The sequence below is a fragment of the Galleria mellonella genome, unplaced genomic scaffold (assembly GCF_026898425.1).
Source record: "Galleria mellonella isolate WM207_F2 unplaced genomic scaffold, CSIRO_AGI_GalMel_v1 utg223, whole genome shotgun sequence".
Lineage (NCBI taxonomy): Eukaryota > Metazoa > Arthropoda > Insecta > Lepidoptera > Pyralidae > Galleria > Galleria mellonella.
The window spans coordinates 4,256,227-4,400,405 of record NW_026442042.1 but is presented as its reverse complement, the minus strand read 5'-3'; the positions used below and the strand labels follow the sequence as shown (position 1 = coordinate 4,400,405).

At 30.7% G+C, this 144,179-nt stretch overlaps 8 protein-coding genes across 9 annotated transcripts; 5 read left to right on the top strand and 3 right to left on the bottom strand.

Moving 5' to 3' along the window:
* Window positions 1-31,350: 31,350 nt before the first annotated feature.
* Window positions 31,351-44,401, top strand: LOC113517518 (digestive cysteine proteinase 2-like). Its single transcript, XM_026902206.3, has 14 exons — window positions 31,351-31,507; window positions 31,933-32,038; window positions 32,305-32,404; window positions 33,035-33,161; window positions 33,747-33,873; window positions 35,543-35,655; window positions 36,653-36,749; window positions 37,197-37,277; window positions 37,831-38,060; window positions 38,512-38,638; window positions 39,814-39,919; window positions 41,239-41,328; window positions 42,302-42,396; window positions 43,636-44,401. The coding sequence occupies exons 1-14, from the start codon at window positions 31,423-31,425 to the stop codon at window positions 43,814-43,816; spliced, it is 1,665 nt and encodes a 554-aa protein (XP_026758007.2). The 5' UTR covers window positions 31,351-31,422; the 3' UTR covers window positions 43,817-44,401.
* A 13,145-nt stretch (window positions 44,402-57,546) lies between these two features.
* LOC113517245 (gloverin-like) lies at window positions 57,547-61,649 on the top strand. Its single transcript, XM_026901864.3, has 5 exons — window positions 57,547-57,704; window positions 58,271-58,361; window positions 59,494-59,650; window positions 60,211-60,396; window positions 61,359-61,649. Exons 2-5 carry the CDS (start codon window positions 58,276-58,278, stop codon window positions 61,485-61,487), a joined length of 558 nt encoding a protein of 185 aa, XP_026757665.2. The 5' UTR covers window positions 57,547-57,704; window positions 58,271-58,275; the 3' UTR covers window positions 61,488-61,649.
* Window positions 61,650-65,929: 4,280 nt separating this feature from the next.
* Window positions 65,930-72,589, top strand: LOC128200614 (uncharacterized; the record flags this gene model as incomplete). The annotated part of the gene is made up of 2 exons (XM_052894606.1): window positions 65,930-65,936; window positions 71,277-72,589. Coding segments are annotated over exons 1-2 (1,320 nt in total), but the record flags the coding sequence as incomplete, so codon positions are not given.
* Window positions 72,590-74,853: 2,264 nt separating this feature from the next.
* LOC113517217 (kynurenine 3-monooxygenase) lies at window positions 74,854-87,997 on the bottom strand. The gene is made up of 10 exons (XM_026901811.3): window positions 87,732-87,997; window positions 85,127-85,196; window positions 83,785-83,978; window positions 83,288-83,336; window positions 82,520-82,607; window positions 81,810-81,981; window positions 78,801-79,052; window positions 77,067-77,297; window positions 75,433-75,594; window positions 74,854-75,029 (listed from the first exon to the last, which is right to left on the bottom strand). Exons 1-10 carry the CDS (start codon window positions 87,792-87,794, stop codon window positions 74,961-74,963), a joined length of 1,350 nt encoding a protein of 449 aa, XP_026757612.2. The 5' UTR covers window positions 87,795-87,997; the 3' UTR covers window positions 74,854-74,960.
* Window positions 87,998-91,744: 3,747 nt separating this feature from the next.
* Window positions 91,745-107,844, bottom strand: LOC113517213 (transcription initiation factor TFIID subunit 2). The gene is made up of 19 exons (XM_026901805.3): window positions 107,588-107,844; window positions 107,452-107,506; window positions 104,232-104,395; window positions 103,630-103,846; window positions 103,068-103,300; window positions 102,215-102,392; window positions 101,372-101,641; window positions 100,819-100,956; window positions 99,718-99,998; window positions 98,775-99,014; window positions 98,299-98,548; window positions 97,504-97,666; window positions 96,516-96,685; window positions 95,793-96,006; window positions 95,243-95,444; window positions 94,687-94,936; window positions 94,106-94,279; window positions 93,540-93,668; window positions 91,745-92,962 (listed from the first exon to the last, which is right to left on the bottom strand). The coding sequence occupies exons 1-19, from the start codon at window positions 107,629-107,631 to the stop codon at window positions 92,723-92,725; spliced, it is 3,612 nt and encodes a 1,203-aa protein (XP_026757606.1). The 5' UTR covers window positions 107,632-107,844; the 3' UTR covers window positions 91,745-92,722.
* A 3,042-nt stretch (window positions 107,845-110,886) lies between these two features.
* Window positions 110,887-117,893, top strand: LOC113517397 (uncharacterized). Its single transcript, XM_026902056.3, has 7 exons — window positions 110,887-111,191; window positions 111,411-111,550; window positions 112,128-112,287; window positions 113,674-113,892; window positions 115,173-115,331; window positions 115,700-115,834; window positions 115,961-117,893. The coding sequence occupies exons 1-7, from the start codon at window positions 111,051-111,053 to the stop codon at window positions 116,117-116,119; spliced, it is 1,113 nt and encodes a 370-aa protein (XP_026757857.1). The 5' UTR covers window positions 110,887-111,050; the 3' UTR covers window positions 116,120-117,893.
* A 442-nt stretch (window positions 117,894-118,335) lies between these two features.
* On the bottom strand, window positions 118,336-122,416 carry LOC113517458 (probable nuclear transport factor 2). Of its 2 annotated transcripts, XM_031912328.2 has the most exons (5): window positions 122,121-122,416; window positions 121,519-121,590; window positions 120,860-120,958; window positions 120,644-120,778; window positions 118,717-118,856 (listed from the first exon to the last, which is right to left on the bottom strand). In XM_031912328.2, the coding sequence occupies exons 1-4, from the start codon at window positions 122,226-122,228 to the stop codon at window positions 120,668-120,670; spliced, it is 390 nt and encodes a 129-aa protein (XP_031768188.1). In that variant the 5' UTR covers window positions 122,229-122,416; the 3' UTR covers window positions 118,717-118,856; window positions 120,644-120,667. The 2 variants fall into 2 exon arrangements, with proteins under 2 accessions (XP_026757925.1, XP_031768188.1); XM_026902124.3 differs by lacking the exon at window positions 120,644-120,778 and having other exon boundaries at window positions 118,336-118,856; window positions 122,121-122,377.
* A 789-nt stretch (window positions 122,417-123,205) lies between these two features.
* On the top strand, window positions 123,206-143,402 carry LOC113517281 (U4/U6 small nuclear ribonucleoprotein Prp31). The gene is made up of 9 exons (XM_026901916.3): window positions 123,206-123,538; window positions 124,083-124,218; window positions 125,161-125,365; window positions 126,396-126,538; window positions 127,218-127,402; window positions 127,969-128,109; window positions 128,736-128,885; window positions 134,190-134,417; window positions 143,178-143,402. The coding sequence occupies exons 1-9, from the start codon at window positions 123,338-123,340 to the stop codon at window positions 143,286-143,288; spliced, it is 1,500 nt and encodes a 499-aa protein (XP_026757717.1). The 5' UTR covers window positions 123,206-123,337; the 3' UTR covers window positions 143,289-143,402.
* Window positions 143,403-144,179: the final 777 nt, after the last annotated feature.

Below are 144,179 nucleotides of genomic sequence, written 5' to 3'. Positions count from 1 at the left end.
CCTAATTCAGCATCTTTTATCTATAACGCTTTAAATATTTTTAATGTGTATTTTTTACAAATGAAAAAAACTCAAAAGTATAATAAATAAAATAAATATTTCAATATTAAACCATTTAATCTTAAACCTTTAAACTTCACAATACACATTTTTTACGACTTTTCAATGATAAAGTCGTTGAATAGTCGTAAAACATTCATTGTTTATTTTGTAATAAAGTCACGAAAGTCTTATTTAAAATTTTATATCTCATCTAAAATACAAAATATTCATTTTCTCTGGTAATCACATTCACAATGAAATAAATATAAATCAATTGAAGAATGTATATATAAGCGCATCTTTTCATAACGGTTGCATCTATTTGGCTATTTTTTTTTTGTTTGTAGTAGACAAGGTTCAGTAGAAGGAAAATAAAAAAAAATCGCACAGCAAAGTTAAAAGTGTAGATTAAAACGTCTCCATATATATGATTGAAAGAATCAACAGACTGACGTTCAGTTATTTAGCATTTACAACCAACTTCAAAAAGAAGAAAGTTCTCAAATTGGATTTTATATTTTTTTTTATGATTATTACCTCATAACTCTGTCAGTTGAAATAAATTTAGACAATTATTTTTTAATCAAAATAACTACTGTTGTCACAGTTAAAGTCGGCTTTTTGTGAAACACAATCTTAATTATTATTTTTCATATAGCCATATAAATCAGATAACTAGTTGAATATAAATACATAACAAAACAATATATATATATATATATATTTCTAATAATAACAAAATGTATATAAAATTCAACAAGTGCCGATAATCACGACTGTTAAATTATAAAATCATTTTATCTCTACAAATAGCATACTTTCTCAAAAAAATTATTAACTTTCCCACGTATCAGCTTTATGAACAACGCCGCTCGTCGATTGACATTTATTCTCTGTGATTATCGACAGTTGTAATTACCCATCATTGGCGACCTAAAGCTCTTTCTAACGCAAAAACTCAATTCTCGTTAATTGTTCTTAATTGCGGAGACGAGACGAGCACCGCACTGCATCCGCTATGAATATCGTGAGACGCTCGATTTTTTTATAGTACTGATAATTTTTTAAATAACGATTATGTTAAATTATATACATTTATATAGCTAAGTGTAACATATGGTGATGATTATCATGTCGGTCTATTGATTGACATAAATTTCAAAATCGCGGCTCAAAATTAATGAAAAGAATATGCCAACTTCAAAAAGGAGAAGTTTCTCAAATTCTTAAATTTTAAGTCAATCTGAATACAAAATCATAATTATCTTCGCATTTGATAAACTTTCATGTTTTATTAGCTGAACAGATTTTTATTATATTTAATTTATAGATACACTTTATTCTAAATTAAATAAAATAATGTATATTTTTTGAGTGAAGGTGAAAGGCAATGGGGCCGCTAGTCTCCGGTACAAAAACGTTTAAATAAATTCTTCGCAAATCAACATGAAAACTAACACGCTAATACCTTAAGAAACTAGAATAATACTTATTCCTTACACAGCCTACAAGATCGGATCCGCTGCCGATAACCGTGGATAGCTATTTTTAAAAGACCGCTTAACTTTTTTTTCTGGTGCGGAGATGCGCGCGCGCACCTGCCGTTTGCCCGCGAGGCTGATTGGTCGTTGCTTCAAGTCAATAACATCTAACTCCCGGCCACCCTCATGTCTACACGTTTTTTTTTCTTATCTTGTTTTACAATTGAGTTGTGAACTTGAAATATTGCATATATTTTACATGTTTTTGATAAATTACATACCTATATTTAGTATTTGTTATTATCTTATTTGCCTTTTTTTAAAGTACAAGTAATCTTTCCTAGTAAATAATAAAACTATACATGAAAAAAAAAGTTTATTTATTTGTTTATCCATCACCATAAAATTTGTCATTCATGTATTTGCCAAAGAAATAAACTTGTCATTACATTTTCATCCTTTAAAAAAATACCTACATCATATTTGATATCATTTGTACATTTTAAAGCCATTCACAAAATATATGTCGTTAAAGATGGTCTAATTAAATATGTAATATCAGGACTTAAAAATATCAGTTAAGACATTCAAATCGATAGAAAACAATGAGTTTTTTATTGTCCATTTCTGGTACCAATATGGAACACTTCAATATTGAATCGGTTCTTTATTTGTAAGAGTAAAGTATTAAATTATAAGATACAGACTTCTTAAGACAAGAATGAGTACAATGGCGAAATTATCCCATAAAAGGGATTTCTTCCAGTCAACCTTTGAATGTCTGATATAAATTGTGAATTGGTGGTAATAAAAAAAATTATAGATAATAGAAAAATAATAGGTGTTACAGTTACAACACGAGCACAACATGGATACTGGACAACATAACACATCTAAATGATACCTAATACATCTAAAAGGATTATAACTCTATGCATAACACTTCTAATATTCTTAGTAAGATTGTATTACTAATTTGTAAATTATCCGTTGTTTTACTTTCATTTTCATTGTCTATTTTTTCTCATTATATTTTTTTTTATTCTGGTTTCTCACTCTATTTAATTCAATTTTCTCAGTGTTGAAGGCCTGCTTATATAACAAATAGATATCATTTCCTTATTATTTAACATACTAACTTTCTTTAAAAGATACCCAATAAATACGTGACAAATAACAGACAGATCAAAATATTTATTATATTGAATGCATTAGTCTTCGATACTAATCAGGCTACTTGATCTCAGCTCAAATTCTGTGTGTACGAATGATAAAAAAAACTAACGGACCATAGAGTTTTGAAACACTTATAGATTGACAATTACTGATAACATTTAGCTGCTACCTTGTCTATGGTAAGCCATTAAACAAATGGACAGCTATACGAAGGCAAATTGATTATTATGATAAGTCACTTTGACTCGGACAACAAATGAAAAAAAAAATACAGCTGATTAACTTATATTAGGATGCTTGCTTCTTTTATTTGTGCTTCAATTGGCTGCATAATCTTCTTGTGGACTTAAATATTATAGTTGGAGTGCGAGTCTATTACTGTGGAGACAATCGCGGACAGAACATTTTTATTTTTTAAATTTATTTAACTGCGACTTCATTTGTTATTCCGTTAGGGGTACGTAGTAAAATTGAAGTCAATTTAGCAGTATCTTATCATAACATAGAAGAGCTTTGTAATAGACAATACATTAAAACTAAAAGAACTAAATTTATGTAACAAGTAATGACATCGCCTCTTTTGTCATTACTCATATATGCTGTGATCAATATAGTCAAATTTAAGAATAACATAAATATTTTTGCCATAACATTATTCTATATTAAAACATAGAGAATTTTCATTGCAATTTATTGCAAAATACACAAGCGAAATCACGGCATATAGCTCGTATAATAATTTCAATACTCGTATAATAATTTTAAAAATAAATAAATACTGATAAAATATATTGCAAAATGAATTCACATATATACTTAAAATTTACTATTAAATTTTATTACTATTATGTTGGTCAGTAAAAACTTCCAACCAGTCAAAAGTATGATTGGAAAAACAGCCAAAACTACTTCTAACTGGTTAATATTTTTAACTGTAACCATTTTTTAAAGTTGTCAGCAAATAATAAAGAATCTGTTAAATTTATTTATTATCTCTTGGATATCGTTAATCGTTTTATTTCACTGAATGATCAGTACAAGTATTCTATACCATCAAACTTAAATATGCTACCGGACTCTGGTTCGAATGCCAAAGTCTTCCGATACTATCGCCATTTGACGGCCACCAGCTGCAACAGGAATGTGTTCTTGTACTTCGAATGTTTTTACATTTGCCGCTCCTTATATCGTATATCTAACAGGTAAACTAAGAACTGACGGATATAAAATGTTGAAACTCTAATTATTTCAGTTATGGATGAAATACCATCGAATTTGAGTCACTTTATTGTTTTTATTAGGTAAACAAAACACATTGACGACCTTAGCGTGCAGCGGTCTCTTTGTGAAACTTTCCGATGAGATTCCGCATTCTAAATTCAAACCTTTTAAAATTCTAATGTGCCACAGAAACACCTTTTCCAGTACATCAATGCATTGTATTCATTTCAATATTCATATATATATATATATATATATATATATATATATATATATATATATATATATATATATATATATATATATATATATATATATATATATATATATATATATATATATATATATATATATATATATATATATTTTAAGTTAAATATTATATGTTTATAATTACAACACAATATTAAGAACAGGTCACCTTGTAACTAATTCTTGAATGTGCTTCTCTTTGTTAATTCACAATTCAAATAAACTATTGAAATGGAACCTCAAGATATTCAATCATTCCGACTGTCAATAACAATTGTTCTGATACTGGCTTAATGGTAACCTATACACATACAACACTCAACCAGCACAGAGACTGTATCATATAATAAATAAGATTAGACACCGATAAGAAACAAAATTAATCCATGTAACGGGGGGAAAGGGATTGTTAGAAATGGAGTTTGACATTGCTGGCAATATGGCCTATCAGGTCGACCTCCGCATGGTTCCTCCTGGAAACCATCGTAAAGAATTCTTTTCAATTCAGGCTAAATGACCTGCTTCATCCTCACCTATCATCCCTCACTGGTGCCCCGCCGGTGTATACCAATAGCGCAGGTAGGGTTACCATTTCATTATCATCCATTAAAAAAAAACATGTAACGGCGGTAGGCTCACCCTCGACTACAAGTATATTGGATTCTACGAGTAATATGCTCGGCAAAATATGGGTATGTCAAGTATTACATTCACAACAATGGCAACGGTGAACAAATGCCTATGCTTACACAGCATCATCTAGCCCCAAACAAAGCAAAGCTTACCCTATATAATTAATATGTACTAGACAATTAATAAAAAAAGATATTCCTGAATACAAACGTTTGTAACGTGCGGGAATCGAGTCTGCGACCATCGGAAGATGATCACCAAAATATTATAAAATGGATTTTTTTTTTACTTCTTATCATCTTAATTCTATTGTCATGTAATTTGATATATCTATACGTATATAGTATTTGGCATAGAGAAGTATAGATAAAAGTACACCGGAATAGGTAGTAAATTTTATTATAACAGTTGTCCCAAACTCGTTCGTCCACTATACTTTATATTGTTCTCTATAGATAAATTCTGTTACATCATGCATGTGTAATGTGACCCTATTGTTTTTGTTTCTATTGTCTGCTTTTCTATTAGATTTGGTTACGAAACTGTATGCACGTATCGGCTTTGTTCACGATTTCTTTCGTGTGATAGTTATTTGTATTATTTTGATATTAATTTTCAAATAGAATAAAGCGTTCATTAAAATATATGATTAATACAACAACACAATCAGTGTCTATTATTTCAACCGATGGTGGTGCCCTCTAATATCAAGAGTTTCAATTACGCTTTCATTGTACATGAAATGGCGTGGAAGTGATGTGGCATATCTATAGAAATTCTTCTGTAACAATATCTATGATATTATTTCTTTATTATTATTACTTCAGCTGTTAACTGTCCACTGCTGAAGATAAGCCTTCCCCATAAAAGGAGTTTTACCAGTGCCTTACTTGGTAGGCAGGTTGCCAACCGCACTTAGGATTTTACAGATGTTTTAAAAGGGACGCTGCTGCTCATCCTACGCCCTCCCTTGTAAGAGGCGACTAATCTTACAACACCCACAGGATAGGAAGAGATGGCCTATTCTATGCCGGAACACACATGACGATAATATCTATGATAGTACCAATTCCATTTTTAGAACTTATATTAAAAAATAATACGATTTCTAAATACATGTATAACAGGAAATTAACAAACTCGCCGTGTTTGCACTTTTCGACAATTGTTTTGACTTCATCCGGAAGTCTTCTTCAAGAGGCGTACGGCATTTTGGATCACATCGCCAGAGGGAGACTTTGTACAAAAGCCGTTTACTTGAGCACCTCTGTCCCATTCGTGTTTCTACCGTGAAGCAGTTATGTTTGCATGGCTGTGTTTCGGTTTGAAGCGTGGGATATGACAGTGAATTTACAGGGTATAGAGGAATAACACCTGAGTCCTCAGGAATGACAACGCGTGAGGGGTATCATGGACGAAACAGTATACTCTGTTATGTCCATGATAGTGCTCATATCTATAGGCGACGGTTACCATTTTCCATCATGTGGGCCATCAGCTTGTTTGCCATTCTAAGTTGCATTAAAAAAACTTGCACTCATACCAACCGCATGCTGCTACGCCCCCTGGAGAAAATTTCCAGACGAAATCGAAACAATTAGCAGAAAAAGCAAACACTGTCAGTTCATTAATTTTTCATTATATATGTATATAGGACATAGTACCGATATCGTTTAAGTAATAAATACTGAAACCCAAAAATGTATTATTCGTTTAAATTCTTTACTTACAGTCACATTTATTAAATTACCAGTTGTAAACTCTTTGCGATATCGTCAGGAATGTTTTATCTTTAACAGAATTGCTTTCGTGATGAGCACTTTCTCAAATGGCAAGTAATACATAAAATGGCCGCATGCCATTCAGTCGCTGTTAATAATAAATAAATGCGAACCACTTTGTAAGATGTCCCGTAAAACCTCGTTTTTTATTCCAATTTTATCGCAATATGACCTAATAAAATACATAATTTTACTGAATATCGATATTAATTAAAATTATTTATTTTATTTGATTAAATGATATTTGGGCATTCGTGCGGTGGTTTGCCCTTGCCGATTGGGTAGTTTCAAGTTTATTTTACTGGATTTGCAATAATAACGAATTTGTTGTTGTTTTGGATACGATTTTATTATGTGAGCAACTGAACTATATAAATTTACAATATTTTGAATATCAACTCTTCGTTTCAACGAAGAGGTGACGGTATATAATGACGTGAATGTGGCTGCTGATTAGTAGGTCGTCGCAATTTGCTTCACACTTCACGATCCTTGCAGCAACCATAGATTATGCAATAACAAATGGTAGTTTATATTGGAATATAGATTAATCTACATTATTTTTAACTTTTATTTTTAAAATACTATATAACGTTCAAAATAAGCGAATACAAAACAAAACAGCTAAACGGACAACCTCTTTTAATTCGAAAATCTAAAACAATAAACGTAAAGTAATAATTTCTATGATTTTAAAGATTTTTTTATGTCATGTACTAATATAGAATGTACTGATCATATAGTAAAAAACCACTATTACAAATTAAAAACTTATGCACATACGCTTTTCTTCTTTATAACAGGGCAAATACAAGTCAACAGCTGCCACTGACAGGTCATAAGCTGCCGCCGTCAACTGCTGTCAACTCATCCACTGACCCCAAGAAACAATCGTTAACACGTGCTGTGCAGATTCTATTGTTATAATAACATTATTGGATTCCAATTTCAACATTCGACAGATACTAGAGACAGTTCCCTTTTAGAGAACTCAAGTTCTACAATTTTGCTAGTGTTCTTAAGCCCGGTTTACATTACTCTAATTAAATTGTGTTCCACAAAAAAAAACCGCTTTTAATTGTGGCATAACTAATTATTTTTATTGAAAAACTAAGCTATTGAACAGATTTTTATAATATTTCTATGGGGCCAAATAAACATATCGAAGTAAGTATATCCTTTTAGAAAAAAAAAGAATTTTCGGAATCGGTTTACAACTGACGGAGTTATAAGTTAACAAATATAAAAAATATATACAATCAAATTGAGTACCTTCTACTTTTTTAAATTGGTTGAAAATACTCTCATCTCTTTTGTAATACTTGAATGCGAATGTTTCATAATTAGAATTCTACTAATACAAATAATACTAAATCACTAGAAAGCTAAGCCATAAAGCCATTTATACGGTTCAACTAAAGCAGGGTTTCTCAAAGTGAGGTACGCGTAACACTTGGGGTACACCAGTAAATCATAGGGGTACGAGACAAAACGTTTACGTAATGGCGAGAGCTTAACTGACTCGAACGCACACGCACACGTTCAAAATTTGCGCTAAAAAACAAACACACCCATCACACTAAATTGACTAAATAATACAAATAACATATGTCTATTGCTCTTTAGCACTTCTTTTTTAAGGAGTTCGCTCGGAAATCTAATAGGAGTACGTAGAGACGTAAGTTTGCAAAGTCCTCTACTAAAGCATTCGTATGCCAGATATTACAGTAGGTTTACACGAGCGACACCTCATCAATGATGAAAATAAGACACGTGCAAGACCCCTACGGCTATTTGTCTTGAAAACCCTGAATGTTCATTCTTTTGACTATCTATCGCAGAAATCTTCAACATAAAAAAACTCGCATTTTCTGATTGTTACAAATGATATAATTCCATCATTTACAAAAAGATGACATTCAAAAACGCTAATCTCATCATAAACTGCACATTTTAACTGGTCGCAGCCCATATCTGAGTCAGCTGATAAACAGCCTAAACTCTGTATCACTTTATAGTCCATAAATAACTTGCAAATTGCTTTCTTAATTAGGTACCCAAAACCAGTTTTAGAGTTTATACCAATTTTGTTCGTTTAAAAGTACGTTATACATAATAAGAATTTTAATGGCACCATAACTTTAAATGATGTCTGTTAGTCGATGTATTTAAATATAAACTCGCTATATTGATTCAATTATGAGTCAATACTTCATTAATACATTTATTTAATTAATGGGTGTATGGATGAGACGCCTAATTATTTGTTTCGAAGTAGAATAGAGGCGTGGTCATGAATTTGCTGTTTCTTATTCGAACACATATAGACATTACGATACAGTCGTGGCCAGTTGTTATGAAATATAGAATTTTATTGCTATATTATTTAGGTGTCAGTTTATTACTGCGTAATTAAACATTATCTCAGGAATTTCATAAATAGATACACATAAAATGTTTCATTTTAAACGCGAATGATGGTAATAAAAATGAAACCAGTTTTTTTTTTAATATCTCTTTATTTATATGAGCATGATGTATATAAAAATGTCATAATAAAAACTAATAGATCATTAACATGCTAATTTTTAATCTGGGTCCCTTAAGAAAAACTTGATCGCACCTTATAAAGATTTTTGAAGTACCCAAGAGTACGGAAGATACTGATCTCATAGAAGTGATACATGTGAATTAAAAAATTTAAAAATTATTTATTTATTTATATGATTTTGTACATTCTCTTATAGTACCTATTGATATTAGGTTATAACAAAAATGTATACAGGCCTTATCCTTAATCTTAACCTTAATCCCTTAAAGGGACTTCTTCTAGTCAATCTTAAGAACTCGAAGAGAGAACGTGTTTATAGGGTTTGTATATGATTAAATTAGGGGCTCTAAGTAATTTTATTTTTTGGAAAAAAATGTACTTCAATATTTTTAAAATACGCAATCAAATTAATTTCAAAACTAGCATAAGATATATAAAAAAAAGACAAGTGAATTGACATCTGGTTAAAATAATATTTTTATTATTATCAATATATCAAGTCACTAATTGCCGAGTAATAGTCGAATACAGTAAAATTGATAGCTACCCAAACATCATTTCGAAAACTACCTTTGCTACCTACTACCCACGTGCTTGGATCAAATATGTACTCATACAACCTAACTGGTGGGCGTTAATTACATTAATCTAAACGGTGATGATCACCGCCATAAAAATACCGTTGTGTTTGTTTATTACGATCAGATAACGCCAGGTTTACGGTAGCTGTGGGAAGTATCTACAATACCACTATTTATTATTGATCAGAAAGATATCTCAACACGTTACATTGTCCGACACATTCTGTCCCTGTTTTAGTTCATCAATTAATTTATATTTTTATTTATTCTTTAAAACAAGACATGTATACAATTCCGAAAGCATTCTTCCTCAAGCAACCTTAAATTTTAAATTCTAAATTCTATTTACATAGATACACAAATAAATATTATACCTAAATACCAAATTTATTATTATTATTTCTCTCGTTAACTATCCACCACTGGACCCTTACCCATAAGGGAAGTTTTGCCAGTAGTTGCCACGCTTGACAGGTGAGTTGGTAACCGTTAGACTTTTAGACATGTTTTAAGAGGGACGCTGCTGACTTACACATATACAAAATATACAGTATATTGTGTATATATATAAGTATATTAGATATTTATATATTTGTCTGTGTATCTGTAAATATTAGTAGCCTATGAACGCCGGAGAACATGACTGTAAAGGGATGTAACACCCACAGTAATATGGAGCGAAAAATAATTTTACCAAAAAAGACTTTATACATGTGTCAATGAATATCTCTATCTCACTCATGTTTGCGACACCAAACAACTATATTGATGCCTAAATATTATGGTGCTGTAGATATTTACAACAATGACTATTTACCAAGTTGCATAAAAAATAAAAGATAATGTTCCATTTAAACCACCTTGTTTGCAACAAGAGGATGTATCTACATATAGAGTAATATCATAGTTTAAAAAAGATAAACCGATTTTAATTGCTATTTCTTTCTTGTAGCGATGTATTTTTGAGATTATTAAATATTAGTTACTTAAGGTAACGAAAGTATTTTAATGGACAGATTGAATTGTAGTCTATAAAATTGAGCCAATATCTCGAAATTATTCAAATTTTGTTATGATCTTTTTTTAAAAATATGTTATATATAGTTATAATAATCGTCAAAACAAGAAAATAATAATAATGATTCAAGCAAATGTGTTCAACGGTTATATCGTTCATATTATCAACATTTACGCCTCACCCGTTCTCTTGTAGATGGGCGATAATAACAACAAGGGACTGGCCGCAAGTGGATCTTAATAGTAGAGAGTGACACTTGTCAACGTATAACCATTCTTAGAAAATCTCACCTAATAAATATATTTACAAAAAATACAGATTTCGTAGTTCTGCTCTCTTCAAGCTAATGGATAAAGGAATATTTTATTATTTTTATTTTATTAATACTTCATGTTTAGACTGAAACAAAAAAGTTCTTTCATAGCAAAACTAAGTAATGATACTTACCCGGATGGGCATGGTTATACAAGGCTCCTTGCGCCATGCAACCATGAGTATGTTTTACTACGTGTAGAGGTGTAACCACATATAATCTCTTAAAGTGTCCTCAATAATTGACGCATCAAAGTAAATCTTAGAATTTTTATTATAGCAGTATGATACGGAATAAAGTATAGGAGTCTCATAATACCCATAATATACTGAGACATATACAAGTATGTATTATAAGATTCTACGAGGGATTTTCTCCGAGTAAATAAATTAATATAAGTACATCTTTGTATTAATTAAAGCTCTATTATTGTGGTGTCTAAGTACCGCAACACGCAATCACGCGATTCGAGTTGGGCAATTTCTAAAATGACATACTAATTGTTATTACAACTACTTATAGGTACATCTACAAATCATATTAAGTATGTACTATAATTTAGTTTATATTAAAAATATAGAACTAAGATAAATCAAGCATTCAGGAGTTCACAAAGGTACTACTACTAATAGAAAATGACATTAATATCCGATCGAGAAACAAACTAGGTTGTATTAATAGAAACCGGTTCCAAAAAATAACTACATATATTTTAATGAAATAAATTGCACTGCTTGCCGTACAAGAAACCTCTAAGTAGCTCAGCGATCTATAGAGAGAATTAGATATGCTTGGAATTTTACTATGTGATAGAATCTGAAATAAGGAAGGATATTGCCAGTAAAATAGTTTGAAAGATCAGCAGATTAAACAGGCAAAATGCCGGTCATTTAGAACTGCTAATCGACTAATCTTTGCAGCTCTCTTGGTAAATTTTTTCAGTTATAAAGAACTAATAAAATATTATCAAAAATTTTAAAATATGGTTAATTTAGTTATTTTTGCAGGTTTAAGGATAAAAACACGCTAAGTTGGAAGTCAAATTGAATTTCAAAATAATATATAAAGTTTCGCTCCTCAGTTCTGTTTCGTCTCTCTCTATCATTCACAAGTAGATTTAAAAAATATATATTTATACATAAATGTTTAAACCACTTCCCCACAATATAAAAAATATATATAATAAATACATATTTATGAAGACAGAATTATATCTACCGGACGAATGCTTGTTACTTTCTTATATCTCTAAAAATGCGTTTTTGTTCTTTTAGTGTATTTCATATGACTTTTTATATAATCAATATATGTATAAATAGACAATATCTGATAACTATTATTAGAACAATTTGTTCTTTGGACTGCTTGAATACATCTTTTTGTCGCTGCATTGGTTTTTGCCGACGATCAACGTCGACAATAGCGGCGCGTGACAGCTCGCGGGTGCGCTTTGCGCCTATCTACGCCAGACCATACCATATCTAACGGGGAAGGTAAAAAGACAGAAGCAAACAAACCAATTGAAACCTTACGTTCTTGCCTGAAAGCACATTTTAATAAAGGTACCTTTTAAATTAAACTGTAATTGCGTGACATCGAAAAAGTACTCTGTTGTTTGAGAAGTAGAAGTGACTTTTCATCGTATTAGATTTTAAGGATTTGTTTTGGTGTAACGAAATGATCGGGCGCTTCGCTCTCCGTAATAAAACGACACAATGGAACGGTCAATGTGTCTCGTGCCACAATTTTTGTTGTCCGACCCATGGGACGCTTATTTTTTGCTGAACAGCATTTTTTGAGTTTGTTGAAATCACGTAGTTGGATGATTTACAATGCGATGACAGCACGGGCATTTTGAGTGCAATAAACTTTTCGTAATTTATTATTATTTTTCTAGTGATCTAAAAAAGGAAAAGATTTTCAATTAAACTTTATTTTGTGCTGATAATGACTGATAATTCTTTTTCACTGCTGTGTTAGTCCTATATCAATATTCCTGATATATCCAGATTTTGAAATGTTATTTTTTAAGACAAAATTTTAAATAATAATAATTAACTAGTAATTTTAGATACATGGTATACATGTTATGAAATGAGCCGCCTCAATGGCTTTTTATTGCATTTGTTTGATCTTTAACTAATTACTATTTTAAATTAGTAACAGTATTATATAAATTCGTCATGTATTTTGGGTGGTCTCGTAAAACTACTAGTATAATATTATATAATCTGTGTTTAAAACCAAATAGGTAAATAAATCACTCTACTATACCGTACTGATAGAACGGAATACCATTTTATCTTATTATGGTAATAAATGGTCACATTATTGTAATAGAATTTACTTTTTGATTCTTTTAATGACTAGATCTACAATAAATTAAACTGATTAAATAATAAACAACACAAAATAATACAATTTCGATATTAGATAATTTAAGAAATAAATAATCTGAATAAAGTTGTATTACATTAACTTTATTCAGATTATTTATCTATTCCAGTCTGAACCTTCTTTTCAAGTACAATAAGGATTTTTTTAATATAATTTTCCTTTTTAATAATTACATAAATAGGTACAACTTATCCTATTAATTCCACTTATTATTATAAAACTATCTAAAAAAAAATGTTTGTGTTCATATTTACTTGTTTGTCTCTCAGTTGACGGTTGGACGAATATGAAAGAAATTTAGTACATAAATAGATATTTTTATAGATGTTTCACACAAGCAAAACTGTAATAAGCCCGTAGAGTTACAACTAATAACTAGTAAATTAAATATAAAAGATTATAAGTGTTTAATTTCAATATGTTCATAAAAAGTAACCGATTCTCTCATTAAATATAAGTTAGATAAGAATTGTACATACGATAATCAAACATTAGTATTCAGTTACAATATAAATATTACTTTTCAAAAATGCTACATTAGTATGTTGATGAAAACTCTAGTACAAAACAATTTCAACACCGAACGTAAAATCTTATTTCTCTGTGGAAAATAAGAAATCGCATTCCAGACAGCAACTTGACTCTTGAGAAAAATAGTTTTCTTTGAGTAAACTGACACAACTTCATAACAGGTTACGTAAATAGAATTTAGCTTGAACGAGTACTTCAGATATATACTTGCAATACATCAACATCACGAAGGAATATATACTTATCTAGCGTCATTTGTATCAATTAACTAGTTAATTTATTAAAGTTATAGTACACTAGTCTTTACCCGCGACTTCATCCGCATAACCAGAATAAACTGACTGGCTTAAATAAAAAATAATCATCACGCCTTATAACTTTACGAGTACAAGTAATAAGTATGCCAAATTTTATGTCTATTGACGGAGCTGTTTAACCATTAACTTATCAATAGTTAATTTATGTCAATTAACTGCCTAATTCATTTAGGAAATCATTAGGTATAGATGAACCCAAACATATCTCTTCTTCTAGGTATATAAATTTTGTCCTTAGCCTACCTAATGTAACTTTATTAAAAAGAAGACGTTAAATAATATAAAAAAATATATAATTATTTAAAATTATATTAAAACTATATACAAATCTATGTAAGTACATAGCCTGTGTATTATTTGACTATATACGTTTTTATACTCTGTAAAGTGTTCTAATAATTAAATAATTATACAAAAATCACAAACAAATATCCGACTGTTATATATTTTTTTCCAATTTATGTCAACCATATTAATTTAATGTATCATATATATTTAACTATTTAAATCATCTTAAATCACATAAATCCATCAAATACACTATTAATTATATATTATTATTTAATTAACTGTAATACTTATAACTAGAATAATCTATGATTGAACGGACAAATAAAACGTTGTTAACTATACGCCTGATAGTTAATTTTAAGCTTCTGCTCTTTAATTTTCCTATTACAGAAACCTGATTATGGTTATTAAAAGCTTTAATTAATATTTTGGGGCTGTTTAATCAAAATATATTATCAACGTTACCAGTCCCGTTTAATACCCTGTTTAAGCTTATCAAGTAGCGACGTAATTAAAAAATATAATACGAGTACACATAGAAAATAGCCATATACCTACCATAATAATGATTTATACATATTAGGTATAAAAAAAAAATGTTTAACAGAGAAGCATACAGCCGGTACTACTGAGTATGGGTACTTTATTTTCTCAATGAATGATAATAAAATGGTAACCCCGCTTGTGCTAACGGTATACGCTGGCGGGGTACCAGTGAGGATGGAAAAGTGATAAGTAAGGATGAAAGGGCAGGTCAGTTAGCCTATCGTGATGAATACACCTGGAATTCAGCACGATGATTTCCAGGGCGACCACGTGGAGGTCGACCTGATAAAGTATATTGCTAGCAATGGGACTGATAGTCTGCATTACTAACTATACCTTCCCTCCGGGTATGAGTACTGGATACGTATTGAAGTTCAATAAATAAATATATCTGGGTTATATTCATTTATTGAATCTCAATACACCTAGTCAGGACGACGAATGGGTAGCAGCGTCCCTCTTAAAACATCTCTAAAAGCCTAACTATGGTTGTCAACCCACCTGCCAAGTGTGACAACTACTGGCAAAACTCCTCTCATAGGGAAGGCTAATGTACAGTAGTGACAGGGCATATTTTTGATTAGGTATAAAAAGAATCACAGAAATTGGTTTAGTTGCGAAAATTACACAAAAAACGTTGTCGAATTGAGAACCTCTTCTTTTAAGTCAATTGAAAATAAGTTTACTAAACTTTCAATAAATTATATATGTTTAACGCAAACAAAGCAAAACAATACAAAGTATTCAAAAACCCTAAAATAAAGTAACCAATGTACATTTACAATTAGTATATTTATGATATATATTTAACAACATGATACTGTTGAAACCAATCTATAAAAAAAAAAAATTGCTTAACGCCCAACCTTTCTTAAATTAAAGCAATAAGGAAATAAAGACATTTCGTTTCTATTCACAATTCAAGAGGCGTAAACCCCTTCATTCAAAACTCGATTCGATCATCTTTTATTGTTACTGCGGGTCCCATTCAATTTATCGCGGGTTCAAATTTGGTAAAATAGAAAAACATCGTTGCCCTAACAACTCAGAAATATATAATATCACAATATAATGCAATTGCTTTACAAAAAAGAACATTTCAACCATATCAAAACACACCAATGAACAACGAGATATTTCGTAGACACATTAGACTAAAAAAAAATTATTTAGAACATAAAACCAAGTTTTGCGAGGTGTAATATTTTCTTTTGCAAAATACGGCAGCTACAGTCATCAGGACATTGATATGGGAATGGGATCAACACGGAAGTAAACTCTACTGATTACAAAAGAATCATTAAAATCACTTAATAAAAAGAAATAGAGACGAAAAAAAACAGCCTCTTCATTGTCATTTAAAAACTCTAGATATTCTAATATACAGCATGATAATAGAAAACGTTAATTTAATTAACACACATAAAAATATGTCAGGACTTATAAGCCGTATAAGTCCTGACATAGAATAGGCCACTCCTTCCTTTCCCGTGAGTGTCGTAAAAGACGACTAAGGAAACTTCCCAAACTTCCCCTCTTAAAACATTACCAAAAGCCAAACTGCTGTGACCAACCCGCCTGCCAAACGTGTCTACTACTAGCAAAATCCTCCTTATAGGCTTATCATGTGGCGGTAACTGTCAACGCCATTCGATTCTTTATTCACAATAAAACAAATATAACGCATTGGTCATGGCTGAAAAGAAGCCATATAGTATATTTAAAAAAAGAAAAAGAATGATTTGAATTTTTGCATACCATTCTTGTATCTCTTCGTGTAATGTTTTATAACTATAATTTTGTTATGTAAATAAATATAAAAAACACTAGTGGATCTATAAAAGTGGTATCATTTTGAAGTACGTCGTCTATTTTTTTTTTTTTTTTTTTAAATATACTATATGGCTTCTTTCCAGCCATGACCATAGGCTATGTTCTATGTTCAGCAGTGGACTGTTAAAGGCTGATACAACAACAAAAATATAAAAAATTAAAACTAATTTAAATAAAATTACGAATTTTTTACGCAAAAATTAAATAAAACTATTCTATTTTAAAATGTTAAAAACTACGACTACTCGTATAAGGGTGGCGCCACGTCTGTACAAGCTTTTAATCCACCCTCATTGTATACGAAGGCCTCTGACGTGGCTTACTGGACGACGGCTTTACGTGCCCTGCGAAGCATGAAACAAATGGCAATCATTTTTAAATTATCTGAACATGAAAAATTCAGGAGATTATGCAGAGAGTCTAACTTGTACCCTGAATGCAGGATAACATTATCCGACTGATATGTAACTACCGCTCAGTAGTATTTATTAATTTTTAAATAATACCGTGTATTATAATAAAGTAAAAAAAATCTGCTCACATTTAATATTTATAAGTACATTAAACATATATTTGTAAGTACTTATAATTGTAAATTATAGTTGTACAATAAGAAATATAACTATAAATATTAACATACCTATACAGAAATACTTTCATTATCATCCATTATCTGTCCACTGCTGAACATAGGCCACCCCCATAGACTGCCATAAAAAACGATCCCGTGTTACCTGCATCCACTCTCCCTGCAAAGCATTCGAGGTCGTAACTTCATCTAGTGGGGGGTCGTCTTGCACTACGTTTGCTTGTACGGGCTCCCCACTGAAGAACCTTTCTTCCCCATCGGTTATCAATTCTTCGAGCTATGTGACCAGCCCATTGCCACTCCAGCTGGCTTATCATTCGGGCTATGTCGGTTACTTTGGTTCTTTTGCCGATATCCTCGTTTCGAATTTGTCATACAAAGAAACTCCGAGCATAGTTCTATCCATAATCCGCTGAGTAGTTTAGAGCTTTTGTATACATATATTTTGTATACAACCTGTCGGCAGAAATACCTTGAATTAATATTATTATATAACATATTAACATGCATTATATGCAATATACAGAATGAACTTTTGATTGTGTTATGTTATACTATATAAAAAAAAATTATACATTTTTATATTCAAAAAGTAAAATACAAAAATTCCAAACGAATTTATTCTTATAATAATAGTTAAAGCAAACTACGTATAACTCTAATATCTGATAACAATTTTCTCCCCTTATTAAACGCTAGCTTGCAACTTAGCTACAATATTTCAGATAAACCAACACAGAAGGTTTGCATTTAATTTTAGAAAGCACTTTTATCTGACAACGTCCAACGTGTAGTAGAAACAGCACGGTCGCTGGACAGTTTCACTGCCAATCGAGATGAAATTTGCATTTGCGTGCCGTCGACTGTTCGCCAATCCACTGATTTAAATACAGAGCACTGACTTCTATGTCGTGTTGTTTACATCTGTAAATTTTACTCACGCAAGTACATTACATAATTATCTTAAGTTGATTAACTGATCGATTGAATATAACTTAGAGTATTGTAAGTATGTTTACATTTTTTAATTGTAAAATAATATGTAAATAATTTCTTTATAAATTGTAATTGTAATGTGTACTTACGAAACTCTTACTAAGAAAATGTTTACAATTGCGTACTTATAGTAAGTTAAACTAAACGATCAACGACAGTAATCAAACAGTGAGTTAGTAGTTACAATGTAAGAACAAATGTTTACATTGTATATAATCAATTATATTTAATTGTAAAAATAATGTTTTGTGTGCATTTATAAAAGTTTTATAAGTAAAATGTTTACAATTGTAAAATTTTTGTAAATAGTAAGAAGTACTTTTATTAGTAAAACTAAAAAGTTTAAAAGAGGCCCAAGGGTAGTATTCACGAGATTGTTGCTCATTATTATATGTTAAGTATAAATTGTACAAGTAGTTAAGTTGTCCATACCAAATCTTATGAACAGTAGGGAGAGAAAATAAAGTTCTAACGTCCTATATTGATGGGGAAGGGGATTGTTAGTAATATGGACTACCAGTCCCATTGCTGACAATATACCGAGATCGCTCTTAGCGATAAGGTCGCCCATTGTTTTCTCATTGTGATTATTTCTTGTAATTATTTATATTTATAATAAGTTTACTATTGTAATCTTTTGGAGGAAACCATAAAGAGTATCTATCTATCTATCTATCTATACCCTGTCAGGTCGACCTACACGTAGTCCCTCCTGGAAACCATTGTGCTGAATTCCAGATGTATTCATCACGATGAGCTAACTAACCTGCCTTTTCATTCTCACTTATCATCCCTCACTGGTGCTCCGCCGGCGTATACCGATAGCGTGGGTAAGAGTACCATTCCATTATCATTCATTAAAAAAAACTTCCTCTATTATTACATGTATAGATAACATTTTTATGGCACTAACTACTAGTTTTTACCCACATCTACTTCACCAGGATATATTAATTGACCGGGATAAGAATAACAAGTTCTAATAATCCCCATACATTTTAATTTCTAAAATAAAATGAACGCTTATGCGTTACCATACAAAACATACAAAAGTTTGTAAAATTGCCCGTGAGGGCAAAATGCAAAATTAGTATTTCATTTTATTAAGTTATGGTTAGTTAACAATTTAAATAAAAATAATTAATTAACGGCATAATTTAACTATTCTTGTAACAGAAAACACGAACACAATAAACTTGTAATTTTACAACATTCTGTAATAATATTAAAAAATTCTTATAACTTTATTTCCTTGTCTATAAGTAAGTATTAATGGTCGTTCATCATTTTTCTCACAATTAACGATATTAAAGTACTAAATATGAATGACGATCATTAGACCATTAAAAATGATAGTTCCCATTTTATTATCGCCCGATAAATACGTTAGGAAAGTATTATATGTATCCAATCGTTCTAATTACCTAACCACTAGAGCCTCAGTGAAATTGCCCATTCGTCATTTTAATTAAAGCTGGGGGGAATAATAAATCAATGGAAGGTATTTCCTGTATACCCGAACGTATAACATCATATCTATTGCTTCTTAGTCTTACCACAACAATGTAAAGTTCCAATGTTTTAATGTGGCTAAATTTGTTCTCAGAATTTTTTTTTTATCACCACAAAGGTGGCAAGCAAGCATACAGCCCGTCTGATGGTCAACAATGACTGTAGCCTATGGATGCCTGCAACATGAGGGGTATTACATTATTAATAATTTAAGATTGTATTCCTAAAAAAAGTTGTAGCAAAACCAATTATTTTTATTTTAAAAACTAAACTACTGAACCGATCTTCATAAAATTTCTATAGGAATCTATTAAGTATATTTTTTTCAGATAAAAAAGAATTTACCAAATCGTGTACAACTGACAGAGTTATGTGGTAGAAAGCTTAAAAAAAATACAAACGAACTGAGAACCAACTTAAAAAGACCTTCTTAAACTTTAAAAAGATTAAATTGGTTAAAAAACAACTTAAAATCTATTTTTCGCTTTTATCTACAATATAATCATCGTTTGAAACTCCGTAAATATATTACAAATAGTCTATACCATAAGAAAATATATTTATAGCCCTTATTATTATGTCTTTTTTTTATGAATGGCAATCATCAAAATCTATACTAATACGAGTATAATTGTTTAAACACGCTGAAACCCGAAACCACCAGTCGGATTTAAAAATTCTTTTTATAATGACAGCTCATTTCCTGAAGTCGAAAGTTACTATTCAATATCACGACACCCCCACGAGCGAAGACGTATGATACAACTAGTTATATTTATACAGGGAGAAATCCTTATAAAGAACTATTATAATATGTATATGGCAAGCTGAAAATGTTTTGTTATTTAAGATCGTTATTTAAGAAAAGTTATTTAAGAAAATTATCAATTGTACTAATAGAACATTTACATAAAACGATGTTAACAACGTTGATCCTCCTTAATATAAAGTAACCTAGAGGTTTTTTTCAAGGCACTCTCTTCCACGCACAACCATTCTTTGGAATTAACTTCCAACAGCATTATTTCCGAACCGATACGACATTATAACCGTCATAAAAAGAGCATATTCCTTTTAAAAAAAAGGCCGGCAGCACACCTACTATGTCTTTAGTGTTCTGGGTGATCATTGGCGGCGGTAATCACTTACTATCAGGTGAGAGGCATGATAGTTTGCCCCCTGTGTTGTAAAAAAAAAGATATACAATATATAAAACAAGATATAAAATATATCATAATATTTTTACATACACCGGATGTTTAATCCATTTAATTATATTTACCTTCCGTTTATCTACTTCTACTGTCAATATATGTCACATTTATTTAACTTAACATAAATAAAATATATATAAAAAAATCATTCCGGAGACTCGTTTCCTGGCTTTTAAATTTATTACCTAATCACTAAAATTAGAAATCGCCAAATCTCGTCCAACATCAAGCAATACATAACAAACAAGTTGCCATATGTCAAATAGAAATATTAAAATAACCGCTCTCAAGAACTAATAAGTAGCTTTCATCAATGTAGTGACACTCATGAGCAAGCCTTGAGGCGTATCACTGAATTGGAACTTGAGTTAAAGCAGGCATATTCTAAAATCAATGATTTAGACACAAGATTGGAATCTCGACAAAGTAATGAGATTAGTAATTTATATGAGGAACTTATTAGTGTTGACTGTGTGCCTCCTTCTACTACAGTTCCATGCACCCATCCTGTTGTAATTGACCTTACTAGTGATACATCACCTAAATTAGGCAACTATAACAGTAATATTTGTATGTTGAGTAATAATAAATTTAAAAAATATTTAAAACTAAAAAAAAGTTTATAATTAAGAATCGGAATATATTAAATAAGCGTTGCAAAAAGGGACAATTATTGAAAAAAACCACTTTGAATAATTTAAAATTGCATGATTACATTAATAAGTGTAATAATAAGTTAGTGGAAAGCCAAAAGTTATATGACATTGATACAGACTACCTAACTTCAAAAATCAATAGTTTAGAATCTTCGCTTCATGATTTAAATACAAAGTATATTATCTCTCAGAAACAAATCCAGGAGCATATTTTAGCAATGGATGATCTGATTGATGTCAGTAAATACAATGCTGACCGTTTTGAGTCGTTGACTAAGCATTGTACATGTAATCACACAAATATATCAAATAATAATTCAGTTGTAACTGTGCTGGAAAATGAAGTTCAGGGTGTTTGTGCCAGTGACTGTAACCCTAAGAGTAGCACAATGGTGTTCTCTGACAGAATAGGCTGTAACTTTGGGTCTATATTGAAGTATCATCTTAAGGGTGATTTATTAAACTACTGCATGCCAGAAGCATCATTTACACAAATAATAAATAAAATTAAGTCTACGAAAATGAACAATATGACCACAATTGTGTTATTTTTTGGTAATAGTATTCAATTAAATAGGCAGGATGTAATTAAAGGAATTGAATATTTATTACAATTAAATGTGTATAAGATTGTATTGTGCGCTTTTCCTTACACAAATAGACATCTTCATAAAAAAATTAACAGTAAGGTACATTACCTGAATAACTTATTACATACATTGACATGTCGTCATAGTGACATTTTGACATTTTTTGATACTAATAGTTTTATTAGTGATTTTTATTTGACAAAAGATACAATGTATCTTTCTAAATCATCTAAAAATAAAATAGCCACTTTAGTGGCTTATAATATTGACTACATGAACAGTTTACATGGTAAACTTAAACATAAAAATGCTGACATAACAGATAATTCTATTAATATTTGTGACATAAGTACTATGACTGCAGATTTAAACTGCTCACAAAGACAAAGGGAAAGCAATCAGAATTAATAATTGATCATCAGAACATACAAAGTTTTCCCGGCAGCGAGTTAATTATACAATTATTTTTAGAAAAGTATAATATTGATATTGTCTGTTTCACAGAACATTGGCTTAAAGAAAGCAATATGATGTTCAATTTAAATAATTATAACGTTGTCAGCTGCTTCAATAGAAAGTCAGTTAACAGAGGCGGGTCTATGATAATTGCAAGAAATAATATTAAAGTAAAGGAACGTGCTGACATTGTTAGACTTTCTATTGAGTGTTGTATAGAATTATCTTGTATAGAACTAGAAAATTATATCCTTATATGTGTGTACAGGCCTCCTAATAGTGATTACAATGTTTTTGAAGGGGTGATGGAGGATATTTTAAAAAAAGTATTTAATAGTATTAAAAAAATTATTGTATGTGGAGATTTTAACGTTGATATTCTTTGTAACACACCCACATGTACAAAAATTATTAGTTTATTTCAGTCATTTGATTTATGTCATGTCTTTCATGAACCCACTCGTGTAACTGCCACGTCTGCTACTTGTCTTGACAATGTTTTTTGTAACTGCGAGTATACAGAAAAATTCATAATAAATAAACTTCCTTCAGATCACTGTGGTCAAGTTGTTAAGTTTAGCAGTCAAATCAATAAAGTCAACAATAATAAAAAATCAAAAAGACAAATAAACGTTTACAATATTAATAAATACAAAAGCGCGATTAAAAATAAATTGGATTTGCTGTTACAATCTAGTAATAATCCTGATTATCTTTACACCAAGCTAATTAATATTTTATCCGGAGAATATGAACAATTTTTCAAGAAAAAAGAAGTTCATGTTAAATCTAAATTCACGGAATGGGCAACAGTAGGAATACTTAAAAGTAGAAATATTTTGTTTGATTTATACGATCAAAAAAAATATCGATTTGATGACAAATTCACCACTTATGTAAAAAATTATTCTAAAATTTTTAAAAAAGTTTGTATTATGGCTAAGTCTAATTATTTTAATAAACAAATTAAGCAGTCTTCTGACAAAATTAAAACCATCTGGAGCATTATAAATAAAGAAACTGGAAGATCTAAAATAGCCTGTAATCAATTTACATTAAATTATGATAATAAATTAATAACAACAACAAAAGATGTAGTTAATATTTTTGAAGATTTTTTTGCTAATATTCCGATTGATATTACATCTTCTCTGGACTCATCTCAATCTCGAGCAAAAAAATTACTAGAGACTAATATCGGTTGTTGTTCTTTAAGATTTAAATTTTCACATGTTAGCCCCTTTCATATCATAAAAATATTCAAACAGCTAAATTTAAAAAATACGGAAGACCTTTGGGGCATGTCTGTAAAAGTAGTTAGTTCTTTCATAGATATTGTTGCATATCTAGCCACTATTTTTAATAAATGTATTGATAATGGCGTTTTTCCACATTTAATGAAATTTAGCAAATTAATCCCACTATTTAAATCAGGAGATAAATTTGAGCCAGGGAACTATAGACCTATATCTATTTTGCCAGTTCTAAGTAAGGTGTTTGAAAAGATAATGTTAAATCAAATGTTACATCACTTCAGGGTTAACGGACTGCTTCACAGTCAGCAATATGGTTTCACCGCCGGCAAGTCTACCACTGACGCAGGTGTTGCGCTAATGACACATATTTTCGAATCTTGGGAGAGGTCACAGGATGCACTCGGAGTTTTTTGTGACCTATCAAAGGCATTTATCATAAAACGCTTTTGTACAAGCTCGAACATTATGGTATAAGAGATAATGATCTAAAATTAATGAGAACTTATTTAGAGAAACTGTAGATATTGACGGTGTGAAATCTAAGGGAGCTAATATTAAGATGGGCGTTCCACAAGGGTCAATCTTATAATCTACATAAATGACCTTCCCTTTATGGTAGAGAAAATTGCAGATATAGTGCTGTTTGCGGATGATACTTCGTTAGTGTTTAAAATTGGACGTCAAAGTAATCAATTAGACGATGTAAATTGTGCTATGTCTGCAATATTAAATTGGTTTACATGTAATAACCTATTATTAAATTCCAGCAAAACAAAGTGTATAAAATTTACACTTCCTAATGTAAGACTAATAAATACACAGTTATTGCTTAATGACGAAATAGTAAATTTTGTTAATGATACAGTTTTTTTATATAACAGTGGACTCGAAATTACAATGGGGGCCCCATATTTCAAAATTGGCCAGTAGACTCAGTTCTGCTGCATATGCAATTATTAAAAACAGACGTGGCGACGGCTAAACTTGTATATTTTAGTTATTTCCATAGCATAATGTCTTATGGCATACTGCTGTGGGGTAAAGCAGCAGATATAAATACTATATTTGTTTTACAAAAGAGAGCCATACGTTCTATTTATGGTATGGGTTCAAGAGAGTCATTACGTCAGTGCTTTAAGGACTCAAATATCCTCACAGTTACTTCACAATACATTTATGAAAATATTATGTATACACGGAAGAACTTAGCGAGTTTTAAAAAACTCAAAGACTGTACAAGTAGAAACTTACGCAATATAAATAAGCTTATTTTACCTAAATGCCGTCTGCACAAAATCAGTAATTCATTCTATGGTAATTGCATAAGATTTTATAATAAACTGCCGGAATCTGCATTAAATCTGACAGAGAGGCAATTCAAATCTTATATTAAACAAATTTTATGTAAGAAAGCCTATTACAGGATAGACGAATTCATAGATGACAACATATCAAGTAAATAATTAGTTTATTAGCATACAACGTTATAATTTTATTTTCTCATTGCTTTCTTGATTTAATTGATTAATTTTAGAAATATGAAAGCGTAGCGGTTTTTTGTATTAATTGCCGCATGCATTCTTATGTAAAATGTGAATACTATAACTATCAGATGGCAATTGTGAGTAGCTTTGACGTGGTCTAGTGTTTTGAGTAGTCATGCTCACTAAAATGTCCAGACTTGTGGCGGCGTGGTGGGCCGGGTCATTGGGCTCCCTAAAATATGGTCGAGCGCAATGGCTGGCTCATCCGTCATACTCGTGAACGGGTGCTGCTTGTAGGGACTGGTCTGCTCTAATCACTATGACTGATTTCCTCTTATTAATTGTAACCAGTTGGTTATGTATTCAATTTTTTTTTTCTTTTTTGAGTATTTAATTGAATTAGTGCTAATTGGTGGTTTGTATTCACACAATTAAACTTAAAAATGTAAAATAATAATAAAATTATTTAAAAGAGCATCACGCAAGTTTCTTGCTCGTTCTTCTTGTGATGAGACAGCTTTCCGAACGAGCGGTAAATTAAAAAAAATGTAATGACTTTTCAAAAGTGCTTCAATGTAAGTTTATTTGAATAAATGATTTCTATTCTATTCTATTCTATTCTCATTTAATGTACTTTCTAAGTTTAATTAGTTTCGTTTTAATAAATCATGAGCTTATCGATGTAATCACTCCGCGAAATCCAGCCACGGCGATTCATGTCTCAAAATAAATGAAACAGGTGTACTCAACTGTACCACAAGCGGATCGTACACATTCATATTAATCTTGTCAAAATATTGTAACGGCTTCGACTGGAGACATATGTATATTCTGTTTACAACTAGTAATTTCCCGCGGCTTTACTTGCTTACATCAGTTAATACAATGTCCTATGTGGTAAGTCATGATATAATCTACATATATTACAAAATTTCATTTAAGCGTAATTGAATAATAAACGATGGTATTTTCAAACACAAATATATATAAGTACCTATGATATAACTTCCGTAAATAAAATATTAAGACATAAGACGAGGTAGACAGAACATTTGTCGACTGTACTCGCAACACTCAACATGCCCATGTTTTGTTGAATATATCATGGTAAAGAGAGATAGCCTACGACCGCGTTTCGGATTTGATAATTACATTTGATAATGGAGTCGATTGTAAAGCGCCATTCGCTAACTCTATTTCTAAAACAAAATTCTAGTTCGTAAATATATTTCGTTGTAATATCAAACTATAAAAATGAGTAACGATATAAAAATTTAGTTCTCGACGATCGTTCATATAAGCAGCATTTTTAAACTATGATTTTTTTAAAGTTAGGTTTGAGAAATGGCATATCGAATTGAAATGGTGTTTCTTACCATCAGAGAATTTGATGGAAATTTAAATCATTCCAATTAATATCATCCTAATTTTTTGTTGTCCTCTAAATTTAAACTCCCAACATTTGGAGTGCATTATCAATCAAAATAAAAAACTATAAGTTCACGATACTCTCCAATAAAACTACCATAATTAATTTTTCCAATTATGTAGGTATGACCAAAATTTAAAATAACTTAATTGCTTGGCATTAGTCTGAAATGTTATTTCATTTTTATTTTTACCATAATAGTAATAACAATAATGACATTAATATTTATTGAATTTATATTTAATCTATATTCCTTATTCAAATGATAATTATGTATTATTGCAACCCACGTTATCATAAATTTTATTAAATCTGATCTAAATTGGACAGGATGCTTCAACCTTGATCTTGTTCGCTTTTGATATGATTATTATTAACAACATTATCAAAATTAAAATTTTTGCATAATATTTACAGCATATATAATAATATAAAATATATATAGTACCTACTACTAATATGGCCCTATATATTATATAATATTATTTATATATATATATATATATATTTATATTTTATCATGTCAAACTGTACATTAATTCAGTTTAAAAGATATTCCTGTTCAATATAAATTTATTTCACCATATTTATTTCTCAAATACTATTCCCGTATATTGATTTCGATCCTAAATATATATTATTCGTGAATTAAATATCATTAAAGCTAAATTGGAATTGGCTTTCTTAATGAAAACACATTACCCGCTTATCTACCAATTTGGTTTTGTTTATTTTCAGCGTCTGGCGTTGTGGCAGTATTACAAAATATATGACTGCATTGCGACCGATTTGCGAATGTTGTAATTTGAACTTTAATGTCATGGAATTAGGAGTAATTTTAAGGAGCATTACATGCGGTTTACGCAGTCACCTTGGCGCAGGTTCCTCACGTAGGCTTAGTTACGGCAATGGAATACAAAATCTCTTGGCACAAGTATCAGTAGCCCAACAGAATACTGCAACATCATAAACAAATTCCGTTAACCATATTCATATTTTCCATACATTACATGCATTATATCTTTCATCAGAGTACTATTGGGTTTAAGAGGTCGTTGTATGGTTTTGAGATAGAATAAGTTTGGATCATAACTGTAATCAGTAATGTAATGTACATCTTTAATTACTGTTCAATGATGTTTACAATGTAAGGTTGGCAAACTGCGTATTGATAAATTTTTGTATTGTTTTCTTTTTAATGGTTCATTTCTGTTTGCAAACTGTTATTGTAACTTATAACAAATAAATAAATAAATACATGTTGAAGCCGCAGATGAGTATTGTAACTTCAAATACATATATATTTCTTGACAACACATGAAAATAGTAACCATCGCCTCTAGCCATTCATGTCTAGAGATATCTTTATACATATTAATAGAAATCTTTTTTTATCTGTTAATGAATTTCTAAATGACAAAAAAATGCTACCAATGCAATTGTGATCTATTTCCATTAAATTTTAATTTTGACATTAAAATATTTACTAAATCTAACGTTATATACTACAAACATTGGTAATTGACTTCAAAATTATGCTGTACCCGTAGTGTTTATAATAATTTATATGCTTTTATATATTTGTACGCTGAAAACAGGAGAATATGATGAGACTTTATTTACTACTGTCATGTTGTTGTACCATAATATAGCAAACCAAAATAATAATTATTATAAAATATTCATATCTATATGGATATTATTACATCCATATCATAAAATAGTAAATATTAATTAAAGAGTACCTACCGCCGGAGGCTCCATAGTGCTCTAACTTCGTTGCTATTCCTGAGAACTAATGTTCTATTTCTCCATAACTGGCAATTTTTACTTCAAAAATGTATTCTAGGAATGATGTCATAACAAAATACAATATTATTTATCCCCTCCACTTTTTGTATATTAAATTTCTTCCTACTAAGGATATTAATATGATCTCTAGTAGGAAGTAATTTCGAATAAAAAAGTGGAATTCCCTTCCTATGTTTCATTTTCCAGGTTCATAACTTAAACATTTAAAAGTAAATATTTTAGTTTACAAATAAAATAGAAACTCGTCGTTACTTTTCATGCTCTGAACATATGGAAAATGATATTGAGTGTTATGGGAAATAATGATTAAAAAACATATTTCTGATATCGATACCCCACTGTCCAGGTTTCTATTCTCATTTAAGCTAAGTTAGTTAAGCTAAAAAATCAACAGACTATTCAATAAAGGATATACTAGAAAAAAAACTTAAACTGTCTTTGTTCTAGTTTTATAAAATACAAGACAAATTATTTAGTTAGCCTTTAAGTTCGTGTAAACTCTAGAATGGTGCACTTTCAATGTGTAATTAATATAATAGATCCATAATAGATGGCGTTACTGTCACATTGTTGTATCGCTTTTCACGCATCCTTAACATTCGTAACACGTATGAAGTTCTATCAGCTTCAATGCTGCTAATCCAGCGATCAAAGTAAATTTCTCTGAAGACAAACTGGGTAGGTAATCAACTGAAACTTCCGCAAAAAAGTATATAAAAGATTTAGAAGAATGAGAGTAGTAAAGATACAGAATACTGCTGCATAATAATAATAAATAGCCGTGGCTAGATCATAAACAACAATATGGAATATTTCATTAGAAATGCTTTAATAAAAACGGACTATGTTTTTTTAATAGCGCACTTTTCAATAACGTGACTTTTATTACCCAAACCGTCAATTTATTTAACTCTAATATAGAATTGGTAGTGTTAGTCTGTGCATTAGTGTTACATATATATGTGTATAGATTTTATGTTTGTAGATGTTTAACATGTAAATATATTTATATATTTTTGAATGCCTATAAAATGAAACATATATACAGTTAACCAATTTGTTTTGATTGTACCTCATCAAAGAATATCGATAAAGTTTACATACAAATGCATAACGTTATCCAATTAACATTTTAAATATATACTTATAAACAGTGCTACTAATTACGTTAATCATATCAAATCGTTTTAATTATTTCAATACAGGCAATCAATTTTAGTGTTAAAATAATATGGACCTGTTTGTAGGAATGACTATAATAAATCAATATCAACAAAAAAAAACAGTTGTCATTATTTACCTAAATATATAAAAAATATTATATATGCTTTATAATTACATTTAATAGTAAAGCACTTATTGCAAATAACGAATTGAGTACTTAGCTTCAAGCACATTATAAAACTTACAATAAGAAATTAGAGTTAACGGAATACTTGATATGCAATTGTAATTTCAAAAGTGATTCATTAACAAATAAATATGAGTCTAAATTTTATTTGAAAGCAGAGCACTAAGGATATGTCAAACTAGTCAACATTTTAAGGATATTATATGACATAATCTACACGTTAGTAGAGTGAAACAGGGGAAAGCATAAAGATCCCAATACCGAAAAATCCCTATGTATGTATGTTTTTTTTTTCATGTATATCTATATATGTTGTAATTTGTGTGCTGAAAGTAATGCAAATAAATTATCTATCTATCTATGTAGTTTCTTCTACAATTGTCACTAGATTATTCTATCATAATAATAATGTATACTATAAACGAAAGTTTAAACCTATTATCTGAATTTTGTTGTTATAAACAATAGTAATACCAACAGTTGCTAGAAGGAATTACTAACAGAAAACCAACTTAACGAAGAAATTAATTAACCTATTTAACTAATAATTCACTCTTTATGTTTTATTTTTACGACGTATAAATGTATAGATATATGTACCTACACAAAAATGGACTATAACTATCTATGAATGTAAATATATTAAATGGTACATAACTATATATATACACATTTGATATAAATATTCCTTCCAGAGGGAGACTTTGTGCCAAAGTCGATTGTCTGGGTGCCTCTGTCCCATTCGTGTTTCAACCGTGAAGCAGCTGTGTTTGCATGGCTGTTTCAGTTTGAAGAGTAGGATATGGCGTGAATTTACTGGGTACAGAGGAGTAACACCTGAGTCCTCAGGAATGGAAACGCATGGGGGGTATCATGGGTGAAACAGTATACTCTGTTATGTCCATGGTACTGCTCATGTCTATAGGCGACGGTTACCACTTTCCATCAGATGGACCGTCAGCTTGTTTGCCATTCTAAGTTGTATAAAAAAATATATATATTAAAATCTCTAAGCATATCCATATTTTCCCGTCGCAGTTCGTTCAATTAATATAAAATATTTTGATAGTTAAAACTATAAATAAATCCCAAATTCGCTGTATAACATATACTATGATATTTCAGTACAGTATCAAAATGTTTCTGTTAAATATATGTCTATTGTTATGTGTTACGTTGATAGCCTCTGAAAAAATAAGTGAGTAATTCTTCATATTATTTATTTGAGTGTATTATATTTCATTTTATACAAATTTCATTTAAATATTTATTATGACCATCTTTTTCAAAACTAATTTATGGATGAAGTATCTGTTTACTGACGCTGACAAACAAGCTTATAGGTCACCTTATGAAAAATAGCAATCCCCGCTTACAGACCATGAGCACCATGATATCAATAGTATATTATGGTGACCATGGTACCTCATAGTAGGATTACTATGTAACACTGTATCTCTGATGTCAATAATGCTATGCGAGTATGTCTATAGGCTACGGTCACCACTCTCCATTAAGCGACACGTTGTCTCTTAAGTTCTCATCAGCTTGTTTGCCATTCTATATTGCATATTTCTTTACACCTACATGTAGGTGTAAAAACATTTAATTATTTGTTAACAGATAATGGTGGAAGTTCAGAAAATGAGTTGGAGTGGCCTGAACAATTTTCGTGCCAAGCCATTAAACTGTATCTAGATTCTGGTTTAGTTGAGGACTACAAGATATGGTGAGATAAAATATTATATAATTATTATTATTTTTAATAAATATTTAATAATTAATGAAAAATACGATAACATTATAACATATTTTAATGTGTCTTTAAAAGAAGACAAATTTGCTTATATTTTTCTGCGTGTATTTTACATGTAACACAATATATCGTGTTTAGGCAATTTTATACCAATTTTAATATGTATTTTTTTTATAATTGATGGACTTTATTCCTATATTTTATAGCATATTTTTATTACTTATCAACATCGTTTCCAGGCGTACGCCGAAAAGATCTAGAATCGACTATAATAAAGGTGCTGTAAAGTCAATTATAGTACCATCTAGTTCGAGAGTCAGTTATGGCTTAAAATACTCAGTAAGTATAATTAAAAAAAAAATAACAATAGTTGTATGCGAAGAATAAATTCTTTGTTTTATTTTGTTTTATAAATAATAATATATTTTGGTCGACGAGTTGAGTTGAGTTTTCAATTTTGTAATAATAATAAGGATTTAAAAAATGCTTAATTAAATAAATGTTAAATTGGTGCACACTCTGCACATTGATCTAGAGAAACCGATTTGGTTCCTGTACACATACTATTTCCATATCTATAAATATAAAAATATTTAAAAACTGAATCCTGCAGAATAGATATAAATTAACAGGAATTGAATAAATGCATCGATTTTCATTTTCAAACATATATTTTCGAAAATGTTTCGAACTTTTCACAAATAGATCTGAAACTCGCTATTTCTAAAAATATACCCTATCAAGTTGGCATCTACGCGATTGCCCTGGAAATTGTTGCGGTTAATTGCTGGTGAATTCATCACTATGGGCCACCTAAAAAGACTTAATGTTCACTTACGGGTAGTAAGTGAACATTAAGTCTTATCCTACCAACGTGAACAGAAGACAATTTTATTTTTCTCTTCTTAAAAAAAAAATAGATTCTTGTGTTCTTATTCAAAATTGAAAGTATTTATGAAATATTTTTAGATTCACCCACAGACTACAAACGATGAAACAAATAAAATGGTGTGCACAATAAAGAAAGGTACTAGATTCGACCGTCAAGAGGTTGAGACTATTTTACCATCTACAGATTACGAGTTTGAATCTCAAGGTAGATGTCTATATTTTTCTATTAAAAACCTACAAAACTTATTCCCAGATACTATATATTTTAAAATTAATTATTAATCATTTAAAATATTAGTCACAGTAATTGATTTAAGTTAATATAAAATATGATGTATTTTTCAGTATAAATTTTGCAGAAAATAACTTTAAAATAATGAAAAGCATTACTTCAAATACTATCAATCATTAATTTACTTAATTTTAACTTACTAGTTATAATAAAAATCGCCAATTTAGAATAATACTATATTAAAATCGTCATTCTTAAAAAATGACTGTTTTTGTCGAAGCATTTGAAGAGGAGACTTCATCCATTCCATTCATTCCATCTAAAAATTAAATCTATTCTTTATATATGTACGTTTATCATTTTTTTTTCATAAATGTTACGAATCAAAAATGTAATATATTATTATGATTTTTATTATCATAATATATTACATATATAGTATAGGTGTTTCTAATATAAGCATTGTGAACTTCAAATTTCAAAGATAAATATGATTCACTGTTGATACTGACCTTTCACTGCTTAATATATCACTAGTATATCGCTTTACGTATACAGGTCCAGATACAATAAATGATAAGTCTTGTGTCAAATATTATTCTGTAACCGACTATGGAAGTTATGAGACCAGATCCACTCTATGGGTTACTTTTTCTAACGAGGTCAATGGAACAGTACCAATAAGGTAAATAATTACATTTTCCTACTTTTATTTACTAGAAAATTCCAATTAACAAATAAATTTGTACTGACATCAGAAGGTTGAGAACCTTTCGGAATACAGCTTCTCAATCTATCTCTGTTTTCAATCAACTTCAAAAAAAGGAGATTCTAAATTCACTTATATGTTTTTTATGTTTGTTACCTGATAATTCCGTCAGTTGTAAACCGATTTGGGAAATCTTTTTATATCTGAAACAGTATACTTACAGATTGATTTAATAGAAATTTTATCAAATCGGTTCAGTAATTTAATATTTAAATGAAAATAGTTGGTTTTGTCACAATTAAAATCGGTTTTTATGAGACACAATCTTTAATTTCAAACTTTTACTTGATATCTTCAACATTCGCAAGATTATATTAACTTATTTTTAAAGTATTTCTTTTTTAATATTTTAAGTCTTACTTACTTTAATGCATTGCTTACTTTAAAATAATTAAATGTATTTAAATTATGAACTATATATCTGAAACAAAGAAAAATGTAAATATAATAATAAAAATTTTCAAACAAACGTCGACAATGTTGTCGGAGACATCAAACATGATGATAATGAGTTCTTTCAATTCTCATTAATCAATTGTCTCCAGTTACCAAGAAACATTATTCTTAATTAAATCAAAACATTGTGTTTCCATTTTTTATTTTCATGTCTCTTCAATATTAAAAAATATTCAGTTGATACTCACCTTGAGATAATTGGTAGGTGAGTAAATATGAAATTAATTAAATAAAGAAAAATAAACATATTTATTAGTTTATTTTAGGATTGATAATAACTACATTAGTTACAAAGAAACTGTGTCGCAGCTATTAACGCTCGCTCCATAACATGGGATATAAAATATAAATAACAATAACATAGGAGAAAATTAACAAAAGTTACCAAAAATAAAATAATCAATGAAATTTGTGTGTGTGAGTACGCGTGTGCGTGCGTGTGTGTGTGCGCATGTGTGCGTGCGTGTGTGTGTGTGTGTATGTGTGTGTGTGCGAGAGTGTGCGTAATTAATGACAATATTCCGTAACTCATAATATGGGATAATTATTATATATAACAAAGGTGGCCAACCGGTCGATCGCGATTATCAATGCAATCGATCGTGGCAAGGCTATAAATATAATATTTTGCTAATCTAGCAGAAGATGATCAGACACAATGCTCACACTAATATAAATAAGTAGTTACTAAGAATAATTTTCAGTTTTATATTTTCCCTTTTAATAAAACAAAAAATACTACATTATTACATAATTGTGTATTGAACTATGTTGTTTCATTTGAGATTTCAAGAAGAATGTAATTGGTAGATCGCACTGTGTTCCGTTAGTAAACAGTAGATCTTGGGTCTAGTCAAGCCGGTCACCCCTGATATATAGGATAATAGATAAAATTTATGAATTCGATAATGTTGTAAACTTTTTTTATACAAATTTTAAATAATTATATTTGAACCACTTTGGATATTAGTTCTTTTAAAAAATCGTATAATATATGATTATGCGAAACTCTTTAGTTAGATGTAATGTTTATCTTTACATTTAAAAATGCACAATTTACATAGTCTTGGCTCGTTTATTTATTTAATTTTAGATTTATCATGGCAAAATATTTACTCTTGTTTAACAGGTTTGAAGAAAAACAGTACAATAATGAACATGGTTACTTGGACTCCCATTACATCTGGGAATTTTATAATTACGACTTAGAATTCGATGACTCTGTCTTTAATATATCACAATGTAAGTATCGGTTATTTTACATTTTAATCAAATTTCAAGCATATCATATAATTAATTTATAAGAAAAGATGCTATATAAGCTGCAAATACCACCTACCATCTGACGAGCCATATGCTTGTTTACTACCATCGCAGTGAAAGAAGCTTAATTAATTTTATTAATATTAATATTTCTGCCATCATTTGTGAAACTTAAAATATTTAATAATTATATATGACAATTTTCATTATTGTAATATACTCTTTTTTTACCTAATTTTACTAAAATAATATTGCATATAATTACTCAAGTTCACCGTGTATGCCCCAGCATAAAATAGGCCACCTCTTCCTTTCCCGTGGGTGTCGTAAGAGGCGACTAAAGGAGAGTTAGGGATGAGCAACAGCGTCCCTCTTAAAACATCCTCAAAGGCCAAACTGCGGTTGCTAACCCGCCTGCCAAATATGGCAACTACTGGCAAAACTCCCCTTATAGGGGAAGACTTATGTCTAGCAGTGGACAGTTAACGGCTGAAATAATAATAATAAAAACTCAAGTTGAGTTTATTTAGGATATTTTTAATATTGCTGCTATAATAGGTATATGTATTACATGATATTTATCTGTTCTCCTTTATTCAAAGGTTGTCTGTAAGAGATTGTCATAGCGATAAGACCGTCTTTTGTACCTTTATGTATATATTTTAATCTAAACTTTATATTTCTATATTTCACTTTAAATGCTTGTCATTGTATATTTTTATGTTTTTGGTGCAATAAAGAGTTAAATAAATAAATAAAGTATAATGAGATAATAGATTAATATTTTAAATACAAATAAAACATAAAAATTTACATAAAATCGACACTAATTCATATACTTATATCAATCATCCTACTGTACATATATAAATGTAGTAAATTCATCTAACAGAGATATTTTAACACAAAAATATGTCGCGAATTGTCATTAATTATTTTTTTAAGAAATAATAAATATCATGGAATTTTTTTGCAGATGATTGCTCCTATGAGACGACAAACAAGGCTAAGGCAGTCAAAGATCCCATTATACATTACGAGAATCAAGAAGATGTAAACAGAGCTTTCGAATCGTATGTTTTCCTATGTCAATATTATCCGTACATTCTTATTTCAATCACTATTGTTGCTTAAATATTCTTTATAATGCCTTTAATTTTGAATTATTAGTTTTAAGACTTTTTCAATAAACCAAAAGTAAGAACAAAATACAAAATTCAAAATAAAAAGAAATAAAAATGGTATAAAATAATTTGGTTGTATAAGATATACTCTCAGTAACAAATATAGAAAAAACTTATAAATAATGTTAAAAATGTATAATATTTTTTTCTATAAATTACTCTAATATTTTTCTAGGATTTTAATTTTTTTTTATTTTGTAATTTGTTATTCTGTATATTTGCCTTTAAATAATTGCTTTTTCTATACATGAATTCATTGTTAAATATAACAAACAACATTATTATTTACATACATAATATAAAACATTATTTTTTAATAATTTTTATCATCAACAGATTCAAATTAAAATTCGATAAAAAATACGCTCATAAAAAGGAGCACGCCATGAGACGGAGTATCTTCGAGAAAAACCTGAGGTAAGGTAGTTAGTTAATACTAACAAATACCTATGAAACCTTTAAGTGATATCAATTTTAGATTAATTTTTAAAACATTGATGGATTTACAAATTCTTCTTTCCGACCTTCCTCCTATACTTTATTTACTACTTACGTTACGTTATTTTTTATGTGTCGCCAACTATATCCTTAAACTGAATATCCAATATTTAATCTCATATCGATCAATGCTCACAGATAATCGTCCACATAGGAAAATTTATAAAAAATCTTCTGAAAACAGACACGTCGATAAAGATAATCCCATTTTATTCTCAATATGGTGAAAATGAAATCATTAACCTCATTTTAAGAGAATATAAGTAAAATTTAACAAATTACCTAAATAAAAACACATTATAGCTGCATGCTTATTTGTCCCTTATGAAAAAATAAATCAAAACTTAACGTCTCCTACTTAACCTCTGGACGCAATGTGTTAGCACAGGAAAAATCTTTTATCGTTTTTTAATAATTTATTAGGGAAAAATGTTAAATTTCATTGGTAGATTATTTTATTTTCCATATCCAGGTTAATTAGAACAACTAACAGTCAAAACCTTGGTTACAAATTGGCAATCAATCAGTTCGCTGATCGAACTCCTGAGGAAATGAAAAGACACAAGGGTTTAATAAGACGGAAGCAGAAAAAATCCGGCAATATACCGTTTCCTTACGATGATAAAAAATTAGAAGAGTTGTCGCAGAATTTGCCAACGGAATTTGATACACGGCTTCTAGGTTTAGTCAATCCTGTCAGAAGTAAGTATCTAACTTGAAAAAAGGATGCCCCATGAGATATATTTATACCTATTTTAGTGTATTTATGACTACGTATACATAGAAATCAACTCACAGACTGACACATTTATATGTGTTGGTATCTGTAGTTGTATAACCACAGATAATATAATACTGTACTAGACACAACATAAGCATATGTAAAATGGAGATACAGATTACTCTAGTGCTCGCTTCAGGATTCGAGCAAAGCTTTCAACTATACGCAAAGGCATATCTGAGAGTACATTATGCGCCTTTTCACATACAAGCCTCCTTTCACAACATACTTGCCCCCAGAAAATAATCTTAAATACACCTATACACAACCAAAACTACAGAGGCTTATAAAATTTTATATCCATATAAAATCCATAATTTTTCAATAGTAAATACCCCAATGATGGATGAATAATTGTTTTTTTTTTAACAGATCAAGAAAGCTGTGGTTCTTGTTGGACGTATGGAACGACAGCAGCCGTCGAAGGAGCGATTGCTCGCAAAAATGGAGGCCGACTGCTAACTCTTAGTAATCAAGCTCTAATTGACTGTGCATGGGAGTATGTATTATATCGAATCCACTTGTATACTCGTATAGTCTTAGAAGTCTTGCGTGAGTATTATTATTAGATTTTGACTTTTTTTCTTAAAGAAAAAAAATCCACTACAAGAGTATTTTTTATGTTATGAAAACTGTACCTTGAAAAAACAACATATAAAATTACTCGTATTCACGAAGATAACTGAGTAAGTAAGGAACGCTTTTATATATATATATATATATATATATATATATATATATATATATATATATATATATATATATATATATATATATATATATATATATATATATATATATATATATATATATATATATATATATATATATATATATATAAATTGGACTCTTTTTTCCGCACTAAGTTTTCATTTGGGCCGTTATACGTATGTAGCTAGTACAACTAACCCAGGTCCGCACAGAAGCACAGAAGCTTCCTGAAATCTTTACAGACCTCACGGAGCGACTTCACTGATCCGAGGATTTCTGAACATTGAGAGGCCACAGCTACATATTCCAAGATTACGTAAGCCAGGCCAGCCAGGATTCATTTTTTCGGCTTCAAAACAGTCTAGACATAGAGAGCTGTCTGTAGCCCCTATAATGTATGCCCCTATGTGTATAAATATTTATTTAAGGGCAATGTCCCGTTATTATCCCTATCACTGTTTTTAAGGTTTTAATATAATAAACGATTTGACAGTCGTCGATTCAACATTGACACGGCCAATTTTAATTGTCTACAATCAGTAATTTTTGTCGCCGGTGCTGTGTGCTCTCGGCATAGAATAGGCCATCCCTTCCTTTCCCGTAGGTGTCGTAAGAGACGACTAAGGGACGGCGAGGGATGGGGAGCAGCGTCTCTCTTAAAACATCTCTAAAGCCTAACTGTGGTTGCCAATCCACCTACTGACAAAACCCCCCAAGGACAAGGCTCATGTTCAGCACTGGACAGTTAAATGCTGATATGATGATGATGATGAATAGCCTGTGTCCATCTTTAATTTTTTGTATCAGTGGATCTTTGACAAATCCATGGTCGCGCTTATATTCTTTCACTTACGCACTTAGTACGGTCATAGTTGGCAAAAATGATGGATTATGATAAAACTCAATCTTTTATAAAAATTAACTCAAAGACAAACCATAACATAATTATTATTTTAAATTTAGATATGGTGCATTCGGGTGTGACGGTGGTAGTGACACCGCAGCCTTCCAATGGATGATACAATATGGCCTGCCTACTGAAGAAGAATATGGACCTTATGCTAATCAAGTAAATATTAAAATAATAATATATCGCTATAAGTTCTCTTTGAAAGTTCCTGCGCGAATACATCCGCAATTCATCCAAAATGTATGAGAAACACCTCGTATTCATAAAAATGCCAAGGGTTAATTAAATCTACGTATTTTAGTTGACCAAGTGTTGAGACTTTTTCTTATAGATTATTTTCTTAATTTGAAATAAAGTTACAAAACCCTCTTACAAATTCATAAAAGATTTATAAAAGTAAGTCTGACATTATGAATAAAATAAATAAAAAGAGATTTGAACAAAGTTCTTACGAGCGTTTTTAAATATTTATCAAATGAAAAATATAAAGATTATATATAATGGATGTTAACAAAACTTCATTAAAGATTTTTACGTACATTCAAAAGATTCAAACAATTAAATATTCAACATATTTATTACTTTTACAAATAATCCTGTAAAATTCATGCCCTAATATTTGTATATATGCAATAATATTTTCTTAATTGAAAATATTGCAAAATAGTCAATGCATGCTTTTTATAAGATTTTCTTATTATTATATATCCCAAATATCGTTACTGATTCTGTAGTATCATAATAGCCACACGAGAAATAATTTATGGGTAATGCCCTTATCTTCTTTCCGCATAGAAGCTCTTTCAGGTTTCCCAATAATTGTCCATAAATAACTTGAACAGCCTCGACGATGTCACACGTCGCTGACTGACATTCTGAGATATGGGACCAGTCCACGAAGGCATCATTAATTCCGCTTTCAATATACAGGTTTAATAAGTGATAACTATGACAGTAGGGGCAGTAAGTACTGTCGCCTATTAGTACAAATGTAATATACTGTGTAGAGATTTATTATTTATTTTATTTCAAAGAAACGTTCTACCAATAGCATTGAACAACTGTATTTCCAAAGTATGAGAAAACTAGAAAATAATAATTTTAATTTCTTTAATTACAAAATAAAAACATGCAATCAAAATGTGTACCATATTATTTATGGTTAGGATACACGGTTTTAATGATTACTTCTTTTATTTATAAGATTTTAATTTTATTAAAATAAAAGAGTTTTCCTTTATAAAACTGGTAGTTAGTAAATATTTTGTTTTCTTTTATCTTTTAAATTACTTTTTTTTTATTATTACTATAAACAAGCACAACCTGTTTAATGCAATGTATTTGTACCTAAGCGACTTTAATTAATGGAAAAACATTCTCCATTTCACTGTATATTCTGTGCATGTCTTCATCAATTTGATTGTTAAATGCTTTGACCTCATTTTAACTATTACAATAATCGTATTTCCATATTTCAGGATGGTTATTGTCTTATTGAAAACATGACTACAATTTATCCAATACTGGGTTTTACAGACGTCACGCCAAACAGTATTGTTGCCCTTAAAGTAAGTAGTTGAAATTTTAAATATTAATTTATTTAATTACATATTCCCAAAAAGTAAAAAAATCCGTTTTCTGTAAACTATAATACAATGGATTTCGTATAACCCGCCGAGTTTAATAGACATCCCGCGCTGAGTGTGTTAACGAACTATAATTTGTTCCAATAAAACTGAATGAAAATTTAACCAAGTCTTATCGAAATTATCACATAAATACTGTAAATGAAATGAGTGACAAATCACAATATTTAATTATTTTTTTATTGAACTATGTGTTATCTTATGGAAATCCATATCATTGATTATTTGATAATTTTATTAGAATGACTGAGTTTGGGTGCCGAAAAGTTAATACTAGGTTTCTAGCAGCGATCTAATAATTTGCTTGAAGATACCTCGTTTTGAGGTGAAACGCGTCTCGTAAAACATGCGTGAACAAAATGACAGTCGGAGATTGATGGCCAATATGAAAGATTGTGGAACATCTAGTAGTAATAGGGGTGGTCAATCTTCGAGTATTGGCAGTTAGACACATACCAATTAAACCAAAAAACCGAATTAAACAAAAAAAATCCAATCAAATATTTAATTAATCATTGTATTTTGTTATAACATAGCGGACAAACGAGTATGTGGCTTACCTGATGGTAAGTGATTACCGCCGCCCATACGCATCCGTGACATAGAGAAATCGCAGGTGTATTGCCAGCTTTCTAGGAAGAAATATGCTCTATTCTTGAAGGTTTCAATGCCGTATCTCGTCCGGATATACCGCTGCTGGGAGTTGATATATTATATTTACTATTAGACTTCATCGCAATCATTCGCTTGTTTACATTTTGATTAAGTTCTATTAAAACAAATTATAATAAAATTTTATCATCAGATTATACAAAATAAATCGTATATTTAATAAAAGCGGGTTTTTAACTCATGAGAGATTCTTCTTCCTTTAATACGTTAATTATTATTTCAGGTGGCATTAATAAACCACGGTCCATTATCAACGTCTATAGATGCAAGTGGCTCATTTTCATTTTATTCTGGTGGTATCTTTTACGATCTCTCATGGTATGGTATAGTATATTCATTATTATTATCTAATAAATTTAATTTGTCTAATAGATATAAAATCATAAAAATAAATTGTAAGCTGGAAGTGCATATTCTAATTACGAAGTCAATACTTTTATTTATTTATTAGCATAGTAATTATTAAACACTTTTTTCGTTTTATAAAATATATAAAATGCGTGTATAGCTAGTCATAAATGCTTTATATAGGCCTCCAATGCATTGCAGAAAGTCAATGGATGCAGGTAACTCAAGACGGTTTCTTATAGCAGTCTATGGAACTCTATGTTCAGCAGTGGACAGATAATGACTGAGATGATGATAATGATATAAGTATTTTCCGTGTGGTTACGCAATAAGACTACGATGTGTTTACATTATAAATAGCTCTTTTCATATCTGGGTCATCATAATAAGCAAACAGTGGAATAAAGCACAATACACAATAGCAAGGGAAGGAAAACTCAAAACAAAACCCTATACCGAACCACCTTGACAGTGTGTTTGTAAATCATAGACTGAAAACATCCACTTATTGAATAAATTCTATACCAAACAAAGGAACGCTAATGTGTTATGATGATTAAATTTAATATTTTTTTTATTTATTGTGTTGTAAATAAGTTTCTACTCATATTGTAGGTGTAAATGTAAGTTTGTTTGTTTGTTTCCTCTTGGTGCTTTAATGGTTCAACTAATTTCAACAGTGTGTTTGTAAATCATAGACTAAAATCATCCATTTATTAAATAAATTCTATACCAAACAAACGGACGCTAATGTGTTATGATGATTAAATTTAATATTTTTTTATTTATTGTGTTGTAAATAAGTTCTTACTTATATTGTAAGTGTGAATATAAGTTTGATTGTTTGTTTCCTCTTGGCGCTTTAATGGTTCAACCAATTTCAACAGTGTGTTTGTAAATCATTTTTTTATGTTTTATTGTATTGTAAATAAGTTCTTACTTATATTATAAGTGTGAATTTTAAGTAAATTTGTTTGTTTATTAGCTCTTGGGGCTTTAATGGTTCAACCAATTGTCATAAAATTTGGGTACACTTACTATTTTAAATACATACCCAATGAACATACCCCGCTCACGCGGACAAAATCGCAGATATAAATTGGTGATGAATAATAAATTATATACCTAGTTGTATGTTTTTTATACTCTTATTATATTTATTGTATATTTGTATTATAATACATTTATTTATTTATTTATTTATTTCAGCACCCAAACCAACCTCGACCACGAAGTCACTCTAGTTGGTTATGGTGAAGAAAATGGGGATACCTATTGGATAATAAAAAACTCCTGGGGTTCAAACTGGGGTATAGACGGGTACATGCATATTTCTGCACGCGACAATAATTGCGGTGTGGCTACGGAACCCACATATGCAGTGGTCTAATGATAGTTACGATTTTACTTCTTTGGCGGATTTACTTTTGTTCTATTTATTCTTATCTCTTTTGTCGTATGTCGTATTATATTCGCTCGTATATATAAATATAAAAATATGCAATATTAATATACATTATATTGTTAATAATATTTTTATATATATCAATAAAAAATACGGATCAAGCACATCATTACTGTCATAGACATTTCTGTTTTTAATTATTTATTTATACTTTTATTAAGCATTTAATTTAATCTATTTTATGTAGGTTATATACATATGTTATAAACGCTGATTAAAAATAATATATAAATTATTTTTGTGAATGTCAAAATATTAATGGTCATCATAGATTAAGGCATTGTATTATCTAAGTCATACACGATGCAAATTTTGTATATTTCCATCACGTAAACAAAAAGAGACAAATATAGAACTTAAGTTAATTACATTGCAGAAAATCCGCCAAACTGATCATTAAAGGCGATAATATGGACTATGATATTATGTTTTTTATTATGCAAATACGTAATATGTACGTGGAATAAAATTAATAAAATGCAAAATATTATGCTTATTACAAATATGAAATGATGGTGTCTTATTTATAATGTTATTTTTACAACCCTACATTAATTAAATCGCTTTGTATTACTCATACAATTTCTCAATTGAGTACGTAAGATATTTGTATATACACCATGTATATATGATAAAAATAACAGAATATTCTAAATGTATGATACACATACACGTACATTTACTTTGCAAATAAAAACTATTCTCTCTTCCCTCTCTTTTCCTTTATTATATTTGTAGTGTCACGAAAAACGGAGTGTTTCATGCACAAGATGTCAACTATCGAGAGGCGAATAAAGAAACAAAGCATAATACTCCAGTGTAAGAGAGAACAATCAAACTACCTAATTAACTTATACCATGTCGCTTGACAATTTTGGTAATGGTAGGCTCATATCGTTTCTTATGGGGAAGCGACATAATGTGACATTAACTTACCTTAATAATACATTATTGTCCACCCCTGAACACGAGTCATGGTAAGCTTATACATGAAATTGTCAAAAATAACAAAATATGAGCCCTATTACTAATAGTAGTGAATTCTACCGTACTTCTCGTTATTTGCAACGACTATGGGTCCGTCTAACAAATTGTCAGCAATTTATCTCGGAAAAATCCCCTGACCGTAGGTGTCGAGTGGGTCAGTCGGATGAAAAATATATTCTTTAAACATTCAAAAATAGGTGGGTTAGGTACATCTCTATCTTTATACGAGTATAAATAACATTGGAAAGTTTTCAGTGTGTATTTAAGAATATTTTTTTAATATAAAAATTCAAAAATCATAAAAACAACTTATTGAAAAAGTATGTTTAAAGAATGTTTAGTAATATGTATTTACATACTAGCTGTATCCCGCGGCTTCACTTGGATCAATGAGTACATAAAGTATTCTATGTGCTAATTTAGGATATAACCTACAGGTACACCAAATTTCATTCAGTTCCGTTCAATAGTTTTTGTGTGAAAGATTAACAAACATTCATTCACCCATCTATCCATACATCATTACAAACTTTCATAATTATTATATTAATAGGATTACGTGACTTGGACATTTATTACTAAGAAAAGACCAAATATGACATCCTTTCTTTTGGCTGTCGGTTTTAATTACTTGCAGCATTCAACGTACTCCGTGCGTCATTGCATGGTGCGAGTGACAGGTCACTATTATATACCTTATATAACAATTGGTCATGAGAACATATGAGTTTCCGTTAATATTATGGACTGTTTGATTTGGACACTCAGAATCCAAATACGATGATTTTAATTACAAAAAGATATTTTTTATAAATGTGTTATGTAAACTGGTATATTTACGAGGTCTGTCCGGAAAGTTCGTATAAAAGTGTTCTGGAATGCGAGAAAGAGGAGTGGGGAGGCCAGGTAAGCGCAGGACCCCTTCCTTATGTCCCTAACAATGCTTCAGTTCTGGTCTGACCGCCGTGCGGTATCTGTGATCGGCATGGAGCCCGCTTCCGTTGAAGAGCAGCGCGTCGTAATCAAGTTTCTCTCGAAACTCGGCAAGAATGGCCGTGAAAGCAAAGAGTGGAAGACATCCGGGGAACCACGAACAAAAAAATCAAGAAAATCCCGCTCAAATGTCAAGACAATGTTGATTGTTTTTTTCGATGTTCGGGGGATTGTCCATCAAGAATTCGTCCCTCCAGGCCAGACAGTTGATGGAAAATATTGTGCTCAGACGCCTCAAAGCTCGTGTGGCACGAGTTCGTCCAGAATTGGCGCGAGAGGGGCGTTGGATTCTTCACCACGACAATGCCCCTGCCCACACCTCTCTTGTTGTCCGTGAGTTTTTGAGTAAAAATTCCATTAACCGAACACCCCCTACGATTTGGCCCCGTGTGACTTCTTCTTGTTCCCAAAAACCAAATTGGTACTTCGGGGGCGGCATTTGGGGGACATAAATGAGATACAAAAAGCTTGAGAAACCTACAACCAGAGGACTTTCAAGGAGCCTTCTCACAGTGGAAACGGCGTTGTGCATTATGTCACAGGGGGAGTACTTTGAAGGGGATAAAATTGATTTACCTGAATAATTGTAAAATAAAATTTTTAAAAAACTTTTATACGTACTTTCCGGACAAACCTCGTATAACAGTTTTTAAAATGGAAACTAAGAATTTATAAGTTGTCATTCGCGTCATATTACAACGCTCGGACTATAGCTGCTAGGTAATAATAGATACGAGTACTAGCCCTCCAGTGCGAGCGTCCGTAGTAATTCTACAGACAAAAACATCACAATACATTATTGCAACCGAGCTGACCACTGCGGTGAAAGTAGGTGCATTTGAAATGTTGCTAGATCCACTTTCCCATACACTGTCGTACTATCAGATAAGGGAGCAATTAGATACGAGCACATTATCTAAACTATGCGATTCACTATCTAAAGCTACTGAGAATTTTCTCTTCCCACATTATTTGCGGAGCATTTTCACTTTGTTTTTAACCTAGTTCCGTAAGGAGGAGATTATAATTTTGTCTATATTAGTCTAATATATATTATAGTGCCTACTTACTCATGGTCATATTCAGATAAACATAACCCTACTAATTCTATACCGTGAAACTTTCTAACGACAGCAGCCGGCAGAACATCTGCAATGCCTTTGGTGTTGTGGGTGATCATGGGCGGCGGTAGTCACTTACCATCAGGTGAGTCACATGCTCATTTGCCCCATGTTGTATATATATAGGCATGTAGGGTAATTATTTCGATCTATCCATATTTCTTAAAGCAAGATAAAAATCCCTCAAACTTTAAATAAAATGGATAAACTTTGGACAAATTTTAAAATAGTGATGTCAAATGACAAAGTAATGATAAATTTATTGACGAGAAATAGGTGAATAAGTTGGTACCTACTAAAAGTACCGAAATATAAATGAGTGGACTCACAGCTTGCTCGCAGCGTGATTAATGAAACACTCGTGTAAACAAACTGGGACAATATACGTATTGCTGTTTTCACAATATATTCGTTCGTAGAATTCCTATATTCTACGGCAGAGATTAAGACCTTAAAGTAAATAGATAAAAGGTACGTATAAGTAGCGATAGCGTTTGGACAAAGGCGTATGGTTAATTTATTCTTTATTTATTTATTCTTTACTAATTTATTCTTTATTACACAATAAACTTTGTACAAATAGCGAGTTTAATATTGTATATTCTATACCAGCTAACCGTTAGGTAAAAACAAAAAGTGTATGGAAGCAGTAATAAATATTATATCGAATAATATTATATATATACATAATACATACACACATATATATAGACTGGAATTTTATATCTACTATGTTATGTTTCCGACATTTATTTCGTCTTCATCCGAAAATATTCTTCAGGAGCGTACGGCACTGTGCATCATAGTGCGTTCGTCTCGTATAGCACAGAATAAGTTTATCATTAAAAATATTTAAAATAAGTTTTAAAAATATTATATTTATACCTTTCAACGTTTAATATATATTACATTATAAGAAAATGGCACTGACATATTCGTGTTTAGGAATATTCCCTATAACTTATTTATTTATTTACTTACTCGTTTACTACAACGCTATTATTACAGGCCTAATGCGACAATGTTTAATATTTATAATACCTATATCTATGATGTTACATAGCAGTCGGATAAAAATAAAAGATAATAAAAATAATCGATAAAGTAAGTGAAAGACGACCATGTAATTGAGAGAAATTAGACGAGTATTGTTACCGTTCTAAGAATAAAATTAAACTAAAAATATTGCCTAGGGTCATATCGTTTTATTAGACGATGCCTACCATACTATTACTATAGCGGGCTGCGCTTGCGCATCAAATTTAATTGCCCCCTACGGCAGAATAGTTTAAAATGTCTATGACATTTGCCATGGGAGTGGTAATGTATTAAACGGTGATTATAATTTTACGAATAAATCAAGAATGTTATAATTAGAAGACACGATAATAACTTTCGTAGTTTATGTCCTGTGGGCTTATAAGGATTATTATTGGATTATATTTGATAGTACATAGTTCATTTATGAACATAATATTGAATGTGGATACAGAGGTAACACCTAGTAACACTAAGTATGACAATCTTTTCTCACTTTTCCTTCTTACTTTTCTTTCTTATTCACTTTCCCTTTAAATTTTACCTTGCTGGTCTCTGTTGGATTGTTTTATTTGCTCTTCTAATACAATTAGGTAATTGTTTATTATAGTGCTATTTTATATATATATATATATATATATATATATATATATATATATATATATATATATATATATATATATATATATATTTTTTTTTTTTTTTAACATATTATGTGTACATTTACATTAGTCTAATTATATGTTTACAATATATGAATATATTAAGTATTACTTTATATTTCCTCAATTCAATGGTGCACCACCTGCTTATTTCTTGGTTCACCCAATAGTTGACTAGTAGGGAACACCATCCAATATTAAGTCCACCAAATGTACATAGAATTTCACTGTGCATTAAAGTTGAAATAAGTAATTATGAAATTAGTTTATTTCTTACCTCTTGTCATCTTGACGTCTCTATAAATTCTTGCGAAATTTGGTATACATGTACATAGTATTTGGGGTGGACAGAGACTTACACTATTATTATATCGATTAATCAACATATCTCGGTCACGCAGACAAAGTTACGGATAAAAACTAATAATATTGTGAATTTGTTTATTTTTTGTCTTAATGACTCGATCATCATAGTGAATTTAACATATACTTAGTATCTGTGATGAAAAAGAACTTAAAACTATTTTTTATTTCGGTCAATCAATATAATTACAATCACATGGGAAAAGTTGCGTGTAGAAACTAGTAAATTAAAATAAAATATAAATTAAAATAACAATGATGCAGATATTAACATAAGTATAAGCTAATATACCATGATGAACATTTACAAATGCGATGAGCATGTCTATCATAACCCCATGGACCGTTAATATTATCACCGTACGGCTATTGTATGTCCCCATCAAAAGAAAATACAACGTTTACAATTATGTGAATATTCAAATCGACATGTTTATTTGTCACATGTATGCTTAGGAAGAATGAAATATAAGAAATTATCTCAGCGGGGCGAACCTGGTTAGGTGTTAAAGTTTTATAGCCCAGTAGAATCTAATAAGATATTCCATGGTGAGATTATGTATACAGCTTGTGGCTTGTAAATTGAATTATGTTTGACATGCTGCCTTCTTTATTGACAACCAATACATAATTTTTAAAGAGAAGGTTATTTGCATGTAACTTTATGTTACTAAATCAGTTTTTAAGTTTACTTCCTATTCTTTGCCTATATTACTTAAATGTATATAACTATTAAAGAAGAATGGTTCCTAAGACCTTATAATTATATATTTATAACAATATGTGTATATTAAAAAGGGCCAAACATATTCGTTTAAGTGAAAATTAACTTAAAAAAAGTAATTTAAAACAAAAATTAATAACGATTAAAATCATTTGGTATTGTTTTTATATCTTAGTGTTATTTTTCATAGTTATGTTTAATTGTGGTCAATGAATTAATGAATGAATTTTATTGCTAAAAATGTAGTACAATAAAGTGATATGATAATATTACAATGGTTTTACACATTTTGTCAATACTGAAGTGCGACAGTGATAACAAAAGTTATTACAAAATAATTCTTAAATGTGTAATAATGTAAATCCATATTTACATATCCATATCCAAGTCCATACTTCTGTGTTAAATCTTAGCACGCATACTGGTAACTAAATTAAAAGAATTTTATTTAAGAATTATTACTAATTTAATAATAATGTATAATTCGATATAACTAAAATATGTAAGTAAAATACTCTTAAAATACAAACTTAAAACAGTAACAATGGATTGTTATTTTTGTCATTTCCAAATGTTTAATATGAAATGAGGTATAAATTGATGTATTTATATGTACATTAAGTAACAGATAAAACCAATAAATTACAACAATAAATCCGCAATAACTTTATCCACTCGTACAATCCAATTATACAACTTACGCAAAATGGGGTGCCATTTGTAACTGGATATTTCGCTAATTTCCAAAATCTCGCATCTCAAATCCTGCAGGGTCTCGCTTGCGAACTTTATGAATGAAATACTAGGAAGCTTATTGTTCGTTGTATATCCCTTAATTAAACAATGTTTATCGCGTTTCTGTGTCCACGGAGTTACAATATGCTTAACATTTTTTATGTATCGAGAATTTCGAGAATTTCAATAGTACTTGAACAAGAATCTCGCAATGCTTCTTGTTTGGGTTTTCTTTTTATTCAGTCTCAATTTTAATGAATGCTACAAGTTTTAGATATGCAATTTTATAAATTATATAATTTTATAAGATTAAAAGAAATATTAATTTCAAATATAGTCCATATTTTTTTATACCACTGAGGTGGCAAACAAGCATACGGCCCACCTGATGGTAAGCGGTTACCGTAGCCTATGAACGCCTGCAACACAGAGATATTATGCGCGTGTTGCCAACCCTGAAGAAACCTCTTTGGGGTTCTTAAAAGGGGGGCCCTTTTAAGAACCCCATGCTGTAGTCTCTTGGAAAAACCTCGACAGGGAACTCATTTCATAACCTGAGTGTTCGTAGGAGAAAACATCTCTGAAACCGCAACTGAATATACGTATCAAATTTCATAATTCCGTGCATGATTGAGTAACGAATACCCAAACATCTTTACAAATTTTAGCACCTAACTATTATAATAAAATTGTAATTTGACGTGGTCCGTAGATAAGAGATTATTAAGAGAAATTAACACGAGGAGTCTCAATAAGACCAAGACAAACTAAAACATAAACTTTTCAAATTTTTGTGTCTGTATGTTTTAATTAGAATTAGTTCGTTCCGGTATCACGTAAAAACTACTACATCATATTAGGTGCAGTTTTCACAGTTGTATTTTAGAAGATCTAACTTACAATTTGGTGTATGTTTCATCTTGATATGTCATCTAGAAATATTGTACTTTATTAGTGTTTCCATGTCTGAAACTACGCGCATATAGTACCCGTTACTAAGCAAGTAAGCTAGTTTATAATAAAATAGTAATAAAAACTCAAATATTTATCTATCTCCACACCAGAGATTCCACTTTCTCTACATAGTATAAAACAAACTTTAATAATATTATAAATTCAAATCAAGATAACAAACATTTATATGACGTATGTAATCAAGAAATATGAAATCATTCCATCATAGAAATTTGTAGGAAAAAGAACCATTGAAAACGCATTAGTCCAAACGGTCCCCAGAACGTGTGTTGACTGCTAACCGTCTCACTGCCGAAATCGTCGGATTTTGTTAAATAAATGATATTAGATTTCACTCATTTCTCTTTCTATTTTTCGTGGAGAGACGAAATGTGCTCGTTATTATTCGAATTTTACTACTGTTGTACGTTCGTTGTAGAATTTTAAATGCTACGGTTTTAAATACACTAGGTTGTGTAAGCTGCATTGTTTCCTAATAGATGAAGGAACAATATTTGTTCGCAATCCTCAGACATCGAGAGACCGGGCAAGAAACATACTCATACCTACTAAAACTTTAATATTATTCTCAAAACTTAACACATACATATAATATACCTCAAAGCTGTATAAAAATAATAATAATAAAGCGCGTGCGAGGTTTCGCGCGCTAATCATTCTGATGTTGTCATTACTTAACTATATGTACGTTTCAATTTGCTCATCACTCATTCACATGACGGAGAACTTTAGTACTAAAAAGTATTATCAAATATAAAAATAAAATTAATTCTGCATTTAATATATTTTTAGTAGAATTTATGTCCATCCATTATTTTATAACTAAAGTACAATACGTGTAACTACTACAGAGCTAATTTAAAAATTATCCCTCATAATTTTGTAAAAAATTTTCAACGAACTATCAATATGTAAAATCTCAAAGCACTTATAATCCGTATTTTTAAGAAAGAGTCTTATCATTAGAACTGTCTAAGTAAATTAACTTGCGAGAAATTGGTGAACATAATATAAATAAAAAAGATACCTATCAAGCTCATAAGCTCTATTTTAAGGTAGCTTAAAAACAGTACATTCACCAAAAGTGAACTCTTCTTATTTGTAATTTTTTACAAACATAAGGGTCGAAGTGTTTTTTTACGAAGGTCAAAATTATAATTATAATAAATTGCAAAAGATATAAAACCTCTGCTATATAAAAAGATTCTACACAAACGAACAAACAATCAAATAGAATTATAGAAATAGTAAAGTTCCATTTGCTACAAATCCCTCAAAAGTAAAATCGTAGAGAATTTCACATTCAAAGTGAAACCATAGACACGAAGTGGCCGTTTGAGGCAAAGATAATACGGTCTGTTCTATTGGCCCAAGTGTTCATATCACGAGATTGCAGGCTCGGCCGACAGCTCGCCCCGAGCGCCCAACAGATGCTCTAATTCTACCGCACAGATAAATAAGTGCACAGATAAATTAGAATTAACTAGTGAATTTAATTTTAAATATATAATTCGTGGTTGAAATTCGACAATTACTACTTACTTATAAGCTTCACTTTGTGTACCTATATACGAGCAACTGAGATGTTACATCTGAAGATGAATGCATCCATGTCATAATGAGCCAAAATTCAATCAATCGAAAATGATTATAGAAACATATAGAATTTTTTTGCTAACTCACGCTAATAAAGCAACAGAATACAACTAGCATATTATTTCCTTAATCTTTAAAATTTCAACACACAATAACGTCCATAAAAATATTAGAATTAATACTAGTCTACCAATTTGGTCTATCTACGTACTGACCGTCAATCTAACTGGAAGCGCAATAATGAATGCCTACAGGGGCTCTAGATTGCTAGCATGTGAAGTAAATACTGTGAAATTGGATAAAATGGCTTATTATGTGTAACCAAATGGGACTCGATAGTCAAGTACATGTTTCACCCTTCCTTTTGCTGCCTTTTAATTTGATACTGTCCTAAAATCTCATATAACATACCTCTAGAAGGATGCTAATGATTTCGATATCAGACTGTAGTATGCTTCAATTATACCTTGGGAGCAGATATTTCATACAAAAATGGTGTAAATGATCAATCATAATCAGTATTACATAAACAAATGCCGAGTATGTATCATACATACTTTTGCACGTGTACATACAAATGTAATATATCTTCCATAGACGGTACAATCTTATTTCATTGTAATCGTCAGAGAAGCAAGAGACTATACTGTATCAAGTAATACTACACCAATGCCATACTTCTACAGTTATACAGTATCATGAATATACTTATTATTACTGTACATCGATTGTAGACCGATTTCAAAAAGGAAATTTGAATTCGATTGTAGTTCCTGTTACTACAGCAAATATGAAAGTTTGTGACAATGGATGGATGAATGTTTTTCATTATCTCGCTCAAAAATGGATACTGAACGAAATTAAATGAAATTTTTTACACAAGTAGATTATATCCTAATTCAGCACATGGAATACTTTATATACTTGATTTACGCAGGTGAAACCGCAGATTGCAGCTAGTTTTTAATAAATAAGAATAGCAAACAAACTAACGCCTTACTGTGTAAATATTTTTGTGTAAATGTGGCCTTGAATGATTTTTTAAATTGGCATATTAATCTTATATCTAAATACTGATTTTTTAAAGATTAATATAAACTTTTCTGGAAGAAATTCTTATTTTTTTATGCAATAACTACTTCTGTATAAAACTCAACCTACTTATCTATAACTCATACTATAAAGATCCTCAAAATGTATACAAAATATAAGTGTAACAAAATTTAACTACCACCATCCACCGAACCGAATCGCCTACTTCCTAAACGGAGCTGAAAGATTGATATTGTACTGTTACTCGGAAATATTCACCCCATTATGCAATAAATTGAGCCGTACCGACCTCACACCAAATAAAAGGGCAAATCTATTGTCGTGTCCCTACCGTTTATCCCGTTGACATGACATATTCAGCTAAAGAATCTTTTATTATGATTATCTTAATTATTGTCTAAATATGTTATTTCGCTAATGAAAGCACTATTGTATTTATTTGATTACCATTGTTTTTCATTATCATCATTAAAAATAACATTTATTTATTTGCGTCAATTAAATATATTGAAAATAAGATTAATGCAAAAACGACCTCTATTTACGAGGATTACAAGAGCAGCGTTGAACTAAAAATAGTTTTGAATATTTTAATGCTATTAATATCAAAAAACTAAAAATTAGTTATATAGGATTTAAAGATTTAAAATTATTGTACCTTAAAAATTACTTATATATTTAATATAATTATATAATTTAATAATATTACGGACGTCCATATCGGTACCCTTCGTTAATCTTTTATTTCTGCAACTAGAATAGCAAACATGCTGACGGCCCACCTGATAGAAAGTGGTAACCGTCACCTATAGACATGAGCAAGTACCATGGACATAACAGAGTATACTGTTTCACCCATGATATTCCTGAAAACTCAGGCGTTAGTTCTCTGTACCCTGTAAATTCATTGCTATATCCAACCCTTCAAACCGAAACACAGCCATAAACACAAATGCTGAGGGGAAAGAGATTGGTAGTAATGGAGACTGAGAATCTTATTGCTAGCAATATACCTAATCAGGTCGACCTCCTCACAGTTCTCCCATTATATATATATATATATATATATATGTATGTAGATAAATGAGATTATAATTGCATATATACCTTATTATTTAGATAGTATGAGAGGCTCAACATCTTTAACCATTTTCACTTCCTTTATATTTCAGCCGATATACTTATATGATTCCTTGATACGTTTTCTTTGACTGTTTGTACCTATATATTTCAGATAATTTCTCAAAGCAACTAACTGTCTAAAGAAATCAAACATAAAGAATTACCTACAGCTTTGTATCATCAATTTCTTCGCCTTTACAAAGAAAGCTTACTTATATAGAAACTTATTCAACTGATTCTTAACAAAGAATACAATTTTTGTATGTTTATTATAATAAATAAATAATTGTTATTTTTGCCTTCTGATTAGATAAATGTTATTTTATGGCAAAATAAAAAAATATTGTACATATTGTATTTGTATCGTGATATTTATATAGAACTTCCACATACGAAGGGAGCTTAATTATACTTTTAAATCCGCATATAGATCCACCATATAGAAGCGAATAGAAATACTCGCATAATAATTAATCAATAATATTTTAGATCAATGTTCACAAAGTTATAATTAGACTTCACTTAATTCGTTTTATTTTTCAATTATTCTCATTATATATTAATAACTACAAAATAATCCCGCATTGCAAACTATAATTAAAATGACAGGAAATAAACGATGATCGATAGTACGTAGTCATAAAACGAATTGCAACTGCATTTCATCGATTCTGTCATATTTCAGCGTAATCATATTCTGATTTAATTAAATCCGAGCGATCCGAGCGATAGCTCGATTCGGATAGTTTGCCAACTTCACGGATATTAAACTTCATTGCAAATATCATTCTGAAATGATTTTCGTGCAGCACAAAAAGAAATAATGTGGAAAACTACACAGTACATAATTTATATACACGTTACACAATATTATTTTCAAATTATTCACATTCAGTATAGAACAATAGGCCGTGTGGTGCCGCCATAAAATGGGTCAACACTTCCTTTTCTGTGGGTATCGTAAGAGGCGACTAAGGCAATTTAATAATTAAAGGATCGGCAGTAGTGTTCCTTCTTAAAATGCCACCAAAGACTGACTGCAGTTGCCAACCTGCCTACATAGACAGTTACTGGCAAGCCCCCTCGAGGAGGAGGCCTAAGTTTGGTAATGGACATTTAACATATAAATATATAACAATAACAATAATTAATTATGAATCTCATTTTGTAATTAAAAATTATTTTCTTACAGCTCAAGAAAAATAATACAAAAAAGCAATATAAATAGGTATAACTTCTAAATTAGTTTTATGCTATCTAGACTATCCTATTGTGTTCTAACTGTAGGAGGAGTCAAGAGTCAATAGAACCGGTTTATTGAATGATATAAGTTTTATATATAAGTTAGTATAAAACAAGAGATATACGTTAGTATAGACGCCTTTAAGACTGGATTCTCTATGCCTATATTGCAAGACACTTAGCGTGAAAAGAGATAGATAGTTTTTTTGCAGGACAGATTTTTATGTCTGCCTTCTATATAAGTAGACAGTATTAAAGGAATGCTAAATGATCTGATTTAAACCATCCTCTTTCGGCTCTTCCACTTTTATCAATCTATCTATAGAAATTCGCAGATTACGAGTACTTTTAACTTTGCCCTTTTTAACACGTCACTTATTTTGTCACCGTATTTCCGCGTAGGTGACCCTTACCGACATCTCCACTCATTCGTACTCGATATATTTCTTTAGTGATCCTTCTTTCTCACATCCCTTTCAAATGACCAAACCAACGATACCCTTTTCAATCTTTGTCACATCATATTTCTGTCTGCACTTCTCTCTAAGACAGTATTTCTCACTTTTTCCTTTAATTTTCGATACACCTAGACTCTCACCTCTACGATACATATGAAGAATAAATTAAATAGTATTTGAATCAAATATTCACACATTAATTACTAAAAATCGCGATTACCATACGAACTAAGATGCCACACTAGTACAGTTAAAATTTTGTAAGTTTTGTAAATTCTTAAGTAACATAAAGTTTTTCAATGAAACTTCGTATACAGATGGACCATATATTTGATTAAGTCAAATAATACTTATGTATGTAGTTAGCAACAAATAATAAGGAAACAAATGCTGAGATATCCTTTCAGTCTTGCACACAAGTTCAATGCTCATCTCATTATCTACTCTCATCCAATACTGATAATTGTAATAACGCTTATGTATATAATGATAAAGTTTAATTTACTAGAATAATATCTTTGCAAACTGTGCGTCATGTTGATGACCTCAAGACGAGAATAAATTATATGTTGTTATCAATGAAATTAAATAGATACGAGGGGAATAACTAAGGCCTCGATATTTGTTTGGAAACTTGGAACCCCCTTTCGTCGAAGATGCATATAAATATGAAAGAAAGGTGGGAATAAGCATCAGTCAACTGTTCTTTCAACACTTGAAGATTTTAAGAATCATCAGTTTTTGGTAAGCAAATTTTTTTCTAGCTAAATTTCATAATAATTAATTAATATAATCTTATAAATACTTTAATAATATTAATTTATTATAATGTTCTCAAAAAGTTTTTATTTTCTCAACACAACGATTTCACTTCAAATGTCAAAATCAATACTAAAAATTGAAAATAATGTAAATTTAATAAATGAAAATGAAATTATGTTTTCGACAAATGGACATTACAAGCCACAGTAAAACCTATGTGTTAAATAGGTTTTTGAAACCTTACTATAATTTCAAGAATTCAATTCAATTTCACGGAAATTCAATTATACTATTACAATTTTATTATTCATATTTTAAGCTCCTCCTAATAATATATTAAAAACAGTAACTGTCAAATTTCATATATAATTAATTATTTGAAAATGTTTATAATTTAAATACAATTAAAAAATTCCTTCAAGTACTTTTTTGCAACTATCAGCATCAGAATGGGAAGGAATTATTAGTAAATTTTTGTCTACCCGTGCGAATCGCTAATTCTAATTAAAATTACGAATAAATCTAACCCAATAATACTTCTGTTGCAGCCACAATGCAGTTCTTGTACATTATTGCCAGTGTGCTAGCTGTAGTTGCAGCCCAAGATTACGAGATACATCCTCAAATGATTGTGAACAGGTATATTACTAATATAATACGAGTTATATTGAAATTATTTAACGTATTTATTATATTTATTCTCTTTAAAGAATTATAGTTTTTTTTTTTTACGTCAGAATCATTGATATTAAAAATAAACTAAGTTTATAAGATGTTGGTCGTTTTCAGCTATAAAACTGTTTTGTCTCTTTCTTTTGTGCAATATTCCCACTTTGAATAAAAGTGGCCAAACAGTTGTGGGTGACCATGGGCGGCGGTAGTCACTTACCATCAGGTGAGCCGCATGCTCGCTTGGCCCCTGTGTTGTAAAAAAATAATAATAATAGTTAAAATAGGTTTATAGAAGGTTTATTTGAATTTTTTTATGAATAAGGGAATATGACTCACATTCCCCATAGAAACACATAAAATTTTATGAATTAAAATTACTCATCATTGAACAAAGCAGAAGCGGAGTCGAATAGATAGTTGCTGTAATTAACCGCGCCGACATATTCTTATAAGACTTGTGAAAATATATGATCCACACAATGAGTTTCAGCAAGTCAATTACATACATGTACATCACTATCCTGTGAATAAGTCTGTTTAAAAACATTATTAAAAATACACTTTTATGGGCTTTTAGGCAAACAGGGTTATATTATTTCTCTAGACAAATCAAATAAGCCGAAGTACAACGGATTTATCAAACGTATTTTACGAGTTATTAGTATCTAAGGTGAATTATTATCTAAAAATCTAAGGTAGGCATATTGAAATATAAAATATGCCTACCTTAGATCTTCACATACAAAGGAGAATTCAGTATAATTTTATTTATGTAGGTACCAACTATGAATATAATCGGGGTCTTACTACGTTATGAAATTTTAGCGATTTCCAATATTACGGCAATATCAAGTATACTCGTTAAAATTTCATAATTATATTCATAGTAAATGTAGCGCAGTTTGTACAAACTATAAATATATGTAACAAATATTTATAACTTTTTATTTTACCAGTTGGAATTTGACCATCAGCAAAAACATTGTGCAAATTTAAGTTTCCAACTCCAATAACAAACGACAACAATGATAAATGTTTTTCCAACTCCATAAGATTATTGTTTTAAAAATATGTATTTATTTTATAAATCACTATGCAGGTATCCAGAATGGTACATCCGCAGCGAATACTCCCATCCAAGATTTCAGAGGGATCTATCAGTAGATAAGAAAACCGAAGACGTAACCTTGGACCACAAAACCTCGCCTGATGGCCGCATATTCGGAACTTTAGGTTCAAGAGATGAGGCATTATTTGTAAGTATTATATGGCATATTAGCTGTGTGGTTCCGGAAAAGAATGGGCCACCCCTTCTTTTCTCATGGGTCTCGTAAGAGGCGACTAAGAGTATTTAATGATTGAAAGATAGACAACAACGTCATTCATATAACGTCACCAAAAATCCTAACTGCGATTGCTTCCCTTGCCAAGCATTACAACTACTAGCAAAACCTCTAAGAGGGAGACCTATGTTCAGCAGTGGACAGTTAACGGCTGATATAATGATGATGATTAAATATATACAAATATATTTACGAGTGTATATGATTAAACAAACGACTCATCGTATTTCTCCTTCTTAAATTTTTGTTTATTATAAATACCTATAACAAAATTATATTATAAATATCAAAAGGTAAATTAAACCTGGTAAAACTTTAAAATGTATATTAATTATAGTGTATTTACAGAAAAAATATCATATATCATCATCTATAGCCAAGTAGATGGCTCTAATGTGTGTAATATCCAAAACTATTTATATCTTGATGTTAGTTTCTCCCTTTGTACATTTTACAACTATACCTACTTTCAGGGTAAAGCTGGCTACCAACGCAACGTATTCGACGATCACCGTGGTAAACTAGATGCTTCTGCTTACGGATCGCGTGTTTTAACCCCTTATGGCGATTCAAGCAATCTGGGAGGTCGCTTAGATTATAAAAACGACCATTCTGCTGCCTCTTTAGATGTAAGCAAGCAAATCGGCGGACACACTGCGGTAAGTTTTCAGTCATTTTTATATCTGTCTCGTGATATAGGTATAAAATTATATGTAATATCAATAATTTGAGATTTTGTTCCACAAATTAATATACGAGACTCAAGCCAATAATTGCAAATAGTCATCAGTATCGGTTCAAACTGATGAACAAATTACATAAGTAACATAAAGTAAAAAAGAAGCCAACCTTTAAACAATTTTGTTTAAGGAAATAAAGTTATTATTATTATTATAATTCATTATCACCTATAGACAAAACAGCACCTTGGATGTTACAGAAAACTTAATGATGCTCATGGATATCTCACAGTTTTCTAATTTTTAAAACTAAAGTAACCTTCAAAAAAGAACATATTCCATTTTAAAAGGCCGACAGAATACCTGCAATTCTTCCGGTGTTTCGGGTGTTCATGGATGACTGTGATAGTCACTCACCATCAGATATGCAACGTGCACAAATTACATACATATTTGCCCTCTGTGTTACAAAAAAAAATACTATTATTACTATCTACCTCCTGTACTCAGTAATTTCACCGTCATAAATCATATCCTATCCTTCAACCCAAAACACAGCTATATGCAAACGGAGACAAACACGAGTAGGATACTCGTAAACGTACCTACCCATACAAACTTTTTTTATACAAAGTCTCCTTCTAGGTATCGGTAAAGTTACTTTGGAAACTAGTAGTAACATATCGTTATCATATAATTTGGGTAGTAATGTTCTAATTGTAAGGTTCTGTAAAATTGTAAATAGCTACAGTAACGAGGTCGATATTAATTTTGATAGTCTAAATTGTTTTGTAAAAAATGTCTATAAATGTATAAAATGAGTTATGTTGCTGGATCTGCTTATGGATATGGTGGCTTGAGTTATTTTTAAGCTGTAATGTAATCTTGTGAAAACAATTGTTGGTGAACCTAAATAAATTAATAATTAAATTATCATGTAGGTCGACGCTGCTGCTGGTGGTAGATGGCCGATTGGTCGCAACGGTGACTTCACAATGCAAGGCACCTACAGTCGCTTCGGTCCCCTACAAGACTACGGTGCGAGAGCCGGTTTGAACTACCGCTGGTAAAATCCAGTCTAGTCAACTAGATTGTACATAATTTTAATGATACTGTAAAATTTATGTTTAATGTAAATATCATATTATTATTCGGTCATTCGTTCTTCCTATACAATGTACATAAATTATTTAAATATATATATAATTAATATACATTTATTTCATTATTAATTTTGTTTTATCTTTACCAACATTATTTTGTACCACTTCCTTCTTATATCTACTTGAAAATTTTCCTAAGCGTACAGGAGCGATATCCAATCAGAACTAGTTTAAACCTACCCTAAAATAAAATACACATGCGTTTATAATTTTTTAGGTTTTTGCCTGCTACTTTATATCCGTGAATTTTAAAAGTAGGAAAGAGTATACCATAAATTTAAGTTGTGACAATTGACAAAAAGACAATTGTGAACCGCATCTAAAATAATGCAGTAGTTTTTATGTGGTGTCAAAACAACCATACAAATAGGTACACAAACAAGATTTCTAAAAATTATTTTATTAGCATCTATTGGTCTCAGTAAAGCCCCCCATTTTATTTTCTCTTAAATATCTCTCATATAGAAACATCGTACTATAGTTAAAAATTTTTTATATTAGTAAGATAAAATTCTCATACAAATTCAGTTGCTTAAAATAGGTATATTAATAATACTATAATCTTTTGGAGGATATAATAAACAGTATCTACCTATCTATCTAAAAATACTAGCTTTTTTTACAACACAAGGGGCAAACGAGCATGCGACTCACCTGATGGTAAGTGACTGCCGCCGCCCATAATCACCCACAGCACTAAAGGTATTGCAGGTGTGCTGCCGGCCTTTTAAAAAGGAAGGTAGACAAAAATTACAACATTATTATTGTCACCAACCTACTTCTATTGCCTGTAGGATATTAATATGCCTCGTTCACACTTACATTCATATAATAATGAGGTTTCTCCTTCACGCATCCATTTTACTAAAATGTATAACAACAGTTAATTAAATATGAATGCCTTTAATATTTGATTAGTAAATTAATTCTAGTATCACAGCTACACACTACAGGCATTGTAATGAAATTCATAATATTAATGCTCGTAAACTCATAGTTCCTGTATTCATGGACTTAATTAATACTGTTAACGAGTAATTTTATTACCAAAATGAATACATTTTTAAGTAATTATTTAAAAAAAAATTCATCAGTCTTATGAAATTTGATAATGAAATTCTAAATTTTAGAGAATCTTACGATATTTTAATTCTTGGTGCAAGAAGGTCTTTCTTATTCTTGGACCACGTACATTATTCCTCCAAACTAGATAAATTTATAAATTTCTTTACAAATAAGAAAGCAGATCACGGCTCAACGGTTGAACGCTAACCTTTTCTTGTTTGGTTCCTCATACTATAAGGTATGGCTTGAGGACTAAGCTATTAATGTAATTGTATGGACTTATTACTTTATTAATTGTCAAAAGTTCTAATTAACGCATTCTAAATATATGAAGCATGCATATTTTCCAGAACATATTCGCACTTATTTAAAAAGAATAGTGATTTTTGTAATTTTAACACAAACAGTCCTCACATCCTAGTATTATCTTATAAAACTACAACTTTGTATAGCAGAAATGCCTACTGTTTGACAATAAGCATTTATAATAAACTAACGAAAGAAATAAAAACACTACCCTTAAATATATTTAAAAAGAAACTAAAGAGGTGGGTAATAGAATAATGGATTTTACTCAGTTAATACATATTTTAATCATTTTAAAGCTTAAATATAATATAACATGACTCAATTTATTGACTGAATTATTTGTAATTTGTATAATGTATTATTAATAGGTAAATATATTAACACTGTAAATATACATATTATCTGGCATTCGGTTTTCATTTCGTGTTCATAACACAATTAAATAAATTTTATATGCCAAATTCTGGTGAATAGTATAAACAATATTTAAATATTATGTACCATCTATTGTACCCCTTTTCAAACAAAATAAAGTTAATTGTATTTTTTTTGTATTCTGTAATGCCAAAGTCAAAAAGTTGCAAGTATAGACACTTCTTTAGCAAGAACAGAAGTAATTTTAATAAGATTTACTTGCATTTACATATTAATGCATGTGCCTATGCGTTAAGACAAAGAACCCGTATAATAAATATTCATTCTCAAACAATAAATTTGTTTTTATTGAACTCGACTATGACATTTTCGATTGGTTAGTTCGTTAAAGAATAATATCTCATTCCAATGCGTTTCACTTAATTACCAAATGAACTATTCAAAAAGTATAATAAAGTTCAATGATTCATACTAATTAAAGACTTCACAATTATGTTAACAATGGACAATCTTATTATAAAAAGTATTAAAATAGATTTAAACAGATGAAAAATATTTTTATTCATAAAAAAATATATCAATATTGCATTAAAACAACAAAACCAGCATCATATGTAATATACACAAAAGTTGAATAAAATAATACCCATAAGAATGAAATATAGTTGTTTAATGTAGTAATTTTTTTTAATTAGTCAATATTTATTTCTAAATATTTATGATTAGTTTTCGTCAGCCATGAGCGAAGTAACTGATCTATCGAACTGTAAAATTATTAGCGCATGTTTGAGAAAATGTAACATAAGATTGTGAGTATTGTCTATACATCAGATTCCCACACCCACATTAGCAGTTTGGCTGCGAGTCGTTTTTTTTTTTCTCTGCATTAATTAATATAACGGTATAAACTCGTGAACTTTGTCAGTTTACTAGGTACTAGTTTCCTGTACTCAGTTAATATCAGAGGGTTAATAGGTACATCGATGAATTCTCATTAATTGAAAACAGTACATGAAAAATACATTACGAATAGACCAAAATCATCTATTGGTTTTATTCGACTATTTTTTTTTCTTCTAAATAAAACACAATATTTTCACCAATTCTGATTTTCAAATTCAATTATGATAATTATTTTTGTAATATTACTCCCATGATGATGATGATGATTATAATGACATCAGTCGTATTGTCTACTGTTGAACATAGGCCTCCCTTTTGGAAAGTTTTAAAAGGGATACTGCTTCCCATCCCTCAATCATTAAGATCCCTTAGTTGCCTCTTACGACACCCACGGGAAAGGAAGGGGTGGCCTATTCTAAGTTAGGACCACACAGTTACTCCCACATTAGTACAACATTTTTTTTATTGCGACGCAAAATAGAAGCTGGAGTAAATAGCACCATTATAACATATATAAAAAAAACTACGGAAAATTCACATATCAAGTCAGGTATGTCGAAAATAACTATATAACTATTTGTCATAGACCAATTTCATTTTGGTCTATCTGTAAGCCAGTAGGTAATCAACGGCGTCAAATATTGCCTCGAATACAATACAAATCGTTCTCCAAACACTAGAATTGAAATATGTCAAAAGCATTAGGCAAAGCTTTGTGAGTATTCGAACCGAATTCTGAGAGGAATGTGTATCGCGTATTTGAGGTCGACCGAAAACTATGCGCTAACGATAATAATTGGGCGAGATACCGAACCAATGCCTATGGGCTTATTCTAACCTCGTTAATGAAGAGTCAACAAAACAAGAATAACAATTGCATGATTCCTATATACATATATATATATATATATACATACATACGAATATATATACATATATAAGCGATAAATTCTCCAACTATAATTAAATCGTAACATGATATGGTTTACTAATATTACAAACATGAAATTTTATACATAGATATTTAGTTGTTTGTACATAAAGCACAAATTTTATTGACATATAATACACAGATTATACGATATGTAGTCCTGACGTAAAATCGGTCACCTCTTCTTTTCTCGTGAGTATTGTAAGCCGCGACTAAGAGAACTTAATGGTAGAGAAATGGGCAGCAGTGTCCCTCTTAAAACATAACTAAAAGCCTAACTACGGTTGCCAACCCGCCTGCCAAGCGTGAAAAATTACTGGCAAAACTCCCCTTATGCGGAAGGCTTATGTTCAGAAGTTGGTAATTCATGGCTGATATGATGATGATGATGATGATGATGTCACAGATTATACTCTAGATTAACATTTACTTTTATCCTCAAAGTCATGGGATGTATAGTTTTTTTCTCTGGTTACAGCATCTGAGATACATGAAATCTTCGTTTTGAATCAACATGTAAAGTTTAATTTAAGCGTGATTAAGTAACTAACACGCAGATATCGTTACAAATTTTCTCATTTATAATATTTAAGATTCCTGAAGGAAAATTTGAGGGATATGGCTTTCTATAAATACATTTGTGTTACTTAATATATGCCTAGACAAAAAAAAATAAAACATCATGGCAGTAAACAATATACCCCCTCTATCCAAACTCGAAACTATTTACATATCATCATATCAATCGAAAGATATCCAATGCGCAATGCAGAGTATGTACAGCGGAACTCATAGGTAGCTACTTACATAGTTGTTTTAGTTGTGTGTCGTCAATTCGAACCACATGTGCCAGTGCTCGGCCATGATTGTTTGTAGTAGCGAGAATCAAGCACATGGTTAAAAATGACTGGGAACGGATTTAATATTTATTTCTTTAATAAACATAGAATTAGTTATTGTATTCTACTGCTAATAGATATTGATTGATGATTGCCAGTTTCGTAGAAGGTGACCAATAGATGTCAACAATATTATGGGCATTACGTATATACTAATATATCTTCATATATTGCTATTACTAAGATCTAAAGAGAAAAATATTAATATATTATTTTTAACCACTTAGGTGGTTTTTTTATAGAAAAAGAAGAAAGTTTTAAGAAGACTAAAACATGGCAATTAGTGTGAATAATAGTGTGTGGTAACATGATAATAATAAAAAAAAAATAAAATGCATATATTTCTTTAACATGCATGATATACACATAATTTATACAATTATTGTACAATTGTTTCTGTATGAAATATAAAGCAAAAAATATTAAATTCTTTAAGGATATTTATTTCTAATTGTAGTATCATAAAAAATGATTATTCTAAAATACTTCAATTTAAATTCACTTGAAACAAATAGTTTGCATTTGTTTCTTTTTCAATATTATAGTCGATTTTTATTATTAAAAAGAAAGTTATTACAGTTTAAATTTAATAATTTCAATTTACAATATATACAGTGATATGATCTAAAACTGTCTTATTCATTTGAATCATTAATAAAATCAAGGTCAAAACTATTACTGAACTCGTTTAACTAGTACTATACAAAAAAAAAAAATAAACAAGAAATGAACTTGCACCTGTTTAAAAAAATCACTATCGGCTTGTTGCATCGATTGCACGCTCACAACTTTTAATTGGAAGCCCGTTGTTAACCGCGCTGCATTTATAACCCTGACAATAAACTATAAATCACATCAAAAATAATTATTTAAAAATAAAACATGATCGTGACAGCGCAGCAATAGAAACTTAATATGTAATTAAAAAAATTAATAACACTGCCTACTCGTATCTGTACTTAGCTAACGATATCATCTATTTATACATACCTACAGATATATAAAAAAAAAAAACATTTACATCCAGCCATCCAATCATTCAGCCATTTATGCGTAGTACATCCAAATTTTTTCATCGCCAGAACATTAGTAGAAATTTAAAATACCACAGTTTTTCGATGTCGATCAGAATCAAACTTACTACATAAAGCTATAATATTAAATCTTTCAACAATTATTGTAATGAAGATCAATAAAAAAATCATAACACACGCTCATTATGATATAATTTATGGGTTTAATAATTAAGAAGAGTTTTATGGATTATATATATATTTATGAAGAGTTATTTTAGTTTTAGTCAGTATTGCTTTACATTTCATATATTCATAATATAAAATGTCTGTCGAGTTTTAAAACAAAACCTAAGGATTTTTATTTAAGCAAGGTGTCATCTTCTTAATTTGTTTATTTGTCTGGTTAGCATACTTAATTCTTCAGATACCTAAAAAATATGTAACTTAGTGTTTTACGTATACATGTGAGCAGTATTTATATATTTTATACATTTGTATATGTATGTATGTATATATATAATAATGGGCAGGGATATATATTTACATTATTACATCTCCATATTTATAAATGATACAATTTTCATCGTGCCTCCGATCAAACTGTTTATAATTACTCCTCTCCATCCAAAGGTTACCTGAAAAAGGTCGCTTTTAGCGACAAGATTGCCCATTCTTTTCTCACTGTGATTATTTCTTGTAATTGATTATATCTATAAGTTTACTATTGTAATCTTTTGGAGGAAACAATAGAGTATCTATCTATTCAACGCCTACAATATTGATGATAGCAATTATGGATATGCACAACACAACTGCAATGATAACAAAATTATCAATCGTTTTATTCTTAAGCCATAAAAGCTAAAACATGGGTTCATATGACTTAATATAATCATTTTGAAATATGTATATAAATGAATACGTAGAAATATTCATACTTACTCGTTTCTTCGGACATTCTTATTTCAATAAAAATATTTCTAGGTATATGTTTTCGGAAAAATGTTTACAATTTCATTTACCATATATAAAAAATTCTTGTTCAGGAAATATTGATAGGTGGAAAATATGTAAAATAAAATATGTTACAATTTTTAATATTAAAATCCAAACATAAACTTAAGTACTTTAAAAATACAATTATTACTACTTACCTACAATAAATCATATTTTTTATATTATTAAGTTTGAAGGTTAATGGTTTATAAAAATTAAATGCCAGATGTCAACGGCAATACTTATTATAGATATTTACCTACATAATTTGAACATATTTTTACATGAATAAAATTATAAATATAAAACACAAATATTTATTTCCTAATCTTATGCCTTAACGTACAGATAGGTATCTTCGATAAAGTTCTCAAAAAATAAATGCCAAACATTCTCAACAGAGAGACTAACTCTATTGGATGGACAAAACACACTGCTTTGGAACAAAAACACTATTTCATATTAAATAAATCTATGTATATAACAAGAAAATTCATCGAATAACCGTCCAGCCACCGTCGACCCTTTGATCAAACCGCCAATTAAAATACCGACCCTCCATAACCCTCTTACAAACCTGCTGGATAGAATAACACCAAAAATATAAAACGAAGAAGACATTAGCACTTTTAATACAGAACTGTAGATATCTGGAACTCAGTGGAATGTTACCAAAAGAAAAATTATACTTAACATAAAAATAAAACTAAATAAATAAGACAACTTTATTTTCAATCAAATTATTAAGGAAGAAATATTTTTAATCAACTTGTGTATCTATATTACCCGATATTAATAATTATTTTTTAAATCAAAAATTCTTTCTCCCAGGATATTCTTAGAACAATTTGATTGTCATAAATTCTAACTCGACTTAACTTCTACTAAACATTATTGCCGTAAATTCTCGAATCGATTCTTCACATCTCGAATTATTACAACTGTGTAAAAACTTTTTTTTAATGGATTATGCTATTCGCCAGCGTTATCGGAAATACATTGGCGGGGTACCAGTGAGTGAGGACAAAAAGACAGGTCAATTAGCTATCGTGATAAAAATACACCTGGCCCTCTTGATTAGCGGAAAGCGAATTCGACGAGACATGAAACATCCGAGGTTGCTATCTCATTCCATCTCACGGATCCGCTAGCGATCTCGACTCCATTGACGAACCCGCCTGCCACCCGTCCAGAGGACCCTAGTTTTTAGTACAATGCTTTCCAAGGAAGATCACGTGGAGCTTGGGTCTTTTAATGCTTTCTTACCTTCAAATGAAAATGATGACTAGCGTATACTATTTCTGAGTGAGACAGCTCTATACCTTTCCAAACGAATCGCTAAGTAATTTTTTAATGAAATGATAAACAGACTTCTCTCATGGTGAAATGTGACAACAAAATAAATTATAACGTCCATGAATTTTTAGGGAGAATTAGTTTCTGCATCATGCAATTTCAATGCTCTACCCCACCCTTCAAATCGAAAAACAGTTCTACCAACCTACATTATGTATGTGTTTTTTTATTATGTGTATTATATATTATATATGCATGCATCAGAAACACAATAACAAAATACATGTACCTACTCAACATATATTTTTCATTTCACTAAGTTTTAATAATTCTCAGAATACTTAATTTCTTTCGAATTTTCATTACAAAACTGTATGAGCAAAGATACTAACTGCTGACCAAATATCTAGACAATAAATTTTCATTAGTGTCAACATAGTCAGTGTTCTTTTCTTGTTGTCAAATCGGACCCAATTAATTCCGACGGGACAGTTTCGATTCGTCGCTGAAATCTTGGAATGTGAGAAATGAGGACTGGGAACGCCCCAGACTCTCCGATAACCGTTCTTTTTAATTTTATTACTTATTTCGACCTTTACAAAATGTAAACAAACATATAACTATATTATAATGTTAATTAATTTAATAAGTGCTGTCATTATATTTAAAAATACAAAATACACATGAATCTTATTTTTTTATACTTAGGTGACAATGATATTGCAACTTCTATGCTCTATTGGTTTATTCTGGTGAAGTACCAATGAAGGATGATAAGTGATGATAAGATCAACCTATAGTGATACATTTCCCAGAAATTAATCAAGTTAGTTCCCACGAAGACGACATGGAAATTGACCTGACAGCTATCCTATCACTAACAATGACATCAAAGTCCTCGTTATTAACAACATTATGGTTTCTAAGATGTTACCCTTGGATTTAAGGTGTAAATATATGGAGACAATATAAGATATAATTTTTTATTAAAAATATATCAAATTAAGAATTTTTTTATGCAACTTAGAATGACAAACAAGCTGGCTGTCCACCTGACGGAAAGTAAGAACCGTCGCCTAGGGGCATGAAGAGTACCATAGACATAACCGAGTATACTTTGTCACCCATGATACCATCATGCCTTGTCATTCCCAAGGACTAAGGTATTAAGCTTAAAATAACTGTCTGAACCCTGTAATTTTAATGCAATATTCCTCCCTTCAAACTCTTTACAGCGGAAACACGAATGTTGAATATATTGATTATAGGATTCTAGTCTTTAAGTTTTTGAATTTAAATATGTCCTGTCAAAGCATTGGAATCATACATCATTTGAAATGTATTTAAAAATGAATTAAAGCTTTTTGTAGCAAATCTGTTCAGAGTATATAAAAACGTTTCCTAAACGACACGTTCACCATGAAAGTTCACAGAGGCTTTTTAATTTTTATTCTGATAATTGTAAATATTAAAACAATAAATTGCTACTATTCGAACTTTTCAACCATCAAAAGTGAATATAATTGTACTACAAACATTATTTTGGAAATAATGAAAACCCATTTTCCATGTAATGTTCCATGTAATCTTGTGAATGTTCTTTCTTCGTCAGATGAAATTAATAGGATACTACTATCATTAAATAATGATATTTGCTTTAATGTTATTGTACGATCAGTTTATAATATAGACGATTGGCATTTTGTTACGGATATATACATAATTGTTTCCGAAGATATATATGAATTGTCTACACGAATATTTGAACTGTCATATGATTTTTACTGGGCACCTGAAGCACGATTTATTGTTCAAGTACTTAATGTGGTGAATTTGCGACCAATATTTGAAATATTTATAAAATACAATATATACAATGTAATATTATTGGTTTGCATTGACGAAGTTACTGAAGTATTCACTTATTACCCATTTGCTGATGCGAACTGCGGAAAAGATTTCGGTGAAGTGGCAAATCTTGGTAAAGTGACTGCTATTGAAAAATATTTCTCAAACAAACAGCCAAATAGAATGAAAAATTGTACAGTCAAAGTAGTGATGCAAGAAACAATACCATACGTAAATCTTGGAACAAGTCATCATGACACGTATGATAAACATATGGAAGGTATAGATCAGTATGTTTTAAATATTATGGCAAAAATAGAGGATGTCACGCTCGATTACATTGTACCTAGTACAGAAACCTCTACTTTAGGTTTCGTATTACCAAATGGAACCGTCACTGACCAGCTGGCTTATTTGCAAAATGGGAGTGCGGATATAGCCATTGGAGGTTACATTTTAATAGAAAATCAAGCTGAACACTTTGACTACATTTGGGGCTACAAGTATGCTAGTTATTACTTGTTTACACCAGCAAAAAGTAACGATAATTGGAAAGATATTTACGAAGAATTTAGCCTTACTACCTGGATACTGATTATTAGTGCTTATTGGTTAATAGTTGCAGTATGTTTAATGGTTCTTCAGTTACCTCCAGCTATAAAACACTCTCGTCTAAATATAATGCTAGTGCTATGGGGCTTTTATTTGTGGAATTGTAATAAAAGGATCCTACAAATAAAACGATTGAGGCTCATTCTAATTTGGTGGATATGGTATACATTTTTTGTTGTAAATTTTTACACCTCTTATTTATACAGTTTGATTGCAAGTTATAACCAAAAACCGGCTAATATTGATGAAAATAATCTAAATTCATCAAAATTAAAACCATGCATTAGCAGTAATGTCAGAGCTAGTTACTTATATTCGCACAATATAAGTTTTCCTGAAAATGTTGATTTACCAGCTTGTAAACACTCTGGATCTGCTCTAAAGGCCGTAGCTGAAAATGACAATTTATTTACAATTCAAAGACATTATCATTATCTTGCAAATGAATTTAAATTTTATGATGATAATCATTATCGAAAATTGGATCTAAAGCGTATTGGTAATACCATGAATGTTGTTATGTATACAAACAGAGGATTTCCATTACAGAATCAAATGAAGTTACATGGTACACGTATCTTTGAAACTGGAATAGTGGACAAACATCTAGAGATACTTATTCACACAAACAAAACGGTCTCTAAAAAGGCTGTCACCAAATACTCTAAATTAAGTATGCCAGATTTAAGAATTAGTTTTTGGATTCTACTTTTAGGTATTATTATATCTTTATTGTGTTTTTTATTAGAATTTGTCATAAACAAATACAATTATTTTTTTGTAAAAATTATTGAAAATATCTCTTGTGTACATTTTAAAAAAAGGAACCGTAATTAAACGGAATTAGACATAGAACTTGTTAATTCAATACCTTCGTAAAGCCAAGAAAAATATTTATCTTGAACGATAAAAGTATTTGTCTAATAGCAAAACACTTCTTATTTTTCATGTGTACCACCAATAAAATATATAGAATGTGTTAATAAGGATTTTTTCAATACGTAATAATAACAAACTATCTCTAGAAATAAATATACATCAAATACTAGTTTAAAGAAGAAATCTATTATTCATTTAAAGTTTCTTCAGAACTTGCTAATTCAGCATATAATTTCAGCATATTTTATATTACATACTACGTAGAGTCTATTCTAATCATATCATTTAAAAGATTAGCGCGCGTCGACTCAGTGAGGACGAGGACTAATCTAAAGCAGCCTAGATAAGCGTGGTGCTCTCCCAATTTGCTTCACGTTAGGGCTGTGACTTTCTAAATATTTTTAAATACTTAAAACTTAGTAACTACACCTGTCTTTTTTATTAGAATTGCCATTCAAGCCAATGTATTTAACAGATACATATCGCTAACAACACAATCACACACACACACACACATATTCTATGCTGAGACTGCTGTAATATGCATTTCTTAATTTTTTGCTTCTACGTATTTCATTAATTCAATAGTACTTAGTTACCGTTATTTTTATTTTTTGGTTTATTTTTTACGCCTGTGTGGGTGTTGCCGCATGTTTGGACAAAATAAAGTTATACCTTTCTTTTTTCTCTCTTTCTTTCTTTCTAACTGTATAACGTGTAGAAGGATTGTAGAGGTGATACAAAAGAAAAACAAAGTATTAATCAGTGAATAAAAAATAGAATAAAATGAAAGCCCACTCACCTTACCGTCCACTCACATCCACCCAAATCAGCGCCGACTGTTCTGATTTGAGGATTCGCGGTTTCACCATAAAGCACGACACAAAAAAATGTGATTAGATTTAGAATTTGAATCTTCCACCGATTACGAATTTAGTATGAGGTTTATATGCACTTTCACGAGAGACAAAGATATTGCCATCACTTAACTAATAAACTTAAGTAAGGTACGTTTATTACGGTACTAAGTACGGAAACATTAAATGCGAATATCCAAAATAACCATTATTGTTTGAAACTATAGATTAATATTGTGTAAATTAAATCTAAAACTAAGATGTCAAATGCAATACTAACCATCTTTTAAAACATATTATTAGGCAACACATGTGGCATGCATCTCTTAAAATAAGATATTATCCTCCCTTTGTCGAAAATTGCATCAGACTATCTTCAATTGGACATTATTCTACATTCCTACTAACCTCAAGTGACCTACTGATAAAACGATTCATCCAAACGATTCAGTAACGCTACTATTATTAATATTTGAATATCGATATAATAAATCGTCTCTAATTGGCAACCCTAATGCAAGACTGGCTACAACCTCCAAATGTGAGATCCGTTGTATTTCGAATGAGCAAAGGAAAACTGTGAATATGCTAAATAATGTTTAAGTAACCTCATTTCAAAAATTATTATGAAAAAATTTATATCTTTTAAAAAGGTCGCTCACCCGATAGATACGAGTATATAACTGTGGCAAATCCTAATTTCTCCTGATATATTTGGCCACTAACAAAAACTTTGTGCATCGATTTAAATTTTAAACTAACTCTCTATTAATGGAAAATATTATTAATAAACCAAATTAATCTAAGAAGTTACAGTAAGCTTATTTTATTTTATGTTGAATTCTAGCGTATATTACGCTCATAACTACAACAACAATCTCGACTTGAGGGTATCAGTATGGAAAAGTAGGATCAGAGTATTTGTTTAACAACTCCGAAACCTCATCTACTCGTATTTTTTACTCCGAAATTTTATTTCAAATTCGAAACTAACACAAACTGTTACCGGGTTTAACTTTCTATTTAAATGTCAAAGCCTATACATCTATTTCATTTATTTAGGCACTTAGGTACCTAGTTTAAAATTAATAAATTTAATAAATTTTAGTAAATGATTTTTTAATAATTTTAATAAATTTTAGTATTTGAATAAAAACTGTAATTATGTAAACCTACGTATATTTAAAATAATGTAATACATTTTTGTTGTTGTGAACAAGTTTATCTTAAACATAAACCTTTTGTTAGTTTATAAGATTGAGTGATTTTAAATAAAAACATTTTAAATAAAAACTTTAAATGTTGTTTTTCTTTATTCTGAATTGTATATACTAACCTCACTTATTAATACTGATGAATATTCTTCTAGTTTAATTAACTCAAATAAATAATAATTATTTAAATGCATAGAAGACACCAACTAACGTAGATACTCCCAACACTGTAAATATGTACTTCAAAACCTGCAATAAAATACAAGAACTTCATACAAACATGCACAAAGGTCAGTAACATTAATACGTGTGTAAAGCTGATATATATGCAATACAGTATGACTCAAAATCTCGGCCAAAAATGGACCACCCATTCTTTTCCCGTAGGTATCATAAGAGGCGACTGGGGGAACTTAATGAGGAGGCGTATGTTCAGCAGTGGACAGTTAACGACTGGTATTATCATGGCTCACAATATTTTCGTATTATTATTATTTCTTATGCAACTTTTCATGGTAAATTAACCGACGGTCCCCATGATGAAGATAATCGTCGTCTATAGTTATAAATAGCACCATGGGCAACACAAAATATACTATGAAGTAAATTTTTCTGATCACTAAAACAGTAAAAGGAAAGGGCATTAACTGACCTTATTCTGCCATTGCCTGTTTTTTGCACATTCACTGTACGGCATCGTGGTAAAAGTCACAGAGTTGTAGAGTGGCACCCAAATGTCAGGTAGCAACCAATATATCAAGTCATCTAATGCTTTGCGAATTCTATACGAGGGACGAGTGACTAGGTCTCGCATCTGAAAAGTGAAAATATTATTGTGATCTGTTATTTTATAATTTTTTTACTTAAAGAAATAGGTGATCACTGGAACATGTTTATTATAAAATAAAATACAAATATTTATATTGTATTGTATTGTAAAATCTTTATTGTACATAATTCATACGGAATACATCAAAAGATTTAATATACAATGGCGGACTTATCCCATAAAGGTATCATAAATGTTGTATTTTTCTAACTAAATTGACATTATTCTTCTCTTTCTTATAATATCTCATCATGTTGTGGTACATCAAATGCTTGAAGAATAATCTAAAATATACATTTAAAATAATACCATACGGAGACTTTGAACAAAAGTCATCTATTTGGATACCTCTGTCTCATTTATGTTTCTATCGTGAAACAATTGTGTTTACATGGCTTTGTATGTGTTTCATTTCGAAGTGTGGTTTATGACAATGAAATTACAGAGTACATAGGCATAACACCTTAGTCTGGGCAGCAAGAAGAAGAGCTTATTACTAATGCAGACAACAAGTTTCATAACTAGCAATCCACGTGGTCCTCCCTGGAATGCATCGTGCTGAATTCCAGGAGTATTTATCACAATGAACTAACTGACCTGTCCTTTCATTCTCACCTATCATCCCTCACTAGAGTCCTGCCAGCGTATACCGTTAGCGAAGACAGGGTTACTATTCCATTATTATTTATTAAAAAAAACCTTAAGGAATTGTAATGCATGAAGTGTTATGAACGATACAGTTTCTGTTATGCTTATGGTACTGTTCATATCTATAGGGGACAGTGACCACTTTCAATCAGGTGAACCGTCAGCTTGTTTACCATTCTAAATGGCATAAAAAGTATTAGCAAAAAGTAAACTGCATATGTGTACATATATATTAATTATATTCTGTAAAACTTTAACAAGTAAGACACTGATACAATAAAGGAAATCAAAGTATCAAAGCAAATAATGATTAGTATCTATTTTTAGAATGTTTATATAGATAATTTTATTTAATTATCTGGCAGTCAAGCTACACCCTGAATCCTATCATTGCGGTTTTATTGTTTTTTTTAATTTTTTTATGTAAAATCAATACGAAGAATTAGACATATGTAATATGGATAACGATCCGATATCTATATATTGGGTTCCCCTGGACATTCATGGTGGAAAAATGGTCATCACCTATTTCAATATCGTCCATGTCAGTCGGATATCTATTTTCTAATATATAAAAAGTCTGTTATCCAATATTATTTTTTAGATAACAGAGTTTTAACAGATTTGTTACTGGACCAATGTATACAAATTGTAACTAAAATATATAAATATTGCTATATATGTATTACCCACTCCTACGAAGAATATCTAGAGCCACAGCCCAGAATATAAATTTGAAAAAAATCTTTTTTAAAAACAAAAGTCCCTTTGATAGATAACTAGAGACTAACTTCAAAACAAAATCTTACCTCTATGTAATTATACAATGCCAAATCACAAATCTCAAAGGTGTCTATCCATCTAGTATCCGAAAATTCCAACAGAATTTTAGCTAAATCATCGTTGTACTTCTGGAAAAGATGGTCTAGTATTGTGCAATCTTCGAAGCCAGCGTTCATGCCTTGTCCATAGAAAGGAACCACTGCGTGTGCTGCGTCACCAATGAGGAGCGCCTTATCTTCTACGTGATAGGGTCGGCACTAAAATTTAAATAGGAAATATTATAATATCTAATTGAGAATATCGTCTTTCATGTGGATGGAGGGTTCTTGACCCCATTGCTACTGGTTTCTCTTCACCATTGTCCATAATATGTGCTAGTACAGCCCCTATCCCATACTCTGATGAATCACAAGTTAAAATGAGTTTTTTCTTTGTATCATAGTGTGTAAGACTGACATCATTTGTAAGTAAGCTCTTTGCTGTATTAAAAGACTGTTGTTCCTCATTATTCCATTTCCATTTATTTTTCTTGTCTAATAATCTATGTAGAGGCTCCAAAACTGTTGCTATTCGGCACTAAAATTTATATATCAATATCTTTAGAATCGACTAAGTCCATCTGGTGATTTCTTTTTACCACGCTTGTAACAAATTTCATAATCATGTGCAGATAAAGTCAAACATATAAATATGCCAAATAAAATTGCTGTAGCCTTTATCCAATTGAGAATATCGTCTTTCATGTGGATGGAGGGTTCACCCCATTGCTACTGGTTTCTCTTCACCATTGTCCATAATATGTGCTAGTACAGCCCTATCCCATACTCTGATGAATCACAAGTTAAAATGAGTTTTTCATCATAGTGTGTAAGACTGACATCATTTGTAAGTAAGCTCTTGCATTAAAAGACTGTTGTTCCTCATTATTCCATTTCCATTTATTTTTCTTGTCTAATAATCTATGTAGAGGCTCCAAAACTGTTGATTTATGAGGTACAAAGCGTTCATAAAAATTATATAAGCCAAGAAACGCTTGAAGCATTCCTTGGAGGTGGCGTGTTTATTATTGCCTCGATATAATATCTATAAATAATGTTATAATCTCCGTACTTTTAGATTTAAAAACTAAAAGTTCTTTTTTAACACAAACATGGTAAACAAACAAACCGACGTGCGGTAAAGTCGTAATTATTTTAAATAAAAAAAAAGACAAAAATAAAATAGTAAAAAACAAGTACTCTACTAACTAAAATATTAATCAACAGTACTTTATATATAAATCTACCACTAAAAACTTTGTAGCCACTTCATATTTCGGTTAGTTTTGGAATTTGTTCAAGTACTTTTTTGCTATCAAAAAACAAATTTTCAAATACAACTAAATAAGAGTATTATTGCATGATTAACGTTTTCAAATAATCAGTCAACGAAACAAAAACAAATATAGGTGATTATTTACATATTAAATTCCTTCTTATACTTTCCATCATAATATAAGATAACGTAGTGTATAATTACAATGTAATAAATAAAATAATCTTCAGTCTACGGAGTTAATAATAGTATATTATAATACTAATATCAGGTAAATATTGACGAAAATATACATTTTTTTAATATTTCTAACATGGGTTTGCATACGATCTCATCTAGTTTGATAGTAATTGGTAACAGAGCATGATTATCCAGAAAATACTTATTCACCATCGACTTGAATTGTCTTAAGCTGTATTTTCTCTAATTTTGCGTTAATAACTCACCTTAACAAAAACTAAAGGCGAGGGCGACCCTCCGAAAAAGTCTTCAATCAACTTCTTTCTACCGATTAACGCAATTGAGTCTGGAAAGTATTTCTCAAAGAAGGCCAACAACTTATCTTCGGTGTCTATACTTTTGAAACTAGTAAAAGGCATAAATAATGTAACTGTCCATGAACAATCCTGGTTGGGTAGAGCAATCATCATAAAGTTACCTCTAGGCCAAATATGTAAATAATTTGCCGGCATCTGAAACTGATAAAAGATGTTCAAGTACAAGCGGGAGTTTGTATAAATTTATTTATTCTTTTTTTTTATACAACTTAGAATGGCAAACAAGCTGACGTTTCACCTGATGGAAAGTGATAACCATCGCCCATAGACATGAGCAGTACCATGGACATAACAGAGTATACTGTCTCGCCCATGATACCCAATATAAAAATCGTACGCAAGATAACATTCTCCTCCAGTCAACCGTTGCGCTGAACGGAGAGAATAAAAGGCGATGCATTGAACTGTCAAATAATGGAATATATTAAGTAGTCTCTTGTGCAGAAACTGTGAAATAACCTAGAAATCTGTTTACTTAAAATGTATTTATAATATTTTTAATAATAAAAAAGAATTAATAGTTGATTCGATTCTCTATCGCTTCATCTGCCACTCTTTATGAATGCGTTATACTATTTTAAATACACACTCACGTGTCAACGTGGATTGCACCACGTCGAAACGTTGACAATAAAGTAGCAGGTATGTAAGTACTATTTACCTGTAAAGGCTTTTTCATCGCGTTAAGTCCCGATTGTGCATTTAAAATATGTGTAAACAACTGGAAAGTTTAAAATTAACTACGTTATAACATCTATACGGGCACAAATAAGTATATTCTGTGAAAAGTCGAATGCGAATAATTATTTATTACTTTTTTTACCCTCACGGCAGATTTAGATACCACGTTTTGGATATTCAATGACCAATATAATAATAAACAATATCGAAGTACACTGGTACATTGTAATAATAACGAAACTAGACTGAGTGTGTTTTGTAGATACTAGTGCTCTAAAGTCACAGTAAATGCATTTGCAATAAAACATAAAATTATAGTAAATAATCCTAAATATTCGCCGTGTAGACCCCGGCATAGAATAGGCCACCCCTTCCTTTCCTGTGGGTGTCGTAAAAGGTGAATAAGAGAACTTAATGGTAGAGAAATTGGCAACAGCGTCCCTCTTAAAATATCACTAAAAGCCTAACTGCAGTTGCCAACCCGCCTGCCAAACATGGCAACTACTGATAAAACTCCCCTTCTAGGGAAGATTTATGTTCAGCAGTGGACAGTTAACGGCTGATATGATGATGATGATGAATCCTGAACATATCGTACATCAACATCTAGTCTCAAACTAAACAGAATTTCTGGTATGTTTATAGTACTGGACATTTGATAAATAGACAAATTTAAAATCCTTTTTTTTTTAATTATACATCTACACGAACATCATTAATACAGTATAAAGTACTTAGACAACTACAAACAAACACACTCATAAATACAAATGTTTGTGGTGTGCGGTCATCGAACCCATAACCTTCGAAAGGTAAGACAGTTTATTAAACTGCTATCAAAGTCATCTGAAAAACTAAACAAGAACATAGAAATAACTCCTCTTATTATAAACTAGCTTTATACCCGCTACTTCGTACGCGAGAATTTCAAACGTAGCATACCCAATGAAAAGAATCACTCTAGTTAACGTTTCAAGATAAAATAGACACCAAATTCCAAATAGACCTTCAGGAATACAACAGTGAATCCGCATTTAATTTGGTGCAAAAGTTTTTACGTGATGTCGAAAGAAACATGCAGAGAGACATACAAAATTTCTAAAAAATAATTTTTTAGCATCTATTGGTCTCATGAAGAGCTCTCATTTCGTTTTTCCTTAAATATCTCTCATGTACTTATAACGTTTAGTGTAACTATATTATTATATTCGTAAAATATAAAAGTGCGGTTGTTTCTTTGAAACCTATTGGTGCTTTAATGATCGTCACGAAATTTAGACTAAATATGGTACTTATACAGTATAACTTATGATATAGAGAAGCACATAAGCTATTTCATACCCCAATCATTCTATATAGTCCGGTTGGACGAAATCGCGGAGACAGCTAGCTAGCTAGCAAATAACAAACATTACGACCATTTACCATTATGCCGGGTGAAGGCTTATTTAACACCTTTGTGGTATAAAAAAATTATGTCTATCAACAATCAATCAATATATTGACGTGAGTGATATAAATCAATTTATACTAATATTATAAATAGAAAAAATTTGATTGTTTGGAATAGATGAAGTCAAAACTACTCAACGGATTTTAAAAATTGTTTCACATTTAGAAAGCTACATTATCAGCGATTAGTAAAGTAACAAAGGCTGTATTATTTTTTATATTCTATTTGCCCGTGTGAAAGGCCGGATTGCCAGTATAAAAAAAATAAAGATTTGCAGCTGATAAGCTCCGCTTGTCAGCTGCAAATCTTAATTTTTTTTATGGAGTCAATTTGCAGATATATGTTGTTATTACAAATATAGATATCAGACATGTATATATAGAATTAACTTTATCTCTGCGTATGCCTAACGATATGCGGTGACAGATCAAATAAACATCGCTTGACTGCGTTCAGGGGATCCCAGAATCGAATCCAAGCCTAAACTTCTAAATTTTATTATTAATAATTTATAAATTTTGTTAGATCAATGCATTGCCATTTACTCTCTTTGTTTGTAGAAAAAGCCATCAGGTATTATGCCTGCCTTGTAGACATTTTAATGTGTGTAAAAGTATAAACAAATAAAATATTGTCATTTATTTCGTGCTTTGGAGAAATCATAATACTGTTATCCGGTAAACCACGTCAAGACATTACGGCAAAAGGCCATCATAAAAAGTCTTGTCACCAAAAGATGCCACCCTCGCACGAATAGTATTTACCGATCCTTGCTCATCAGCTGGTATGCACAGCTCCAAGTAGCCGTGTTCAATGTACTTCTGAGTATAATCGAAGAGAGGCTGCTTCATCATAGATTTACGTACTGCCGAGAACGCACCATCTGCACCGATAATTAGATCCGCTTTCACGTCCACATTTTCCTTCGTGTCTGTCCTAAAGTTAAAAAATACTATATTATTTTCTAATATATAAAATATACAGTCGGTAGTAAATTTTTACCAAGCTAGAACTTATAGTAGTGAAATAAAAATTTTAATCTCCATGTTACCACAAATATATTAATTTTGTTTTATATTAAAAAGTGGAAAAAAAAATATTCACAAGTATAGTCTTAAATAATTATTTTGGTAAATAGAAAAGATTTACCTACAAATAAGTATTAGATTTTTTTTTATGAATCTTAAAAATGGCAACCAAACTAACGGCCCACCTAATGAAGTGACCTATAGACACGAACAGCACCGTGGGCATCATAGAGTATTCTCTATACATTGATGCCTATGATACCCTTCAAGCGTTGCTATTTGTTATGCTTCCGTAACCAATAATTTCATTGCCATAACCCACTCTTCAAATCGAAACTCAGTCATGCAAGCACAACTGTTTCCCAGCACAAACTCAAGTGGGACACAGGTACTCAAGCGAACGACTTTTGTACAAAGTCTTTCTTTGATTATATATATCTACTTACTTCAAAAATGTCAAAGTTCCCTTCTGCAAATTCGCTTCAATTAATTTATGATTGAAATATTTGGTTACGTTCTCATAATTATCGGACTCTGTAAAATATTAAACAAAATAATTTATAATCATATTATAAGAAATATGTAAATAATATGTATAATAGAATATCATATCGTTTGTGCCTACCGTGATAGATATTCATTTAGGTACAAAGCAACTAATTCAGACGTTAGATAAAACAAGCATTGTATCAAGTTATTAATAGTATGAAGTTGGATGTGTACTCAATGATAATAACTATTTTAAATACAAGTTATACTAACGTAAATATTAAATATAATCATACTACGAGTAATGTAATAAAATTGCAACTAGATGATGAGTCCTGGTCTTATAAGATAGACGCACGTCTTATAAAATATACTCTAAAATTATCATTATCAACATCATATCAGCCTGCTGCTTCTAAACATAGGCCAAAATATTTTGTAGAAGTTTTGTCTCTCAGTCTGAACAAACATACAGTCTAATCTGCTCATACGAGTATAATAACTGCTGCACCAAATTGAATGTGGTTTTCACAGTCGTTTTCCTGAAGAACCTAAGTTAAAATTTGGTGTATGTTTCTTTTTGATACATCATGTAAAAATTAAACACACCATCTACTTCATAGGTTTACCTGCTTCTAAAATCTATGTGTACGAAGAAGCAAGCAAAAAGCTAATAAACATATAAAATATAATAATAATATATATAGTAATTTTTCAAAAATTACCTTTTAGGAGTGAAGCATTTAAATAATTTCGCCCAACTGAATAAATACACTGAAATAAAAATTATGCATGAAAATTATTTACAGCATTTTTGTCTATAATTTCTTCTGTCTGATCTATCTAAAATTTATACTATTAGAAATTGCGTTCAAGTCGAGATTATCTAGAATAAATATAATACGTATAAATCTCTTTTTATAACTAAGATGTATTTTTTCAGTATATAAATTGTTCAATAAAGTTTAAATAAAATAATAATAAAATAATTTTAAATGAATAGCATAAATGTTTCAATAAAAACAATTACTTTTTATTTATTTTTAAAATATACTGGCCTACCAAACCGGCAAAAGCCTCCAGATGTTAGCCTATGTTCAGCAGTGAACAATTAACGGCTTTATCATCATCATCATGCTGACCTACAATCATTTGGTATCTCTATACCGTAATAAATAATACTTATAAACACAATAAATAAAATTTTGAAATAAAAAATTACCTGATTATTTCTAGCATCATATGGTATAACATACGTGGATCCATCCAGTCTATGAATTCTTCTTCCCTTCATCGGTATCCCATGTTCTTCTATAATGTGTTGTTCCAAACCTACATCTTTCAAGGCTCTCCTTCCGCGAACTGACAATGCTAAGTTGATAGATCTTCCTCTCACTTGAGGAGTCTTTCTTATGTCTATAATTATAAAAAAAATCTTAAACATTATTTTGACACATTTGTGTGACTGGTACATAGGGTTGTCGTAAGTTTCTATGAAAGTTCAAAACTACCCTAAAGAAATATCTTTATCCCTTTTTTGAAAAACCCTATGAATAACACAGCGCACATCACTGATTTCACTGTGACGCCCATGGTTTTTGTGCTGCCATTTCTAAAGACTAGTGTTATGCCTCCACATCCTGTAATTTGACCATATTCCACCCTTTAAATAGCCATGCAAACACAACTATAAAAACATGATCAAACAATACACATATAAGAGACAATGACGATGCTTATCCAGACTATTCCACCAATAGCTAATGGCTTTTTAAAGAGTGAAACTCTTATCCAGTGCAATCTCTAACACAAGAGTCTTCTTCCTCAGTTTTCATAAATGACAACACGAGAAAAGTGCCACGGCACGATCTCATTTATATATTTTTATATAAATAGATAGATAGATAAATAATTTATTTGCATTACTTACAGCACACAAATAGCAAAAGACACAAATGCAAAGTGAAAAAAGATGAAAAAAGATATATGTACAATAAATAAAAAAAAAATCAAAATGCATAAAATTAGTATTTTTTTTTTCTTCATGCTTATGCCACAGTAATACAAAATGGCCACAACTCAGCTTTTTGCTTTGCCCTAAAAAGAGCAAAACACTGATATTCTGTTGTGGCAAAAAGTGAGCCGCGAAATACCACTGAAAAAAATAATTAAAAAAAAAAAGAAAGAAATATAGATCAAATACATTGTGTGCATTCGTTATATTCGCTATTTAGAAGAAGGGTATTCAGAAGTTAATTTCTATCAGTTTCAAGCACTTAAAACATAATAATATCATTTATATTATTCGATATCGATTACTTCAAACTTTTTAATTAAAAAAGAGTTTTAATTATTGTATTACTCATATACACAATATTATTCCTGCAGTTATCTTTCTCGTAAATTTACAGTTTACATGACTATAATGAGCTGCAAACTATAATACGAGTAATTTTGTATCTAAACGTAAACTATATCTAAACGTAAACGTAAACTATATAACGTAATTGTTATGAACGCAAAATCAACCTAATTATCTCTACAAATATTAAAAAAATATTTACCTTCACGATACTCATAAATGCGTACATTATGGCCTCTTTTAGCTAAATATAAGGCTTCGACAGACCCAACCTGAAAAGTTCAAAGTATTATCAGAACTTCGTAAGTACCTAACTTAACAGTACAAAATGTTTCTATCGAGATAAAATGACGCGTGATAAAATCCGCTAAAGTATTCCCTTTTCTCCTAACCCTTATCTGGCGCTTCTCAAGTAAAGCCTACTTATTTATCAAATACCTACATATATCGCTAATACACTGCAAAATGCAGAAATTGAACATATGCAGATATTTATACCAATATTAAATTATTAACATACGAGTATAAGGGGGAAGAGATTGTTTATCATGTATCTAATAGCCCTATTGCTAGCAATATACCCTAACAGGTCGACCTCCACGCGGTTAGTCCTGGGAACCATCTTGATTAATTCTTGTGAAATTCGTCATGATAGGCAAACTCTCACTAGTGCTCCGCCAATGCATACCAATAACGCAGGCAGGCTTACCATTTCATTTTCACCCATTAAAAAAGAACCTACTGTATAGGCATATTTAAGCCTCCTACGCTCCGAGCCGAGCGGACCGTGCCCACCCCTTATCGGAGCAGAACTTTCAGCTATGCGCAAAGACACGTCTGACAGTACATTATGTGCTTCTATAAGAGCCAATTCCCCTAGAATCTAATAATATGTATAATTTTAAATACGCCAATGACTAAAAGATGTTCAGCACACGCTAAGTTTGAAACAAGACGTTGCCTTCCTCTCTATCTTTATCCTCTGAATAATGGGATAGGCTCTGAGTAGTTTTATGACCTGATGCTATCATCACGTTTTTATACACCTTTCGCCATAGCATTGGAGCTCATCTATATTTTTTGGATACGTAAAAGACAACTACTGTGCGATGTTCCTTTATCTTACATGTGGATTATGGAATGGACTTCCCTTTAAGGATTTTCTTTTTCTCTTGTACTACAATATGTTTTAAAAAAGTACCTACAAATTTATAAAACGCCCGCAATGCACTATTGACATCTCTAATGTTGTAATTGTTCATGAGTGACGTTAGCCACTTTTTATTAAATTGATCGTTGACTTGTTCGCTTCCCAAATTATAAAAAAAGAAAAACACTAGTTCTTTTTCATTGTTCTTAACAAATTTGGATTATAAGACTTTATTATATATTTTGTTCAAAATAAGATCCAAACTAATGCAAAATTCAGTGTATTTTCCTGATAGGTGTCACAACAAAATGAAAAATCCACTTTGAAGTGTAAGAGCATACCCACAATATTTGTTTACTAGAAATATTTAATCTTTATAAATAATATGTCCATAATTACATCAGCAATCGTTAGCGTTGTTGATTCGTATGAACATATCTTCTACAAGATAAATATTAGATATAGTCATATAAATACCTAAACATTACTATATCTTACTAATATAAAAAAATGTATGAATAAAATAATTTGTCTGTACATGGTAGATATTTAAGAAAAATTTATGTAAGGGAATTTGATAAGAGCAATAGAAGAATAATAATATTTTTTTTAGCAAGATTGTTTGTCTATGTGTACATATGTTCCCACATCACGCAAAAACTATGCAGTAGGTTAAGGGATTGTTAGTTATGCGGACCACCAGTTCCATTGCTAGCAATATATCCTGTTAGGTCAACATCGTATTTAATTTTGTATCCATAGAAGATTTTTTTTTAGATTACATCAATCCCGCATTCAATTATCAGTCGTGTCATTTTTTATAAAATGACTCTAGTTTCACTTTAGTTGTACATTGTACACCCAGATGTCCACGATCTGAGAATCCAATCCTTATTAATATTATAAATGTAAAACTGAGTTTGTCTATTCGTTTGTTAACTTTTAGCGCCGTAACCGGCTACCTTATCAGCTATCACTATAAAATTTGTTATGCACGTACTACATGCTACATGGGATAGAGAAGGACCAATGGTAGTTTTTATCTTAATCAGTTAACATATCCCGCCCATGCGGACGAAATCGCGGATAAAAGCTAATTATTAATAATATTTACATACAAGCAATAACCCATGGATCCCGGGGGGAAAGGGATTGTTAGCAATGGAGTTTGACAGCCCCATTGCTAGCAAAATGCCCTATTAGGTCGACCTCCACGTGGTTCCTCTTGGAAACCATCGTTAACAATTCTTGTTGAATTCGTGACAATGGGCTAACTGACCTGCTTCATCCTCATCTATTATCCTTCACTGGTACCCCCGCCAGTGTATACCGTTAGCGCGGGGTAACCATTCCATTATCATCAATTAAAAAAATCCCACGGGTCCCGTTAGCACAGGCGGGAATACCATTCCATTACCATCCCTTAAAAAAACTCACGAGTCCCTTTCATCTTCATTTATCACCCCTCACAAGTTCCTTGCCACGAAGCAGGACAGAGGTATACCGATAGCACAGACGATGTTATAAGATTATTGCATTATTTAGACATGATTAACAAAACTAAAATCCTTACAAATTTTCACATTTGTATTATAGCAGTTTGGTATTCGAATTACTCTTCCTACCCCACAATAAACATCGAGAAAAAAAAACTTACCAAACCGCCACCTACGATTGCAATATCCAACGATCCCTTCGCATGTTCATTGTTCAAAGCCATTTTCGACACTAAAGCACACTAAAGAATTTAATTAAACAAGCCAATTAAAATAATTTCAACTGTATATTTTTTTTTTAATAAAAAACTTTTTAACATAAAGTTTTTAAATACACGCAGTAATTAATAATATGCCGCGTGACTAAGGCGCATACCCAACTGAACAGCACCGCAAGCAGACATCTAATGCGTGTCGCATATTTTAATGTAACCAATTGATGCTGTGTATTGATATTTGAACTGACGGCAATTCGTAGTATATATTACAGTATAAATATTTATCAAGATTACAGAGCACGCTGTTTATACTTTGTTTAAGTTAGATTTACTAGTTTATTCTAGATTTTAATTATAATACTAAATATAATAGGTACATCAAGTAATAGATAATACTTACGTTAATAGCAAAAAAAGAATCGATATCTTCATTTTTTTTTTAAATGTAAAAGATTGATGGATAGATGTTTATTACTCTTTCACGCATAAACTATTAAACGAATTTAAATATATTTGATACATGGGTAGGTCATATTCTAACTTAGGACTTAGGATACTTTATGTACTAATTCACGAATGCAGAGCCACAAAATACAGTTAGATACATATAAATAAGTATTGCACTTATCTGCTATTATCATATCATAATGTGAACGTAAATACGGTATATGCCCAATAAATTTATTGCCTAAAAAAGTATGAGATGATTTTCCAAATCGTTTATTGTGCTTTGTCTATGCTAAAATATTGTAATCTTTCCCCGATTCTACAATTTCGCTATCATATACACGAAATAGAAGACAGTAACATTTAACAACTTATTCATTTCTATAGTGCGTTAACGAAAACGTATCTAGCTTTGTCTGCTTAAAAGTCATGCCCATTAACCGTTAAATTTATAATTTTAAAATTAAAAATTACCCATAGGTAAGTAGAAAATTTCTATCGATTGCTGTTTTCGAGTTTGATATCTAGCCCATTGTCATTTCACCTTGATTATTCTTCGAATCAAATCGATCGTTTTAGCTTTTCTGCATACGTCCTCATTTCCAATCCTATCACGCTACTACTGTATTTATTCTTTTAATACTCTCAGAAAAATTAACATCATAATTTGAAATACATTGTTTCATTATAAAGGGTAAGTAAAAAATATGAATTTTGTATAATGCCCATTCAATGCAAATATATTAACGATCTTCGTGTCATTCACGAATTTTATTTCAATGAATTAAGTAGGGTATTCGGATTTCAAAATCAAGTATTTTAAAGAAAAACTAAATGCAGAAAATAAACCGTGTTCTACGCATATATTACGTGCCACGCGATTTTTTAAGTTTCTCATCCGCGTAGTCAAGCAGTAAAGATATCTGCAAAAATCGACTGTTCAAAAAAAGAATCAACCACGTTTGACACATACCTACATATTTTGACCATGTAGTCTACCACATACTTGCGTATACTGTTATAAACATCATATACTTACATAGTAACATGATATAATTACTTCCAAAAAACAGCAATATTCATAATATTAATACTAGATTTAAAGACAAACTTGCTGTCCCCAAGTATCGTTTAGAAAAAGTTAATAGGTCTTTTATGGGAATAGGTATAAAAATTTACAATAAGATACCAAAGGATATGTTGGAATTACCCAAATAAATTCAAAACATCAAATCATATTTTCCATCACTAAACGATTACTTGAATGACGAGTGTTAATAGTTGTTCATGCACGAATTTTCATTTAATGTTAGACATAGACAATGTAAAAGCCCTATATAAATATACATTGTAAATAAACTGGCTTTAAAAAAAAAAAAAGTTTCAATTGAGTTTCTTGCCAGTTCTTCTCAATTGATCTATATACAACTGCCAAAATATAAAATTATAATGTAAAAATTTGACGTTCATAAGCGGCTAAAATGTCCTACATGAATAAATGATTTTTGAATTTGAATTTGAATTTGAATTTAGTATGTACCTACCAAATATAATGCAGGAATACCTTAGTCATAAGAAGTAGCAACTCAAAAGAGTGCTATCCGCCATGGTAGGTGCAAATCCATCCACCCATCAATGTATTTTCCATCAAATTTGGTGTTAATAAGTTTGCACGTTCACAAAATGTAAAAGCTACCTTTTCACCAAATTCCTTGCATTACGAGATTGACAGAACACTGCCAAAGGCCGTATCCTTACATACATCTTTCGCTTCACACACTTTCATAACTCGTCACTTGCGTATATCCAAGATTCAGGGACTCCCGAATCCTCAACTTATTTTCACATTATTAGAATCTTTACATCCGTACTTACTCGTATTAGAAAATGGAAGTCAACGCCGCGGCACTGATACTTGATACAAAGCCGCAGTTTTATATTACCGGTCTACAGTATACGGTCCGGCTAAAATCAATAAGGTTTCAATATAATCGAGCACCCAACCGTAAATCAAGAATTTACTATCATTTTTCTAAATATTTTGACAAAAGGCTCGTTTCCCATTGGTAAAGGCAAATAGGCAACAGCCCAATCTGCCATTAACAAACAGGAAACGAAACGGGATAGTAAAAAGGAACGGTAAGGATTTTGATATTAGTGATAATTATAGTTTGATATTATTATGAAAAATAAAGTAAGCCAAGGAGTTATAGGTCAAAGGGTTAGGATAACACAAATATGTTTTTAAAGAACTTTCGCGGAATTGTTTTTGAAGAACGAAGTACAGTCCTTGTCAATATTTATGTTCGTAAAATCGAACACAGTGTACACAAGAGGCTAGTATGGGTGTCCGACTAATTGACAGTTTTTTTTTTTTCACCGATGACTAAAACTTCGTCTACGTTGGCCTAATATTCCAATGTGTCATACACTTTTGTAAAATAAATGTAATTAGCTTAGTATTACTGACAAGGAAAATTTTTCAGTTGAAATCCAGTAATCATTAAAATAATAAGAGAAATATCTACTTTATATAAAATCCACTAAGAGCACTTTTTAAATAATTAATCAGAAATGTTAAAAATTGTTTAATTGTTTTTGAAAACTAAACTTCTATGTTCGCACTCTTCATTAAGCTTCGGTACTTATTGAAATGATACACATTATTAAATTTATTAAATATCTATATTTCTTTAAATTATTCCTTATTTTCTAAATAGATTTGATTCAAGTATGTTCAAATATTGAAGAAACGCATTATTAAACTTTTAAATTTTCGCAATTGTTTTTACAATTAGTATACATAGTTAACAGCTTATTACCACGATTATTTATGTTTTGACCATGCCGACATGTTGAGCATGTTGCAAGAGTCCAGAGGGCCTACCATGAAATGTTTTCCAAAATTTCGGGGCCGAACGAAACAGAAATTAGATAATAAAAGTACCTACATGATACGTACCGTTTAAAAAATATTAAAAAAACATTCCTTCAGTCTTTTATGGTAGGATTTATGACGAATTAAATAATAAGCTCCATTTTCTGAGCCGATTTCAGTATGAAAAAAAAAAACACGAAATTGAGGCCGAAAATTCGGAATTTCAGTCCAAGGTAGACCCCATGGTCAGGTGTAACTGATGAAACATGGATATTACTTCAAAAGTTTTCCCTCTTTCTTCTACATTAACTAACATCTGGAACAATACTAGCCATAAACTTAGTATAACATACTACATACTGATAAACTGGCAATCACAAATACGAGACAGGAAAATGATTGTTTACACTAGTGTGTGTTTTGTAAATGTGTGCATGAGACAGATCAGAATTTATATAGAATTGAAGTTACAAAAATAACAAGAACTCACATACTCGTATCCCGCAATCTAAGATTGGAATTTACTCCAAAAACACCTCGACAGTAACAATACAGACACGCTCAAACAAATAAATATTCGTGGTAAGAAACAGTTATTTATAAGTGTAATGATTATAAATAAAATTCAAACTTTTATATTAACGACCTGCATTTATTTTAAATGAATTCTAGAATATTCTGTCACCTAATAATAAACAATTACAAAAATACTTATTTTCTTATACCTAATACTTATTCTATTAGTTGATATGCCAACGCCCTAATTAAATGCTTGGCTCTAACATTTCACTTAACTGAACAGTCTCTTTAAATGATTCTCGATTCTTTGTGCTTTGTCCATATTAAATGAAGACATATTTAATATTCACAAAGCATAAAGAATCATTAAACAAAAGATCATTAAAATCGTCGCTACAATAATAAGCAACGGCAACGTCATCACACTTGCACAATATACAATAGTTTAATTATCACAATCTAAAATAATTATATATCACAATAAACGACAGATTTTGAATAGAATTCCAATATAAAAAGCAGCACTAAAAATGTTTTTTTTTTTTTTTATTAAATAAATTCTATAGGACAAGACACTATCACGTTACCTATTAATAATAGTGGATATAAGACTACATAATAGTCAAGGAGAGTGTCGCTACCTAGTGGTTTACCTATTATAGACCACAAAACAGCCACACCATGGGCTATGATTGATTGATTGATTGATGATTGATTGATTGATGAATGAAGGGTTTGTTCCTAACACTGATGTACACGATGAATTTAAGTATGCTCTATGATTTTTGGCAAATCAAATATTAGTCACTAGTCGACAAAATCAAATACTGTTTATGGTAACCTGGTGATAATTTCAGTATGCATAGATGGATACTGATACAGAGATCTGTAACTCTGAAATTACTTGACAATCGGTTATTATGAATCGATTCTACCGATTCAATTATATAATTTGCAGCGAAGCTTGTTTTAAATAATATTTAATTATTATTCATCAGCATTTAACCCATTAGCAAAGTAAGAAAATGTTTTATGTATATTTACACTTTTAAAAAATCACTCTTAACTAAATGCTCTGTCCGTTCTCATCTCAAAAGCTCATATTGCTAGGCATCGACGAAATGTCTTCTGAGGGGCTTTGACTTGAGCTGAACGAACTGAGTGTTTCCCGTGTTTCCTCTTTGATTTTAAGGTGTTCTGTACTGGACGGCGGCCGGGGTGGTAATGAACGGTCTTTATGCTCCTTGTCTTTGGACGACTTGTCCTTGCTGCTGTGCTTATGTTTGTGTTTGTGCTTATGCTTCTTCTTATCCTTTTTCTTCTTCTTTGCCTGTGTAACGATAAAATAAATAATTAAGAGTGTTCATACCGAAGCTTACCGACGTATATCCATGTCCCAATTATTTGTCAATTTTCAATAATAATTTAAAAATATTTGGATTCTTGTCTGTCACTGAAAAATTAAAGTTTAATCCCAAAAAAGTATTTCAACACTTCCAAAGCAAAATTATAAAGTAGATATAAAATTTGTGGTATATTTATGTGCAAATTACGTTAAAATTAACATTTTAGTTTGTTACCAAAGCATTTTCTATTTATAATCATTTAGTAATATTGAAAACTGTTAACAAACATTGACAGACAATTCTGACGTTGCTACATTTTTGCAAGCTTCGGTATAAACGCTCTTAATGATATAAATATTAGACACTAGGATGATAATAATTTTGTATGGGAATATCATAGGTAAAAGTAAACCCCATTAATCCTATAAGGAAATGACTACAAAATTCACGAAGGTGTAACTTACTATACAAAAAAAAATTGAAATTGTATGAAAAATGCCACATTTCAAATAATGATACTCTCCATTAATAGATAGTTAAGAAAAATAGTAGTAGTTTTACCTTAGGTGCGCCCATGTCATCCCTATCGTGGCTAAACATTCCCGGTTCAAAACCAATTGGACCAGAAGAGCCCGGAATACCAGGCAATGGGACAGCATTATCTGATGTGAACTCCCTCTTTGCAGCATCCTAATAATAAAAAACAAACACTATTAAATATTAAATATTAAAAAAATATATTGTTGAGTAATAAATATCTTGAGTCATACTGCGCGACCAGCACGCTGTTTGTCATTGCGCGCATTGTAGTACTGTTCGTGACACAGTCCTGAACTACGCTCATGAATAAAGGCTACTATTTCGTTAGAAACTAGCCAGGCGTCCCCAAATTTAAAACGTGAATAGAACCGACATAAAATATTACGAAAAATAATATATATATATTTTTTTTATTTTCATTGCTTTTGTACTTAATGGCTTTTTTTATGCAACTTAGAATGACAAACAAGCTGACGGTCCATCTGACGGAAAGTGGTAACCGTCGCCTATAGACATGAGCAGTACCATGAACATAACAGAATATACTGTTTTGCATGTTATATATAATATTTGGCATGGTTACTTACATTGAAAACAGCTCCGGGCATATCATGAACGGTAGTTACATCCACCTTCACGTCCTCCTCTTTAATGCTGGAGATCGGGACTGGCAATATGTTGCCTATGCGCTCAGGCTCCGATAGTGGCGGCACGAACGACCCTGATTCCTGAAGTGGCCCAATTTCTGTACTATATTTCACCTATAAATACAATTAAATATTAACAAGCACATTCAAATTTCTTTTAACTACATTCAGGTGAATTCCTTAGTTCTAGAGCTAGGATACTATATGATATGTAAAACAGGACATATGTAGGATACAATGTGAGGAAAATTAGTTTGACAAACACCTAAGAATTGAATGCGAAAACTCATTTATGCACAACAATGTGACTACCCCACTTTATATTAAAGTCGAACTTAATATTTCCTACCCATTTTAAAGTAGTGCACATAATTGTTGCAAGCCCAAAAAAAATATTATAAAAGTATATAATATGTACTTAAAAATTATACTACATCTACTTACAACAGCATAACTAAAATAATATCATATCTCACTCATAAAATAAAAACAAACATATATAAATATACAAATTAACTCACATCTTCAATCTCTTTTTTTATAACAGGTTTCACTTCCAACTCTTTCTGTCTCTCTTTTTCTTTCTCCCTCTCCCTTTCCCGTTCAAGTCTCTCGCGTTCCTTATGGTGCATCTGTTTCATCATGGCCTGAATCTCTGGCAATGGTACACATATCGGCCTCTTTGGACCATATAATGTGTAATAGAGATCCACAAGGTCGCAACGTAGTCGCGCGTCGTTTGACAAATGGCTGTTTATGTTGTTCCATAATCTGTAAATATATTACGGTGTTTAGTAATTTTTGTCAATTGTTATAAGTAACGTCTCCAATTCCCATTATTGATTAACCATTGGTACACATAATATAAACCTGATAATAATTTAAAAAATTTTAGTATTAAAATCAAAACAAGGAGATTTACAGTGGCCCACTTAGCTCTGCCACCTGTAGCTTAACTATTTTAAAAATTAACTGTTTTTAATTATTCTTTTTTATTCCGAAAGGGTTTACTCCTATGTCAGACTCATACTATTTTTTTAACAAGATTAAATTGTAATTTGTAATTACACTACTAACCTATGAACAACGGCTTCGGTGTCGAGTCGGTGCCTCTGGGCGCGTTCAAACGGCGGATTGCTTATGAGCAGTCGCGCTAACCCATGCCGGACGGCCGGGTCCGGGTCGCCCTCCACGGCCGTCAGTAAGTATGACAGGTCCTCCGGCTTGCCATCCACCCGGACGAAGTCTACCAAGCACTCGAAAGCGGCGATCCTGACATCTGCAGTAAACATATATTTTCAATCACCCATAATAGAATTCATTATATAGAAAAATTGTCTACTTAAGTAGCTTTGCCCAACTCATGTTTCTTCTATGAAGCAACTGTACTTACACAAATATGGTGTAAAATATTAAAATATTATTATGTAACTAAAGTAAGTGTAAGTAAAAAATTCAGAAATAATGGAAACCAAATAAGTGAATATAATATCTGAATGAATTGAATTCATTAGGAAAATAAGGCAGCCATTTATACGGTAATTAGCAAGCAGGCATAGGGGTTTGTCAATTCAATTGTATTAAAAATCACATAATTTGTTTTCAAGTTTACCACAACTAGACTTACCAATATATTGTCCATATTGTGCATACGCTCTGAATATGGTGGGAATGCTTGGCAGATGTCCGCATTGTTGCAGTCGCCTTATCGCACGTAAGCAGCTGACGGTAACCGTGTTCTTATAGCACGGTAGTACTTTTTCCAAATTTAATACTCGTGTAATCTCTTCTAATACTAGCCGGGTATCAGCTGATAGCGAATCCGCTGTTATTGGTGCCCCCTGTATGATTTTTTAAAAACAATATTCAAATTATTACATCTTGCAAATTACGAGGACGCATGGAATTTATTTGTGGATAATTGTGTACATGCATATTTTAAGCACGAACGATATCATGTATATATCCTACTAATATTAGAAATTTAAACATTTGTAAGAGGACAATCATTAATTACGTGCTTTTTTTTATCGCTGTCCCCTACTTTCTCATAAATAAAAAAAACTATGATATAGGGTGACCTACTCTAATTGCGGAAAGACGCCCTTTAAAAAGTAAAATTTATCCAACATATTGATGTATTTTGCTTTATCAGCTTATTTCAGAGAAATAAAAGAATGACTTTTTCAATAACCCTCATCATTAATGATGAGTTTTGGTGAGTTTCCCAGACAATCTCATTGAAAAGCCAGGAAACTCAGCAAGCCAGGAAGGAAAGAGTTCGAACAAAATAACACTTATTTTATATTCTAATAAAATAAAATAATGATTAGTTCAATAGTTTACTTACCGGCTGTAATACAGATATAACTGGCGTAATGGTTGCTGCAAGAGCGTCGACCAGCGCCGCTTTGTAATAGTTGTCGGAGAAATGGTTTTTGGAATTATCATTGTATTTAAAGAGATCGAGTAAAAATCTCACAACTTCGGGTGGACAAATGCCGTGAATATTGCGTAGACCTAAGGGATGGACAAAAATAAAATATTAATACAAACAAATATATAATATGTTCAAATGGAGTAGTCAGAGACATTAATCAACTGCCTCAACAGTTAACACTATAACTGCTATATTACCAGAGAAAGACTTTGTATAAAATTCGTTTGCTTGAGTACCTCTGGCCCATTCGTGTTTCTACCGTGAAGCAGTTGTGTTTGCAAGGCTGTGTTTTAATTTGAAGGGTGGGATACGGCAATGAATTTAAAAGGTACAGAGGAATAACATCAAATTCCTGAGGAATGGCAGCACATGGGGGGTATCATGGGCAAAACAGTACACTGTTATGCCCATGGTACTGCTCATATCTATAGGCGACAGTTACCACTATTCATCAGGGGGCTGTCAGCTTGCCATTCTAAGTTATATAAAAAAAAATTGATAAGCATATTGGAATCCATCATGGTAAGGACAAACTAAATAAGTTTTAAGTCTTCACCTAATAAGAATTATAGATTAAGAGCAAATTAAAAAATTAAACAGAAATAATATTTAAATACATCATTGTATTGATTAATCGTTTATGACTAATACATTTATTTTATACTGTTATACTCATAGAAACTATAGTACTACCAATTAAGATGAAACTAACGACTCCTCATTTATTTTAACTGACTAAAATTGGTTCAGAACAGTTCTCTTTTTTTTCCCATAAATTAACACAATTTACAAAAAAACAAATAAAAGCGAGCACTGCAATAAACTTTCTTTAATTTAAATTTTTGTCACGTTTTGTGTAACACAAAACCATTTTAGCATAACAATACAATTCACTCACCAGCCATAGCGACAGGGATGGTCTTCTGCAAGAAGTAGTGCTGCAAATTGTCGAAATTGTTCTGCTTGATGATATGTGGTGCGGAAAACGAACCAAACATCTTGCGGAATATCGTCAACATGGCCGGCGGGCCCGCCCATGTACTGATCATAGCATTAGCTACCTGTGATGCAAACATAACACGGTTTAAAATAGTTGTTTATTATTATATTTGTCTCTTATGATATGGCAAATCCCTTGGTACTAAGGGATAGGAGACTGTTAGTTCTAGGGACTAGAGACCCCATCGCTCGCAATATATCCTATCAGGTTAACCTCCACGCGATCCTGCGTTGAACCTTCATTATTAATTCTTGTTGAAGTCATAATGGACTAACTAAAATGACCTGGTGGTCTACCATGAAAAGAAATTTCGAATTTTCGGGCTCAATTTCGTGTTTTGTTCGTACCGAAATCGACCTAGTAAATGGAGTTTAACATTTTGTTCATCATAAATCCTATCCTAATAGTCCAGAGGAACGATATTTTAACATTTTAAACGGCATGTTTTATGTAATTTTAACATCCAATTTCTGTTTCGTTCGTCTCCGAAATTTCGGGAAATATTTCATGGTAGGCCCCCTGACTTCAACCTCATCTATCAAGCTTCAGTACTCAGCCAGCATAAACCAATAGCACAAGCAATGTTTCTATTACGTTTTAATTCCATTAAAAACTTAGTTTAGACATACACAATTGAGCATCCATTCCTTTACAAATGAAAGCTTTAAAAATAGTTTTGAAATCATAACACACCTTGGTCAAACAATGTGCCGCCCTACACCGTATCTTGTAATATGTCTGTTCATTCTCTATGGTATCAGTGAGGGCCTTCCTTGTAGCTGACTCTGGGTAGTTGTGCAACGCATCTATAGCTTCGCTTTGTGCAGTGACGTCACGCTCGTGACGCAACTGGTACTGCCACTGGTAGTCCGGCTGCGATATCACCGTACTTCGCAGGAGTGACATCTCGGGATCAAGTCGTATCCATAGGACGGGGGAATCACTGATAAATAACAATTGCAGAATATTATTACAATTCTGTACATTTTATTATGAATAATAACTATCATGACACAGTATTTTATAATTATTTATATTTGCTTTATTTGCATATTAAATTTGGGAATACCTGAATAGTTTTGGTCTCAAGACCGTATCGCAGGCGATCCTTATATCCTTATACATTGCTACAAATTAAAAAATATATATACATTTTTTAAAATACTTACTCCATGGCCGACAGATCCATATCGACCTCTTCTCCCGTACACAACGGAATCTTCTTTTTCTTGTTCCGCCTACTCTTACTGTGGCAGGTAATGTCCGCTTTCACCACCGTGTTTTCAATCTGCAACGTGTGCTTGAACGTGCCGTCCAATTCCTGCAACTGGACCAGCAAGGGACCGACGTACTTCCTAATGCCCCGTTCGTGGACGCAATCTTGACGGATTTCCAGTTCCACTGTGTTCCTGTGTGCAACATTATAATATTAGAGCAAAATGTGACATAATTTATTCCACTAAATATTTGATCCTTCGAGTATGGCAACATCACACATATAATAATGTTGATTGACTGGAATTGCCAATGTCCCCCTCTTTCACACAGTATGTATATACCAAATTTCATGACAATTGGCATTAAGACACCAAGATGTAACAAACCAACACACTTTTCCATTATATAAATAAGTATCAGATGGATACATACATTATTTTCAAATTTATTCTTCTATAGTGGTAAAAATATAGACAAAGTTAAGGTGAATTTAGCCTATAGAAAAAAATTCTTGTTGTGAAATTTTTTATATTAGTAAACATATAAAAAAAATATATTTTTTTTTGTTTTTTAGTTTATTTTACAATAGAAGTATTGCAACAATCTTAATACAAATGATCATTGTCTTAAAAAATAGCAAAACTAACAAAAAAAGAACCGGACAACTTATTTACCCAAATTTTTGGCTACAACAACTACAAGCATAGGCGTATTTAAAAGAGGACCGGAAGAGCCGTGCCCACCCCAGTATAGTTTTGAGCCTATACCAGATATCATAGCTTCGCAGATATGTCTAAGATTACATGTGCGCCTTTATTAAGGGACCTGGCCCTCCTGGAAAATAATCTTAACTACATCAATGACCGCAAGATGAATATGTATGAGTAAACATACCTTTTTCTATTGAAAACAGATGTCAACTGAAATTTAGCATGGCCGCCGGTGCGCACCCACTGATCAACGAACACGGCCATGTGTTTGCCCGTCACAGTGAATATCGCCTTCACAAATGAGTTTGTGGACAGTAACAACTGTCCCCACAGCCGACTGCCGATCTTCGTGTTGGCAGCCTGCGTGGCCAGCGAGAGCTGCTTGTTGAATACTTGCAGGAGCAACTCCTGACCAATACGCTGTTCCAACATCCGAAGTACTAGATGTGATTTTTTGCGCATCACCTGGTTTATAAACATAAACAGCAAATGAGAATGTAACTCATTTAAATATAAATATTATATATACAAAGTGATCATGCTAGTCTATTTCTTTCTGATTATATCATCTCTGTCCCATTCGTGTTTCAACCGTGAAGCAGCTGTGTTTGCATGGGTGTGTTTCGGTATGAAGGGTGGGAAATGGCGTGAATTTACTGGGTATAGAAGAATAACACCTGAGTCCTCAGGAATGGCAACACATAGGGTATAATGGGCGAAACAATATACTCTGTTAAGTCCATAATACTGCTCATGTCTATAGGCGACGGTTACCACTTTCCATCTGGTGGACCGTCAGCTTGTTTGCTATTCTAAGTTGTATAAAAAAAATTATCATATCATCCATCCCTTAGGGGATTTTGCCAGTAGTTGCTACACATAGCAGGTAGATTGGCAACCGCAATAAGGATTTGGAGATGTTTGGAGATCCTTAGTCGCCTCTTAGGACACCCCCGAGATTGAAAGCGGTGACTTATTGTATGCCGGAACCACACGGCGATATTTGGTTGTATATTGATTTAAATTCAAATTCATGACATTCAAAGTAATTATTAATTGATTAAGTATTTATAACGCCTTGACTAAATACAATATAATATAGTAAATAATTCTATTTACTAATTCATAAACAAAATTTACAAAAATATTATTAATATGGATTGTCAATTTACACCATTACTTAGGTTGTAAAGATTTCATTTTAACGAAAAAAATTAGCTTCTCTTTCTTCAACCGTAATAACCTTATTTTATAAAAATGAAATAAACTGTATATAGACACCTACCTCCATATATCTCGGTGACATGGTATGCACATTGCGTACAGGAAAATAAAAGTCCTTTGTATCTGCACGTGCTCCTGTAGCAGGCGGCTGCCATGGATCTAGAACTATTCCGCCATATTGTTCCTCATAACTTACTACCTGATGATTGTACAAAAAAAGAGTTACACAGAAAACAGTATTTATAAAATTAAAAAATTAAGCTTGAAAGAAAGAATTGAAATTCTACAATATATAGATTAAAAATAGACGTTCTATCTTACTAATATAGTAAAATTGTAAATACTCAACATCTGTACTTGAGAAATGTATAAGAAAAATTTATATGACCTTAAGAGCAATCAAAACCAATAATTTTTAGAAATTTTGCCTATATGTTTGCTTGCATGTCTAACTTAAAAACTGGTGTATGTTTTATCTTGATATGCTACCCAAAAGTGGTCCATTTCTTTGTTTTTTCTACTTCTGAATTTCAGGCATACAAAGTAGTGAGCAAAATGCTAGTACTAAGTTTAGTAGATGAGCAATGTTTTTTAAAAATAAGTAAACAACTTACCTCTTGTAACTCTTGATGTATCCAATACCTGTACTCATTATTACCAAAACACTTTTTCGCATACAAGGCACACAAGTAATCAGGTATACCCTTTGCTAACCACAGATCAGACCAGTTCTGCATAGTGATGAAACAGCCGAAAAATTGTTCGGCCACTGCCTGTGCCATAGCTTTGCGGCTTATGTAGCCCTGGTCAATAATAGCTATAGAATGAAGTAAATGTGTGCTCATTATTGACATCGTAGTATAAGCTGTTGCGTCGTCTTCTGTCTGAAAGGAGACATTGTCATGTAACTATTTTACAAAATACATATTAAATTATCTTGACCCATAAATTTTGGGTATTACTGTCTTACTCGTATTCATAGGTCTTTAGAGAGAAAAGTAGTGGACTGTGCCCACCTTACAATAATCAGCTGCCCGCCCCGGAATAAATAGTGGCACTTTCAGCTATAGACAAGAAACGTCTAAGAGTACATATGCACATTTTGTAAAGGGTCAAGCACTCCTTTAAAAATAATCTTAAATACACCTGCTGTGTTTACATTGGTGTATTTCAATCTTAAAGATTGGATATAATAATGAAACTAAAGGGTACAAAAACATAACACTATAATGAAAACCATCAACTATAAATATAAACAACACTATAAATATTACACAATATACTGTCATGCCTATGGTACCCCTCATATATGTATGGAACATATACATAATAGCTGGAATAATGATGTATATACAATATATAAAATGAAATGAAAGTAAAGCTGCCAAGCACCAGTATTCTTACTATGCCCACACTTAACATATAGATTTTGGATATTTATGTAATTAAATACTTACTTCATCAACAAACACTTGTTTGTAGCAAGGGTATGGATACCTAGTAGACAATGTCTCTTCATAGAACCCAACTGCCTCGTGTAAAGTTCTTACTGTGTTTTTCAATATTTGCATTAAATTTGGCAAACAGTAATGTGTAAATTCATTCATGAATGGGTCTACATAAGCTTCAAACGGTCTGAAAAATATATACTTTTATGAAGATATACCAATTTGTATGTCACACAATACATGTAATACACATATGGTAATGAAGTCATTTGATTAAAATAAATTGCAATTGAATTGATGACAATTTTTTTATAAATAGATAATATAATTAAGATTTAAATTGAAAAAATAAGTTCGAATTTAGAAAAAAATATAAAAAAATAGAAAAGACATTTAGATCATAGCTAAATATAGTGAAATATATTGGACCTGTTAAGAGTGTTCATAACAAAGTATGGTATCTGTCAATTTTCAAAAATAATTACACATTTTTCAATTTTTTCGATTATTTATTTAAAAAGTGCTCTGTAAACTAAAAAAATTAATGATAGAATATACTGCATATAAATGGATTTTAATCTTTGTACCTAAAGTAGGTATGTATATTTTTCTTTGGAATTTTTCAAATGCATTTTTACCACCAAAATCCACATTTTCAGTGAGGACTTTATAACAATATTATTACATAATTAACATTTTAATTTGCTAGCAGAATACTTATTAAACAATCAGTCAGAAACATTGAAAATTGTTCAATTATTTTTTAATATTGATAGATTATTACAATATTTCCACACTTTAGTAAGCAAAAGTTATGAACACCTCTTCAATAATATTTTCTTTAATTTTATAAAGTACTTACCCAATAGCCAATGCTATATTAGGTGCACAAGCTGGTGTGTTCACAACATAATGAAATGTTTTCCGCCTATGATCTGGTGTGTATACCACATCAACCAACTCTCCACATGATACAGCTGTTAAAGTTTCATCTACTGTGAACTCCAGTTTCCATGTGCAAGGCTCTGCATAACTGTCAACACATGGAAACCATAGACGTGCAGAATGTCCATAGGTAAACATATGTGCTGATTTCTAAAATTAAATTAAAAAATAAACTGATTAAAAATTAAAATAAAGCCAACATAAATAATTATAATACAGAATAACTTGTGATAGTTATTATTGAACAAATGTAATATTTTTAAATTTAGAAGTAGACCTTAAATTATACAGTTTTATATTTGTTCTAGTGATTCCTTTGCTATTTGCAAAAAAAAACTCAATATTATAGGAAAGCAAAGTTATATGGTACTATTGAAAATTATTCAAATTTAAAATAAAATTTGTATAATAAATTTTAAAACACAATTTAAAACTCCAAAAACAAAACAAATCATGTCAATATATAAATTTAATATTACCTCCACCAAAGTTCCTTCTCCCTCAGGTACAACAAAATGCATCCCCCCCTGGGGTGACTCCAATGAAAATTCAATTCCAATTCTAAGACCTCTCCCTTCTCCAATCAAGTGAGCAGCATCTTCTGGGATTTGTACATGAAGTTCACCAGAGTTATGGTCTGGGTCTATCTTCTGGGCCGCAGCCAGATGGTACTGAGAGAATACTTCCAAGGACCTCCTGTTTCATAATTGTTTAATTACATCATAAAAAATAAAACTACTATATAAAATTTAAATATCATTAAATTTTTAATTTATATAAATAGTTATTACATTTTACTACTTCTTTACACACAGTTAATATTTTTATGTGAAGCATGGTGGAGAGAGATACTGTATGATAATATATGAATTATATGCAGTCTTAATTTGAAGAATTGATTTAATTGTGATAAATATTTATCTGTGGGAGTGGGACACATCCATTGACATGAATAAAAAGTAGTCTATGTCCATCTCCAATCCAAATACTACATATTTTTTATATAGGTACTAAATTTTATAATTAAGTCATAAGACACCAAGAGATAATAAACATTATTTATTAGAATGTAAATACTCACGTATTGGGATCAGTTTGACATATATCCAAAAATGGGTCAAAATACTGGAAATTAGCATCATATTGATCATTCAAACAAACACGATATATACGGCACTGTTTAGCATTGAGGCGAATGTACCTCAAGTTGTCTTTTAGGGGTACTATAGTTAACTCCACGAAGCCCTGAAATATTTTAAATGATGTTAATAATTACAACATTCAAATCATATTATTTTTTATTTATTTAATGCTTTATTGTACACTAATTATGCATAAAAATATGACAAAGATAATCAAATGTACAAAGGCGAGCTTAAGTCTAAAGGACTTCTCTTCCAGCAAACCCAAAATGGAAAGGAGTATCAATGTCAATGAATAGAATGGTGTACAATATTGTGAAAATTTTCAAACAAAAGAATTAGACAAACTTAAGTTTAAACATATAATAATATATAATATATATATATTCATATATTCATTGCAAAACATGTATATATAATATATATACAAATGAAAATGAAAATATACATACTGAAACCCTTTTGGCAGCCTATGAAACTCGAATGACCTCTAATGGACCTGATAATGTGGCATTTATAGCCTTAGCAATATGGCACCTGAACCACAATATACCTGCATGCCATAACCATAACTTGCCCCGACTAATAAGACTATGATTTCCCAAAGTAGGGATGTGAAAATTAGTGCATATATAATATTCCTACATAAACAGCAGAGTTATAGATAAAGAAAAGTTACTATAGGCCTGGATGGAATATTTCCAGCCCTTCTGAAATGGAGCGGAAGCATCATAGCTGACTATTTAGTACAGTTGTTCCGAGCGTGTATAGCTCACCGTTACATACCTTTGAAATGGCGTAAGGTAAAATTTATATTTATTCCTAAACCAGGTAAAGGAGATTACACTGTGGGCAAATCCTTTCAACCCATCAGTCTCACCTCCTTCTTTTTGAAAACTTTGGAGAGACTATGTGACAAAGAGATTAGATGTCAAGTCTCCTTGTGCAAACCTTTACATCCTAACCAACATGCTTACAGTGAAGGCAAGTCAACAGAATCAGCACTTCAAAACGTAGTATCCCGAATAGGCAATGCATTGCAATCGAAGCAGCCAACCTTAGGTGCATTTATAGACATCGAAGGGGCTGTCGACAAAACAAACTTTGCCAGTATAAGTCGAGCACTAGCTACACATGGAGTAGAAATAACACTTTACTTTTAGAGAATGGATACATAACTTACTTAAACAACGAGCTATACAATTTACTGTAAATACTACCACATGAGGAATCGTCGGTAGGGGCTGTCTACAAGGCGGTGTACTGTCACCACTATAGTGAAATATAGTCGTAAATGAGCTCATAATAGAGCTCAACGATAACAGCCTCTACACGGTAGGTTATGCGGATGATATAGCTGTACTTTTAACAGGAAGCTTCGAAAGTACTCTGTGTGATCGCATGAGAGTAGCTTTTGAAATAATTGAGAGATGGTGCACACAGCATGAACTCTTGATTAATCCTACAGAAACAGAATTAATCATGTTCACAAATAGAAGAGTTACATATCCTTACAGACTACCAAAACTCTTCAATACGGAACTGAAACTTAAGGAAGAAGTCAAGTAACTTGGCATTATACTTGACAGTAAATTGCTTTGGAATAAACATCTTGACTATAAACCTAACAAAAGCACAATTGCATTCTACCAGTGCAAAAAGATGCTAGGAAACAAATGGGGTGTTTCGCCAAAAATAACTCTATGGCTATACAGAGCAACTCTTTCAACAGCAATAGAGCTGGCCCTCAACATAACACCCCTAGACCTGCACAGCTACAGCAGGAACTGGTCTTAGCCGCTATCCGACTAATGCATCTAGATCTATGGGGTAAAAATCAGAACAGTCCCCACACTTCTATTCTGAACCAGGCAATCGAATATGAACCTTTGCGGCTCCATGTGACAGGACTCATAATCAATATATATTTAACAAAAAATACCAAGTACAAATAAAAGAAGAGGAAAAGGACCAATCTGGTATACATGAATTACACATATACACCAATGGCTCTTCCTCTTCCGTTCTCGCAATTTCGAACATGGATTTGTCAAAGATCCGCTGACATACAAAACCAAAGATGGATACAGGCTACTGATTGCAGACAATCAAAATTGGCCATGCCTATGTTGAATCAACGTCTATCAAAACGTTTATTACATCTAGATAGGAAAAACCTCAAAATAATGATAGAGACAATAACGGGCCATTGTCCATTAAACAAATATTTATACACAATAGGAGCCACAGACAGCCCTCTATGTCGAGGCTGTTTCGATGCCGAAGAAACAGCTGCTTACATAATCCTGGAATGTGAAGCTGTGGCCCATCAACGTTTAGAAATCCTCGGAACAGTGAGGTCGCTCTGTGAGGCCTGTGAAGCTTCTGTGCTTCTGGGCGGAGCTAGGTTGGCTGTACTAGCCACGACTCATACACACAACGGCCCAAATGAGAGGCTAAGCATGGAAAATAGAGTCCTATTTACATCACATTACATACCTACATAAAGATAAATAAATATATGTTCATAAACATAGAAGATGCTACTATCTACTATAGTCTACTCTTAAAAATATTTAGGGATTAACTCTCACAGATAGATATGGGAAGAGAATTCCACAATCTAGCAGCATGGATGGAAAAGGAACCACTATATTATATAGATTGGAATATAAAAATGACAATATATGAAAATCTCAATGCCTTTTAATTGGTAGATATTTAAATTTTGTTCTATAGGTGAAGACATGATTTTATTTACACAGCCATAAATAAAACACATGCATAAATGTTGCAGTCTCTCTAATTTGTTCAAAAACTCTACTGTTGCATCAAGGTAGAATATGTTAGCATAATCAAGAAGAGGTTACAGTAGGGCTTGAGTCACAGTAAGCCTTGTTTCAAATGGTGGGAATTTTTTAAGTTGTTTATAAGACTGAAACGAAAAACATAACCTTTTCTTACTCCTTTAATGTGTTCATTTCAGGATTAATTACAGTCAATTACAACACCTAGGCTTTTTGCTTTCTTGGTATATGTAATTGGTTCATTTTCATAATACACATGAGGCAAAATATCATAATCAAGCATCTTATAATTTCGATAATAATATTATAATTATATACTTATTTTATATGAAATTAGTAAACGATTACTTACGATAATACTTCTTCTCTCAAAACTAATTCCAGTCAGACTCAAAATTTGGTGAGCTGTAAATAAATAATAAATAATAATGAATATTATAGAACACACAACTAAATGTATAAGATAAATTTATTATTATGATACTTATAATTTAAATGGTCGACAATTATCACCGGTGCGTTCTTTCTTCATCTTGAAAGGTTAGGTTAACAATTATTAAACATTTTACAATTATTACTGTGGCAATTTACAAGTTTTAATAAATTATTTAAGTAGTCTCATTGTAATTTCTAAAAAATGAAAACCCGCACAGTAAATGAGATTGAAAGAATGAAAATAGAGCAATAGTTGGAAAACTACAAACAGTAAGCAAAATAGTAGTAACCACGAACTAAATTAGCGATGGGCGATTCGAATCAAAAAACTCGAGTTACTCGAGCTGATTGCCGCCGGCTCAATTCGAACTGGCTTTTCTATCAATTCGAATCAACTCGTATAAAGCCAATACGGCGCTACCTACGTTACAACCGTGATATGAATGCGATCTGCGCTCGGATCACTGTAGCACGCAACTCGGCCGACTGTGTTCGTGTTCGTCATAACGTCAACTCGATTCGGTTGCTGTGAATGCTGCGTGGCTGTGTGCGTGCGACGCAACAGAAACATTATACAACGAGCAAGACTCTCGTGTGCGTGATATTTCTGTCAGCGTGTTTTACAGTTACACTCCGCGCGCTATATTATGGTGCGGTGATAGCTGAGACTTTGGCACTTTTTATTATAAATGTAACAGAATAGTGTTGAGTGAGATTTATGGAGTCAAAGTCAATCTAATAATATATTTATTATTTTTATAGAAAGAAAAAAAAAAGAAAGAAAGAAAACCATTATTTATATGAGTGGAAAAGCAAGTTACTGTTACCGATCCATAGATTTGTCGCATACAGTGAATTTTCGTAAATTATCTATGCTTTACTGTTTGCGTTGTACAAGTATTTTGAATTATATACTGATATGTGTATGTACCTATTACCTGCATTGCACCATGCCATAGCGTGTGGTGTATAATACTCGACATAACTACACCAACCGAACAAGCTGCGAAGTAAAATGAGATAGTAACATCACATGAGGCGCAAGTTAAAAGAAGAGAAGGCGATTAGTTCATGATTGGCTGACGACGAGCTTTTTTTTTAGAAATGTTACTGTTCCGTTTTTTAATATTTAGTTAATTAATTAATGTTAAAATAAATAGTAAAAATATAAGTATTAAACTTTTATGTATTTTCTTAGGTGATTACATAACTATTAAATTTTTTTATAAAATGAAATGAAATTTATTTAAATTAGATTAAATTTGTATTTTGTTATTTTTTATTTTTTGTATGTTTTACGTTTTGTTTTTTTTTTTTTTTGAAGTCTGTTGATTTTATTTCAAATTTATTTATTTTTCCATTTTTAGTATATTTTATATTTACATTACAAATTTTGAGGATTTCCCTCAATTTTCATGGGATCCAGATTCTGACTTGGTGACAAAAAAAGAATTTTCATAATCTTTTTTGCGATAACGATTGCCTATAATATTTAAAGAATTATCCCTTAATTCCTAACCGTTAAGGAGTTGTACTTCATCATCAGCTCATCTGAATATTACTTGAAAAAATACTACTAACGATCTAAACGTGCCTAATATTTCAGAAATTACCTCTTAACTCCTAACCGTTAAGGAGTTGTACCTCCCATTATCAGTTAACATGAGATAATGACTACCAGACGCAAATATCTGAATAGTTTTAGAAAGTACATGAAAAATATTGTAGGTGTCTATAAAGTATAGAGAGTTGCCCTCGATTTCCCTGGGATCCCATCATCAGATCCTGACATGGTGACAATGGGACCACCTCAAGATAATACCCCTTCCGATAAAAAAATTATTTTCAAAATTGGTCTACAATTGACGGAGTAATCACGTAACAAACATATAAAAAAACATAATAGTAGTCGAATTGAGAACCACCTCCTTTTTTAGAAGTGGTTAAAAATAAAAAAACCTATATTTTAAATATTAGTGTTTTGTATTTTTCTTTTAAATTAATAGCTTGAAAGTAAAGAACAAAACTGTTCTATAACTAAAATAGGTTGATAATATGAATTCTGAGTGTTTACTACGTTACGCTAGTATATTTTATTCGAATTGATTGAAACCCGCGAGTTCGCGCTATCAACGATTTAAATCTAAAGCGAGTTAAGTACCCGACCTACTGAGTTCGTATTCAACTGCAATATTAACTCCATACGAAGTGAATGCGAGCTGATTCGAGCTGCGATTCGAATCAGCCACCATTTCAATTCGGTTTATTCGAATTCAAAACTATACGAGTTGGCCCATCGCTAAACTAAATAGATGATGTAATAACATTAAACATCACAGATTAGTTCAGATTACAGAGACTATATCCAAAGAGAATACAAACAAGGGATAACAGTGCAAACTTCATACAAAATACGTAAAACGATCTACACAACAATCGAAATAGAAACAAGCAAATTATAATTATATAGAAACACGAATTATGTTATAAAAGAAATATATAAATTTTATGTCAAATTTCATGTTCCGATGAATATTTTTTAGTAAAAATAAAGTAATTCTTAAATATATATAAACTATTTTATACAACATTAACTAAACGTTGGTATGATGTTTCCTGACCAAATCCATACATTAATAGCTAATATAGAATTTACACAAGACTGACGATGCCTAAAAAATTTATGTTAAACTTTAAAAACATGAAAGGTAATAATATTTTGTCTATGCCGCTTGAAATAAGTAATGTCAAAAGTATGCTGTACAACCATAGATTAAGGATACTACTTTAAACATACTGTGTTACATAGATTAACAGTACAACTTGTTAATATTCAGTTTCTTTTTTAAACATAACTCTATATATATAATTTTATTTAAAAATTTAGTATTAATTTTAGAATATATCATAGATATCTAAATCGATTTATATAAGTATTCTTAAATCTAAGGATTAAAATTGTTTACTACCAACGCCTGCATAATTATAATGACTACAAAATACTTAGTAGTAAAATTCTTCATTTTATTTTCAAAAGACATATTTCTTTATTAATACTATTAAGTTTAGGTAGTCTCAGGACTATCATAAGTTTAGATAGATTTTATTATGGAAAAAATTTGACTCGAACTTAAATATCAATAAACAGTTTGAGAACCTGTATTTTTTATAAAGTTACCTCTTTTTAATTCGTTGTCCACTTTACAGACATACTGAGCAAAGAATTATATGTACTTTTCATTAATTTATGTTTTTAATTTGTTTTTAGGATTTTAGTATAATATCCAAAGATTTTGTAATTCCTTATTCTTAGACAATATCTTGATCTGTCATCTGTCATTTGTCAATAATTCTGTATATGTGTGATCCATTCTGTGATCTAATTGCTAGCTTGCAATTATTGTGAATATTGTATTTTTCTTAAATTACTTGATCAATTAATTTTGTGTGAAAGTAGTAGAAATAAAATATTTGAGAACGCTGTGTTCATGTTTTTCTCCTATTTGAATAGTCAAAATGTGGGACTCGCCATACTTGACTTGTTTAGTCTTGTATATATTTTCTTTTCAAATTATCGTCACTAATTCTCGTACTTCAAATATTTGGAAACTAAATGTGGACGAAGATCAAATTGTAGATGGATCTACATTATCCCAGGTCAGTAAACTTTTAAAAATTATGTCACAAAACACTTTGATAAATCATTGTATATATGTATAGCTTCGTTCAATATGCTAGACATTAATATCCCGATTACCATGAATTTATAGGTTTATACCACATTTTTTAAGACTATTATTTAAATTAAATATAAAATTGATTTGAATTAAAAGAGAAAGTTGAATTTCTTAACCCTAATTTAAAATTTTGTTTTAGGATGACTCTGATAAGCCAAAAATGACCAAAGAAGACTCAATTTTTAATATAATTACGTCTACTGTTTACTATGGTAACACTTGGACAAAACATGGCTTTGATATGTTTTGTACAGACTGCCAAATGTATGAACAACAAAGGTAATCAATCATTCATAATTCATGAAATTGTGTTATCTAAATATTTACATTTTTGTTTATTCCCACTATATGAATGGATATTGTATTAATAGTGTTATTAAAGTTAGTAAAACCTTTATTATATTATTATAATGTAAGGTAGTGAACTTACAGAATATTGTGACAACACCCTAGCCCTCAGAAATAGAATCACATCAGGAATTACATCAGTGAGGTGCATGGGTATCACAATACATATTGAAATACCAAGAAAACATTTTATTTATATATTGTATGTGGTATTTATTAATTTCACTTTAAATAAAGATTTTATTATTATAATTACAATCCTCATCATTATCATCTCAGCCATTACAATAAAGCCAAGAAATACTTCAATAGTTGGCATCTCTTAATTTATTATTTATATTATTGTTATTCACACAATCTAACAAAAAGACAAGAAATAAAAATAAATTGTATTTTTTTTTTAAAACCTTTTAAATGTACTAATAAAAAGAAATAAAAAATATTCACTTTGTAACATTCTGTCATATGTTGAGTATTAATCTAATTAGTTACATTTATAATATTTCAGAGCTGGCACAGAGAGTGGTGATGAGACTACACCAACAGAAACAAACGGTGATCCTGATGATGAATATTTAGACTGTGGAAAAGCTGTGAACTTTACATATTATGACAATTTGGTTGGTGTAGCAAGACGACACAGGCATCCCAATGTGCCTGAACCACAGGTAATATCTAACTACCCATAAAGATATAGCAGAAAAATACTATGATTAAATACTTAGCAATTAATTAATAACTGTCAATAAGAAAATATGAAACCCATATTCTAAAATTGTTTATGTCATTAAAAAATGTAATTACTGTAATATTGAAACTATGTTATGTGTTGTAACTGGCAATATGAAGATTGGTATCTAATGTCTTGTGCAGTATGCTACTTAGTTTTACTATAACAATGATTTATTTAAATCATGCAACACACATTTGAATATAAGTACTGCACATATAATTATTATTCATACATTATCTCATTTTCAATACAAACACTGATTTAAATTAGACTTATTCACTTACTGGGTGTTGTGAATTGTCTTTGCTTACTCTTGGTTGTAGTAATATGCTTCTTTGAATTAACAATCTGGTATGGGTATTGTCATAGTATTCATCAGAACATAATCTCTTTAATATAAAAGAGCACAATAGAATAATAAATGTATTTATGTTCTCAATTTAATGAAAAAATATAACAAGACTTTTTCTAAAAACATCAATGTTAATAGCCAGTATTAAAACTCCAAGACTCTTGCTTACATCAGTCTACCCTTTAAATACAACACATATCTTGCTGCTTCACTCAGGAATAGGTAAAAGAGTTCTACTTACCCATAAACACACAAAATACCGCCATAATAATTATCATATATATCAGAGAAGTAAATATAGAAATGTATAACAATCTATGCAATTGTATAAATGACCTCTAAAATTGCCTAAAAAATTATACCCACTTCATATTGAACTTTTTGGGAAAGTTATAAGACCCTACATATATGGCCTACTTACCCATGTGATATCTGGCTAGGATATAATTCATATTTCATTTAAATTAGCTCTACCATTTATCATCCAATTATTATAAATGTGAAAATTTGTAAAACTACTGAACGGATATAAATAAAATGTAATACATAGATAGGTTATATTGTAACTTAACACATAGCATAGTTTATGTACTTATTAATTCAAGCGTGCAAAGCTGTAGTATATTGCTAGTAACAAATATTTAAACATCCAACCTTTAAAACTTTCACTTTTAAAATAATAGAATAAATCACTACATAGTATAAAACAAAGTCACTGTTGCTGTCTGTCCGTCCCTATGTATGCTTAAATCATTAAAACTACGCAACAGATTTTGAAGCGGTTTTTTTTTTAATAGATAGAGTGATTCAAGAGAAAGGTTTATATGTATAATACATGCATAATACAGTAGAGAAACACTGATAATTTTAAAGGTTTCTAATGTGATGTGATGTAATATGTAGCCCTGCAAAGCCGGGGTGGGTCGCTAGTATACTATAAATGTATTAATTTATGGTTAATTATTGTAGGTTGCTCTCATATTTACAAAGAAAAAATCATACAAAAATGGTGTGACAGAGCTAGATATAAATGCACTTGAAAAACGACTGAAAAAAGCCAAGAGAGAAAAACCAAAGTCTGTACAATTGTACAATCAGATAGGCAATTTCTGGAGAATTAAAGGAGACACTCGACAGTCAATTGAGTGTTTCAGACGTGCCCTTGCAGTGTCGCCTTATAATGCCGAAGTAAGTTATTGTTGTGTAACATAGATATTCATTAAATATACAATTATAATTTACAAGTACATTTCTTTAAACAGGAAATTCAAACAAAAATAAATCATGCTATACATACTCGCTCCGCCGCGCAAAACAAGCTAGTCACTACTCGAGCAAAAAATTACTATGGCGAGCGAACGAGCGCCTACCTTATACCGCGATTAATAAATTCTCTACCTACCGACTTGCGAAACAATATCACTGTCAAAAACATAAAATTTAAACTGAGAGCTTATTTACTGTTCAACCTTGGTAAAACAGCAGAATATTAATGTAAATAGTGATATTTGAGAACCGAATGTAAAGTATCACACACAAGCCCAAGAGGTTTAAGTGGTATTAAAAATCCAATTTTTTTAAATGCATTTATGTATGATAATTAAATAAAAAAAAAAACATAACATTCCAATAGATTCTGAAAATGAAGTACTGATTTTTTTAGTCAACTTGCAAACTCATTGGAATGTTTCCCATGGAAAAGGAGGCATGTCTAATATTGTCCTATGCTCTTTACATAAATCATCATCCGTTCCTTAACACGTTAATCGCCATGTCAGTCATATGTGTCTGAAGCTAAGATGTTCTACATGAGCCATATCAGACATATATGTCTGACATACGCGATTTGGTAGAAGGCGAATAATGGTATATTGTTTCAGTTGAAAAAAGTAAAGTCACCTATGTGTGACATAAAAAATAGTGCTTTTCTGGGAATTTTGGCAAAAAAAAATTCTGTGATACATTAAGTTTCCTTGATACATTTTTAACTAAATTATCTAAGAAAGTTACTATGGCGATTAATATGTTAAGGTTTCAGCTGGTGGTTAATTTGGACCAAACTTGGCATAGGGTTTTAATTTGAATTAATGTTTTATTATTATCATACATTTTTAACAGACTTAAAAAAAAGGGCCTCAATTTGGTTGAATTTTTTTTTATATTTGTTATCTCGTAATTCCGATGTGTGTTACCGATGTGAATAATTCTTTTTTTATCTGAAACGATATACTCGCAGATTAGTCCCATAACAATTTTATCAAAATCTATTCAGTAATTTAGTTTTTAAATCAAAATAACTTTGCCACAATTGGAATCTGTTTTTTTTATATGAAAGTCAATCTTAAATTATGTAGAAACTATTATAATGATTATTTATGCAAAAAATTAATCATTTTAGTTTTCACTACTTTTTCAAATACTATGTACGATGTCGATATATAATACTTAAAAATCACCTGAAAATATAGGTGCTGCTGAACTTGGCACGAGTACTGTTCACACTGCAATATCTTGACGACGCCATCTACCTGACGCGGCGTTCATTGGAAGTACAACCACCTGACCGCAGTGCGTGGCAACAGTATTTCACTCTTGGAGAAATATTAAAAGCATATGGACATTACCAGGTGAATTTACAAATAAATTTAATGTTTTTCCATCATTGAGGGTAAAAATAGTAAGGAAATATTACTATGTATAAAATCTTGTTTGCTTGTTCTGATGAATTCCATTACATTTTTTGTATCACTTAATAATCAGAATCGTTTTTATATGTTTTAAATAAATTAGTTCAACCAATTCTAGATTCTTAAAGAATACCTTTGATTCAGTATACCTATATGGTTTAAGTTAAATCCCCTATCAATAATATAGAAAAAATTCTTGTAAATTTAGAAAAAAATAGCAACACGTTGGGTAGAAATTGAATATCTAATTCAATTTATCCTCTTCATAAATCATAATAATTATGTTGAATTATATTTTCTCTTTTCAGGAAGCTGCTGTGCATCTGAGACACACTCTCGACTTGAGACCAGATTTTGAACCAGCACTGGCAGCTTTGAAAGATATCGAGAACATACCAGAAGCATCGGTTCACGTTTATACGCTTCTAATTATTGTTTGTTTGGTATGATCCTATTATTAACTTTTAATTAATTATTATTTGTTTAGTATTATCCTATTGGGGACAAAATCAAAAGACTCATTTAAAATAAATGAAAAATCATTCAATCAAACAAAACCTTCATTTCAGGTGATGGGAGTACTCCTAGTAATTCTGTCTTCAGTGGACAGTGGTGGTGATGTAGAAGAACACAAGACCCAACGTCACTTCAACAGGGCGATGGCTATGCGTTCCCTGCGCGGGGTCGCGCTCCCCGGCTCGCGCGGACGCAAAAAAGGAGGCTCGTAAACACAACGGCGTATCTCATGCGATTGGCCTGAGTTTGCTATCTCTAGTTGAGTATTCCTAGTCCATCGAATTTTACCCAATTTTTTTACAAGCTCTTTCTTAATTTGTCATAATCTTATGCTTGACGGTGTTTCTTTATCAGACAGCTCAATCTTCACGTCTTATAAATTGCTAGAAGTTTTACATGTTATGTGATTACATTATTTGATAACTGAATTATCTCTCAATAAAACCATAATTCTAGGCACTTAGAAACATCAAGAGCCTTACTAATCCAGTATTATATTTTACATTTGCTAACCTTGAAAAATCAAAAATTGTACCTTTATACTTTGATAGGTTGTGATTTCAATATTATTTTTGAGAGATTTCAAACTCAGGCATGCCATTGCGAAATTATTACATTTTCTCGCATAAAAAAAAAAATTACGAGTGATATCGATAAAAATGTTTATTTATAATATTGCTATTGATATGCGTGCAGAAAAGAAAACTGATAGATACATTGTGGCACTGTTCTGTTACATCCATCTTTATAAACAGATAATACTATAATATAAAATTGTTTTATAAGCTAACAGAGTAAAATTTTATTTCCAAGCTCTAAAATGTTACTTTATTAGAGAAGAAGAATAGTTAAAAGTTGATAATTAATTACTTTTCATATATTGACTTAATGTTTTCCGACATCATTTGACATGATACGCATTTAGATAATAATAATAATAATCTAAAATTAATGTTTGATTAATGAATAGTTTATGATACTATGCCAAATTGAAAGTTATTTTAATAGTTTAACCATAAGCAAAGAAAGAAATATAAATTCAAAAATATAGCAGTGTAGATTATTATTTCATGCAGTCATAGGAGACTATCATACTGCTTCATGTGGGTGTAGACAGGAGAACCGACAGCTTCTATACTTTAAATACTTATCTCTGTTAGCTTATCAATATTCCTTGTGTTGTGAAATGTAACTAACTTGATGCTATGACAAAATATTAATCGTTGGTTGTGTTTATTATATTTACTTTATGGATGTCATGGAACAGTACTGTCAATCAGAGGCTAAAATGTACAAAAATTATCGTTATGTAAAAGTGACCAATGCGGTCTTGCCATGTTTAATTTGATCTCTGCTTTGTAGTCTTCATCACCTCATAGGCGTTATCTAATGTGGTGTTTCCTTAGCCATTTGGAAAACGTAATATTATCGCTTTTCCATTATATTTAAATTTTACAATTGGTCTACAATAATAAATTAAATCCGCTCCGTTTAATATATTTGTAAGATAAGATTATTCTCATTTTAACAGAAAATGCTTTTCGTAAGCAATAATAGTTAAAAAAATATACTATTTGTAACTAGTTTATAGTATTTTAATAATGAGGAAGCCTGAATTTCTTGTAATTAAAAATGTGGGTAACGTCAAATAATAGAAAACTGCTAAATACACAAGACCTGCGATATTAGACAGGAGTCAGGAATACATTCAGTTGAAGCGTCCATGTCAGCCTCGCAATGAGAGTATCACTTTTGCAACCTAGTCATTCACTTAGACAAGTTTGGTCCGCGCAGTGGCGGGACCCGGTGTGTAATTCGTATAGTAGTGCATGCAAAGTAAACTTGTTAAGTGTTCGTAGTATCTAAGGATTTAAAAGGAGGAGAAAGTCTTAAATTCTGAGATTGGTAAACATGTACCTGTTTTCAGTGGTTCTTTTGTTAATTTTTGACTATTTATAACTTAATACATGATTGTCTTAGCATCTATATTTTGTGTATTTTTTTAATCAAATTTATTTTACCTTTCAGTAATAAAAGAATCTGTAATATCAACACAGTTGCTAGTGTTGAAAAATAATTCTTGTTTCAAATTCGCATATAAGACATACATAGCCTAATTCTTGAGATTTCCATTTAATTGTCAAATTTCATGAAAATTAGGTCAGCAGTTTAATCACACGTGATATATATGGTTCAGCCGTGAAAACATTACTTAATAGATATGTATTAAAGATCAAATTATTATTATGTGAATGTGTAAGCCTCAATTATAAGCGGGCAGTAGCAGCCTGACTTTCATGTATCATTGGACATTCTGAGAAAAACCAAAACTTTTTTAATGCAATCTAACCTATAGACTTGATAGTCCTGAAAAATTATTAAAATTCTTTATCAATATTTAAAATGAGATGGAAAAACAAAACAACAATTTAAAAAATTATATGTATTATAAAATGTATACATGTAACTGAGAAAAAAATTGCCATTACTATAACTATAGCAATTTTAGTAATTTCAAGCCCAAACAAATACCAAAATGAAAGTAGCCTCAGAGCAAACAAACTATTGCAACATCAATAGGTAAAGCAAGATACTTAAATAATGAAATGCATTACTTGTTAATAAAAACAAATGAGATCTATACCCATCAACCTTGTAATAGTTGTTGCCTAAACCACAATTGTCATATAATAATTAGAATTTACAAATAGGCAATTGATTGCATATTACTTATACCTAGATAACCAAAACAAGATTTGTTATAGCTTGTGGTTCATACCAAGTACTTATGTACGACCTTGTTCGTTATTATTGAAGTTGTGATTTATTTGGAAGTTAAGCTACGTCATGAATGCCGAGGCGGAATATGTCATGCTGGACAAAGAATGAATCTCCAAGTGGCTTCAGTACAAAGGTCTGCATGTATGGATGTGGAGGGTCGTCGTCACACTGCAACATAATACAATTACCATTATTGAACAAATTTTATATTCATATGCATTAGTATTTTATTTTATTAAGTGCATGTGATATATATTTGATAGATTCAAATATGACATTTGAATGCTAAATTTCTGACACCATATGAACAACTACTGTACTATATCTACGAGATTTAGCTCTCGTCACATGTTTAATTTTTTTTTACTTTCCAATAGAAGTTTATAAATTCGCATGTATTTTTTTTTGCACTAGAGAACCATTCTCTATTTCTAAAATTATAATTTCAGTTTTATACTACAGATTATTTATTAAATAATTTTTCCAAACACCGGAGTGCATGAACTAAATTTAACAGACTAGAACTATTCCTTGGTGGTTCACAACATAATACTTTCGTTATACGTTTAAATGGCACCTCAGAAGAAGCAAGGAAAATGACAATGTAAGTATATATGTATATACTTACATATAATTACAAGAATGTCTTTGGTTTTGATGCAAAATTTATATTAATAAAGTTAGAAGCAGTGCTTACACATTCAGATTTTTTTAGTTTTATGGATTACAAGTACAAAAAAATAACATTTGCCAGAATTATATAGTTTTAAAGGATAATAGGCAAGCAATATATCATAAATCAAGAAAGTGAGACTTTTCTAATGCCAATAACAATATTATACCAAAAGTAAAATTCACCTGTGAGCTACTGAAATGCAATTGAGGTATAATTATGAAGTTATTACTTTCCTTGCAGTGTGCATAATTATCCATAACTATTTGATAAATTTTAAATATGATGTTTACATGAAATAAAGAGAAATCATGTAAATCAAGCAATTAAATATGTAGGTCTCTTAATTTCTTATGAACCTAATAAATTTTTTTAAACAGAGTCTTAATTATGTTTTCACATTGAAAACACTTGGTAAGTAGTGAATAAATTTTACAGTAATATAAATCATAGTATAAAATTTCAGAAAATAATTTCATAATTATCACAATAACTTTAATATTTTTACGTGAAGAAAATTTGAATTATGGATATGAAAATGTATGATTTCATATCTACAATTTTTTTTCTTGTATATTTAAAAACTGTTAATTGTACTAAAGAAACTTAGGAGAAACATTTTTTTTCTGTTTCCATCATCACAGCACACAGGTACTTCATAGTCCAATATGTGATATAGAATATTATTGACATTAAAAAAGCCAAACAGAAAGTTTCAATGATTGATGACCAGATTCCATGAAGTTTACATAACAAATAATATATAATTATGAAGGTATAAATGTATATTTATTTATATTTCGTAATATAATGATGATATTGTCCATATAATAATAATTTGCTATTATGCCATCAATCAAACTGAACATGAATATACAAAATCATTTATAATTATAATCCATGCATTGTTACAAAAAATGAAATGATACAAACATCACTATATCATCTCACCTTTTGTATAATTAGTTTTATTTTTAGAGACTATCCTGATATATAATGCAAGCAACTCAATATTTTATAAGTTAAAGTCACTTTAGTGAGAATACAGTTTTTTAAAATATATGTTAATGGTTAACAATATCATAGACACAGTGAAGGTGTATGAGTTACAGTGCTGAAGTAAAACACTAATCCACAGTGTAAGGAACAACTAGTAGTCCAATGCCTTTAGCATATCCAGAATATTCAAAACATGATAATTCAGAACTTATTGCTGATATGTTCATCAGATGACTGAAAGGAAAGTGTTCTTTAAACTGCGTACTAATCAATGCTTTCTTACTTTGACTGATGGACAAAATTATATTTAAACATCATGAAGTGCCAGCCGGAATATATCGTGTTCTACATAAAATGAGGTTCCTATTGGCTTCAGAACAAATGTTTGTAGATAAGCATGTGGCTGATCATCATCTGTCTGTTACAAATGTAACAATAACATTATATATAGCATTAACAAGACAAAATCTTATTTTGTTGTATAGTACTTTAAACATACCTGCAACCTCCCGAGGACATTAATTAACACTCCACCATCAAACATAGGTTGTGAATCCACAGAAGTTATTAATCTACCAATTTTTTGAAATGTCAATCCCTGAAATAGTTATGTTGTGCTGAAATTATTTTTGAAACTAATAATAATAATAGACAACGTTTATTAGTTTTCATATTGTAATTATTGTACAATAATTTGAAAACATCTAAAGCTGTTAAAAGGAATCAAACTTCATACATCTGAGGGCCTAACCCAAAATGCTTTGACCTAAGCTAATATATAAGTAGTTTATTTCCCAAATGACAATTAAACCTGAGAATTCATGCAAAACAACATGTAAATTAACATACCACTGAGGTTGTGGATTAATAAATTGATAATATCTATATTAAAGGCAATATTAAAATAAAATAGTGTAGACTTAGAATAAAATATTCTATGTTCTGGTAACTAACTATTGTGCAAATCGGGTTTAAAACTAATCCAAACTAAAAAAAATATTAATATATAATATCTTTAAATATTAATGTTTTTCAAATTTTAACAATTGTAACAATTTTTCATTTATGTAAATTAACAAATATCTAATCATAAATAAAATGTTCTCTTAATTTAAATTTGTTAATCCAAGTTACTTGCATTAAGAAATTAATACATACATTTAATTTTTCCATAATTTTTACAGCACCTTGTAGTTGCACTCCTTCAAACGTCATAAAAGAGGTCTCCACCTAAAATAAAATTAGTAGCATTAAAAATATGCCTATTGGATAGTTAGGCATAACCTCATATTACATGACTCATTTTTATTTTGAGACAATTAATCATGGTTCATTTATTTATTTTATGACTTGAAACATTTCAAGATATAAGCTGATGCAATTTTACAATACTGAGAGTTTACTCACAGTATAATAACACAAGTTGGTACTGAGAAAGTAGTTAAAAGCAACTAAACAAATTTATTAAAGTTCTAGCTTTTAAATTATACCTATTCCATAATTCAATACCAAATATGACAAACAATGAAACGAAAGCTCCTACACGTTGATTCTAGGATGTTAGTTATTGCGAGCTAGTTATAATGGTCGAAACTTTCCTAATAAGAGACAAAGCAAAATGTTAGTATATTTTTCGGCGGGAGCCTGAAGTTAACCTATAAAATAAAATTAGGTCGATTCTAATTTCATAAAGTCCTAGGAAATATATTATATGCATATTAAAAGCATTATAACGATCTGTTATGTATAAAATAACTCACGTTGTACATATTTGCCAGATTTGGTCGTTGTGCCGGATCGTCGAACAATGTGTAATATTGCTGTACGAATCCTTTTCCGATAGCATCGTACTGTGGGTTAAGCGCCATTTAGATGTGTTTTATGTTCAAATATTACTAAAACGACGAAGAAACAGAATTTACGATAAAATACAGGTATAAAATACCCGAACACATCACACGAGAAAATGGTAAATTGCCACCAGTGTTGCTCTCCAAAAATAAAATTTGACAAACATACATAAAAAGACGACAGAATTTATCGCCACAATATAAAAGCTAGCAGCCGCCTTATATTCACGAAACCTGGAAAATGAAATGCATGTTACTAGGCTCACAGGTTTTTTTTTTATATTAAATTAATTAATATGTATATAGCAAGTAATCATTACGTTATAAGAGTTGGCACCAGCCTTATCAACAGAACCTAGAGAAGAAAAAAATGAATGTTTTAACTTTAAATTTTCTAAGTAATAACACAATGAAAATTATAACAAAATAGAAAAATTAACTAATATTTATTATACCACTACCTATATTTGCCTTCATCCTATTGAATGAACAGGAGAGTAATAAAAATTCTCTTTGACGCATTAATCAATAGTTGATATAAATGTTTTTAATAGTGCATTACTTATCTGTAAAAAAAAAGGGATTTTAAATTGTATTAGAACAAAATAACTAAACATAGGTACTTATTTTATTGTCCATATTTATCGTAAAATTTTATTTTATGTAATAGTTAGCATTTTTTATGGCAACTATCGATATAATGACTAGAAGCATATATAGATGATAATGATACAACGCTATGGATATTCATTAAATTTTTTTTTTATATAATTTTTATTGTGTTGTTACTTCAAAAAGGTAAAATCCATTTAAATTTTTTTTCAAGTTCCGTTGATGTAAGGTAGGTGCCGGCTCTTGTAAAATAGTAATTACTTACTCTGTGGGTAGAACGGAATCAATATCTATATATATACTCTGTGCTGATCGACAGCAAATGTCGTTCTAAATATCAAATAGTTTCTCTAATCTGTGATATTTAATATTTTAATCTTAGATTGTATTATCTGTGTTCTTAAGTTTATAGATATAGTGTTGGTATTATTTGTGTATAACTGCGAACTGAAATTGTTTAGTTTTTATTTCTTCAACTCTATTTTGCAAAAAGCCTTTTATTATACTTTTCAAAAATGTCTTTGGCTGACGAATTATTAGCAGATTTAGAAGAAAATGATGATGGTGAGCTTCAGGCTGCGATTGAAAATAATGCTGCTGGGGATGCAACTCATGAATTTGCTGTTCCATATCCTGTAATACCAAAAGAAGATGAAATAAAAAATGTGTCCATCAGGGAATTAGCAAAATTAAGGGATTCTGATCGATTAAAACGAGTAAGTTCATATTTTAAGAAACTCACAAATGTAGGTTATGGAACATGTTTGTCTTACACCTTTATTTATTTGGGAATATATAAACCCGTGAAATGTGACGAATATAACATTTTTCTTCATGTATAAACAGTTTACCTGAATAATTCATTGAAATATTAAATATTTTTATATAATCTGTTTCTTTTTAAATATTTGTTTGTATTTATATTGTTAAAATCAATCACTGGCAAATATTTTTGCCCATTTTGACAAATTCACTAGGAATTAATAACAATGATTTCAATCACAATGTTGAGATTGACTGAACAGATATATTGCTGATAATGTACTAACAATTCCTCCTGTAGGCATTTTTATCTCTGTTGTAAAGTTGTCTCTGATTGAACAGCCATGAGATTGATATGTTACATGAAAATATTAATCAAGATTTATTTATTTGTAAAATATGCGTATAAATTCATGCAAATGTTGACAATAAATCAATCAAATAAAAATAAAAGCTTTTATGAAATTGCTTTTATAAAAATGTATCATCTTTTTATAGGTTATTACTGAGGTAGAACAAAATGTTGGAAATAACCGGAAAAAAATTGAAGTCACTGGGTTGATGGAGTCAGATCCTGAATATCAGCTTATTGTGGAAGCTAATAATATTGCTGTTGAAATTGATGGAGAAATTGGTAGGTTTTAAGTATTTTCTTTTCATATTGTATTTTAACTTCTTAATAAATTACTATTTTACAAACCTTATAACTCCAAATTTTATAATGGCATCTACAATATATAAATACAATATAGATATAGTGTATATAATAAGCATAAAGTAATACTAAAACTGGGTGCTTATCAATTTTATCTGTAATCAGAACCACCATTATAATAAATAGATGTGTTTATTAAGTTTACTAATAGAATAAAATTGTAATTACTTAGATGTTTTGTTTAAACAGGATGATATGTAAGAAAAATATTATGAAAGGTCTTAATAATAGCAAGAAACAAACCATTATTGTTAGATATTTTGTCTGTTGGTCTGTATGTTTGTTTTGGTATTATGCAAAAACTACTATAGTAAATGGAATTTGGTATTTACAGTTGTATACTTGAAGGTGTAACTGAAAAACTGATATATGTTTTATCTTGATACACCATCTAGACATGGTCTATTTCTAAATTTATTAATATAATACATTTTAAAAATCTAGTTATTATTTTCGTATATTAACTATCTATTGCTAAACACAGGTCTCTTTCATAAAAGGAGGGGGGGGGGGATTGCCAGTAAAAGCTAGTTGCATATTATTTTTTTGTATACTGTCTTATAATGATATTAAAATTATTTATTCACACTAAACACTTTTTTATATACATGTTTATTATATATATATATATATGCATAACAATTGTTAAATAATTACTCTGCAAATATCACAATATGCTATATATTATCCTAAGTTATGTCAGAGGCTTCCATCTATATCTAAGGCCAACTCTCTATTCTAAAAAGTCTAATTCTCTTATATAAACTTTAAACTTAGGATCACAATATGATAAATCAAATAAAAAAAAAAAAAACAGCTTATTTATAAGTTTCAAACATGAGCCCCAAATATCATTTTCAGCTATTATCCACAGATTTGTCCGTGACAAATACCAGAAACGGTTTCCTGAATTGGAGTCACTCATTGTAACACCATTAGAGTATATTCGCACGGTTAAAGAACTTGGTAATGATTTGGACCAGGCCAAGAATAATGAAACACTTCAGAGTTTCCTGACACAAGCCACTATTATGATAGTTTCTGTAACAGCTTCAACTACACAAGGGTAAGATGATGTGTTAAATTTTAGTCTAATTTAGTTGAGGATTGATTAATTATTTGTATTAATGTAGAAAAAATAAATAAAATTCTGTATGTAATGTGGAATAATCACATTTTGTATTTTCAATTGAAATTAATAGTTACAATTCAAGTTAGTACATTATTCCAAGTCTATTATTATAGTTTGTGTGTTAAGAGTATTACATCTATAAAGGTGAAAATATTAGTTTTCTTAGCCTATTACATCCTTAAGGATGATAATAGAAAAATAAAACATTTTTACAGTCACAAATTGATTCTCTTTTATAACAATGTTAGTTTTTACCTGCACCTTCATCCATGTGACTAGGATATGTTTACTGATTGAGATAAAAAATAGTCTATATTCCATTCTAAATGGTATGTGTATACCAAATTTCACAGTGATTGGTAAAGCTGTTATGGTGCTATAAGGTAACTTATATGTTACCTTTACAAACAAATTCACATTTATAATATTAGTAAGAATATTTCTTTGTTTATCTAATGTAAGATATTATAGAGAAAAAGAAGTAGCAAGATTTTGAACAATACAATATTGGACTTATTGCTTAATGGAATATCTTGTAGTTAACTAAACTATACATAATTGAAAACAATAAATTATCTTTCTAACCTCTTTTGAGAAAAACTATTGTAAGAAACTACTTAGTTAAAATAAATATCTATATGTTATAAACAGGAAAAATTTTTGATGGTTTGTTTTTGAGTTTATCCATAAGATAAACTCAAAAAATTATAAACATTCTTTTACTTATATTAAAATATAAATAAAGGAATTATTATAATTAATTATTATTTACAAGTAATATGATGCTATATATTATTTTTTTAAATTCTGTCTACTCATGCAAAGCTAAGGCAGATTGCTATTGTATTCTTTTATTTTTCCAGTTTTATAATAATGATAAATTTGATTATAATAATCCTCCTCCTTTTATTATCATAATATAATTCTTAGGGAAATAAATAATAAAAAAATATTTATATTTTAGGAAACTGCTATCAGATAAAGAGTTACAAGAAATATATGAGGCCTGTGACATGGCTGCTGAGCTCACTAATTTTAAGTCACATATCTTTGAATATGTTGAAAGTCGTATGACATTTATTGCACCAAATATTACTGCAATAGTTGGTAAGTCAAATTATTAATATAAGGACTTTTTTTTTTAAGGATGTAAATGGTATGGTAACCCTGCCTGCGCTAACGGGATACACTAGCGAAGCACCAGTGAAGGGTGATAGATGAGAAAGAAAACAGGTCAGTTAGCCCATCATGATGAATTCATCAGGAATTAACCATGATAGTTTCCAGGGAGAACCGCGAGGAGGTCGACCTGGTTGGATATATTGCTAGCAATAGGATTCTCAGTCTCCATTACTAACAATCCCTTTCCCCCCAATATATAAATGTTAGACTGTAGACAGATAGTTCATATAAACTCATACCTTAAGATCTTAACTTCATCATATCATCATATGAGCCTTTAACTGTCCACTGCCAAATATAGGCCTCGCTAATTGGGGAGTTTTTCACATAGTTACTACACTTGACAGGTGGGTTGGCAACTGTAATTAGGCTTTGGTGATTTTTTAAAAGGGACACTGCTGCCCATCCCTCGACCATTGAATAATTATTAAGATCTTTACTTGAGCTTCTTTACATAATTTGTAGATACTTATTACAATAATCAATATTGATTTTTTTTATTTTGCAATTGATCCGACTTAAATTAATAAAAAAAATGTCTTTGATAATCTAATCAGGTGTTACAGTTATAGTAAGCATTTATAATATTATATTTCATTTATAGGGGCTTCAACAGCTGCAAAAATTCTTGGCGTTGCTGGAGGTTTATCTAAGCTGTCAAAAATGCCAGCCTGTAATGTACTGCCACTTGGTCAACAAAAGAAAACACTTTCTGGATTCTCTCAAGCGACAGCTTTGCCACACACTGGCTTCATTTACTTCTCACAAATTGTACAAGATACACCACCTGTAAGTATAGTGCAATTAATAATCAATAAAAAGCATTAAATCAGTAATATTATATTAGTCTTTAAGTGTCCACTGCTGTATAATGGGAGGTTTTTGCCAATGTCTATAGGCGACGCTTACCACTTTCCATCAGGTCGTGGACCGTCAGCTTGTTTGCCATTCTAAGTTGTATAAAAAAAAGCTACCACACTTCATAGGCAGCTTGGTAACCACAGTTAGGCTTTAGTGATATTTTAAGAGGGATGCTATTGCCTTTATATATATTTTTTAATGGGTAATAATAGAATGGTAACCTTGCCTGTGCTATTGGTATGCGCTGGCCGGACATCAGTGAGCGATGATAGATGACGATGAAAGCAGGCCATTGTGACAAATTCCACTAGAATTAACCACGATTGTTTCCATAGGGAATCACATGGAGGTCTACCTGATAGGGTGTATTGCTGGCAATGGGTCTGTTAGACCCCATTGATGACAATCCCTTCCCCCCCATTCTATACCGTGAATACACTGCGATAAATCAGTAATATAGTAACTATATGTAACAAATTTACTATTTCCTGCAGGAACTAAGATATAAAGCTGCTAAATTAGTTTCAACGAAACTTACGTTAGCGGCACGTGTTGACGCATCACATTCCAGTACAGATGGACACATTGGTCGCCAGTTACGGGAAGGAATTGAGAAAAAACTTGACAAATTACAGGTATAATATTTTTTAAATGAAAGTTATAAAACATCGTTATTAATCAATATAAAGGGTATCATAAATTTTTTGTAGTGGCCGCTGTTAATTTAGTTATCACTTTTTATAGTATTTTAAGTAAATATTTATTTTTTATGATTATTAAAAAGCTTTTGCCGTAAGGAATATTTAAGCTGAGATTATTGAGTTTAAATGAATTTACATATACATTTATTTATTAAAATTTAAATATCTTAAAGCTTACACACTACATGTCCCCGTAATAAAATTTAAAATAAGGCCAACAACCCATTATTATACACACCTCATTACTCACACCTTAATGCACAGTTAATAATTAAGATTATGTGCAACAAAAAAAAAAGACTGTCTTCAATTTTGGCAAAACGAGTTATTTTGATTTCTAAACCAAACTACTGAACCGATTTTTATAAAATTTCTATGGGATCAATCTGTAAGTATTATGATCAATAAATATGTCCGTTCGGGTAAAAAAGGAATTTTTCAAATTCGTTTAGAACTGACGGAGTTATGAGGTAACAATAAAAAAAAAACAACCGAATTGAGAACTTCCTTTTGGAAATCGATTGAAAATAGTGTTTAGATAAGGTCGATATGTGTTACAGGAACCGCCACCAGTAAAATTTGTTAAGCCCCTTCCGAAGCCCATAGAGCAAAGTCGCAAAAAGAGAGGAGGTAAACGAGTCCGCAAGATGAAAGAGAGATATGCGATGACTGAATTCAGGAAGAACGCCAATCGACTCAATTTTGCTGACGTGAGTGTAATGTTTACATTATTTTTTATCTTCTATTGTATACAGAGTAAAATTGAAACCATGACCATAATTTTAAGGGATTTTTCTACCAGTAAAGTATCTAACTTTTAAGTCAGTATGAGAGGCTTATATTTTTTTGTTCTATATCAACTCATGTTTCTTTAGGAACCATATTCAATTTCACTAATACTACATTCACTACTACAATTGCTACTCGTGTGGTATTGAGGGTGTTGCCCTCTAGTGTCAAGAGTTTCTAAACAGTCTTCGTTATACACGTGACTTACTGGACGACGACTTTGCGTGTCCTCCGAAGTGCGTAGCGAAAGATAATCATTTTTAAATGCTGCTGTTGATGTAGCTATAATTTATGATAATTTGCATAGCATTTCTGTACTGTAATATATTTCATAATTATAGTTTAGGGACGCTAACTCGATAGCAGTCCGCGTAACAGGGTTAACTTCGAGATGCTTAATGATATAGGCAATAACAAGCCGTAATGACGTGACGAGCATTTACTAAGCGGAGGTGGTAAATCGTATAATTATATTAAAGTATTATTAGAAAGCTTAATTTTATAGCTCTGGTATATAAATAAATAGATCATTATATGCAAAAATGTATATAAATATGACTTTCATTTAACTATGACGATTATCATATTTATTTATATACTTATATACACATTTTTAAGTTTAATCGTATCAAGCCATAGAACTTTATATTAGAAACGTAAACATTAAAAAGTTTGCTTTAAATATTCAAATTTTGATATCAACCATAAATGGAGATAAATGGATTCGACATAAGTACTGCAAAATTGTATAAGAAAAGTGGCCCGTTTCGGATACGCATGTTGTTTTTTTTTAATTAAATATAGTCTTATCTTACTCGCTGATAGCTAAATGATAGCTGATAGAATAAACAAACAAATATATAAAAAATCGTATCTTTACTATGTATAATGCTAGTTTCTATGAAACGTAAAGGTTTTCAAGTACCTTGAATACCCCATCTTTTTAATTCTATTTTAACTAAACTAATATTAGTTTAGGATTTTTTATATAGAAGAAAGAATTGATTTTTTCTTTGTAATGGATAAACTAAATAAAATATGGTCATCTATAAAAAGCTACATTTTTAGCGAGTAACATGTATTATATGTAGATGGCTGTATTTTATTTTAAAAAATATTAGTGATCTACATACTCGTATCTACTCGAAGCCGGAACGTGTCACTGATGTGTAACATATTTATAGTCATTTCAAAAATGACGGTAAAAAAAGTACTCGGTTCTCTCTTACTGCCTCGCGAGGGACTTACCGTGAAGATAGATAGATATAAAGGAGTAAATAAATAAATATAATATTTCGATTTGTCTGATATTGTGTTTTTAATGGGTGAAAATCTACGCTATCGGTTGATACCAGTTGATAAGGATACATACGTCAGTCTTTATTATATACATACATTATGTATGAAGCATTGTAGTGTGACATCCAATTACCTGTAATGAATTTACTAGGTTAATCGGTTTACTTTACACAAATATGATACTTACTACTCATAAATAATGCAATACGACCACCGTCATGTAGTGGCAAGCACGTTATTTCATGTAAATATGATTCTGAGTTTGATTCACGGTATAGCCAATTTTGAAAAAAAAAAAGAAAAAACTTTTTCCGTGTTCTCCATTTTGCCGCCGAATGTCTGTTGTCTGATCAGAGCACAATACCCATTCTAGCTGGATGATGAGGCAAATATTTATTGTAGTGGCGTGCAGCATTTATCATATGAGAGCCGATAAACTAAAATAATATACACTGACTTGGGGGGAAGGGATTGTTAGTTCATTACTAACAATCCCTAGCCTAATAGCCCTGTTGCTAGCAATATACCTTTTCAGATCGACTTCCACGCGGTTTCCCCTGGAAACCATCATGGTTAATTCTTGTCGAATTCATCATGGTGGGCCAATTGACCTGCATTCATTCTCACCTATCATCTTTCACTGGTGCCCCGCTGGTGTAAACTGTAACTTTGCGCTGTAATCTTAATAATATAATATCATATAATTTATTTATATCTTCATATATAAAATTTCCATGTTACAATGTTCTTACATCGTAATCTTCTCGTAGCTATTTTAATGAAATTTTGTAAAAGTGTGTATTATATGTGTGTGTGTGTGTGCGTGTGTATGTATGTGTTTATGTGTGTGTTTGCTATAAATCGAGTGATAGGAAAAATGGATTCGATAAGTGACAGTAGAAGGCAAAATAACGTTTACCGGTTTTATTAATGGTTAAGAATGGAATGGAAACCTGCCTACGCTGGCGGGGGGCATCATTGAGGAATGATAGGCGAGGATAAGAGTAGGTTAGTTAATCCATCATGACGAATTCAACAAGAATTAACTTCGATGGTTTCCAGGGGAATCGCTTTGATGTCGATCTGAGTAAAATAAGGTTGTTAGATCCCATTAGTTATGGGATCTAATAACAATCCCTTTTCCCCGTGTTGATCGTGTCGACTACTAAAGATGAAACTGTACAATTCTTTTTAAAGAGGTGTTATAATATTTTTTGACCTTAGTTCTCAGACTTACATTTAAAGTCGTGGATGGATAACATTATATTAATATACATATATTACTACTATTCTATTTCTATTTTATTTTTCTATTTTGTGATATCCACAATGTTGTATGCATATCTTTATAGGCGACGGTAGCAAATTTTTATTGGATGGGTAGTCAACTTGTCTACCATTCTCAGTCTTATAAAAATAATATACAACTAATTAGTATTTATGTGGATAATAGTAATTATAAACTTTTTTATAATTTAACTGCAGATTTGCATTTGTAACAGATTCCAAAATGACGGCATTCAAAGCTTGCCAATTAAGGCGATATCAATTATGTTTGAAATCTGATCTCGTTAATGGATGTTCCGCGATATACAGCTGTTAATTGTACTATTCTTTATAATGGCCGATCGATGGAGCGAGATCAATTTTAATGCCATACACAAGATTTGCGGTATGTTTATTTGCACTGCATTTCACCATATCGTGTTTAGACCGTAGTGTTACGTGCACGCTTTTCATGAAATCTGTATAGTAAAAACATTATAAAATTCACATTTTATTTCCTGTTAGGTGCAATTCTATAATGTAGGTACATTGGTACGCTTCGCTCAGAAATTACTATTTGTTAGTTTTAGTTGCATGATTTTCAGTATATCTAATATTTTTAGATAGGAAATATTTTCTTTCATAACGGTAATAAAGAAAATTTAATATTTTACATTCGTGTTCTACTAGCTGTATAATATGAATGTTATCCTCCTATCCCTATCCGTGTACCAAAATTTATATAAATCCGTTCAGTAGTTTAAAAATAATGCGTGAAAGAATTACAGACATTCATCCATCCTCATAAACTTTCGCATTTATATTATTAGTAGGATTCATATAGAATACTAAGAAATAGAAGAATAGATTTAAGTACTTCATATTGTACAATTAAATTGTGTCCTTTTCTTCTACAGTTTTCTATTATTTATGTTGTTTTTGCCATATTAAAGCAAAATTTTTTTTTTTTTTTATTATTTATGATTAGTAAATTTAATAAAAATATGTAAAGAGATATTTTTCTTCAGCCTTTAGCGTGTAAACGCTAAATTGCAATAGAGATCAGTTGAAATTAAAGACGTCTAATTTTCTTGAATAAGTGGCGCGCGTTTTTTCACGTGGTTCAAATAGACCGGAACTCGACCTGTTGGTGCGCGGATGTCCGTAGCTGTCCCGTTGGATGCGCGTGCGCTGCTGCACCGCGGCTAATGTACTGAAACGAAACACTACTAAAAGTTTGACATTTTTTATTTTTAAATTTCTTAATTATCTATCACTAAATTAATTATATTTATTAACACTTTAGTGAACAGGTAGTGCATATAACGGACTTAACCGTATAGTATTTTCTTCCAGTCGACCAATTATAAGGCAGAGATAATTGTGTAGGTCATGCTTATTTTTAATGATTTTCTTACAAGTTGTCTTCCTAGGTTTTATCTATTATTTGATAAATATATAAAAAAGAGGGTATTTTAAACCACGAAGAAAAACATAGGTTGTTTTATTAATTAATGTAAAAGGACTAATTTTACGCCATTGAAGTTTAGGATAAAATTTAGCGCATCTAACAATAATTATCTGTCATTGTTAATGCACTCGAATAATTGTTCTCTGTATGCTATCACAATGTTTCCGGCCGCGATTCGTTTAATCACTTTTGGTATATTGACTAATCGTGTTAAACATCACGCTACGCTCCAAAACTAAACAGTTTTTACTGGCAGTAAAAATAGTTGAACGGGGAACGGGGTTTTCGAATAAATATTGTGACATAGAATTTTTTTATATTATTTAGATAGTATAAATGTACGAGAACTCTGCATTTATGAAACTGAATAAAACAATTCTTGTACGTATTTTTAAAGACTCAGTCGAAAGTTGCTTTTTTTTGCTGTGTGAATTTTTGTTATTCGTTTTCACCTAATTAAGGATTAATTTATTTACTAAAGGATTTTCTCATTGAAGAAACCTCGTGTTTACATTGGCCTTCTCTGACATTTGGAATACAAATGAGTTTATAGAGATCGAAGCACGACGTGTGTGTTCTATGGTGCTAACAATGAAATACCCACCCACATATTAAAACTTGACTAATATATTGTTAAGTCGTAGTTCAATATAATTTATACAAATTTTATTTTATTTATGTATACAATATGTTGAGTTGACTAATACTAAATGGCACTTAAAAAAAAATCTTAGAATGATGGAAAGTAGAAAAGGATAGCTATGAAATAATTAGGTATATGGGTGAAATAAAATTATAGTTTTAGTCAGAGATTTATATGCAACTTATTAACTTTTAGTTCGCTCTCAGACAATTTTATAATCGTTTAAATTATCGAATTTTGTTTTTAAAATTTAATAGGGATGCTATTAACTAATAATTATTAAATTCAATGGAGCTAAATGGCCATCAATTTTATCAATATTCTAAATGATTTTTTTTATTGTAATTCATTTTTATAGATCTTTTCTGTATATTTGTGTAGGTGTATACAACCTTCTCCAAATCGAAAAAGAAAAATAATTAAGCCTTTCATACAAAATGATTCATTCTCATGATTATTTTCATGTATAATCGTATAATAATACTATCGTTTATTTCCGAATTGTTATACTTAGAACTTATATATTAAATTTATATTTGTCTGCAGATTGAAGATGACGCCTATCAAGAAGATCTGGGTTACACCCGCGGCACTATTGGCAAATCGAGCACGGGTCGCGTGCGGTTGCCTCAAATAGACGAAAAGACAAAAGTCCGCATAAGCAAGACTCTGCAAAAGAACCTGCAGAAACAAAACCAGCAGTACGGTGGCGCAACAAGCATAAGGAGACAAGTGTCTGGTACCGCGTCGTCTGTTGCGTTCACACCGTTGCAGGTTAGTGCAAATTTATTAATAGATTATGTTATTATCTATACTTATGTTATAAAGGGGAAAGATTTGATATTTTTTTAAGTTTGTTTGTAATGAATAAACAAAACTAAGTGATTTTAAAAATTCTTTCACCTATAGTAAGCTACATTATCAGCGAGTTACAAAGGCTGTGCGGTCCGTATTGACGTATGGGTATCTTAAGAGTCGACTAAAGAAGGGTGAGGGATGTGCAGCAACTTTTTTCTTTAAATATCTTTAAAGTCTAACTGCGGTTGCCAATTCGCCTGCCAATAGTGGCAGCTACTGGCTAACGGGAAGACTTATGTTCAGCAGTGGACAGATAATAGCTAATATGATGATAATTATGAACACAGGCTATATATTATTTCCTATTTACCATTGCAAAGCCGGGGCGGTTTGTTAGTATTAATTTTTTTTTTGTTAGAATGGTAAACAAGCTTCAGCGGGAATGGCTACTCTTGAACTATAAACATTTGTAACATATGCGATGTTACCGTATGTAGCCGATCTTTAAAAATCTGTGATAAAAATTCGATTAGGGGATTTTTATCTGTGTTGAAGTCGTATTTTTTTTTCAACAATCGTGCCGTATTTATTTGTAGTACCTATATTTTTTTGTTTATTTTTCCGTTTCGTATTTTATCATGTTACTAACCTTTAACAACCCAATACTTCGTCTGAGTGTTCAGGATAATGTTGATTGACCGGAGTAAATAGTAGTCTAAACCTTCTTCATCACAAATAGTATGAATATTGGTAGGTAGTATAGGAATAACAAAAAGAGTCAACGTTCCACTGATGGGTATGGGTCTTTCCTCATAAATGAATGATATTAACTTACTGATTACGCGGTTTGGTTTTATTTACAGTTTTTGTATCCATGTAGTGATATTAAGTTTCATTCACATAGTTATAGGATGATATATTCGTTCTAGGATGAAAGTATTTTAATGTATTACATCCATCTTTTACGTTAAAATCTAAAAAAAAAGATTGTTTGTCCGCTATCATTTATAGTGTACATTACATCGGATCGGTACATATTTTTATGCTCTTATCACGCAATTTTATGCGGTTCGTGCAATTGCATGCAACGGTCCATTTCACAATTGTTTGTGAATCTTGTTATTTTATACAATAAAGGCCACTTTTTGCGGTTACAAGATAAATCTTTTACATTGACTCGTGTATTGGCTACTTTATTTATTTATACATTGCACCAGATTCAAACAATAAGGTTTACAGTATATAATTGAGGTAGAATGATGCAGAAAATAGTTTCATTGCTAAAACAATCTTTTGCTATTGTCTTATTACTTCCAATATTTACAATTAGAGTGACAACGACACAATAATTAAAAATTTTATATGTTATTAAAATATTCGATAAGAATGAAAAGCAATAAATTTTATAATATCTAGTTTCTTTTTTAATCTTTCAAGGTGCTGTGTTGATAGATTAAAACAAATCTTAGTTAATCTCAGTGTATATATTAGTATTGTTCTCGTGTGAATAAAATAACGGTTTATTATAAAATTGTACGTATATATGAATGTCTTAAATGACATAAATACTACTTAGATATAGGTACTAGTTGTCTGTAAAAAATTGTGTCGATGTACTCAGTTAACAACTTGCATTGTTGTCTCAACGAGGTAGCCAGTAATTATGCAGCCGGTCATCTCACGTATGCCACGTATTGCTCAGTCTTATTTTAATAGCAATAAAGTCCAAAATTTAGTAAATATTACTTAAAAAAATTTTTTTAATACTATTTAAAATTGTGTATATATTTTTTTTTTATTTCAGTTGTTATCTAATTCTGTAATTGTATGTGAAGAATGATCGTCGTTTAGCTTAAAAATTGTACAGTAATTTAAGCGTAAAAAATGCTAAGTCAGTATATAAATGTATCTGGCTTGTGGAAACCTAAATACTAAACAAATTGCAATATTCACCATCATCATCCACACGCAACAATCCACAAACTAGAATACGCTATAATATAGGAAATTACCTAAAGATAATCAGAAGGCACAACCTAAAATACCCTGCGGAAGGGAGCGTTAGTAATGATCACTACCAGTTCCATTGTTAGCAATATTTCCTGACAGATCGACCTCCACGTGGTCTCACCCCCTGGAAACCATCGTACTAAATTTCAAATGTATTTTTTGTGTATTCATCACGATTGGCTAATTGATATGCTTTTTCATTCTCACCTATCATCCCTCACTAGTTCCCCAGTATCGTATTATAGTTAGCGCAGGTGGGGCTGCTATTTCATTATCATCCTATAAAAAAAATACCCCGACTCGAGACAATGCAGAAATTTCTTTTATTACATTGGCCCGTCAGAGCTTCATTCATATACACACATAGGTCGTTGATTGCTTTATTTTTTCGAAGTTTAAATATAAACTAAAAAAGATCTATTTACCCTTGATTTTCCTACATCAAATTCTAAATAAAAATAAAATATAAATATTTTGTTATTTTATTTTTCTTAGAAGTAATATTTATAAGGAAAATCCAACTGATTCCAATTAATTAAAAACTGAAAAATCAGCCGCTTGTTAAGAGTCTGTGAACATTGTGAAAGTGGAACGAAGTAGGTATCTGAATTTCGCTATATATCTTATAATCATAAGACTGTATCGTTCGTTTGAAATTGCAACAAAACTGATATCTTAACATATTTCACGTTTCTTTTTCTTTTGTAAATAATCAGAAATTTTTTCAATTCACTTTACAGTGAATTGTAATAATATTATTACGTTTTAAACATTTTGAAGAGTTTAAGACCCACTTACAAAATCATTGCCGTGACCAATTTAAAAAGTAAAATAATATGTGCTGGACTGTACTAGGTGAGGTATTCTCTAGATAGCTTAAAAAGTAAACATTAAATTAAGTCTTCGTACTTTTAGATACAATAAAGATAGTTTGAAATTGCCGTACTCTATGATATTAGCGATAAACATTATCGACCTCAATGTGTTCGTCGACGTCGTACGGCCGAGCGGCCGCCGAGGCATCATTACCATCGTATCTCACGTAGATCTCGCCCTTGAGCTGACGTTAGAATACCATTCTAGCAATTACGTCTGAGAACGATGATGTTTTCATCGTGAACAACGGTTCTCCTGATGGTGTATCGATAGGGATTTTTGTTTCACTTGACGAGATATTTTTCATAGTTTTTTCTTCTACATATTTTACTGGTAATTTTAGAATAAAAAATATATTACTATGTAGTGAATTTATATAAATGTTAATAATATGTACCAAATCGTTTTTCAAACTGTTATTTCGAACTCCTTTAAATATACATTACGAGTATTATTATACCTACTTGTACAACAATTAATCCGTTACCTTAAAGTTGTGTTGAAAGATTGCTTACCCGCCCTTAGAAAAACCGCCTTACTGTACTTATACAATTGTATCGTTACTTTTATTAGTTGTCTTATTTTAATCCTTATGTTGTATAATTTTTTTATTTTTTTATACAACTTAGAATGGCAAACAAGCTGACGGCCCACCTAATGGAAAGTGGTAACCGTCGCCTATAGACATGAGCAGTACCATGGACATAACACAGTATACTATTTCGCCCATGATACCCCCCATGCGTTGCCATTCCTGAGGACTCAGGTGTTATTCCTCTGTACTCAGTAAATTCACGCTAATTAAATTCAAGCAATCGACTTTTGTTCATTCGTTATAAGTAGAGGTACCTATACCTACGTATCGCTAAATAGACACTTCAATTTTAACGAAATTAATATGAGATCAAACCATGGAATAAAATCAGTCAAATCAAAAATACAATTAAATTAAGAATCTCTAAGAAATTATTTTTTGTCAAAATAAATAAAAAAATTGTTATCTTTTGGAGTTCGATAAGACTCTCTATTGTGAACTGCCAGTAAAAATGAAACTCCGGTTCGTATTAAAAGTTATACTACGAATGAAGGCGTTTCTTGGAAATTCATTCCACCATCTGCTCCTTTTAAACGAAATGGTCTTGCTTGAATAGCCGAAGTGCGCACAACTATTAAGATACCTCTTCTCTCTTCTCAAAGGAGCAAATGATCCGGCTCGAAAGATCAATAATATTGTGAACTGCTATTAAAGATATAACACCGGGTCGTGTTAAAAGTTGTACTGACATATTAATAAAAAATGACGATAAAAGCAATAAAATAAATAATACAAATTATAGAAGAGTTAGTAAGACCCTTTATTTTAAAAGTTCTCAAATTTTTTGGGAAAGACTTTAGAAACAACACATTTGTTTGAACTCAAAAATTAAGAAAACCCGGTATTATGCTTATTATTTAATGAAATTCATAGCTACAAAATAAAATAAAAAAACCTGTTGACCGTACCTGTTATTGATGATTTTTTTTTCCATTTAATATGCATCGAATATTGAATTTTATTACAAATTATTTCTATAGAAATATTTCTTATTACGCAATAGGAATTTGATATTCTTTATTCTTAGAACTTATTTTACTACGATCGTAGATAGTATAATAATTTATATAAGTTGGAGGCCTCGCAAAGCTCGATGAGTGAAGCACGCGCCCCTCTATTATATATTTTAAAGGACGATGCAGTCTTCGTCTATCAATAGTCGGGCTAAGATGTAATAAAAATAGGGTCAACATGATAATACGATACCATACAGGTTATTCAATTATGATAATATTAATTTATGCCCATCAATTCCATGCATAAGAAAAAAAAAACATCCACTTTTGACCTCGAAGTTTAATTAAGGTCTGCAAAGAGGTATTATAACCGACATTTTAATTAAACCAGTGTTGCTATTGTGTCGTATATTTTTTATTGTACTCTTGTATCCATAGCAAAAATGACACTATATCAGGAATTATTTACGTAACTGCGAATCTATATAATATGAAGTATCTTTGGCTTGTTTAAAAGATGGCAAAACCATTAGCGTATCCATACCGCACGAGCCCTTTAAATACACCTTTGGCTAAAATATTGGCGCCAAAAAGCCTTTTCGATTAATTGTAGTTTTAGATTAAGAAATATAGATAAAGCACCTAGTAGAAGTACTAATATGTACACGACAATAAGTAGTAATATTATTAATTCAATCAGTAAACCCCGAGTATTTTTAGCTGACGAAAAACAAAAGTAGTCGACCTCCATCGCTTTAGTTTTTCGTCGGTTGAAAATATACGTATATATACCTGCGTCGACGTTAGAAACTTCTTAAGTTGATATGTTTATACTTGCTGAAACTAAGAATAGACGAAAATTAATACAATAAATGTGCTTTATAATAATTCCGAGTACATTTAAATGGGTACGGTTTGGCCAATTAATACCTACGCAAGAGAATTGATGATAGTAACAGTGAGGAGTTGTTACTTAGTTCTCGTGAGACTTCCATTAAAGTCTTTTCTACAATTGATATTTATTAGTCCATTCAGTTGGATAATTACTTTCCTATATCTATTCGCTAACATCTGAAAAGCTGGTATATTTTATTATGTTGTGGGAAGTAAGGGAAAGTAGAAATATATAACATGCATTATTGTTGATCCTGAAGGTATACATAGACGATGGTCAAATGTCGACTTACATCTTCTCCATCATACAAACAATGCCTATTTACTTTGTTTTATGTTTTTTTTTTATCTACATATTTTCTGTTTTAATTTATTCACATCTCCGTGCAAATGTTTACAGAACAATATTCTTTGGACAAAATGTTTTTCATTTACGTCAGTCTTAATTGATTTTATATTGAGACTACAACCGTCTGAATATATGTATTTGAATATATAATGACTGCGATCGTTTACATGTAGGCAGACAACTGAGAAAATTGCCTGTTAGTATTTCAGCCCATCTAGTCGGAACTTTCACCGTTTAGGTACATTTCGCTGTTGGTATTTGTGCTATGTGAATGGCAACGCCCTTTTGTAGTTAAACGATAGTTAAGTACTACGGACTATTTAGAATTTTGATACTATGATTTTTTATTTCTTCCCCAACCCACCTTCCTAAAACCCAATTCTCTGATTAGTATTTGTAGACGGTTGTAATGCAATATTTAGAATATTGCGCCACTTTTAAATATCGTGGAGTAAAAAGCAAATATTTCCGCATTTTTAATTGAAATATATATTTTTCAAATAATTTGTCTATAGTATGCGTCATCTTGTCATTCATCGAAGTGTGTTCATGATGGAACTAGCTTTTAGCGGAATAGTACCATAAGTAGTACTTACATTTAGTACACCTATTTTATTTCAACTTTCTTTAGATATACCGCACGGTAAACATTACATTTCCGTTATTAGATTTGCATCAAGGCACGAGTGCAGCTAATGTGAACCACCTAGATAGAAAATATGAGGCTATTAGTAACTTGCCCTCCGCCCAACGACTGGTGTTAAGCTGCCACATCTAGGCACCGTTAGCTTAGAAGGCTTAGATATTTATCGAATAAATACTACCCAACATTCATATCGTATATTAAGAGTTAGATCTCTTATCATACGGTCAAATGTATAGAATAATATACATTTGATAGCAATTTATCAATTTATGAAGCTACTGGCTGTATTACGCAGTTTTAGTTAATGCCATTTTTCAATCTCAAATATGACGTGTATAGCATATTTTATGCCGTTACAGTGCTAAGAGGTAGCTAACAACCACTTTCGCATATAAACTAGCTTTTGCCCGCAATTTTACACAGGTGGTATCATGATTTCCCTTTAAGTACAATTTTTAAAAATCCTTCCATAGTGAAAATTTCGGACAAAATAAACATCAGTTCCAAATTTCAGCTTTTTAGATGTAATTACATAATTTGGCTATATCTAGATGCCCGATCAAGACAAAAGATTTTATAAGTATAGATTAAAAAGATTATAATATTTAAGTAGAAAATTTATACATATCGTGGTAATAGACTTTTATCATTCAAACACATTGTGCAATACATTCTATACGGACTCGTAAATCATTTATTAATTAAAATACTTGCAATAAGCTTATTTCTTTTTAATTATGTATATTACAATATAGGTTGACTGGTAGAGAATGCCTGGTAGCATTAAGTCCGCATTTTGTATCACACTATATTAATAAAAAAAATATAAATTAATCATTTATTTTATTCTTCTCCCAATGACAATCAATTAACGTTGTAAAAACATCTCGTGATCAGTGTAAATTAAATGAATGACCATTACTAGGAATTGTCTTACTTATCTACTTGGGTATGACGATGAAAATGCAGCTTCGCTCGGCCATGTAATAATCAAGCTGGTTTAGGGCTGCCAACCTTGATCTACACGATTAAAATATATTGTTGACTGGTGAAACGTTACATAAATGTTGCGCTCGTAGGCGTAACGGATAAGGTTACAATATAATTAGATCGCAAATTCTATGGCTTATACGAAAGAACTTCTTCCTTTTGAAATAACTTAAGTATAAAATGTGACGACTAGGACCCAATTTTACTATTATTGTAACAGCCATTAACTGTCTACTGCTGCATACAGGCCATGAAGGGGATACATGAGGGGGGTTTTATCTGTAGTTGCCATGTTTAGCAGGCGGGGTGGTAATCGAAGTTATGCTTTGGTGATGTTTTAAGAGGGTCAAATTTAATTAGTCATCTCTTGCGACACCCACGGAAAAGGAAGGGGTGCCCTATTCTATGCCGGGACCACAGGGCAATAAGATTCAATGATCACACAAAGACCAACGTCCAATGGCAATACAATCTCAAACCTTTTTACTGTACTTTTATCGATATTGTGAAAATTTGGTAAAATATAGGTTATTTTCTAGTATATAGCATAGCTATGGATGACAGGTTAGGACCTGCCATCCATAATTTGAACAATAAAATATTGAATGATAATGGTACCTAATCCATTGGCAATTGGATCTAATTAAAGTGTAATGTTACAAAGACACGCTTAATTTGCATCATTATTATGATTAGAGGTAAATGATAATTAATGTCAATAAGTTACCGTTATTGACATTATTGATTTGAATTTTCTTTTGTTATATTCGAATTCTATTCTAGGTACTGTGTCATCTACTTTATACAGACTAGACTATAAATAGATTTAAATGTATTAATTAATATTATCTTACATTTATACTATAAATCGTTTTCTGAAGTAAATATAATTTGTTTTTGTATTCGAGTCTATTTATGGGTCTGTATATTTACGTAGACTATTTTATTACATAGATCACTTTTTATCCTGGTCACGGACTCAATCGTGGGAACAGCAAATTTTACATAAAGTGCTTTTGTCACTGTGGTTTTAAAGAATGTATTATATTATACGTTTAAAAGGGATGGTCTGATTTCAAGAATAAAAATTAATTGAGATAGTAGTAATTAGTATTTGATATTATTAATTTCCGTGTAATTGCTTATAATTGTTATTGTGATGCTAATTAGTTTCTTTTCCAAATCACTTTTTCTCTTTTATTATAATATCATTATCTATCACTGAGTAATCTATTTAGTTTTATTATTTTTATATTTATTATTAATGATAGTTTACCATCATAGCTATTTATATTGTTGTACAATCAATTATAAAATAGCGGCTATAGTGTTAGAGAGATTATTTGTAATAACTGTGACAAATTCAAGAAGGACAACACAGCTCATAAGTTATGATTAAGCAATACTTTTTTTGTTCTAGGGTTTGGAAATTGTCAATCCTCAGGCAGCTGAAACGCGCGTAAATGAAGCCAATGCCAAATATTTCTCAAACACCTCTGGATTCCTGTCAATAGGCAAGAAGACGACATGAATACGACAAAATGTTTTATTTAATTGACACAAGATATATAAAATATTACCTGAAATAAGTTACAAATTCTGTGATCGTATGTTTGAAGTATTAATAAATAAAAATTTAAATAAATTGATTGTTTTATTTGTATCTATCTAGTATTGACGATAAATAAAGAACCAGAAGTATGGGAAAATATTTTAATAGTGCATTCTTAAATAAGGACTCGGAAAGGAAGACCAATGGAATAAAGACTTCAGAAGTAGTGCAGAGAAAGAAAATAGAGTACCACGAAATTGTACTTAGTGGTGAAAAATGACAGAAAACTGTGTTCAGTAGTGGATGATACATGAGTACTAATGATGATGATATAGGAACATGAAATGCAGTCTAAATGAAAAACTATATTATTTGCTATGAAAAACATAAGGTCTACTCAACGAAATTTCACTGGTTTAAAGTAACATACGTGTTTATATTTTAAATAACTCTGTGCCTTTATCAATTAGCTTTTAGTCTGTTGTTAGTTGTAGTTAATTTGTGCCTTTAGCTTTTGATGTGTTTTGATGATTTCAATCAACAATTTTTACTTGGACTTCTTTTTTAAACTATTTAGAAGGGCATATAAGCTGGCGACCACCTGATGAAAACGTTAACCGTCTCCTGTACTCATGAACGACTCTATGTACATTATTAATACAATGTAACCCCTCGCGTTATCACATTGGAAAAATTAATGTGTTCATTTTATCAATCGCGTCAACATTGTGAACATTAATTCTGTGTGTAATTTCACTGCATTACTTACTTTTCAAACCGGAACAAAGTAATGCATACAGTCGCTGTTGGTACCAGAAAAAGATAAGTAAAATAATGACAAGTATGTATAAATTATTAATCAGGTAATTT

Excerpts from the sequence above, each read along its gene's own strand:
- LOC113517518 (XM_026902206.3), top strand. The coding sequence starts at position 31,423 with ATGATATTTCAGTACAGTATCAAAATGTTTCTGTTAAATATATGTCTA. Across the intron at positions 31,508-31,932 it reads GATAGCCTCTGAAAAAATAA|ATAATGGTGGAAGTTCAGAA; the intron begins GTGAGTAATTCT and ends ATTTGTTAACAG. Across the intron at positions 33,162-33,746 it reads TTACGAGTTTGAATCTCAAG|GTCCAGATACAATAAATGAT; the intron begins GTAGATGTCTAT and ends TTACGTATACAG.
- LOC113517245 (XM_026901864.3), top strand. The coding sequence starts at position 58,276 with ATGCAGTTCTTGTACATTATTGCCAGTGTGCTAGCTGTAGTTGCAGCC. Across the intron at positions 58,362-59,493 it reads CCTCAAATGATTGTGAACAG|GTATCCAGAATGGTACATCC; the intron begins GTATATTACTAA and ends ATCACTATGCAG. Across the intron at positions 60,397-61,358 it reads AAATCGGCGGACACACTGCG|GTCGACGCTGCTGCTGGTGG; the intron begins GTAAGTTTTCAG and ends ATTATCATGTAG.
- LOC113517217 (XM_026901811.3), bottom strand. The coding sequence starts at position 87,794 with ATGGCTTTGAACAATGAACATGCGAAGGGATCGTTGGATATTGCAATC. Across the intron at positions 77,298-78,800 it reads CGCCTTTAGTTTTTGTTAAG|TGCCGACCCTATCACGTAGA; the intron begins GTGAGTTATTAA and ends TTTAAATTTTAG. Across the intron at positions 75,030-75,432 it reads ACAGGCAATGGCAGAATAAG|GTTTTGAAGTACATATTTAC; the intron begins GTCAGTTAATGC and ends ATTTTATTGCAG.
- LOC113517213 (XM_026901805.3), bottom strand. The coding sequence starts at position 107,631 with ATGAAGAAAGAACGCACCGGTGATAATTGTCGACCATTTAAATT. Across the intron at positions 99,999-100,818 it reads TGTCACCGAGATATATGGAG|GTGATGCGCAAAAAATCACA; the intron begins GTAGGTGTCTAT and ends TTTATAAACCAG. Across the intron at positions 96,007-96,515 it reads TTATATCTGTATTACAGCCG|GGGGCACCAATAACAGCGGA; the intron begins GTAAGTAAACTA and ends AAAATCATACAG.
- LOC113517397 (XM_026902056.3), top strand. The coding sequence starts at position 111,051 with ATGTGGGACTCGCCATACTTGACTTGTTTAGTCTTGTATATATTTTCT. Across the intron at positions 111,551-112,127 it reads CAAATGTATGAACAACAAAG|AGCTGGCACAGAGAGTGGTG; the intron begins GTAATCAATCAT and ends ATAATATTTCAG. Across the intron at positions 115,332-115,699 it reads AAGCATATGGACATTACCAG|GAAGCTGCTGTGCATCTGAG; the intron begins GTGAATTTACAA and ends TTCTCTTTTCAG.
- LOC113517458 (XM_026902124.3), bottom strand. The coding sequence starts at position 122,228 with ATGGCGCTTAACCCACAGTACGATGCTATCGGAAAAGGATTCGTACAG. Across the intron at positions 120,959-121,518 it reads AAATTATGGAAAAATTAAAT|GGATTGACATTTCAAAAAAT; the intron begins GTATGTATTAAT and ends TAACTATTTCAG. Across the intron at positions 118,857-120,859 it reads ATGTCCTCGGGAGGTTGCAG|TGTGACGACGACCCTCCACA; the intron begins GTATGTTTAAAG and ends ATTATGTTGCAG.
- LOC113517281 (XM_026901916.3), top strand. The coding sequence starts at position 123,338 with ATGTCTTTGGCTGACGAATTATTAGCAGATTTAGAAGAAAATGATGAT. Across the intron at positions 125,366-126,395 it reads ACAGCTTCAACTACACAAGG|GAAACTGCTATCAGATAAAG; the intron begins GTAAGATGATGT and ends TTTATATTTTAG. Across the intron at positions 126,539-127,217 it reads AAATATTACTGCAATAGTTG|GGGCTTCAACAGCTGCAAAA; the intron begins GTAAGTCAAATT and ends TTTCATTTATAG.